At 54.3% G+C, this 137,006-nt stretch overlaps 7 protein-coding genes across 9 annotated transcripts; 3 read left to right on the forward strand and 4 right to left on the reverse strand.

Annotated features, from left to right (window-relative positions):
- Positions 1-14,281: 14,281 nt before the first annotated feature.
- On the reverse strand, positions 14,282-32,565 carry USHBP1 (USH1 protein network component harmonin binding protein 1). Its single transcript, XM_081342919.1, has 15 exons — positions 32,476-32,565; positions 31,598-31,746; positions 30,659-30,786; positions 29,917-30,041; positions 29,202-29,414; positions 27,254-27,337; positions 26,814-26,938; positions 26,198-26,338; positions 25,592-25,689; positions 24,071-24,176; positions 23,535-23,799; positions 22,188-22,397; positions 20,353-20,450; positions 16,965-17,087; positions 14,282-16,566 (listed from the first exon to the last, which is right to left on the reverse strand). Exons 1-15 carry the CDS (start codon positions 32,482-32,484, stop codon positions 16,311-16,313), a joined length of 2,130 nt encoding a protein of 709 aa, XP_081199045.1. The 5' UTR covers positions 32,485-32,565; the 3' UTR covers positions 14,282-16,310.
- A 1,367-nt stretch (positions 32,566-33,932) lies between these two features.
- Positions 33,933-41,513, forward strand: BABAM1 (BRISC and BRCA1 A complex member 1). 2 transcript variants are annotated; one of them, XM_081343019.1, is made up of 10 exons: positions 34,064-34,109; positions 34,318-34,407; positions 35,479-35,856; positions 36,086-36,144; positions 36,647-36,767; positions 37,517-37,595; positions 38,404-38,428; positions 38,805-38,934; positions 40,182-40,268; positions 40,950-41,513. In XM_081343019.1, the coding sequence occupies exons 3-10, from the start codon at positions 35,569-35,571 to the stop codon at positions 41,151-41,153; spliced, it is 993 nt and encodes a 330-aa protein (XP_081199145.1). In that variant the 5' UTR covers positions 34,064-34,109; positions 34,318-34,407; positions 35,479-35,568; the 3' UTR covers positions 41,154-41,513. The 2 variants fall into 2 exon arrangements, with proteins under 2 accessions (XP_081199144.1, XP_081199145.1); XM_081343018.1 differs by lacking the exon at positions 34,318-34,407 and having other exon boundaries at positions 33,933-34,109.
- Positions 41,514-43,992: 2,479 nt separating this feature from the next.
- ANKLE1 (ankyrin repeat and LEM domain containing 1) lies at positions 43,993-53,169 on the forward strand. Of its 2 annotated transcripts, XM_081342828.1 has the most exons (9): positions 43,993-44,109; positions 44,874-45,035; positions 46,378-46,483; positions 47,324-47,414; positions 47,876-50,407; positions 50,722-50,884; positions 51,016-51,187; positions 51,611-51,740; positions 52,457-53,169. In XM_081342828.1, the coding sequence occupies exons 1-9, from the start codon at positions 44,045-44,047 to the stop codon at positions 52,615-52,617; spliced, it is 3,582 nt and encodes a 1,193-aa protein (XP_081198954.1). In that variant the 5' UTR covers positions 43,993-44,044; the 3' UTR covers positions 52,618-53,169. The 2 variants fall into 2 exon arrangements, with proteins under 2 accessions (XP_081198954.1, XP_081198955.1); XM_081342829.1 differs by lacking the exon at positions 51,611-51,740 and having other exon boundaries at positions 52,457-52,581.
- A 7,177-nt stretch (positions 53,170-60,346) lies between these two features.
- On the reverse strand, positions 60,347-76,618 carry ABHD8 (abhydrolase domain containing 8). Its single transcript, XM_081342990.1, has 5 exons — positions 76,452-76,618; positions 63,946-64,675; positions 63,335-63,505; positions 62,787-63,003; positions 60,347-62,141 (listed from the first exon to the last, which is right to left on the reverse strand). The coding sequence occupies exons 2-5, from the start codon at positions 64,665-64,667 to the stop codon at positions 61,986-61,988; spliced, it is 1,266 nt and encodes a 421-aa protein (XP_081199116.1). The 5' UTR covers positions 64,668-64,675; positions 76,452-76,618; the 3' UTR covers positions 60,347-61,985.
- A 1,898-nt stretch (positions 76,619-78,516) lies between these two features.
- LOC308659340 (C-C motif chemokine 3-like) lies at positions 78,517-80,936 on the reverse strand. Its single transcript, XM_081312862.1, has 4 exons — positions 80,805-80,936; positions 80,595-80,630; positions 79,473-79,584; positions 78,517-78,702 (listed from the first exon to the last, which is right to left on the reverse strand). The coding sequence occupies exons 1-4, from the start codon at positions 80,866-80,868 to the stop codon at positions 78,615-78,617; spliced, it is 300 nt and encodes a 99-aa protein (XP_081168988.1). The 5' UTR covers positions 80,869-80,936; the 3' UTR covers positions 78,517-78,614.
- Positions 80,937-104,729: 23,793 nt separating this feature from the next.
- Positions 104,730-120,638, reverse strand: LOC308672007 (excitatory amino acid transporter 5-like; the record flags this gene model as incomplete). Its single annotated transcript, XM_081334544.1, has 11 exons — positions 120,483-120,638; positions 118,722-118,801; positions 115,230-115,442; positions 113,460-113,502; positions 112,811-113,033; positions 110,351-110,450; positions 109,143-109,376; positions 107,856-108,050; positions 106,489-106,623; positions 104,949-105,039; positions 104,730-104,852 (listed from the first exon to the last, which is right to left on the reverse strand). Exons 1-11 carry the CDS (start codon positions 120,633-120,635, stop codon positions 104,730-104,732), a joined length of 1,590 nt encoding a protein of 529 aa, XP_081190670.1. The 5' UTR covers positions 120,636-120,638.
- A 2,516-nt stretch (positions 120,639-123,154) lies between these two features.
- On the forward strand, positions 123,155-126,100 carry POLE4 (DNA polymerase epsilon 4, accessory subunit). Its single transcript, XM_081319344.1, has 4 exons — positions 123,155-123,452; positions 124,084-124,168; positions 125,162-125,203; positions 125,930-126,100. The coding sequence occupies exons 1-4, from the start codon at positions 123,240-123,242 to the stop codon at positions 125,941-125,943; spliced, it is 354 nt and encodes a 117-aa protein (XP_081175470.1). The 5' UTR covers positions 123,155-123,239; the 3' UTR covers positions 125,944-126,100.
- Positions 126,101-137,006: the final 10,906 nt, after the last annotated feature.

Here is a 137,006-nt window from a genome sequence, read left to right on the forward strand (position 1 = left end):
TCAGCTGCTCCAGGAGACGGATAGGAAGCTTTTAAATTTTCATGGTAACATTTAAAACAATCCCCTCACTGGTTAAAATACAGCCTTCCCTCCCCCATCTAATTATGTATTTTATCTTCCAGGCCAGTCAAAGACACAGTAAGTATAAAACTTGATAAATTGATTTAGCAGTTTATTATAGGAAACACGGCCAGACTGAAAACCTGCTGACACCCAGGAGAACATGGGACACGTTTTCCCGGAGGAGACCCTTCACCCAAAAGAGGCCGAAGCCCACCCCTCAGGGACCCCCAGCTAAATTTGGAAAGGGCAGGCTAGACTGGATGATCTCAGAGGCCCCTTTAACCTTACCATTCTTTAAAATGTGCCTGGGGAAAAATTTAGACAGAAGGGCTGGGGGATGCCTGTCTGTGTTCACAAGCCTTAATCCAGGATGGCAGCCCACTCCCCGCTCTGTCTAATTCTCCAAAGACCCCCAAATGAAAGAAACAGGCTGAATGCAGTGGCCGGGGGGGGGGCTGGACCCCTCCTGGGAGGAAGAAGGAGGTGGGGGGGGGGCGTAAGAGGTCTCATTTTAGCATGAAATGGCGCAGGGGCTTTTCTTAAAGCCCACCAGGAACCCTCTGGCTCTCTTTCCAAGCCCCCCATCCCTCCCCACGGAGACCCCAGCGTCCTCTTTAGCTGCCTGCTCTAGTTCCTAGGGAAAATTCTGCCCCCTTCTCGGCCACAAATGATCTCCCAGACGAGGTTGGCATCTGCCAGTTCCTGTTGACCCTCTGAGGCTGCGCTGGGCCAGCCCCCTCCCCCTGGACACTGCCCTCCGTGGCCATGTGGGCAGGAGGGACTGGACCCGCGTGGAGGAAAGTCTGGGCATTAACGCCTGACTGCCCCTTGGGAACCGATCCTTGGAGTCAATCACTCAATCAGAATAGAGCGGGAAGGGACCCTGGAGGTCTTCTAGTCCAACCCACTGCTGAAGGAGCAGACCCTATACCAGGGGTCTTCAAACTCGGCCCTTTTATGACTTGTGGACTTCCACTCCCAGAATTCCTCAGCCAGTCCACAAGTCATAAAAGGGCCGAGTTTGAAGACCCCTGCCCTATACCATTTCAGACAAGTGACCCTCCGGTCTCTTCTTATGAACCTCCAGTGATGGGAGCCCCCCCCCCCGACTTCTGGAGGCAACATCTGCTCCACGCGTTAACTGTCCTCCCTGTTAGGAATCTTAACACCCTCCCGCCCCACTGCCAGCCCCCCCACCCCCCTCCTGGACTAATGGACGCCTGTCTCAGAATCCTCCACAGGGGCTGCCCATCCTCAGCCAGGCAGATGATGAGCAAACAACCTATTCAGGTTTTCCAGGACATTTTTATCTGCTTGCTTTGCGTAACAACCCCCCCCATCCCGGGAACAGGGCGGCCTGGAGCCACGTCTGCTGTGCTCCTGCCTCGGTTTCCCTGCCTTTCAGAATGCCGGACTCTGTCCTGGGTAGCTGCAAATGGGAGGGCAGCGAAATCACGAAACGGGAAGGAACAAGGCTGAGGAGGGCCCCCACCTTTGGTGCCCTCTTTGCGCCCCTCGGGTTGTGCGAGTCGAGGGATGAACCGGTGCAAAGCCTTGTAGTCGGTGCGCACCCTCGCACTCGCTGCCCAGGCCCAGCGTGGCGCTACTGTAAGTCCTCGACTCACAACTGCAGATTCAGCCAGTGCTCGAGCTTACGACGGCAGTGACCAGCGATGAAGGCTTTTAAGAAGGGACTGGTCAACCATTTGTCTAAAATGGCGTAGTGGGGTCTCCTGATAGAGCAGGGGGTTGGATAGAAGATCTCTAAGGGACCTTCCTGCTCTCTTATTCTGTTAAAGTGACCTGTGACTAGCAGTAATAATAAATACAAGCAATCCTCAACTTACGGCCGTTGTTTAGTGACCGTTCAAAGTTACAGCGGCCCTGAAAAAGCTGACTTAGGACCATTTTGCAGCCTCCCCAGGGTCACGTGATCAAGATTCGGAGGCTTGACTACTGACTCATATTTATGTTCCGGGGTCAGGTGACCCCCTTCTTCTGACATGCAAAGTCAATGGGGAAGCTGGGCCCACTTAACATCCGTGCCACTCATTTAACGACTGCAATGATTCATTTAGCAAGCGTGGCAAAAAAAGGTTGTAAAACCGGGCAAAACTCAATTAACAAATGTCTCACTTAGCAGCAGAAACTTTGGGCTCAATTGTGGTCCTAAGATGGGGACTACTCGTAAGCCAGGAGCGAGATGACTGATAGAACCTCCCTCTCTGGAGGCAGTCTACCCCTCCTTTTGGCTGAGGCAGTCTGGTTTGGAAACAGAATAATAATGGAAGGCTGAGGCGCAGAGTCTTGTGCGAATCCAGCCAGGGCCTTCTACACGGGAGCTGTGTGCTATTGAACCTGGCTAACTGACCTTCAGCCAGTCAATCAATCAATCAGTCAATCAATTTAGAAATGGGAGATATAAGTCAAATCTGCTTAGCTGGTTAAGGTTTCAGCCCAGAGGAATGATTTTGTGTGCATGTGTGGGTGTGCACACACACAGAGACACAGAATCCCAAACCAAACACCAATGGCTAGCTAGCTACTTGGGGGGGGGGAGATCACCCTGGCTCCCTCCCTGGGGGAGCCCCCCTCCCTGGCCTGGCCCTGAAAGAGAGGCAGCCCCCTCCCCCCCTTCCCATCCCCCCAAGCTTGACCTCCTGGCACAAAGAGCCCTGCCCCCATTTGCATCTGAAAGGGGGTGGGGGGGAGAGGCCCTGACCTTCAACCTGGGGGTCAACTCTTCCAGCCTGGCTGCCACTGGGCGGGGAGGGGGGAGGCCCCTTCCCCTGGGAAACCTGGGGGGAGGGGGGGGAAGCCTGGCTGGTGTGTTTGCAGAGCAAAAAGCCCCCCCTGAGAGGAGGGGAGGGGGCGGCAGAGCCTGGTGGGGAGGGGCTGAGCTCCCTCCAGATTTATGCAAATGAGCCATCTGGGGAGGGAGGGAGGGGGTGGAGGCAAAGCTGGGGGGACCACAAAGAAGCCCCAGATGTTAGCAGGGGGGCCCTGGCAAGGCCTCCATCTTCACCAGAGAGGGGAGGATTTCCATCCTGCCTTCTCTCCCTTCCTCTTAGTCACACAGCCACCCTGCGAGGTGGGCCGGCCCAAGGGCAGCACCAAGCCCGAGTTCCACAGCTGGATGCAGAGTGCAACCTGTGCATGGGGGGTGTGTGACTCTATACAGATGTGCTGGGGGGCAGATTGGGGAAGGGGCTCGCCCTGCAGGTCTCAATTCCACCTGGTATTTGGCAGGGTCTTAAGCCTGAGGGGGGGACTTTGCTCTCTGTCTTCAAGGTGGAACCCCTAGTAGTGTCTTAACTGGCTCTGGGTTCAAAGAGCGGAGGGGGGGTATCCCTTCTGGATGGCCTGCACTGCCCTGGCTCACAGTTAGGGGTCTTCCTGGAGCCCCCACTCCATTGTCTGGGGTGCCAACTGCAGCCTTACAGGAGGGTTTGTGCAGCCCTCATGCTTTGCTCACCGTGTAGCTGGACTACTGCAGGGGGCTTTACAGGGGGCTGCCCTGGAATACACGGCACGCTCAATCTGTCAAATATCCAGGTTGCCCCCAAAAGATAAAAAGAAAAAAAGAAAAAAGACGTTGTGACTCTGGAAAGCAACAAACGTGATTTAGAGGTCTGGAGGATAAAATGCACAATGAAGGTTGCAGGAATTGGGGATGTCTAGTTTAATGAAAGGGACGCGGTGGCTCAGTGGGTTAGGACGCTGAGCTTGTTGATCAGAAGGTGGGCAGTTTGGCGGGTCGAATCCCGAGTGCCGCGTAGCAGAGTGAGCGCCTGTTACTCGTCCCAGCTTCTGCCAACCTAGCAGTTCGAAAGCACATAAAAATGCAAGTAGAAAAATAGGGACCACTCCGGTGGGAAGGTAACAGCGTTCCGTGCGCCTTTGGCGTCTAGTCATGCCGGCCACATGACCACGGAGACGTCCTCGGACAAGTGCTGGTTCTTCGGCTTTGAAACGGAGATGAGCACCGGCCCCTAGAGTTGGAAACGACTAGCACGCATGTGCAGGGGAACCTTTACCTTTACCTTAGTTTAATGAAGAGAAGGACTTGGGTGAGGGGTGGGGGGGACAGGACAGCAGTGTTCCAGTATTTGAGGGGCTGCCCAAAGAAGTGGGGGGGGGGTGTCAACCTATTCTCCAAAGGCCTGAAGGCAGGAGAAGAAGCAACGGATAGAAACTAATCAATGAGAGAAGCAACCTAGAACTATGGAGAAACTTCCTGACAGTGAGGACAATTAACCAGTGGAACAGCTTGCCACAAGAAGGTGTGGGCGCTCCGTCACTGGAGGTTTTTAAGAAGAGGCAGAACAGCCATTTGAAATGGTATAGGGTTTCCTGCCTGAGCAAGGGGTTGGACTAGATGACCTCCAAGGTCCCTTCCAGCTCTTATTCTGCTATTCTGCATAATGCCTGGTATCGTGTACAATGCCTAGAGAAAATTATAGCATATTAAAATAACACAACCATTTTGTACTTTGTCTAAAGTCCAAGGGCTCCTCCTGCCCTTCCTTGGAGAACATCCCAGAGTTAGAATTGAGGAGGGGGACAGCTTATACACTGGGGCAACTGAACCTGGGTTGGGGCCGGCACTGAACTTCCAGGAGCCCATAATCCCCTCAGCCCAGCTGAACCAGTCCAGAGCAGAGGCTGGCTCTCAAACGCCTGAGACTTTTTCGTCAAACATAATAATAATAAAGTTGGAAGGGACCTTGGCGGTCATCTAGTCCAACCCCCTACTCAGGCAGGAAACCCTATCCCATTTCGGACAAATGGCTGTCCAGTCTCTTCTCAAAAGCTTCCAGTGTTGGAGCACCCACAACTTCTGAAGGCAGGTTGTTCCACTGGTTAATTGTCCTTGCCATCAGGAAAGTTTCTCCTTAGTTCTAGGTTGCTTCTCTCCTTGATTAGTTTCCATCCGTTGAAAGGCAGTTTTCCAGTGTTGAAAATACCCGCCCTCCTGCTGGCCTGCACCCCTCTCCAGTGGGACCCCATGGTTGGGAAGGGGACAAAGAGGGGGCAGCCTTTCTCCCTGGCACGGTGTGTGTGTGTGTGTGTGTGTGTGTGTGTGTGTGTGAAAGCAGGAGCCCCAGGAAGGAGCCAGGCCTAGGGCTTCAGCGGGCAGAGTCACAAAAATAAAATAAAATAAAATAAAATAAAATAAAATAATAAAATAAAATAATAAAATAAAATAAAATAAAATAAAATAAAATAAAATAAAATAAAATAAAATAAAATAAAATAAAATAAAATAAAATAATAAAATAAAATAAAATAAAATAAAATAAAATAAAATAAAATAAAAAAATAAAAAAATAATAAAATAAAATAAAATAAAATAAAATAAAATAAAATAATAAAATAAAATAAAATAAAATAAAATAATAAAATAAAATAAAATAAAATAAAATAATAAAGTAAAGTAAAGTAAAGTAAAGTAAAATAAAATAAAATAAAATAAAATGATACAATTAAATTGAAATTAATATAAAATAATAAAGTAGAATAAAAATAAGTGACTGAGTACCAAACCACGGAAGGGTGAAACAAGTCCTTGGGGGTGGGGGTCTCTGGCTCCCTGGACCCCCTCCCTCCCTCCCTCCAGGCATGGCAAGACAAAGCAATGTGTGTGGGGGTCCCTTTTTCCCCCCTCCCCTCCTGCAGACCCCAGCAAAGAATCTCTTCTTTGTGGACAAGAAGATTTTAGCCCTGGGGGGGGAGGGGAGAGCGCAGAGCTTGCACACAAGCAGGTATGTGTGTCTGTGTGCCTCCACACAAGCCCTGCCCAGGGCACGCTTCCTTGCCCACATTTGCATCTGAAAGCGCTGGGTCAGTTGCCCTTTGACACCCGGGCCCGGCTGGCTGACCGTGAAAGGCTTCAAAGCGTGTTGGGGGGGGGGGCGAAGGAATATTAAGGGCCTCTTGTTGTGGGTCAGTTGCTGTCGGAAGGAAGGCCGGTTTCTATGGCTGGGGTGTGTGTGTGTGTGTGTGAGAGCGAGCTTGCACTTGTATAGGATCCTCTGTTTTCCTGCTGTTGTTTGGCTGTGTTTGTGTGAGTCAGCTCTCAGGTCAGTTTCCTCTGCTGGCCCTTCACACACATCCCTGTCCTGCCTTTTCCATTCTTTGGAAGGCTGATGATTTTTTTTAAAAAAATAGTATTTAAAAAGCAAAACTAGACACGCAGAATAAGCGCATTCCACCGAGAAATTCAGTCTGTCACATTCGCTGCCCAGAAAGTGACTATCTGGTAGCACGACCAAAATTTTAAAACACCCCCGAAATTTTACTCCCGGGGTGACTTTTTTTGAAGCTCCCCGTTTTATTCCCGAGGTCTGGGCCCAGCCAAGATGCCTCCTCCGTCGGGGCTCCTTCAACAGGGACGATTCCAAAGGCATCTCAATATGCAGGGTTAGCAAAACCTCCCTCCAGCCTGGCCCATTAAGGCTGTTTTTGAGAAACAATTATGTGGGTAATATTCTAATTACCCCAATTGCTATTAGCGGGCTCTAATTATTAGACTCCGCTTTATGTTACTGACCTCCAAGCCCATTAAAACACAGATCCTGGCTTCCTACTTGCTGGACGGAAGCAGAGATGTGTGTGTGTGTGTGTGTGTGTGTGTGTGTGTGTGTGTGTGTGTGTGTGTGTGTAAAAATGATGCAGTTGAGGGAGCCCTGGAGATTTCGGGTGGGGGTACTCTCTTAAAAGTGGGGTGCTGCTTGGGGGCGGAGGGGGCAGGTGGAGCCTTCCTGGGGGCTTGACATCTCCCTGGCTGTGGCCTGAAGGACTTTGTAGTCCTGGCTGCCTATTCTCCTTTTGAACCCAGGACCGGAGGAAAGCAGAGGGGCTGCCCCTCCTTCCTGGATGCCATCCAGAGGCGATCCTGTGGGGGGACCAGCCAGGACCCCTTGCTCAGCCCATGAGCCTCGCCACAAGCACCGGTGGGCCTAGTCCTGAGGCTGGGGGAGGGCCCTCCTCCACCCCACATCTATGGGCTGCCGGCCACAAGGGTGAGGCAGGCCATAAAGAAAGATACAAAGAATACATTAAAATGCTGCATGTCATAAAAGTGAGGCAGGACATAAAAGCGAGGCATGAAGAAAATGCGTGTATTAGTTAGAAGAAGAACAAGGAAACGGAGAATGCCAAACCACAAGTTCAACTGTCGGTCACACCTCGTAGGCCAGCACAAAGTTTAGTTACAGCTAACCACATACGTCTCGCTTGTAGCTAAACCACAAATGGCGCCGAAAACTTAGATGCTTAGCAAGACACCTGTGACCTTTGCTAGAGACAGGGTTGCAAGATATTTAGCTATAATTTAGCATCGCAAAGGGGGGGGGGCTAGGGGTGAGCTAGAAGGGGGCCTAGGACTCATGTAACCAATCAGGAGGAAGGCACATTAGGAATGTTTGCCGCCTCGAGTTGTTTATAAATCTTAACCAAGGCGGGATATAAATAAAATACATAATAAAATCGTACTGTCAAGGATATAAGAAGCTCTTCCCAAGGGCAGATTAAGACCTTTAAAAACCCAGATAACAAAAAAGCCAACACAGGGCTAGGCTGCATTAGCAGAGAATCAAGATACCCCGTGAAGTGTTAATACTGCTTTACAAGGCCTTGGTAAGGCCACACCTGGAATACAGCATCCAGTTTTGGTTGCCACGATGTAAAAAAGATGTTGAGACTCGGGAAATAGTACAGATGAGAGCAACAAAGAGGGTCAGAAATCTAAAATGTGTTTAAAAACGGTTGTTGGAATTGCGTAAGTCTAGTTTAATGAAGAGAAGGACCAGGGGTGACATGATAGCAGTCATTTGAGGGGCTGCCCCCCAAAAAGAGGAGAGGGTCAAGCTCCAGAAGGCAGGACAAGAAGCAACGGATGGAAACCAGTCAAGGAGAGAAGCAACCTGGAATTAAGGAGGAACTTCCTGACAGTGAGGACAATTAACCAGTGGAACAACTTTGCCTTCAGAAATTGTGGGTGCTTCGACATTGGACATTTTTAAGAAGAGACTGGACAGCCGTTCGCCTGAAATGGAGCATTTCCTGCCTGAGCAGGGGGTTGGACTAGAAGACCTCCAAGGTCCCTTCCAACTCTATTATTCTGTTCATTTTTAATTCGGGGAACCAGGGCCTTGGGATTTTCAGGAGCAGATCAGGAGATGAAAAAGGGATCCTCTTTACGCACCTTCCCCCTTCAAAGGCCATGGGTGAGTCTAGCTTAATTTTCAGCTTGATGGCACGGTGTTTAGTCTGATGCAACAGAGGTTGTGTCTTTGGGCCTTGAAATAGTTTTATTTCCAATCTCAGCAACCTCGTCTTGCGACATCTTCCTTCGGTCTCCAGGCACACACCTGCCCTCCTTTAATTTTTCTTTTTTAAAAAATAAATAAATAAATAAACGGCACCAGTGAGGACAGACTGTGCGGCTTTCTCAACAGAGAGAAGTTTCAAAAGCTGCGTTTCTGGGGTGTGACGCAACTGAATTGATTTTATTTCGGAAAACAGGGCACCCCTTTCCTGGCCTGCCTCTTGCCGGGTCTCCTCCCCAAAGCCCGCATTCTCCGCCAGCCCCCTGGACCGGGGTAGGCAGCCTCTGTTTGGGGTGGGGTGGGGCGCAGGTGGGCTGCTTTCATTAAGGCAAAAATCAATCAACTGGGGAGACTATACTGATTAAAGGAAAGAATGGAAATACTTCTATGGTTACGTGGAAACCGCTTCTGGATTTTGTGCTTGAGGTGGGGAAAAAAATGAAATTTTGATTGTGGGTCTTACCAGTTAGAATAGACTTGATGTTGTCGAAATGGCTAGTTTATATTATTTTGTAAAAGTAAAAAGTTGAGGTTTGATGTTGATATTCTACTGTACGGCACCAAAGGAAGCTGGAAGCCAGTACCTATTTTTTTTTCTCTTTTTCTCCCTTCCCTCACTTCTCTACTCACTTTTTCCTTCCCTACCTTTTCCGCTATTTACTTTTGTATTTTCATTGCATGTATATTATAAGCCAAGAAAACTTTTGCAAAAAAAAACAACCAACGCAAAATACTTGGGAGTCCAGTGAGGGGGGTGCAGAGACCCCACAAGCGCTCCCATCTTCTGGGTTCATCACGAGACCCAGCGGTCAGGTGTTCGAGACCGCCCGTCTCCGCGGGGCCAGGCCTCTGTTGCCCAGGAATATTTATCAGGCCTCTGGCCTTCACCTTTGATCTTGCTGACAGCCTGGAAAAAGGAATAAGGGGAGGGGGCAGTGGCAGCAGATCATGGATGGAGCTGGTGGGGAGCTGGATGTGCTGGGAAGGCCGGCCCTTGCCCAGTTCCCAACCAAAGCCCCCCTCCCCCTGGGGGCGCCAGGTTGGAGAAGGCAGGCTAGAACAGGCACTATCATTTCTTCATTTTTTAGGAAAAAACCGGCACATTCCCAGGAAGGACCACTTTCAAATGAAGAGTATTTTTTTAAAAAAATCAATTCTTCTGCATCTGTGTTAAAGAATGCACATTTCTCAACGAGTCCTTATTGTTCAGCTTATATGAGGTTTTCACCAACTCTTCTAATGCTGGCTTTATTTATTTATTTGTTTGCTTGTTTATTATTAATTAATTAATTAATTTTTCATTTATTTATTTTAGAACTGCTGCCTACTTGCACATGGTGACTCAAAGCGGCTTACACAAATATAAAACACCATAAAGGAAATAAGAACAACAACAATAATAATAAATATTAATGATGCCTCCAGGTCCAGGAGCAGGCTATCTGCAAGCAGAGGTTAGAATAAGGGAAAAGAAAAGGCGAAAGCTCTGTGTGTGTGTGTGTGTGTGTGTGTGTCCCCTTGTGCCTGGGTCACCCACAGGAATCCTGAATCTTGTGGTTCCAGCAGCCACTCCCAGAATTCTGTGTTGGCTGGGGAATTCTGGGAGTTGAAGTCCATAGAACGCTAGGACTGGAAGGGACCTCGGAGGTCTTGTAGTCCACCCCCCCTTGCCCAAGGCAGTCAGATGGTCGTCTGGTCTGTTTCCCAGGCAGGTCCTCCCGTCTATTCCACGCAGGCAGCCTGCGCATCTTCAAGGGGGTAAAACTGAGCAGCTCCGGGACGGAGGCGCGCCTGGTCTCAGCCCTGCTCGTCCGGACTGCCAGCCCCGAAGGAGACCCCGCGGGTCTTGCCAGGCTCCAGGCGCTCCTGCTGTCAACAGCCTAACGGGGCCACTTCAAGCCCCTCGGGGCTGCGTGGAAGGCCGCGGGGGGGCTCGTGCATTGGTGGGATTCAGATATGTCAACAACTGGTTCCCTGTGTGGGTGGCACTTCCTGAAGTTTTTTATTTTTTTTATTATTTTAATTCCATTTATATCCCGCCCTTCTCCGAAGACTCAGGGCAGCTTACAAGCTTAGCAGTAGCCTTCATTCTATGTATATGCCTGCTTATTAGGGCTTTCACACACACCCCCTAAGCGGCATTATTACAAAGTCAGCTTAATTGCCCCCAACAATCTGGGTCCTCATTTTACCTACCTGGGAAGGATGGAAGGCTGAGTCAACCTTGAGCCTGGTGGGATGCGAACCTGCACTAATTGCAGGCAGCTGGTGTTACTTAAGGAGGCATCAGCCCACTGCTCCACCAAGGCTCACCAAGGAAGTCCATTCCGGGCCTGGGCAACGAAAGATTAACTGCTGGTTCTGCTGAACCCCACCACTGGGCTCCTGGGGAGAACGAAGAGAGGCGAGCTGAGGGGGAGGGGGGGGGTGGCTGCCCTGACGGAAGGACGGCGCTGGAGAATCCCCAAGAGTCTGGGGAAAGGGCTGCAAGGAGGGGTCGGGCAGCCCGGCTGGGGAAGACCTCCTTGGCCGCCCGCAGGGGACCCTCCGGAGCCTGGAAAAGGGGGGTGACACGGATCTGGGGGAGAAGGAGGGCCTGGCCTCTCCTGGGGGCCCGGAGTCGGCTGCTGGCAAGTCACCTGAGCCCCCAACCTGCCCCCCTTCCAGGGACCCCCCCCAGATGTGTTGCCTTTGGTCAGAGCAGCCTTCTGGGCAAGAAAAATCAATCCTCCCTTGAAAAATGGAAGGCTGGGTGGGGTCCTCAGTTTGCAAGGGATGGGGCACCACCAGGTAATTCCAGGGACGGAGCCCAAGCTGGGAAGCCCGCCACAGGCATGGCGGACAAAGGCCCTGGTGAACCCCTCACTTCTGTTGCATTGTGTTGCTAAGGACACAACATGGACCCTTGAAGCAGAATCTAGCCTGGCTGGACGGCTCTGGAGAAACCCAGGCAGGAGGGAAGAAGACGCAGGCCCCTCGGACACCAGGGACGATGGGTGGGTGGGCAGCCAGGATGAGGCGCCTGGGCCCCGATCCTCGGCTGCCCTCTTGGGGCAGGGCTGTTCAAACTTAGCCGCTTCAAGAGGTGTGGACTTTCCCACACTGCCTGGGGGATTCTGGGAATTGAAGTCCACCAAATTTGAGAAACCCCGGCCTACGGGATCCCTGAACCAGGTGTCTGGAGGCACCTTTTCCAAGCCACGGAGGTGAATAAAAGCTGCTGCCTTTCTCTTGAGTTGGGAAGGCTGCGCCCGACTCCATTGGGATGTGGGGAGCGCCAGGTAAGCCCAGCAGAGGCCACCTGGAGCCCCCCCCCCTGCAGGAGAGGAAGGGGTAGGGGAGAAGAGCCTGGAAATCTGGAAAGCAGAATAGCAGGAAGGGACCTTGGAGGTCTTCTAGTCCAACCCCTGCTCAGGCAGGAAACCCTATACCACTTCAGACCAGTGACCCTCCAGCCTCTTCTTAAAAACCTCCAGTGTTGGAGCATTCACCACTTCTGGAGGCAGGTAGTTCCACTGGTTAATTGTTCTAACTGTCAGGAAGTCCCTCCTTAGTTCCAGGTTGCTTCTCTCCTTGACTAGTTTCCATCCGTTGCTTCTTGTCCTGCCTTCAGGGGCTTTGGAGAGTAGCTTGACTCCCTCTCCTTTGGGGCAGCCCCTGAGATACTGGAGCACTGCTATCATGTCACCCCCACTGCTTCTTTTGGCTGGAGTGGCCATACCCAAATCCTGCCACCGTTCTTCGCGTGTTTTGGCTTCCAGACTCCTGAGAATCCTCGTGGCTCTTCTCTGCACTCTTTCCAGACTCTCAGCATCCTTAAGTGATGCGTACAAAAAGGCTCTGCCCAGCCAGGGCTCAGCTCTCCAAAGCGCTGCACGGCAGAACCGCCTCGGCTTCAGGTCCCCTCCCAGCCAGTCTGGCTCCTCTCCGAAGCAAGCTCACCTTTGGGACCCCGGAAAGCTGCCTTCCCGGTGGTGGCCCCTGCCCTTCGGAACAGCCTCCCCCCCTTGTCGCGGCTGGCCCCAGTGCCGCCGGCCTTTAGAGAGGCAGTCAAGGCCGGGCTGTTTCCCTGGGCCTTTGCGTCAGGGTGGGCAGCCTTCCAAGGGCTGAAAGACCTATGTTAGGCCTAACTGTTTATTGATTTATTATTGGGACTTATATGCCGCTCTATCTCCCGAAGGACTCAGGGCGGCTAACAACAATAAAATACAATTTTACATAAGTTAAAAGGAAAATAAATTAATGGCCCCTGTAGAATAAATTAAAATTAAAATAAGTTAAAAATTAAAGTTAAAAATTAAAGACATAATTAAAATCCCTGTCAGTCTAGGTCAGCCTGATGGAAAAGGAGTGTTTTGAGGCCGCGGCGAAAGGACCGGAGATCCGGGGCCATCTGGAGCGCCAAGGGGGTGTTGGTTCCACAGGGCTGGCGCTCCCACAGAGAAGGCCCTCCCCCTGGGGGTCGCCAGCCGACATTGTCTGGCCGACGGCACCCTGAGGAGGCCCTCCCTGTGTGAGCGCACCAGGCGATGGGAAGTCGTTCCCGGCAGCAGACGGTCCTGCAAATATCCCGGGCCTAAGCCATGTAGGGCTTTAAAGGTAAGTACCAGCACCTTAAATCTCACCCGGAGGACAACCGGTAACCAATGCAGCTCACGCAGGAGGGGTGTAATATGGGAGTATCGGGGTGCCCCCATCACTACCCGCGCGGCCGCATTCTGCACCAGCTGAACCCTCCGGGTGGTCTTCAAGGGCAGCCCCATGTAGAGAGCATTGCAGTAATCTATCCGGGAGGTAACGAGTGCGTGGGTGACTGTACGTAGGGCATCTCGGTCCAGATAGGGGCGTAACTGGCGTACCAGGCGAACCTGGCCAAACTGTTGCTTAGTGCTGTTTTAGTTGGCTTTATTTATTTATTTATTTATTTGTTTTTTATAAACCGCCCTTCTCCCGAGGGACTCGGGGCGGTGTACAGAGTAGGACAGGCAACAAAGTGAAACAGTATTGAAAACAATAATCAAAGCAAAACAAACTGGGACCCCAATTAAAGCTGTCAGAGCTATCAGGCCAGGCCGGACTGTTGGAATAGGTAAGTCTTTAAGTCGCGTCGGAAGGTGCGGAGGTCGGGGGCCATCCGGATTTCAGTTGGTAAGCAGTTCCAGAGGGCTGGCGCACCCACTGAGAATGCCCTCCCCCTGGGCGCCACCAGTCGACATTCCTTGAGCGGTGGCACCCTGAGGAGGCCCTCTCTGTGGGAGCGCACAGGGCGGTGGGGTGTTGACATTGGCAGAAGGTGCTCCCGTAGGTAGTCCGGACCCATGCCATGTAGGGCTTTGTATGTCATTGTTAGCACCTTGAACTTCACACGGAAGGCAACTGGAAGCCAGTGCAGCGCACGGAGGAGAGGTGTGATATGGGAGTATCGGGAGGCTCCCCAGAGTGTCCGTGCCGCTGCACTTAGTGGTTGATGTTAAGGGTTTTTTATATAAAAGGTAAAGGTAAAGGTTCCCCCGCACATGCGTGCTAGTCGTTTCCGACTCTAGGGGCCGGTGCTCATCTCCGTTTCAAAGCCGAAGAGCCAGCGCTTGTCCGAGGACATCTCCGTGGTCATGTGGCCGGCATGACTAGACGCCAAAGGCGCACGGAACGCTGTTACCTTCCCACCGGAGTGGTCCCTATTTTTCTACTTGCATTTTTACGTGCTTTCGAACTGCTAGGTGGGCAGAAGCTGGGACGAGTAACAGGCGCTCACTCTGCTACGCGGCACTCGGGATTCGACCCGCCAAACTGCCGACCTTCTGATCGACAAGCTCAGCGTCCTAACCCACTGAGCCACCGCGTCCCTCCTTTTTATATATATTTGTTTAAAGATTTATGTACGTTGTCTAGAATCCCATTGTTTTGAGCTGGGTGACCATATAAATGTTCTAAATAAAAATAATGTAATGTAATTTATAGTATAGTATAGTATAGTATAGTATAGTATAGTATAGTATAGTATAGTATAGTATAGTATAGTATAGTATAGTATAGTATAGTACAGTACAGTACTGTACAGTACAGTACAATACAACACAACACAACACAACACAACACAAAGGACACCAGCACAGTGTATCTGATTCTTACACATCCTTTGTAAAAAGATTAAGACCATATTTCAATCCACAACTTGCAAAACTATCACTACATTGTCCTTAATGCCTGGAGGACACCCCAAAACCCATCAGCCACCTCTAAAATGACATCACCAGCTCCCTGATAACGTTAGTTATTTCAACCTTAGAAACAAAAATATTTTAAACCAATTTGAATGCATGCTGTCTCCTCTCTAAGGGCATTGTCAGCAAAGTTTGGGGGGGGAGGAAACCCGCCCGTCCCTTGAGCAGCCCAGGTGAGATTCGGGGGTCCCGGGGGCCTCTTGGGACAAAAGGAGAGGACGGAACAAAAGTCCTTGACTTAGAAGCACAGAACCTCTGTTACTAAGTGACTCAGACCCAGTTTTAACAATGTTTTTTCCACTGTTGTTAAGTGAGTCTCGTGGTCATTAAACGGATCCGGCTTCCCCCATTAACTCTGCTTGTTGGAAGAGCCAGCGGGGAAGGTCACCAATGGGGATCACGTGATCCCGGGGATGCTCCAGCGGCCGAGGGTCTGAGGATGGGTTGCAGCTGACTTTTTCCAGGGCCGTCGTAGCTTTGAACCGTCACTAAGTGAACTGTGGTAAGTCGAGAACCACCCATATTAAGGAGCTGGATGTGCTGGACGGGCCTGGCCAGCAAAGCTTCCGCGATCTTCAAAAATGAAAGCGAAACCTTGGCTTTGAGACACCCCCCCCAGCAGCCTTTGCCGCCCCTCCAAGGCCTGTTTCCCAGGACCCTCTAGCCAGCCCGGCCAGGAAGGATATTGGCAGCCCCCCCCAAAGGATTTTTTGTCTTCCATTTTTAATTCCAGCGGTGGGGGGGGGAGCCTCCTGGTTGGACCCTTTGCACTCATTTCTCTTTCTTTCAACGGCTCTCTGGTCAAACTTCTTTCCAGTTATCTGGATCTTTAGGCATCCAGGACCCTCCTCCTCCTCTTGCAGCTTCAGAGTGCTAGGGCTGGAAGGGACCTTGGAGGTCTTCTAGTCCAACCCCTGGATCAAGGTCGGAGACCTCACAGAGCAAGCCAGGTTTTACTGATGTTGATCTCAAAAACAAAGGACATCATCACGTTTGAGCCTCCTCCTCCTCCCCCCTCCTTCTTTTCCTCCTCCCCTCCTCCTCCTCCTCCTCCTCTTCCTCCTCCTCCCCCTCTTCTGGACAGAGAGGACCAAATGGTTTGAAAGAGGGGTCAAAGAGGCCATCTAGGTCCCAACTGAACACCCCTCCCTCAACAGAGGGGGAGGGAGCCAACATCGTCCATCTCCAGTCCACCACACAGCCCTTCCAGCAGTTCCAAGGAGGCTCCACCCCCACTTGCACCCCTCAGGTGACCCCGAGGACACAGAGATAAACCTCCAGGTGGCCTCCACGACTCTCTAAAAGGAGGCAAATGACCAGCTGTCTGCGAGGAGTATAAATCCTTCCATTTCCCCACCATCCCAGTCAGAGCTGAAGAAGCTTCTGGGATGGGAAGCGAAACGTCTTCAAAGGAGAAACAAGAAAGTCCAGTGGCCTCTTGAAAAAGAAGCACCTTTGGGGACGGCCATGACCCTGAGTGGCTGGGAATCTCCACAGACCCTCAGCCTGTTACAAGGAGAGCGGGAGCCTTGTGCTTCCAGACCTGCAAGTTGCCCTACCAGACTTAGCTCATCTGGTCGTGATTCCTGGCTGGTCTACCCGGCAAGGCTGACGGGTCTTTAGGGGGAAATGACCGTTGCTGCCCCCCACCCCTTGCTGGTCTGCAGGTGTGTTTGTGTGTGTCCAGAAAGCCTCACTTTCTGCTCCACAGAAAGGACAGGACTTCCAAATTCCCGGCCGGGTCCAGGATGCTCTCGTCCATTGTGGGGGGCCGCGGGGGGCCGGTCTGTGCCCCTGCGGACACTCGGTCCTGCAGCTGGTGGAGGGCTTGCGCGAGAGCCTGGCGCTGCCTGGCCTGGCGCCTGGTCATCAGCCCCACCTGGGTCTCCAGCTGCCCCACCTGCGTCTCCTGCTTCTGACGGGCCTTCCGGTAGGCGAGGAGCAGGGCGCTGCAAGGAGAGAGGGACAAAGGGGGGGCTGAGTAGGGGGTCCCAGAGCAGCCTGGGAGCCCCATTGCCCACGGAAGGACCGGCGGGGCCCAGAGAAAGCAGGATGGGTCTTCCCTAGATTTGGTGTCCCACAGATGTGCTGGCTGAGGTCGATGGGAGTTTTAGTCCAACACAGCTGGGGGGGGTGTCAAGGGGCTGTGGGAGGCTGGGACAGCCCATCTTGTTTCCCTCCTGGCCACTCCATGCTAGGTTGTAGCTGGTAGACCGCTGCTGTCCATGGCAGTTTAATCTTAAACTCATACCTCATCAGAAGGTTTCTCAGGGTGTAAGGCCCCCCCTGGAGGGTCTGGAGGCTGAAGGGCCACCAGGGGAAAAGGGGAGCCCCTCCCCTCACTTACCTGTGGGCTTGGAAAAACTCCTGCATGAGCTCCATCTCCTGTGCCTCATGGGCTCTGCAGTCCTGGCTCTTCTCCTCCAGGTCCACCAAGAGAGTGTGCAGACGGTCCTTCAGCGCCTGGATCCTGCCGGGGGCCGGAGGAGGTGAAGGTGAGGAGGAGGAAGCCCCCCCTGGAAGAACGAGAGGGGAGGGGTCCCCCACCCCGGGATCAGCAGCCTCCCCCCCCCCGTCATTGGCACCCAGAAGCCTGGCTGGAAGGGAACGATGGGGCAGGGAGTGCCCAAGGGGGAAGCCGGCTCTCCCAGGAGGGCCGAACTTTCCAGCCCTTTGAAGACGGGGGGGGGGGGGGAGAGAAGGTTCACCTGCCCCCCCACGGCCCACTTCTTCAGCCTTTTTGCAGGATACAGGTAGTCTTTGACTTACGACCGTTCATTTAGTGGACCGTGTTGTGGACTGGAGATAGACAATGTCATATCCCCCCCCCCGGTAGAGGGAGGGCAGCTCAATTTTGACCTAGAGGGTCTCTTTGACCCCTGCCTGGTCCCCTCTGTTCAGAATGGGGACTTTGCCCTCTTGGAAAGAGCGGCCTTGGTCTTTCACGTGCCGATGGACGGCTGAATCCGCTCCTCATGGCTTTCATTTCCTACGTCAAGAACCCTCCTCTAAAACAGGGCTCTTCAACTGCCAGAATCCCTCAGCCAGCGTGCCGGGCTGAGGAATTCTGGGAGTTGAAGTCCGCCAGTCACGAGGGGGCCATAGTTCCCCCACGCTGGCTGAGGAATTCTGGGAGTTGAAGTCCGTGAGTCATGAGGGGGCCATAGTTCCCCCACGCTGGCTGAGGAATTCTGGGAGTTGAAGTCCACAGGTCATAGAAGGGCCAAGCTTGAAGAGACCTGCTCTAAAAGGATCCAAGCGACCAGCTCTTTGCAAGGAGTACAAATCCTTCCGGTCTCCACTATTCAGTCAGAACCGAAGAAGCTTCTGGGATGAGAAGCGAAACGTTTTCAAAGAAAAAACCAAGAAGGTCCAGTTGCCTCCTGAAAAAGCATCTTTCGGACAACCGTGACTGAGAAAATCCCTAGAGGGTCCGGACGGTTGTTAAACAGAGCACAGCTCAACCTATGTCTGGCTTACCTGGTATTTTGTGAGCATCACTCTTAGCATGCGGGGATGGTGTATATGTGTTTGTGGGGGGCTGTGAGACTGCAGCCATCACCCCCTCCTCACTCCTCACCCCCTCCTCAACCATTTGTCTGAAATGGTATAGGGCAGGGGTCTGCAACCTTGACGACTTTAAAACTTGTGGACTTCGGCTCCCAGAATTCCTCAGCCAGCTATGCTGGCTGAGGAATTCTGGGAACTGAAGTCCACAAGTCTTAAAGTCGTCAAGGTTGCAGACCCCCGGAACAGGGTTTCCTGCCTGAGCAGGGGGTTGGACTAGAAGACCTCCAAGGTCCCTTCCAACTCCTCCTCCGATGATGATGAGGAGGAGGAGGCCTGGGCTCTCCATGTCAGCCTGACCTTCCCTCCTTTCCCTCCGCTGAAGCTGGGCTGCCTCTGCAAATCGGAATCTCAGGATTTCCCAATGCAAGTTTGCATCTCTTCTTTTTTCTTTTTTTTTAACGGATTGTACATCAGATTGTACAAGCTGTGCAGTTCTGGCAGGTAAGTGGCTTGCAAACACGGGTTCACTTGAGGCCGCTGCGAGCAAACTCCGGAAGGCAGCGGGGCGGTGGAGGGGTTTGATGTGGACAAAGCAACCTCTCTTTTCATAGGGGGGGGAAGAGGCAGAAGGAGACACTTTTACAGGTCCTTGACTTACGACCCATTTGTTTAGCGATGGTTCAAAAAGCTACAACTGGAAAAAATGTCCTTTCACTTAAGACCGTCCCAGGATCCACTTGAAATTTGGGCGCTTGGCAACCCGGCACGTATTCTTGACGGCCGCAAGGTTTCTGGGTGGTATATGATCACCGTTTGCAGCCTTCTCTCCGGCAAGCACAGTCCAAATGAATCAGGACAGAGCGGGAAGGGACCTTGGAGGTCATCTAGTCCAGCCACCCTGCCCAAGCAGGAGACCCTACCCCATTCCAGACAAATGGCTCTCCAATCTCTTCTTTAAAAACCTCCAGCAAGGAAGCACCCACCACTTCCGGAGGAAACTTCCGTTCCACGGATTAATTGATCTGGGATTATAAAATAACAAGAGCTGGAAGGGACCTTGGAGGTCATCTAGTCCAACCCCCTGCTCAGGCAGGAGACCCTACCCCATTCCAGACAAACGGCTGTCCAATCTCTTCTTACAAACCTCCAGTGATGTCTGTTCCACTGGCTAATAGGAATTAATTAAGCTATTAGTTAATTGGAATCATTTTTTTTTAAAAAAAATGGGGGAAGTCGGATTTGCTTAGCCACCTCATGATTCACTTAACAATCGCAGCGATCCCTTTAAGGGCCGTCCAAAAAAAAAAAAGTTTGCAAAATCGGGCGTGGATGGCTCAACCAGCTGCCTCGCTCAGAAAATGGAAATACTTTCCTGAGTTGTGGTGGTGAGTCAAGGGTTACCTCTGTGCACCGGCTGCAGAAGGAGGATTTAACATTTTCAATCTCCAGAAACCGAGACAGAAATTGAGAGATTTCATTCTGATGTACCCAGCCGCTCAGATTGGGATGCAAATCGCCCGGCAAGCCATAATAAACGCTCTCTCTCTCTCTTTCTCCCTCCCCTGGGGGCTTAGAAGGAAGCTGGCATTTGTGGGACTGGATATGATTTTATTCCCTTGGTTTACTCGGACTTTAATACTCAACGTGCAGAAGAAGGCTGCCAATTTCGGAGGGGGGTGGGGGGGGCGCGTTCCTTCTAAATTCCACACTCAGCATTTTGCATTTTACATTTCAAATCCCTGGGTTGTTTCCCCCCCCCCCCAGGGTTCAAAAAACCCCAAAGAGAGGGGCCCAGCCACCAGGAGGGACCCCCCCTTCTCCTCCTGAACTCCCCACTGCTGGACTTCAGGGGATGGAGGTGGCAGCAGGGAGGGGTCTTTCCAGCCCAATGGGGGGGGGCACAGAGCAGCTCTGCGCACAAAGGCAGTAGAGACCGTCCGTTGCATTCCTCCTGGGTGGTGGTGAAGGGTCTTCTCACCCCCTTCTGTGGGTGGGGGGAGCAAAGAGGGGGGCAGCATGGCACTCCCTTCTCTCACAACTAACAACATTCCTCCCACCCCCCCCCAGGGAATTTTTTCCCCCTTCCCTTTCCTCCTGGAGCCCCCCACGATGCCAGGGGAGTAGAGACGGCGCGTGGCATCCGAGCCGCTGTGCCAGCTCCCTTTATTATTTATTTTACTTCTTAAACTGGTTTGCCTCCCGTCTCGCTGCAAAGGGAACCTCACCGATCCGAAGTCTCCAGGCATCGGAGCCTCAGGGCCTCCGGCTCCGTCCGGGCCAGGCTCCCCTGCGCGTTCCTGGGGAGGCCATCGGGCGCAGCCGCCTGCATGTCGGTAGAGGAGAAAGCGGGTGAACGCCTGGCCAGCCACAGGCTTCCTGGCTCAAGGCGGAAGCATGCGGGGTGTGTGTGTGTTGTGCGTGAGTTGTGGTTCCTCCTGGACCCACATGCCCCCCTCACAAGTCACCCCACCCTCGTCATCCCCCGTCTCGACTGCTGCAATGCGCTCTGCATGGGGCTGCCCTTGAAAAGTATCCAGAAGCCATCCAGCGCTGCGTGGTTTGGGCAAGTCTAGATTTGCACCCGGCACCACCTCTCTTGCGGGAGCTGCACAGCTGCCGATTTGCTTCCGGGTCCAATTCAAGCTGCCGGTTGTCATCTTTAAGGCAGGCGCCACCTTAAGGGAGCCCTGGTGAGAATGCAGCATTGCAGGCTGACTCTGCCCACTGCCAAGTGTTCGATTCTCACCGGCTCAAGGCTGGCTCAGCCTTCCAAGGTCGGTAAAAGGAGGAGCCAGATGGTTGGGGGGGGGGAACAATACGCTGACTCTGTAAACCGCTTAGAGGGGGCTGTGAAAGCAGCGTGAAGCGGTATATAAGTCTTATTGCTTCTCTCCTTCCCCTTCCTTCCCTCCCTCTCTCCTTCCTTTGCACTCTTTCTTTTCTACCTTTCTTTTCTTTCCTTCCCTCTGCACCTTTTTCTCCATTTTTTTTCTTTCTCTCCTGCTCACTTATGTCCCTTCTTTTTCTCTCCCTTCTTTCCCCTCCTTCCTCCCCTTTCTTTCTTTCCTTCCTTCCTTCCTTCCTTCCTTCCTTTCTTTTTCTTTCCTTCTTTCCTTCCCTCCCTCCCTCCCTCCCTCCCTCCCTTCCTTCCTTCCTTCCCTCCCTCCCTCCCTTCCTCTTGTAAGAGCCCTGTTGGTGCAGGGGTGAGAATGCAGCATTGCAGGCTGACTCTGCCCACTGTCAGCAGTTTGATCCTGACCGGCTCAAGATTGACTCAGCCTTCTGTCCTTCCAAGGTCGGTAAAAGGAGGAGCCAGATGGTTGGGGGCAAAGAGGCTGACTCTCTAAACCGCTTAGAGAGGGCTGTGAAAGCAGCGTGAAGCGGTATATAAGTCTAAGGCAGGGGTAGGTAACCTCGGCTCTTTTATGGCTCATGGACTTCAACTCCCAGAATTCCTGAATCAGCTGACTCAGGAATTCTGGGAGTTGAAGTCCATGAGCCATAAAAGAGCCGAGGTTGCCTACCCCTGGTCTAAGGGCTTCTACGATTGCTGTCCGGTCTCTTCTTGAAAACCTCCAGTGACGGATCACCCACAACCTCCGGAGGCAATCGATTCATTTTTCTGATTATTTTTTCCTCACAGCCAGGAAATTCCCCCTTGATCCTATGCTGGATCTCTCCCTGATGAGCTGCCACGACTTTCACTTCCTGTCCTGCCTTCAGGTGCCTTGGAGGACAGGTGGAGCCCCCTCCCCAGCCCCCCAGGCACCGGGGACCTGCCCTACCTGCCCCCCTCCCCACCCTGGTCGGTCTCATGGCTTGACCGGCCCTTCGGCCAGGCTTGGCCAATGGCGGGAGGGGGCCTCCTCCCCCTGCAGGATTGGGGACCCTTCCCAGCACACCTGTCTGTCCTGGGGAGGGGCAGCCCTTGGCGCTTCCTGACGTCCAGGCTGTCGGACGGCAGGGCTCCGTCCTGGGTAGGGGGGCTTTCCGGCATCCCTGGAGGGGGGGTGTCCCCTGGGATCCAGGAGGGGCACAGAGGAGTTGGGGGGGCTCTTACCCCAGGGTCCTCCTCGCTGCTGCTGCTGCTGCTTCCTCCTGTTGGGGAGGGGTCCAGCTGTCCCCGGAGGGCCCGGTGCTCCCGCTGGAGGGTCTGGATGACCAGCAGGCAGGCGGCCTCCTGGGCGGGCAGCGTGAGGGTCCAGAGCGCCAGGCCCCGCTTGGCCGTGGCCGCCAGCTGCAGCCGAGTGCCCAGCTCAGCCAAGGCCTCCTGGGAGGGGGGCAGAGGGAGAGGGAGGGTGGAAGGGGGAAAAGGGGCCCGCAGGCAGCCCCCCCCCGGGCGTTTGGGGGGGCACGAGGAGGGAGGACGGAAGCCATTCCCTGGGCTCCCCCAGATGAGGCCCCTTCAGCTCAGTTGCAGACCCCCCCCTTGAAGACCCACCCGCTGCTTGGGATGGGGGGTCAGGGGGGCCCAAGAGGGCAGACGAAGACCGTTCAGATTTATGACTGCAGCCGGGAGGAGGATTTCTGTTGCTAAGCAAGCGGTTGTTAAGTGAGTCATGTCCAATTTAATGACCCTGTTTTGCCAGGGTCGTTAAGTGAATCACGTGGCCGTTAAGCGAATCCAGCTTCCCCACGGACTCTGCTTGTCAGGAGCTGGCCGGGAAGGTGGTGGACGACAATGATTCCCATCCCAGGATGCTGTGACCATCATAAGAACAGGTCGTCCTCGGCTTATAACCATTCATTGAGTGACCGAAGTGACAACGGCAGTGGAAAAGGTGACTTATGACCGTTTTTCACACGACCATTGTGGCACCTCCACGGTCAGGCGATTTACCTTTGGATGCTCAGCAACTGACTCATATTTACAACGGTCGCAGGGATCCCCTTTTGCGACCGTCTGACAAGCAAAGTCCGAGGAGAAGCCAGGCCCACTTAACAGCCGTGTTACTGACTGCACAACTGCAGTGTTTCACTCAACAACCCTGGCGACAAAAGTCGCAAAAAGGGGCAAAACTCACTTGACGAATGTCTCACTCAGCAACCTAAAGCCTCGGCTCAGATGAGGTCGTAAGTGGAGGACTGCCTGGTACAGAGACCGAGAGCAATTGGCCAGCCCGGGTTTTGCAGAGGTATAAAATAAAACTGTGTGTCTGGGGGGCGGGGTGGAACTCCCCAGGGAAGGAAAAAAACCCTCAAGAAAACAGATGAAAAAGGGAAGCCAAACCCGCACGGAATGGAGAGGGACGGGAAAAGGGCCACCTCGGGCTGGCCGGCTGGAGTGCTCTGCGCGGCAACATTTTGCTGCAGCTCTCCCTTGCTCAGGAACCCGAGGCCACTGCCGATCTCTTTCTCCCCCCCCAAAAAAAAGACAGGACCCCCCCTCCCTCCACTGCCTGCTCACCCGGCCGCTGTGCAGCTCCCGCAGTAGCCGGCCCTTCTCCATCCCGGGCGGGGGGTCCGGCCTGGGCAGCGCCTCCTGCAGGGCCCTCCGGCCCTCGGCCACCCTGGCTGCGATGCCCGCGCTGAGCCTGGCAGCCACGGGGCCCAGGCCTGGGGCGGGCGGGGGGGCGGGCAGCTTCAGCAACCTCTGCTCGGCCCGCAGGTGCCCGATGGACGCCCGCAGCCGCTGCCTGGCCTCCTCCTGCGGGCTGGCCAGTTGCCGGGAGCTGAAAGGGAAGCAGATGGAAGTTTCCCAGAGACACCCAGCCTTGGCCAGCTTTCAGACGGGTGGACTTCAACTCCCAGAATTCCTTAGCCGGCTTTCAGACGGGTGGACTTCAACTCCCAGAGTTCCATCTCTTAAGACTAACTGGATTTTTTCTGAGGAGTTTTGGACGCAAAGAGTGCCCCCCCCCTCTGGCCCTTTCTCCTGGCTCACCCTCTCCCCTCCCTTCTGTGACGACCCCACCCCAACCCCCCCCAGCCCCTCCCCGGTACCTGTCCCGGACCCCGTCTTGGTCCCAGGGACTCCCGTGGGGGACGCTGCAGGCTTGCAAAATCCGGACAGCCTTCTCCAGGGCAGTCTGGGGGTCCTTGGATGCCCCTACCAGGAAACGCAGGGAGGGAGATATCATAGAATCCTAGGGCTGGAAGGGACCGCAGAGGTCATCTAGTCCATCCCCTGCTCAAGGCAGGAGCCTTCCGCCTGTTTCTGAAGCCTCCAGCAAGGACCCCGAACTATTCCACTTACTTACTCAATCCCAACAGCAAACGTAAAGAAAATAAAATGATGGATGAATAATTTTAAAGAAATAAAACAAATAAAATTGATGAAAGCTTGTGCCGTTTAATGAAATTTGTGGGTTGGAAAAGGGGGTGGTCAGGCTGCCGGCCCCCTTGCGTCCCCCCCCCGGCCTGGCCCTCACAGCTCCGGCGGGGCTGCTGCCTTCAAAGGAAGCCCACGGCATCTGGATGCCACGGAGGATTGTCCCAAGGTGCTTTTTTTCAAAAGGCAACTGGACTTTTTTGGTTTTCCCTTGAGGAGGTTTCGCTCCTCATCCAAGAAGCTTCCTCAGTTCTGCCTGAATGGAAGGCTTGATGTTCTTGCCATCATCCGGTCGTTGGCGCTCTCTCTGAGGGTCGTTGAGGCTGCTTGGAGGCTTACCTGTGCCTTTATCCGAGGGGCCTCAACAACTCTGAGGGAGTGCCAACGACCAGACTGACTGCAAGGAATATAAATCCTTCCATTCTCCACCATTCAGGCAGAACTGAGGAAGCTTCTGGGATGAGGAGCGAAACCTCCTCAAGGAAAAACAAAAAATGTCCAGCTGCCTTTTGAGAAAGCACCTTTGGGGCAACCGTGACCTGGGTGGCTGAGCACTGCATAGACGAGGGAGGACTCTGTGTGTGTGTGTGTGTGTGTGTGTGTGTGTGTGTGTGTGTGTTCCAACCCCCCAGGTGAAATTCATTTAAGACCTGACCCCCAAATCACACCCTTTTCCCCTTCCCACACCTTTCACTTTGGGGCCCTGCTCTTTTAACCCCCTAACCAGCCACCTCACGGTGTGTGTGTGGGGGGGAGCCTTGTACCCCAAGAGTGTGTGTGTTTGTGAGAGAGACAGATGTTTAAACAACATCTGTAAAAGAAAGCAAGAGACTTGCAGGCCTGTTGGGTGGGTGTGGGTTATTGTTTCAGTCTTCCAATGCGGGGCTTGGACTGCTCTCTGCGGCCCCCAAGGAAATGGGGCAGGGTGTGGTCAAAGATGTACCCAGCGGCTGAAACCTCTTCCTTCTCTTCCCCCCTCCTCCATTTTCTCCTGGGTCTCTGGAGACCCTTCCTTCTGCATGGCTATTTATTTATTTATTTATAGCCCCTTCCCAGGGACCTTCTGGTGGGGATGGAAAGCAGGCGGAGCGAGGTCCCACCTTGCCCTACCCCAAAGTGCCCCCCTCCCCCTTTTGCGGCCCTGTGGGGGGGAGGGAGAGAGAGAGACGGTCCCCCGCTTCCCGGGGTCTCACCTGCCCAGGGCGCCTCTGCTCCCGCCTCTGGGCTCCCTGGGTGGTCCTCCGCGGCCGTCAGCGCCCAGAGGGTCTCGTAGGCCTCCAGGCAGCGTTCGCTGGAGGGGAGGAGGGTCAAGGGGGGAGGGGGTAACAGGGGCCACTCAGACCCAGAGACCGCCCCCCCACCTCCCCAAAGGAGATGGTCTTCTGGATGCTGCCCCCCCACTGGATTAAGGGGAGGGGCCCTCGACGGTCCCTGCTCTTCCCTCCTGGCAGCCCTGCGAGGTAGGACAGGCAGGCTAGATGGGGAGGATCAGCCTCCGCCCCAGAGCGGGCCCCGCCTGCCAATCACCAGCCCCCAAATTCATCCAGGTGAGGCTCTCTCTGCGGCTCAGCTGAAGCCAGCAGGAGGGGTGAGAAGCCCCCCCTTTCCTCCACCCCGTTTTTCCTGGCTCCCCGGAGACCTCGTCTTTCTGCGGGGCTACTTATTTATTTAGGGTGGGGGGGCCCTCCCAGAGACCCTGCCCCCAAGGAGGGAAAAGGCAGGCGGCCCCCGGTTGGGCCCAGAATGGAGTGGTGGGAAACTCCTGGAGGGAGCTTTGCCCCCCCCCCCCGGCGACTCACCTGCTGCGGACGGCCAGGGCCAGGGCGGTCTGGCAGGACTCCTGGCGTCCGAGCAGCAGGCTGAGGTGCTCCGCATCCGTCTTGCACTCCCGCAGGGCCTCCGAGAGCAGCCGGTGCAACCCCTGCAGCCCCTCCACGGACCTGGGCAGGGGAGAAGAGGGGGAGCTTGTACTACGGGTTGTAACCTAGGTGTTCCAAGCCAGCTGGTTGAAGAAATGGCCCTAATCGGGCTCCATTAAAGCGAACCCCAGGCGACTGGGAGGGTCCTCGAAGCCCCCCTAGACAAGGCACCACAACAGCTCGGAGGGAGCGAGGAAGGCCCCCCTGCCCCCCAAAGCACCCCCCTTCCAGAGGTCTGACTTGGAAGAAGGCCGGGGGGCAAAACAGGGGCTTCCAACTCCCTGGCAGGATGGTTGGGGGCCACGGGGCACTGTTACAGCCCTCCCCGGGACAAATCAGCCAAGCAGGGTCTCCATGCACGGGACCCCTGGCTGGGAGTCTTACAGAGATTGGGGTGGCACCCCGATGGAACTCTCCTCATGCTGGGCAATCCCCCACATTTCAACTGCCCCCCCAAGAGCAGGCAAAGGAGGGTGGGGGCGTCAGGGACCCCTACCTGTGGAGATGCTCCAGGCTGGGCTGGGTCTCTGCAGAGACGGAGGCTGGTGGGGTCTGGGTGGGAGGGGTGCCGGTGGACCCGCCGGGAGGGTGGAGGCCAGTCTGAGCAGCCCCCCAGGGATCCTGCAAGGGGCAGGTCAAGAGCACAGCAACACACACACACACACACACACGCACGCACAAACACACACACACACACAAACACACACACACACACACACACACACACACACACACACACACACACACACGGCCAAGGGTTACGTCTCAGCTCCATTTTGCTGAGCGCTTCCCCCCCCAAGCCAAATCAACCTAAATCATGGCAAACCAGCCGAAAAGTGAGCAAAAAGACAAGGGGGGAGAAGCCCCTCCCCTTCGGATCTGGGTGCTGAGCCCCCCCTCCCCCACCTGTGCCCGAAGGGGGCTCCCTTGCAGCACCTGGACCCCTTCCCCGAGGAGGGGGCCGGGGGATCCTCCGGAGCAGGTCTCCAGCCTGGACAGGCTCCCCTGCAGCTCTTGCACCTGGACGGAGAGAGGGGGGCAAGGGGGGGTCACTCAAACCCCAGAGCCTTTCAGATCCCCCCTCCAAGCAATTCCCCACAGACCCCAAAAGTGGGAGAGAGCGGGATGAGGAGCCACACTGCTACAGTGCCCGGGAGGGGGCTGTTTGAGGGGCTGCTGCCCCCCCTTAATTTTTGGTTGCTCATGAAAGGATGGAGAAGGAAGACCCTTCCCCACGGGGGGGTGCCCCATGCAGGAGCCACGGGGGGGGGGGCTTCTCAGTTGCTGCCTCCTTCCCTGGCATGAGACGCCCCCAAGAAGGGGGGCTTCCCCAGAGGTCTCTGCTCGGCCCTGGGATGAAGCTTTAGGCTCTGCTGGGTTGGGTGCCCCTTCCTTCCCTTCTCTTCCTCCTTCCTTCCTTCCTTCCCTTCCTCCATCCCTTCTTTCCTTCTCTTCCTCCATCCCTTCTTTCCTTCCCTTCTCTCCTTCCTTCCTTCTCTTCCTCCATCCCTTCTTTCCTTCCCTTCTCTCCTTCCCTTCTCTCCTTCCTTCCTTCCCTTCCTCCCTCCTTCCTTCCTTCCTTCCCTCCTTCCTTCCCTCCCTCCCCCCCTTCTTTCCTTCCCTTCTCTCCTTCCTTCCTTCCCTCCCTCCCTCCCTCCCTTCTTTCCTTCCCTTCTCTCCTTCCTTCCTTCCCTCCCTCCCTCCCTCCCTTCTTTCCTTCCCTTCTCTCCTTCCTTCCTTCCCTTCCTCCCTCCTTCCTTCCTTCCTTCCCTCCTTCCTTCCCTCCCTCCCTCCCTTCTTTCCTTCCCTTCTCTCCTTCCTTCCTTCCTTCCCTCCCTTCTTTCCTTCCCTTCTCTCCTTCCTTCCTTCCCTTCCTCCCTCCTTCCTTCCTTCCCTTCTCTCCTTCCTTCCCTCCCTCCCTCCCCCCCTTCTTTCCTTCCCTTCTCTCCTTCCTTCCTTCCCTTCCTCCCTCCCTCCCTTCTTTCCTTCCCTTCTCTCCTTCCTTCCTTCCCTTCCTCCCTCCTTCCTTCCTTCCCTTCCTCCCTCCTTCCTTCCTTCCTTCCCTCCTTCCTTCCCTCCCTCCCTCCCTTCTTTCTCCTCCTTCCCTCCTTCCTTTCCCTTCCTCCTGCCCTCTTCCCTTCTCTCTCTCCTTCTTTCCTCCCTCCCTCCCTCCTTTGCTTCCTCCTTTACTTCCTCGCCCCCTTCCCTCCCTCCCTCCCACCTCCGGACCCCCAGGCTAAGCCCCCCCCCAGGGCCTTAGGCAGGGCTACCGGGATCGGGCTAGCAGGAGCTCCGGCTCCCCCTGCTGGATCTGGTGGGCAGCGGCGGCGGCCCTGGGAGGGCGGGGGTCCCAAAGGGCGGACCTCAGCGCCCCCCAAGGGCCCTCCCCCTCCAGGCGGGGCTTTCCACGGGGGGGGCCAGAGGAGCCCCCGAGCGAGGGGGGCAAGCGCCGGGCCGACCCCGTGGGGCGAAGAGGGCCGGCCGGCCGGGGGGCTTCCTCCTCCCCAGGAGGGCCGACAGCCAAGGAAGCACGGCTGGAGTGGCGCCACCTGCAGGCCGAGGGGGGATCCAGATGTGAGCGGGGGGGGCAATGCCCGTCAGAAGGGGCGGGGCTTCGCTGACCCTCTGGGCCAGGGGTCTTCAAACTCGGCCCTTTTATGACTCGTGGACTTCAACTCCCAGAGTTCCTCAGCCAGCGTGCCTGGCTGAGGAATTCTGGGAGTTGAAGTCCGTGAGTCATAAAAGGGCCAACTTTGAAGACCCCTGCTCTGGGCTGTCCCGGGCCTCCCCCCCCGGCAACTGCCCCTGATCTGAGCATCTGGCGAGGGGGCTGGTGGTTCGCCCCTGGCCAGCCCCCCAAACTGCCCCCCCCGGTGCCCCCTACCTTCCTCTGGAGCTTTCCCCGCTCCTGCTGGGAGGCGGCGATGGAGGCCTGGGACCGGCTCAGGAGCTCCTGCTTGGCCTCCAGCTCAGCTCGGAGGGACCCGTTCCTCTCCTTGTAGAAGGCAAGCATCCTCTCGCAGGGGGGGTCCCCGGCCTCCTGGGGGGGAGACCCCCAGCTCCCCTTCTGCAGCTCCACCAGCCTGGCTTCCAGACCCTGGCACAAGGTGACCAACCAAGGGCCACGTTTGCCACCGGCCGGCCTTGGCAGAGCCCCACCTTTGAGGGGAGACCCCTCTGCCCCCACCCTGGAGGCCCCCCTCCAAGGCCAACGGCGGTCTGAACTAGCCCCTTGCTGCAGATGTGCAAAGATCAACAGAATTTTTCTGTTAAATTGGTTTATTTCTGTGAAAAATTCTTTTTAAAATTGGGTGGAAATTTTACTTGTTGAAAAGTGGGCAAGAAGACACACTCCACCTGCTGGCTGGAAATACAGGATACCAGACCTGGAAGGGACCTTGGAGGTCATCTAGTCCAACCCCCTGCCCAAGCAGGAGTCCTATACCATTTCAGACAAGAGGCTGTCCAGGCTCATCTTCAAAGCCTCCAGAGATGGAGCAGCCACAACGTCCGGGGGCAGGACGTTCAGGTCTGTGTTTGGGGGGGGGGTTCAGCTGCTCATCCCCCTCCCTCCTCCCTCCCTCCTGCCCCCTGCTCACCTGGGCCAGCTGGGCATATCCCTGCAGCTCAGCTTCCACGCTGGGAAGGCGGTTCCGGTAGGACTGGAGGACGTTCTCCAGAGAAGTGACCGCCTTGTCAACGTCGAGGAAGAGGTCAGCCTTCCCTGGGAGACAAAAGCACCAGGACTTTCCCGATCTTCCTGGACCACCTGGGATCCCCCAGCCCAGGTCAGTGAAGTCCAGAGGGGTCAACCCCCGGAGGTCAAGGTGGGGATGGGGGTGGGATGAACCAGGCCTGCGGACCAGGAGGAGGGATGGGGAGGCCTGGTGGGTCTCGGACAAAGGATCCCCTTCCCCTGGGAACCCGTTTGGGAGGTCACGTGTGAGAAAAGGCAGGGAGGGGGGACCAATCGGGGATGGACTAGAAGACCTCCAGGGCCCCTTCAAATGCTAGTCTTCTGGGGGGGGTCTCTCCGAAGGAGGCCGGGGCCTTGTGCTCTCCCAGGGCTCAACCTCCTTGGCCCAACGCAGCCGAGCTGCGGCCTCCGCAGACCGACTGGCGCTTCCGTTTCCAGCAAGAACCGGTTTCACCCGAAGCCCCGGTCCGTGGCTCCTTCCGAAACGAAGGGGCCGGGCGGGAGAGGAAGCCGCGGTCAGCAGCAACCCAGCGGCGGCAGCAAGGCTGGCGTTTTCTTCCCAGCTCCTGATTCGAGATTTCCCACGCTTTGCCCAGCGAGATCCAAGGCTCCCCCCGCCCCCCCCCGCGCCAGGAGGGTCTTACCTTCTTCTTCTGGACCGGCTGGAGGCGGAGGGGATGGGGTCCTGGTCCGCCTGGCAAAGAGGGACGGGCATCGGGGGAGGCTGGCACTGGACTCGGAGCCCAGATCGGAAAAAAACCCGTCCTCCTCCCTGCAGCGGAAGAAGGAGGCAGGGGGTCGGGCAGAGGTTTGGCCTGGGGAGGGGGCTCGACTGGGGCAGAGGGGGAGGGCGGGTGGGAAAGGAAATGCCCCCCTGGGGACGCCACGGACACGTCATCCTCATCATTCCTCGGAGACGTCTTTTGACGTCAGCCCTGGGATCTCTGGGTGGTCTCCTATCCAAGATTTAAGGCATGCAGAAAGCTGCCCTGCAACGCTCGGAAATCGCACCCAGGACTGGTGACTTCTGCTTAGTGACTGGATTGTAACAGGGCTGAAAAAGTGTCTTTTCCCCCAGGAAAAGTCGGGGCTCAAAAGTCAGGCGCTTGGCAACCGGCCTGTACTTGTGCAGCGTCCGGCCGCGTCCCGTGGTCATCGGTTGCGACCTTCCCGGCCGACATCCGGCAAGGATAGTCCACGGGGGGAGCTGGATTCACTTAATGACTTAACAACAGCACCGATTCACTTAGCCACTGTGGCGAGAAAGGTCGTAAAATGGGGCAGAACGCACTTAATAACCGTCTTGCTTAACGACAGAAATCTCGGGCTCAGTTGTGGCCGTAGGTGAGGACTAGCAGCAACAGTTTTTCCTCTTGCGTTGGGGTTAGATAAATTATTTCACTGCAGAGGTGCCCCAATCCTCCATAATACGAAATAACCTGCTTTTTTCTGGTGGATTTTCACCATCCCAGCTCTGCCCGGAGCCCGTGAGGGGGTTCCTTGGGCCGTTTGGACCACCCACCCGAGAAAAGTGGGGCTAAAGAGGGGGTGGGCACGGGGGGGGGGAGGGAGAAGGGACTGACCCGGCCTTGTCCCGCTGCAGCCGCTCGACCTTCCCCTGCAGCCGGGCGATGGTGACCATCAGGCGGGTGATGCGCTCCTCGTAGTGCAGGACGGCCTCCTCGCCAGACTCCTCCTGGGGGCCTTCCCCGCCGGGGGGGCCCAGTTCCCCCTGCAGCCCACGGGGAAAGGGGGAGCATCAGCCTCCCCCCAAGATCCAGAGGGGCCCTCCCGGCTGGGGGATTCTGGGGGTTGAAGTCCAGCCGTCTTAAAGCTGACCTGGCTGAGGAATGCAGGATTAGACCACCTCCCCTCTGCCCCTCCCCTCCTTTGCCCCCTGCAGGCCACCCTGGAGGGCCACCCGGCCACTGCTTGGCCCTGGACTCGGGCGTCCGCTTTGGCCGAGGGCTGCCTTGGACGGGGCAGGAAGCCCGGAGTTGCTTTCTCCAACCAAACACCGGAAGCCAGGAATTTATTTTTTGGGGGGGGGCAGAGTTTCCTGTGTTTTCCCCGGGAACAATGACTTGTTTGTCCCTCCAGTATGAATCCCCTCCACTCCTGGCTTCCAGACTGGGGGGGGGGCGCGGCTGGGATGCCAGGCCCGGCCTCCGTCCAGGGACCCCTCGCAAGCCCAGGGCAGCTTTGCCAGGCAAGGAAACCGGGAGTGTTGGTGATGCCCCTGGCAGCTGGCGAGCCTTTTGCTTGCTATGCGCCTGGGTGATTGCCAGGGCCCCTCAGAGATCAACCAGTCCACCCCAGCTGCCCCCAAAGCAGGAAAGTAGAGCACTTCATGTGGGAAAGGACTGCTTAACCGGGGTTTCTGGAGTTCTAATGGAGACTCGGGAACCCTCAAACTGGACCGGAGGCTTTCCCATGGGACCCCCCCCCAATTCTCATCTACCTCTTCCATTCTTTGTCTTCGTTCTGTCTTCTCCCCCTGCAAGCAGGCTGGTTCTTGGCTCCGTCCTGGCCCCGTTGGATGGCGGCTGGCTTTTCCTGTTGATCTGCAGCCTTCCCAGCTTCCCTACATGTTTCCTGTCCTCCGTGAGGGGAAGGGGCTGTGCCCTGGTCAAGCCTCGCCTCGCCTTCATTCATGGCCCGACAACCGGCCGTATTTATAAGTGTGACACAAATCGGGACAGACAACCATTAGATTTTGTTTCAAAATTAAGACTGGGTGGACCGTAAAATCTGTGCTGGGCCCCTGTGGAGGTTAGGGGGCCCTGTAGAGACGGGGGAGCCTCGTACGGAGGATTAATTTCGCTTCATGGCACAGCATAGGGCAGCGTTCCTCAACCTTGCAGCTGAAGCTGTGCAGCCGAGGAACAGCTGGGGAATCTGGGAATGGCTGGGGAATTCTGGGAGACAGCTTCAAGCCAGCAAGACTGAGGAACATTGGGGCTGCAGTGAGTTTACAGTCGGTGTAACCCTAAGCGGGCAGGACTGAGCTATCATCGGCAGCGTCTCTGCTTCATTGTGTGTCCGTTGCAAATGGTTGTATTAATTGAATGCAACAAAAAGAAATCTTCAGGGAAAGAAAGAAAGAAAGAAGAAAGAAAGAAAGAAAGAAAGAAAGAAAGAAAGAAAGAAAGAAAGAAAGAAAGAAAGAAAGAAAGAAAGAAAGAAAGAAAGAAAAAGAAAGAAGAATAGAATAGAATAGAATAGAATAGAATAGAATAGAATAGAATAGAATAATAACTTTATTGTCACTTTGAATGCACACTAATCGGCATACATTAAAATGAAATTTTGTTGCATTCAGCTCTGAAAGGGTCACCGCCTCTGACATACACTTCATAAATATGACAAAAATAAATGAACACAGAATTGCGCATACAGCCACATATGTGACATGACACAGAGAGACCAGGCAGTCTGGTTCGGGTTAGGTCTACATCTGCATGGCGGGAAAAATGAACCTTGCCAGGCCAAAAAAAGAAGAAAGAAAGAAAGAAAGAGAAAGGAAAAGGACGGAAAGGAAAAAGAAAAAGTAAAGAAACAGGAAGAGGATAGAGAAAAAAAGGAGGAAGGAAGGAAGAAAAAGAAAAGGCAGAAAAGGAAATAAGGAAAAAGGAAGGAAAGAGAGGAAGGAAGGAAAGGCAGATGTCCACAGACGAGTGCGACAAAGGCCTACGTTCCCGTTTACACACAGCGGGGGCCGTTTTCCAAGGCAATTATGGCTATAGCTCAATAGCGGGGGGGGGATGCCGGCTGGGGAATTCTGGGAGTTGAAGTCCAGGCCTCTTAAAGGAGCCGCGGTTGAGGAACGGGACTCGCCAGCGGAGTCAGAAGCGGCTTTTGCGGAGGAAGAAAAAGGAGAAGCGCCGGCAAGGCGGACGCAGCAACTCCGCAGAGGAGCCCCCCCCGTCCTCACCCTCCCCACCCCGAGCAGGCCCCTCCCTTCTCCGGCGCCTTCCGGCCATCGCTCGCGCGGAAACTACAAGTCCCGGCAGCCCTCGCGGGGGCGGCTGCTTTTTTTTTCCCACGCCCCCTTCCGGCTCCCTCCTCTGCAGCGCCGGGCTCCGGGTGTCCCAGGTGCGTGGGGGGGGGGGTGGGGACGGGGGGCTTGCAAAGGGGGGGGGGTTTCCCGGGTCCCTGCCCGGCGCTCCCTGGCTTTGCAACCCGGCGCCCGCGGGCCCGGGTCCTCGCGAGCAGAGGGGCGCTGTCGGGAGGGGCCCGGGAGGGGGGCGTCCCCTTGTAAAGAGGGGAGGGGGCCTTGCTGAGCCCGGATACCCCTTTGCAGAAGACGCGCCGCCGGACCCGTCTCGCTCCGGGCATCGTGGCTGCGCCGGGCGGGGGTCTGCCCAGAAGCCCCCCAACCCCCGCCCAGAAGGTTGGCCTCGCTCCCTTCTCCAGAACTGCCAATTAATTGGGGGTTTGGGTCAATCGGGGACCCCTCAACTGCTGGGGACCCCAGACCCATTTGACAGTCCCTTGTCTGAAGTGGTATAGGGTCTCCTGCTTGAGCAGGGGGCTGGACTAGAAGATCTCCAAGGTCCCTTCCAGCTCTATTCTATTCAATCACCAGGCTCGGGATGGGGGGGGATGGGTAGGATGGGGGCGGTGGCAGAGCCTTGCTCAGTGTCACCCCTTCCCCATCCTGCCTCTCTTAAGGAGGAGGGATCCCTAAATGGAGAAAGGGCATCTGAAGACCCCGAAAAGTCTCCTGGGGTCTCGGCCACTTTAAGACCTGTGGACTTCAACTCCCAGCTGGCTGGGGAATTCTGGGAGTTGAAGTCCACAAGTTTTAAAGTGGCCGAGTTGGAGAGCCCTGGAGTGGAGAATTGGCTGGCCCAATTGGCCAGATCTCCTCACTCTTCCACAGTTGCCAGTCGTGACTTCTGCCTGTTGAGGGTTGTGGTGGTGGAGCACCAGTTCCCAGAATCCCCAGCCAGCATAGAAAACCTAATTGGGAGGGGTTACAGATCGGGAAGCCAGGTTGCCTTGGATCAGCGGTTTTGAACCTTGACCATTTGAAGAGGGGTGGGCTTCCACCCCCCCACACACCAGAATTCAAGAACAGCCCTTATTTAATGTCACTTTTAGACTGAGACGGGCAGCATATAAATTTAATAAATTCACAAAGTTGGCAAGCTTGAAAACTTCCACGAAAGCGGTTGCACTGTGAACTCTGTTTCTAGGCCTGCCTGAGGTTGTGTTTATAATTAATAACAAAAAAGAGGAACAAAACACAAAGATAATAGTGGTGGGGTTACATTACATTGAAATGGGGGGGAAGAGCACAAAAAACGTTTAACAAAAGAGAAATATGAGCAAGAAAAATAATCGTGTAAATAGAGACATGTATTAGAAATATGTACATTTTGGAATAATATTTGCACTAGACAAATATGTATAGAATTGTACGTGTTTACAATCTCTTTGCTGTGTCTGCTCCCCAAAGGGAGGATCGTCAGACACCCCCCCCCAATTGTGTCACTCTCCCGGTGGGCGTCCGGCAATCCTGGACTCGCCCCCGGCCGGTGGGGCTTGGATGGACACCTCGGAGACCAACAGCGCGACGGAGGAGGAGGAGGAGGAGAAAATGGCGTCCGAGCAGCGACCCAGGACTCGCTCCAACCCGGAGGGGGCCGAGGACCGCACCCTCAGCCTGCAGGCCAGCGTGGGGAGCCGAAGTGAAGGGGAGGGGGAGGCGGCCAGCACCACCACCAGCCCCCCCAGCTCTGCCGTCCAGGCCCCCAACGGCAAGACCTGGCTGGCCCCGGCCCCTCCCTCCGAGTTCCAGGTCCGGACACCGCGGGTGAACTGCCCGGAGAAAGTGGTAAGTGGAAGCAGCTCCCACCGACAGCCCCCCCGGGACCCCCCCCATGGCTTCTGCCCTCCCTGCATGGATCGACCCATCTTTTGTCGCATGCACACCGTTTAACCGTATCTTAATAAAAAGGAATAAAACAAGGAAAATTGGGGGCAAAAGAAGCTTTAACAGAAACGGATAGATAGAGTCGGAAGGATCGCAGCCATTTTTTAATTCCCTCCCTTCTCTGCCCCAGATCATCTGCCTGGATCTCTCGGAGGAAATGTCCCTCCCCAGGCTGGAATCCTTCAACGGGTGAGCCAGAGGGACCTTTTTGGGGGAGGGGGCCCTCGGCCGGCTTCCGGGGGACCAGCAGCTCCTCCTCCGTGGGTGCTTTCTCTGGTTTTGAAGCGGGGGGGGGGGAGTCTGGCCAATGATGGAGGAGAAACCTGGCTTGTCTTTCGGTCCTTGCTGTGGCGCTCCTGCCTTCCGGCAGAAGGGGGCGTTGTCTCGGCCTCTCCTGGGATGCTGCCAAGGCCTGCCGTCAAGGTTCTAGTCCTCTTGGCTGAGCAGAAAGGAATTTGGATGTCTCTTCCTTGTGAGGCAGGCTTTGCCCCGTCTGGAGTTAGGTTTCTGGAGGTGGGGGGATGCCCGGGGCGTCTCTGCAGGAGCTTTGACCCGCCTTCTCTTGGCGGTGCTTCCTCACTGGCCTCCTCTTCCTCTCCTTCTCCCCCGCCCTCTCTTTTGCTTCCTTCCTCTCCTTCCCTCTTTTCCTTCCTTCCTTTTTCCTTATTTCCCCCCCCCCGGGGGGGGCCAGGCTGAAGACCAATGCCCTCAACATTTCCCAGAAGATGATTGAGATGTTTGTCCGCACCAAACACAAGATCGACAAGAGCCATGAGTTTGCGCTGGTGGTGGTGAACAACGACGTCACGTGGGTACGCTTGTGTGTGTCTCTCTCCACCACACCCCCGGGGGTCCTTCCCTGCGTTCGCTGCCCCGTTTGCCACTGCCCGGCCCCATGTGCCCACTGGTGCTCCTCCACCAAGGCTTCCCGGCCATCCACCTTGGATCTCTGCAGCGGAGAGACCGCGAAGGGCTTCACACGTTGCCCTAAGCCCAGATGGCACGCTTTGGCTTCGGCCTCGCTTGATTTCTGAACCCAGGTCAGGGGGATTCCTGGTGGGGACTCCCCCCTGCCCCACCCCCCCAGGGAAGATTGGCTGGTGTGGAATAACAGTGTTGGAAGGGACCTTGGAGGTCTTCTAGCCCAACCCCCTGCTTAGGCAGGAAACCGTATACCATTTCAGACAAACGGTTGTCCAATCTCTCCTCTCCTTTAAAACTTCCAGGGTTGGAGAATTCACAAATTCTGGAGGGAAGTTGTTCAACTGATGAACAGAACAGAATAGAGAATAGAATAGAATAGAATAGAATAGAATAGAATAGAATAGAATAGAATAGAATAGAATAGAATAGAATAGAATAGAATAGAATAGAATAGAATAGAATTAGAAATAGAAATAGGAATAGAACAGAATAGAACAGAATAGAACAGAATAGAACGTGGAATAAAGTATGGAATAGAATATGGAATGGAATAGTTCAATTTCTGTCGCAAGTCGAGGACTGCCTGTGATCCCTGTCAATCTGATTGGCGGCCTCCTCTTCCTCCTCCTCTCCGCAGCTCTCTGGCTTCACCTCCGAGCCCCGGGAGGTCTGCAGCTGCTTGTACGACCTGAAGACCGTCCTCTGCAAGTCCTTCAGTATCCTTTCCGAGTGGGGAGGCCCCCCCGGGGGTGGGAGATGGGGGGGGTGCTTTGATCTCTGCTATGGAGCACCCCAGATCCCGATCCAAGGCGGGAGAAAAACGGGATGCGCTTGAAAGTGGCGGCTGCCCGTTTCCCGAGTCCAATCCGCCCCGGCCCGGGGTTCCCACTTCTTGCCTGGCGGGAGAGTCCCCACCACGGGGACTTGGGCAGGGCAGGGCAGGACCGGGCTGGGCCCTGGCAGAATTCGCATCTGGCCCAGCAGAAGACACTGGGATGTTCTTCAGAGCTGTCGGGAATTCTGTGGAGGGGAGAGCCACCCCCATGTTGCTGGGACTATACAGGCAGTCCTCGGTTTACGACTGTTCACCCAGTGAGTGTGTGAGGTTACAAAGGCACCGAAAATGTGGACGTATGACCGTTTTTCACATTTAATGACTGTCGCAACTTCAGGTGACCAACACGCGAATGCTTGGAAACTGGCATGTGCCTATGACAGGTGGCAGGGGTCATGTGATCCCCTTGGGCCGCCTCCTAGCGAGCAAAGTGCTCCTCGCTTAACAAACGCAGTAATCCACTTAACGAGATACGTGGAAAGACAGGGTCATAAAAAGTGAAGCAAAACTCGCCAAGCCACTGTCTCACTTAGAAGTAGAAATCGTGGGCTCGTTCACAGTCGCAGGCCAAGGACTGCCTTTTAATTCCCGCCCCCCCAGTCCTCCCTCCCCCCCCCCCGATCGCCGGGGTCTGCTCTAGCTGGGGAGAAGATCCAAAGCGTCCCATTGACCTCAACCTTTCCGCTCAGATCTGGAGGGCCTTTTCAACCTGATGTGAGTCTTGACCGCTGGGCAGGGCTGCCCCTTCTGGGGTTCCTGGCCAGTTCTTGGGACGGGCGGCGGCCCTTGGTGGGATCTCCAAACTGGGAGGCGGGGAGGGGGTTCACTGCAGCCCTCCCCTCGAAGCTCCAGCCCCGCGTGGGAACCCAACACCAGCCTTCCCAAGAACCAAAAACAAATCCTGAACGGAGGAAACCAGCGCTCAGAGCTGCCAATCAAAATCCGGGAGAGGGGGGTCCCCGAGTTACGACCGTTCCTGTCCTCTGCTTAGTGTCTTCTGGTCGTCAGTCTGTGCTGGCTGGGAGGGAGGGGATGGTGGGGGGGGGTTGGCATCTGTGCCCACCGCCTCCTCTCCTCGTCCTCCCCGCAGACAGCAGAAGACGGAGCTTCCGGTGACGGAGAACGTCCAGAGCATCCCTCCGCCCTACGTGGTCAGGACCATCCTGGTCTACAGCCGCCCTGCTTGCCAGCCGCCCGCGGTGCTGACCGAGCAGATGAAGGTGCCCGCTTTCTTGACCTCACGAGGGCCCACGCTGCTGGGGGTGGGGGCGGGGAGACAGTTTTTGGGGGCACCTGGAGTTTCAGCTAGACGTATCTCCAGATCCCAGCAAACACAGGAGACCGTAGAGCAGGACTCTTGAATTCTGAAGCCATTTCTAGGAGGTACAGGTGTGTGTGTCTGTGTGTGTGTGTTTGTGTGTCGGGTGGGGGTGGGGTGTCTGGCTTTCTGACAGACCCGGAACCGCTTTGCCCTACCACAGAGGGTAGAGGCACTCTGCGGGGGGAGAGTTGCCAGCCAATCCAAACCATCCTCGAATCGATCAGAGTAGAGCGGGAAGGGACCTTGGAGGTCTTCCAGACCAACCCCTCCCCTCCCCCCAGCACTTCTGAGTGTTCGCCCAGGTGTCCCACAGTCTTGGAACAATACTTAAATCAAAGTTACAAAATATCAAGAGTTGGAAGGCACCTTGGAGGTCATCTAGTCCAACCCCCTGCTCAGGCAGGAAACCCTATACCATTTCAGGCAAATGGCTGTCCAGTCTCTTCTTAAAAAGCTCCAGTGTTGGAGCATTCACCACTTCTGGAGGCAGGTTGTTCCACTGGTTAGTTGTCCTCACTGTCAGGAAGTTTCTCCTTAGTTCCAGGTTGCTTCTCTCCTTGACTAGTTTCCATCCGTTGCTTCTTGTCCTGCCTTCGGGCGCTTTGGAGAAGAGCTTGACTGCCTCTTCTTTGGGGCCGCCCCTGAGATATTGGAGCACTCCTATCATGTCCCCACTCGTCCTTCCTTTCTCTAGACTGGCCATTCCCAAATCCTGCAGCCGTTCTTCCGATGTTTCAGCCTCCAGGCCTTTAATCCTCATAGTTGCTCTTTGCACTTTTTCCAAAGCCTCAACATCTTTTTTTGTAACGCGGTGACCAAAACTGGATGCAGGTGTTCCGGGTGTGGCCTTCCTAAGGCTTTATAAAAATGGGGGGGGGGGGGTTCCTTGCTAGAACGTGGGTGCTAAGATTGCCCCCGTGCCCTGCCAGAAGTTTTGAGTCCTTTTTAAATCCAAGACAGGGCACGGTGCCCACGAAGAAGACTAGTCAATGCTGTTTTATTTCATGGAAAAAGCAAAATATTAAGGCATGTAGAGCACAAAGGAGATCCCACTGCTGGCTGCGGGGAAAGGAATGGGGGGGAGGGGGGGAGGGCTGAGATTCTCTCCCCCTCCTGATCGCTCCGCTCTTCCCTCCCGCCCCACAGAAAATGCTGCACTGCCCTTATTTCTTCTTTGACGTGCTCTACATCCACAACGGCCTGGAGGAGAAGGAGGAGGACATCACCTGGAAGGTAAAGCCCCCCCCCCCCCCCGGCTCCTCTTCCTTGGCTTTTCCTTCGAACTTTAGACCAACCTGGCCAACTGGAGACTTGTGGACTTCAACTCCCAGCATTCCCCAGCGAGCATTCTTCTCCCCACCCCCCACCCCCAGATTGAGCTATAGAAATAATGGCATTTAAAAATGGCTCTGCTTTCTTTAAAGGGGGATGTAGACTTTGGGCACAACCACCCGCAGCCATTTGCCCTTTGGTTTTTATTTCTGTCTATTCCTCCCTCCCTCCCTTCTTCTCTCCCTCCCTTCTCTCCTTCCTTTCTTGTTCCCTTCCTTCCTCCCTCCTTTTTCTCTCCTTCCTTCCTTCCTTCCTTCCTTCCTTCCTTCCTTCCTTCCTTCCTTCCTTCCTCCCTCCCTCCCTCCCTCCCTCCCTCCCATCTTCCTCCCTTTCTTTCCTCCTGGGGGAATTCTGGGAGTTGAAGTCCGCAAGTCTTAAACGTGGCCAAGGCTGGGCAGTCCACTGTAAAGCCAGGGGATCTCCCTGCTTCAACCCGGGTGTAGCTCGTTGAGCAACAGGATCCAAGCTTCTAGTCCTGGAGGTTAACGAAGGAGACCTTTCCCAGCTGCGGACCAGGAGCAAAACCCGCCCGGCCCCCAGTCCCCTCCCCCACCGTGCCCCTCTCCTCCTCCTCCTCCGCAGGAGACCTTTGCCTTCTTCAGCAACCTGGACGCCAAGGGCACCAACTACAAGTACGAGGTCCCGCTGAGCGGTCCGGCCGTGGAGCTGCACAACTGTATGGCCAAGCTGCTGGCCCACCCCCTCCAGCGGCCCTTCCAGGCCCACGCCTCCTACAGCATGCTGGAGGACGAGGAGGGGGCGCCCGAGATCGAGGCCGTGGTGTGACCCTCCGGATCGTCAGGGGCTGGGTGGGTGGGGTGGGACAGGCAGGTCCTCGTTGGCCGGCCAGAGGGCTGTGAGGAAGACACACACAGACACACACAGCGGGTGAGGTCCTCCGTTTTCTTTGTAACCTTCCTGGCCAGGCGATGGGCACAGGAGGTTGGGACCCCCCCCCAAAAAGACAGAAGGAGACCTCTTTCATTGGGAGCTGCTTCCTGGGGAATTAAAGGCCTTTGGAGGTGTGTGTTGAGGGTCAGTTGATTAAAAAATGTGACTTAATCTTCCTGCGAGCTGGACCTCTTTCCCTCGAAGGAATCCCGTGTTGCTCCGTTGAATTCCAGTAAAGTTTGGAAAACCTTTTGGCGAGAGACTCCTAGTCATCTTCTTCTTCTCCAGATGTGTGCTTGGCTTCACCCAGGGACTCCCGGCTACTTTACAGTAGTCCCTGACTTACGAACGTGCGTTCTAAGTTATGACGGTGCTGAAAAAAGGCCTGGTCCTTGCCCTCATGACCGTTGAAGAGCGTTGCGGTGGCATGATTGCAATTTGCATGCTTGGCAACCGCCTCGCTTTTACAACTGGTCGCAGCGTCCTGCAGTCCCGTGCTGGAGATTGATCAGCTTTTTTGCCTGTTTCTGGCAGAAAAAGAAAAATGCCCACTCAAAATGGGTTTGCATTTACGACGGCGGTGTTGGCTTAATGAATGTAGTAATTCACTTAACGAATTGCCACCGTATTGTAAAAATGGGGATGAAATCAGATTCGACTTAGAAATACTTAAGAGAGAAATTCTGGTCCCCTGTGGTCGTAAGTCGAGGTCTACCTATACAGCCTTTGAGTTCCTGCTTTCTCTGGCCCCTTGTGGTCTGTCCGTGACGAGCACAGAACTGGGTATTCATAACGTGCTCAGGTGAACTTTGCCCCTGCTTGGGTTCCTGTAACATGTCGACTCCAGGGAAATGGATTAACCAGTGGGATGGCTTGTCTCCAGAAGTTGTGCGGATTCTCCCATCCCTGAAGGCTTTGAAGAAGAGGCTGGACAGCCGTTTATCTGAAATGGTCTAAGCTGGTCTCCTGCCTGAGCAGGGGGTTGGACTAGAAGACCTCCAAGGTCCCTTCCGTTAAATTAATGGAAGGTGCCAACGGGCAACTCACAGATGGTATGTTTATTTCTTTCTTAATTTATAAGGCCACCCAGCTTGCAGTGACTTAAGGCAGCTACCCCAGAGGTGGTCTACACAATGCATAAATTAAATGCAACCCGGTCTGTAGCGGTACACCGGAGGGATCCCCGGGTCCAGTTGCAGCCTTGTGCAAACAGCACTCTGCACATCCTCAGATTCCCCTCGGCCTCTCTTGCCAGCTGGGGTTGGTGCTGTGGGGCAGCTTTCCTCCAATCCTGCTGAGGATGGAAAGGTGCATTTGAAGGCAGTTCCTGCAAAGATGGCCCCATTCCTACAGGAGACGGAGTCCGGTTCGGCTTGGCTCCTCCTGAAAAATGACAGAAATTGCACCCTAATTTATCAGGGTGTCTCCTTGGCTCACAATGCTTGACTCACAACGCTTTCTTTAGTGACTATTCAAAGAACAAGAGAGACTTATGACCGACCGTTTACCACACTTACAACCGTCACAGCGTCTCCTGTGGTCACGTGATCAACAGGCAGATGTTTGGCAGCTGACTCCCACTTATGACGATTGCAGTGTCTCCCTTGGGCTGTGTGACCCCCTTTTTGTGGCCTTCTGACAGGCACAGCCAATGGGGAAGCCAGGTCCACGTAACCAGCATGTTGCTCACTTAACAACTGGGCCAAGGAGGTCGTACAATTGGGCAAAACTCAACTGTCTCGCTTAGTAAGAAAAATGGCCTCAATTGTGGCCGTAAATTGAGGACTGACTAACTGCTGCTAAGGAAGCCTTTTTTTTAAAAAAAATCTTCATCTAAGGCAGGGGTCTTCAAACCTGGCCCTTTTATGACTTTGAAGACCCCTGATCTAAGGCTGCGTTTCTCACTCTGAAGATGGGCGGACTTCAACTCCCAGGATTCCCTAGCCAGCATGAATTCTGGGAGTTGAAGTCCACCCATCCTCCAGTGGCCGAGAACCAGAAACCGGTTTAGGCTGCGGTTGCAAATCTGCAAGACCAGCAGTTTATATTAGAATTCCTTGGTTGCAACTAATTCTTCCCATGCAGGTTTAATAAGTGTGAAGCAGTTAATTGGTTGACAAATGCAAATAGGAAGTTTGCAGCGTGAAAAACAAGAAATCCCAGTTCAAATAAGTGTGTGTGAATCCAAATGCATGTCAAAGCAAAATGGAGACACATTTAAGTCTTCCTGATTTCATTTCCCACGAAATCCTACATAGGATTAAGGGAGAATTAAACAGAAACCTGACTGAGCCGTCAATCAACTCATGTGAGCCAATCCTATCTGAATCTATCCAGGAAATAGGCGGGGGAAGGAAAGGAGGAGGGAGTATCGTGATTCTAACCAATCTGCGCAAGCCTGCTTCCTTCCGATTGCTTAGGTAAGCGATCCGTCAGGCCGGTGACGTATCACTGCGGCCTTCCAATGAAAAATCCGAGGCGGCTGGTAGGGAAGCTTCAAGCGACGGGAACAAGATGGCGGCGCCGTGTTGATTTTGCGGCTTTGCAATCTTTATGGCCATCGACCGGGATGAGTTCGCTCCGTCGGGCCGGGACGCGCTGACGCGACCGGCCTTGCTCGCCTCAGGGAGACCTCAGAGGACCGGCCGCTCCGTTCCGCTCCGCCGCCTCCGGGAGGCGATGTAAGACGCCGCTCTACCCGCTGGGGAAGAAGTGCGCATGCGCGTCGGGCACGGCCCCGCGCAGGTGCGCCCTTCCCTTCCCCGCGGCCGCCCCCTAGCGGCGCCATGAAGCCCAGCGCCTTGCAGCTGGCGGCGCGGCTCTGCCGGGCTCTGCAAAACCGGGACGACGCGTAAGTGGCCCGTGGATCCGCCGCGCGTGGTTTCTACACGCTTTGCAATAAAAAGAGCGGCTCTCCGAACAGGAGCGGCCCCGTCCCGTCCTCGCCCGAAAACTTGCTTGGCCCAGGATTTCCGGGTGCAACTGCCCGCCCGCCCGCCACTTGCCAGGTGTTGCGGTCACCTGGAGACAGGTGTAAACAGCTGCACCCCCCTTTGCAGAAAGACTTTTGCGGGGTGCAGGCCCGGCTGGCCGCAGCGAGCCCGGGGCGCTGGCAGGGACAAGGGGCGGGGCATCGGGGCTCCAGGGCTAGGGAGGATCAGGGGCCAAACCTGGAACCGGTGCGTGGCTCTTCAGGGGAAACGGCCTCCCTCGCCACAAGGAGACGCTTCCTTTTTTGCAAGGAGGGAAAGTTCTGCAGCTCTTCTTCCTTGCCGGCTTCTAGAATTGCAAGGGACCTTAGAGGTCAAGTAGGCGGACCCTCTGCAGCGGAGGCGGGCAGCTATGGCGACTTCACGACCTGTGGACTTCAATTCCCAGAATTCCTGAGCCAGCCATGGCTGGCTCAGGAATTCTGGGAGTTGAAGTCCACAGGTCCTACACTGTTATAGTCGCCCACCGCTGCTCTACAAGCTCTCTGACAGAGAAGCCTCCGGCCTCTGTTGCTGGAAAAGAAGGGCACTTAAAGGGGCATCTAGTTCCCCCGCCTCCTCCTGGCTCACCTTTCCTGCTGGGGACCCCTCCCTCCTTCAAGCTCCCCTCCCCTCTGCTTTCCAGGATGGTGGCTGCCCTGCTCCAGGAGGGAGCCGACCCCAACTTGGTCCTGCCGGAGGAGGGAGTGGCCGCCATGCACTTGGCTGCCGGCCTGGAGCAGGAGAACGGGACCCGTCGCCACCTCCTCCGCCTCCTCCTCCAGCACGGGGGAGACCCCAACGTCAGGTACGCCGAGGAGGCTCCTTCCCTGTGAACACACAAAGCTGCTGGTTGTGTCAAGGCAATCCTGGGGGGAGCAGAGCCGGTCCCCAGCCCAAGAGGGACGTGGCCATAAGGACGTGGGGAGCATAGAAACACGGAAGGAAATCCAAAGATCATCTACCCCCACCCTGGGCAGAGGGCAGGGAAGCCAATTCAGCTGCCTTCCAAACTTTCAGAGTCTGTCTCACAGGGTCCTTGGATACAAACTGCCCCCCTCCCCCGCTGCTTTAGTTCCCTGGGTGGGACACAATACAATGCAATCAGTCATTGGGGGGGATTCTGACCGAGACGTGCCAAAAATGACAGGTGCTGCCCAGACAGACTGTCTGGCAAACGCCCTGAAAATTGGGAGATGCAGGCAGTGCAAATGGGTACGAAAATACATTGCAAGCTTCAGCTCCCTAGAAGAATCTGAGCTACTAACGGTGAAAGGAAATGAGCGGGAGATAAGAAGGCATTCCAGGTGGCTGGACTTAGATCTCTTGTGGGCGCGAAGGGACTCGTGCAGGAGTGAGATGGCAGTTCTGAGGGGGGGCGCTTCTGGAAGAACCCCTGTTCAAGCAGGAGACCCTATGCCCATTTCGGACAAATGGATCTCCGGATCTTTCCCTTAAATCCACTCCTGGTTCTCCTACTTAAATCACAGAAGGGAAGGTGACTTTCCCTTTAAGACAACCTGGATCCAGAAGACCTTCGCCAATGGACTGAGAGTCACCCAGAAATTAGAATAGAATAGAATAGAATAGAATAGAATAGAATAGAATAGAATAGAATAGAATAGAATAGAATAGAATAGAATAGAATAGAATAGAATAGAATAGAATAAAATAAGGAACGGAACGGACCAGAATAGAATAAGGAATGGAATGGAATGGAATGGAATAGAATAGAATAGAATAGAATAGAATAGAATAGAATAGAATAGAATAGAATAGAATAGAATAGAATATAATAGAATATGGAATAAATAGAATAGAGCTGGAAGGGGCCTTGGAGGTCTTCTAGTCCAGCCCCCCGCTCAAGCAGGTGAGCCTACACCATCTCAGACAGGTGACTGTCCAGCCTCTTCTTAAAAGCCTCCAGTGATGGAGCACCCACGATTTCTTGAGGCCAGTTGTTCCACTGGTTAATTGTCCTCACTGTCAGGAAGTTTCTCCTTAGTTCCAGGAGTTCTTTATTGGTTTCCATCCATTGAAGGAAAGAAAGAGGGAGGGAGGGAGGGAAGGAAGGAAGGAAAGAGAAAGGGAGGGAGGGAAGGAAGGAAGGAAGGAAGGAAGACTGTGTCCATGCCCTCTCTTCTGCCCAGATCTGGTGAAGGCCTCACCCCCCTGCATGTGGCAGCCTCCTGGGGACGCACTGCCTGCTTGAGGCTCCTGCTGGCTGAGGGCGGCGACCCTCACCTCGAAGACCAGGTTGGTCAGATGCTTCTCAGCCCTGGGAAGTGGCGGGTGGGGCTGGCTACGTCTGTCCCCCCCCCAAGACGGCCACTGATGGGGGGATCAGGCACTCCACTGCCTCGCCACAACCCCTGCAACTCACAACTGCGTTAAGGGGAAGAGCAGGGTCGTAAGGACGCTCACTGGCCGCTAGGTTTTCCGACGCTGGCTTGGTCTTTGCCTCACGGGGGATGCTGGCGAGCAAATCCCCCCCCTCAGCATTTAAAACACTCATTTTTTGCCTGATTCTTCCCCTCAGCTGGGGAAAAAAATTCTGCCTTCACTTTAAGAGCTGGGGAGGATAAGTTACCCAAAGGTAAATACATTTTTCCATTTCAGCCAGGAATAAAATCCAGGCCAGGAGGCGGTGATTTAGGCCTGCCTGCCTGCATTTTTTTTTAATGTTGCAAATCCTGTTTGGAATCGAAAAGGTTCAAGCCATACATAAATCATAATCCCCAGCTTCACCGCTTTGAATGGAGCCAAGGTGGGTTTACACCCGGCCGTCTGAAATTCTGAGCTCAATCCCTGGTTTCGAAAGCTCCCTTCACCCCATGGTTTCAGCTTCCGGCTTGCTGCCCCATAGCGGATGGATTTAACGGGAGACCCCTTTCTCCTTGGGATGCGATTTGGGGCATCTCTGTGCCCAGGAGAGTCACACTCTCAGAACCGTTTCTAGCCTGAAAGCGGTCTTGGGTTACAGTTATAATGGACTAAATGCCTTCCCCAGATTAAAGGGGGGGGGCTGGAAGGAAGCCCCCAGCAGGGAGATAGAGGGCAGCACCCACTGGCTGATTCTGTCTTTCCTTGTCTCAGGACGGGAGCACCGCCATTGACCTGGCTGTGGAGCAGGGGTATGAAAGATGTGTCAGCATCCTGCGGGACGAAAAGTGGAACAGCGGCTTCTGTAAGTGCCCGGGGGTCCCAAGGGCCAAACCTGCCAGACCTAATGTCTATGGAGACGCTCAACTGGACTTTCTCGGGGTTTTTTCTTGAAGAGGTTTCGCTTCTCAGCCCAGAAGCTTCGTCTGTTCTGACTGAATGGTGGAGAATGGAAGGATTTATATTCCTTGCAGTCACCGTTTGCGCTCTGATTCAGGTGACCCTGAGGGCACAGATAAACCTCCAGATAAACCTCAACGACTCTCAGACAGCCTGCTAATGACCAGATGACTGCAAGAAATATAAACCCCTCTAATCCTCCCACCATTTGGTCAGAATGGAAGGAAGCTTCTCGGATGAGAAGCGAAACCTCTTCAAGGAAAACAAAACTCCAGTTTCCTCTTGAAAAGAACACTTTGGGACTGCCAAATGTAATCTTAACAAAATAATCTTCAAATATTCTCCCCCCCTCAATCTTTTATGCAGCTCAGCGGAGAGCAGAAAGCTTCCTGTCCACCATTACGGAAGACGCTGGGCAAACTGGGGCGGGCGACTCTCCCCTTTGTCCATCTGGCGGACCCTCCCCGTCCTCCCTGAAGGAGCTCCGTCAGTGCAGGGAGCCGTGTGGGACCTTCTCTCAGCCTGGGGGAGCTGCTCCACATGGCGCCTCTGGGGCTTGCACCCAGGACCGGTCAGCCTCTTCCTTCCTCACCGAGTGTTCCTGGCAGGGAGACACGGTTTTGGATTTGTCTGACTTCAGCCTCCAGCCAGGGGATCCCCCCAATGCCTCGCTGCCCCTCGGGAGGCCAGTCTTGAGTGGGGCTGATGTGCAGGCGCTCTGGGATGGCGAGGTGGGGTGCTGCCCGTTGGACACTGGTGTGAAGCGGTCTTGGGACATCCGGGGCTCTGCAGAGGGAGAGTGCAGCTCACCCCCAGCCCCAGACACGGCCCCTTGTGGCCCCCTCTCTTTAGTGGGCACCGAGGCGCTCTTGTTCAGACCGAACATGCCACACACGGCAGGATCCACGCAGAAGACCCTGCCCTCTGCCAGCCTGGGAACCAAGTCTGAACCAGAAGCGGGCCAGCTCCATCACCCGCAGGATGCCAACACCTGTGACCCTTCTCAGGTGGGGGGCTCCCTGGATCCGGGCCTCTTGATGGGGCTCCCAAGCCAGGATGGGCTGTATGTCACCGGCCCTGATCGTTTCAGTCTCTTTTCTGGGGCTGAGTCCACAGCCGTGTCGGACTTGGGAAAGATCGTGGTGGACCCAGCCTCTCTCCTGGGGGTCAGTGGGACTCTGGACAGACGCTTGGCAAGAGGAAGGTCGCTGGGCAGGTGTTCAGCCTCCAGCACTGACCAGTATGTTTCGTGCATCAGTGAATGTTATACAAGCTCTGTGGAAGACCCAGGATGCGGCTACGTTCATGAGTGGGAAGATGGGAAGGCTGCCCCTAGTGGCTCTGCAGATGGCTGCAGCACCAGCAATGGAGGGTTGTGTTGTGGGCCACCCACCGGCCTGGGGACTCCCTGGGAGTCGGGTCTCCATGGCCAGAGGACACTCCCCACCACAGGAACTGCCCAGATCTCTCCTGGGAGTCACGATTCAGCTCCGTCCCACCCTAGGAACACGTGGGACACCTTGCAGGAGCGGGGGGCAAGGTCCACGATGGACTCCGCAGAGAACAAGCCGACTTGGGAAGGGTCTGCGCTGGTGACTGGGGGACTCGCTGAGATTCGGGGGCTGCCCGTGGAACGTCAGGGGTCGGCCCTCTCTGGAGCAAGGGAAGAGCTGGTGGAGGTGGGCACGGGGGGCAGCCTGCCAAGGTTAGCTCTCCCCATGAGCCCCCGGCAGGCAGAAGAGGGGCAACAGAGCTCGTCCTCTCAAGACACCGTTCCTGTCCAGTGGACGCAGGGAGAGAGGAATCGTCTCCACGGCTGCGGGGGTCCGTTCGGGATGAGCAGCACTGTGGGCGACACAGAGATGGCCCTGTGTCCAACTGCTGGCGTTGGAGAAGAGCCCTCCAGCACTCTGGGTGCCCAGCTCCGGTCAATGATGCTGGCCACCAAGGTCGCCCACTCTCCCCCACTCCTCCCTTTGAACCAAAGGTGCTGCCCTGCGCCCCCCTGGCCCCGAAGCCCCCTGATCGGTCCCCTTCCACACGAGAGCAGCAGCTCCTCTTCTCTCTTTGAGGAGCCTCTGGAGTTGCCGAAGCGTCCCAGGAGGGTCAGGAGGGGCCTTGGACTGGCCTCCCACCGAGGGGCTGCGAAACCTGAGCGCTCGCCCCCCTCCGCGAGAGCAGCAGAGGAGACGGAGGAGGAGGAGGCCGGAGCCATCTCGGCTCTCCCCAGGAGCAGAAAGCCGTCGTTGAACCCAGGACCTCACTCTTTGGGCTGCTATCCTGCCAGCTGGAGGAGGGACATTGGCAGAGGGGGGGAAGAGCCCTCCGGGAGGACAGACTTGGAGGTGGAACGGCCCTGCCAGGGAGATGCTGCTCCGGACCCCCCGGAGGTTGGTCATCTGCAGAGCTTGGGTGTCCGAGGGTCTCCAGGCAAGAGAGTGGAGAAGACCTCCAGGGTCAGTTTTAGCCGGCTGTCCGGGAGGGGCCCGTCTGCTGCTTGCTCCCCAGGAAGGCTGAGCCCCATTAACCAGGAGGTGCTGTTGTCACCGGGGGGCCGGCCTGTGAACCTCAGCGCCACGGAGCCCGTGGAATACCTCTACGTGGATGAGGAAGGGGGGCACTCCCTCGTTGAGCGGCACATTCCCCCCACGGACGACTCCGGGGCCAGTAGCTCCGAAGGCACCATCCTTTACGACTGGCAGGCGCATGCAGCGGTGGGCAACGGGGCAAGCGCCCCCTTGAACCCAGAACACTTGACCGATGAAGCCCTGGCACGCAAGCTGCGCGAGTTGGGGGCTGACCCAGGGCCAGTGACACCCCTCACTCGGAAGCTGTACGTTCGACTCTTGGAGAGGCTGAGCAGGCAGCCCCAGACCCTGGCCCAGAAGGGCTCTGCTGGTGGGTGCCCCTGGGGTCTCTCGGAAGCTGGAGGAGACCCTCCTGGGGGGTCGGGGGAAGGGTGGAGGAGGGAGAAGGGATGGGGGGCAAAGGGGGGAGATGAGCTCTCTGAGGAGAGGTTTATGTCCTGAAGTCCTGGGTGCAAGGGGAGAGCACCTGGCCTTAAGGAAACGGGGGGGTGGGTGTATGTGTGTCCCGATTGATCGCTCTTCCCAGAGGAGCTTGGGAGAAGTCCTGAACAAGGTGGGAGAGGGACATTTGACCAGCCAGAGCCCCCTCTGGGGGTCCTGCACCCAACCCCTTTTTCTGCTCAGCCTACAGCTCAGAGCTGGCCTCCGCTCTGGAGACCTACCGGATCCCCAACTCCAGAGCCGATGAGATGGCTCTGGCCGCAGAGTTTGACCAGGCGGACAAGAGCCGCAAGTGGCGGGAGGGGCTGCTCAAGTCCAGCTTCAACTACCTGCTTCTGGACCCCAGGTAAGAGCCCCTCCGGATGGAGGAGGAGGGGAGGGGAGTTGGGGGGAAATGGCTGCCTGGGCTGCCAGCTTTGGGGGCAGCAGGGAGACCCCTGCTGTGGCCAATGGTCTCGTGGCTCTGCTCTTCCACAGGGTGACCCAGAACCTACCCGCCCGCTGCCAGCTCCTCAGCCCGGCCGAGTGCTTCCGGACGTTCGTCCGCGCCGTCTTCTACGTGGGCAAAGGGACTCGCGGCCGGCCCTACCGCCACCTCTATGAAGCCTTGACCCACTACCGGGAGGGCCAGGGCGGACCGGCAAGGCAGGTGGGGAGCCCTCGGCAGCTCTGGGGCCAGCCCGGGGCATTCTCCGGAGGCTTCTCTGGAGTCTCGGCCTCCTCCACTATGCATGGAGCCTCCAAACTCAGGGGCAGTCTAGCTTCGATCACCGTGGATTGATCTTTGCTTGGTGTGGCAGAAACCTTTGGCTGCCTGACCTCGGGGTTGGTAGCTGCTGTTCTACCCTCCCCAAGTGGGGGTTAGATTACAACCCCTAGAATCCCTCCCCCCCCCCAGCAGAACTCATGGGAGTGGGAGGCTCAATTTGGGGAAGGGATGGCGGCCGTCTGGATCCATCTCCCTCCCCCCCACACAAAGAAACCTGGATTTGGCCCCAAGGCTGTGGGCGGGGCATTCTGTCCCTCTCAGCGGCTGCCCCCCTTTGACTGGGGGTCTCCCTCTGCCCTGCAGCTCTGCTCCAAAGTCCAGCACATCCTGGAGATTTGGGCCGGGGGGCAGGGGGTGGTCTCCGTGCACTGTTTCCAGAACGTCATTCCCGTGGAGGCGTACACCCGCGAGGCCTGCATGGTGGAGGCCCTTGGTAAGCGCTCTGGGGGTCCCCACGACATGGGGGGGGCAGCTCCCTCTTTCTTGCAGGCTCCCTTCATCCTTGCCCACCCAGGTGGGCTGCCTGGACCCCAAATCTCCCCATTTGCTGAAAACAGTCCAGCTTTTCTCTCTCTCTCTCTCTCTCTCTCTCTCTCTCTCTCTCTCTCTCTCTCTCACACACACACACACACACACACACACACACACACACACACCCTTTCCATAGAGTTTCCTAGGGCTGGAAAGGACTTTGGAGGTCGTCTAGTCCTGGGCTCTCCAACCTTGGCAACTTTACGCCTTTTGGACTTCAATTCCCAGAATTCCTCAGCCAGTCTCCAACCTTGGCAATGTTACGACTTGTGGACTTCAATTCCCTGCTGGCTGAGGAATTCTGGGAGTTGAAGTCCGCAAGTCGTAAACTCGCTAAGGTTAGAGACCCCTGTATCTAGTCCAGACGCCTGCCCAAGGCAGGAATGAGTTTCATCCATTTTCTTTGGCCACAGCTGCTTCCGCCCCCCCCCAGCCTTTCCCAACCCTGTTCCCCCCCCTCCCTAGACCCTTGGGATGGGGGGGGGACTTTGCCCACACACCTTCCTACCCCGGGCTTTGTCCCCCAGGATATTGATTCCAAGCAGGGGTGTGTGTTTGTGTGGGGTGTGTGTGTGTGATTGCAAGCCCCTTCTCTCTCGCCTCTTCCCCCTCCCCCAGGGCTGAAGATGCTGACCAATCAGAAGAAGGGGAACTATTATGGCCAGGTGGCCGGCTGGCCCATGAGACGCCGTCGCAGCCTGGGGGTCTTCCTCCTCCACCGAACTCTGCAGGTCTTCCTGGGGGAGGGCGAGAGGCAGCTGCGCCCTGCTGATATCTGAAGTGTCCCGGGGGCCCTTCCCTCCAAGCAGACCCTCTGGATCCGGAGCTCCACCGGAGGGGGGGGTCGACCTGATCCCTCGTTCACACAACTGAGGTCCAGATTCTGGAATTGCTCCTCCTTGACGCTGAACGGGGACGGAGAGCTGCACCCGTGTTTGGAAGCAATTTGGGGTGGGGTCCCAGTTGCATCCAGTCACGTCGGGGGAGAGGGTCCCCCCTTCCGGAGGGCCCTGGAACGGAGGCGCTGTGGGGCTTGGGTCCTTCTCACGCAAGGAGGAGGCCCCTCAGCACCCCCCCAGCCCTCCGTCCGTAGGGGGACCCCGGGGGTCTTCCCATACGCTTAAGAAGCCTCGGTCAGTTCTTCTGTCCTGGGAACAAAAGACGCAGTTCTCTGCTTTTGTTCAGCTTCTCTCCAGCCCGGAGACCCCTTTTCATGCCTAGCAGTGGAGACTTTTTTTAAAAAAACTCTGGGGCTGCATTATGTTTTTAAAGATTTTTCCATTTTCCCCTTATCTGGGATTGGGGGCATTAAATGAGGTTTTTTATGGTGGGGTAAAGAGTCTGCTGGATTCTGCGCTTGATCCTTTTCTGGGACTCGCCTCTTCTTTTTGAAATGGGGAGGGGGTGTAATTAAGCAGGAGGATTAGCAACCCCAGGGCCTTCGTCTTTCTTTAAGGACCGTCCTCAACTTATGACCAATCACTTAGTGACTGTTAGAGGTTCCGATGGAAACCCCCCCCCCTCAAAATGTACATATGACTGGGAATTTGAAATTGTGACGGCCATCCCCCTGTAACCTGCATTAAATAATGATGATGATGATAATAATAACAATAACAATAATAATTTGGAAGGGACCTTGGAGGTCATCTAGTCCAACCCCCTGCTCAGGCAGGAAACCCTATACCGTTTCAGACAAATGGCTGTCCGGTCTCTTCTTAAAAACCTCCAGTGTGGGAGCATTCACAGCTTCTGGAGGCAAGGAGTTCCACTGGTTAATTGTTCTCACTGTCAGGAAATTTCTCCACGGTTTCCAGCTATATATTTATTAATTACATTTATGCACTGCCTGTCTTCTTTCTAAGCAACTCCGGGCGCTCTGTTGCAGATAACGGGCTCTCTTAACAACCGCCGCATTCACTTTACAGCTGATGTCCTTGCTTAGCGACCGCTGTGAAAAAATGTCGTAAAATCGGGTTGCTCACGGGGGTGTCTTGCGACTTACGACTGTCATGATACACGACGGAAATCCCAGGGTCTGCTATAGTCATACGTTGCGGACTAGCCGTCTCCCCCAGCCTCATGGAAACCTTTGACCTCCCCCCCTCGAAAGGCTCTCTGAAGAAAAGCCGGGCCCCGCTGGGTTTTGCAGGGTTGGGGGGCAATTTGGGAGCCCCCCCAATGTCCACCGGACGGTGCTGCTTCACCGTTGCGCTTTTCCAGGTGTCCACAGTGGGGGCTGCAAACAAGCCTTGGTTTGGTGTGTGTGTGGGGGGGAAATAGCCAGGTTGCCCTTCTGTGGGGCCCCCCCACACGGACACTTTCTGCCCTCCGGGCCTTTCACTCCAAGATGCTGGCGGCCTCCGCGATGCCAGGCTGCAAAGGGCTTGGCAAACTCTTCTGGATGTGCAGAGAGGAAGGAAATTGGAGCCAAACCATCAACCACCAGAAAAACCTAGAGACCCCCCCCTCGCCCCCCCAGCCCCCTGATTCCTGGGCCCATTTGTGGAATGATCAGTGGACAGAAGCGTTTCCAGCCCCCGGAGGGGTGAACGTGGGTGGGGGGGGGCAGGAAATCCCACCTTTTCTCTATTTCCCAGGTGCAAAAATCCCTCCTTTCTTTTTCCTTCCTCCGTCTTCCTTTATCTTTCTCTTTTCCTCCCTCCCTTCCATCCTCCCTCCCTCTTTCTTTCCCTTCCTTTTCTCTTTCCCTTCCTCCCTTCCTGTCTTCTTTCCTTCCTCTTTCTCTCTCTTTCCTCCCTCCCTCCCTTCCCTTCCTTTTCTCTTTCCCTTCCTCCCTTCCTTCCTCTTTCCCTTTTCTTTCTTTTCCTTCCTTCCTCCTTTCCTCTTCTTTCTTTTCCTTCCTTCCTCCCTGTCTTCCTTCCTCTTTCTCTCTTTTCCTCCCTCCCTCCCTCCCTTCCATTCCTTTTACAAATAAGGTGGTGCATCCAATGGCATTCAACACACCTTCCTCCTCCTCTTTCCCCACAACAACCCTGTGAGGTGGGCTGGGCTGAGAAAGAGGGACTGGCCCAGGGTCATCCCGCCAGCTTTCACGGCTGACTTCCAGTGGGGTCCCTGGGGCTGTCCCGCTGGGTGGGCAGCGGGGCAGGGGGCAGCCCCGGAGACGGCCTAGCCAGCGTCCTTGTGGGAAGGACCAGAGCCAGCCCGATCCCAGGCACAGAGGACCGCCCTGCCAGGGGGAGAGGGCACCACGTGGTGTCCCTCAGCAAATCGGGTGAATTCAAGAGAGGGAAGCCCACCTCTCCAGACACGAGACCCTTCATTGAGGGCGTGGGCAGAACACCACCACGGCGTGGAAGGCAGGTTGAACTGGCAGCCATCAAAAAGTCTCTGCTTACGTTTTCAAACAGGTGAATGTCCTCTAAGAGGTGAGTTCGAGCCCTTCCCATGTCCGGCTGCCAGTCAAAGCTGGATGTCAGAATCCATATGGTTACAGGGGCTCTTTCTAACTCTTATTTCTTCTTCTGGGTTTCTGCCATCCTCCTGGAAGGGCGGGGGAGACACTGCGGGCTGCCCCTTTGTTTCTATGGCTACAATGCAGCCCTTTCCCGCTCTCTGCAAGCGCCCTCTTTGCTGTTTCTCCTTTGATGTCAGCTTGGGGGTGGTGGTGGAGAGAAAGGAATGTGACCCATCAAACATGGCTAGGAGTATCAGCTCTTTCCCACAACAGACTTAACACCTGGGGATTGGCCCATTCCAACTGACCAGATGAACTATTGGGGTGGGGGTTTGCCTGGGACTCTTTAACCCAGAGGTCTTCAAACTCGGCCCTTTTATGACTCATGGACTTCAACTCCCAGAATTTCTCAGCCAGGCATGCTGGCTGAGGAATTCTGGGAGTTGAAGTCCATGAGTCATAAAAGGGCCGAGTTTGAAGACCCCTGCTTTAACCTATCGATGTGAGAGGGAAATCCTCAGATCCTGTCTAGCATGCCTGCTATCAGCTTCTAATAAAAGTTCCTTTTGGAAGAAACGGCTCCCACGAGTCCTGCTTTCTTAGGATGAGGTTTTGAAGTGGACGCAGACATTAGACAGGATCTGCAGAAACAGCCAGCCCGGAAGGAAGACCCTTCCTGGGGGGCTCAGCAAATCATGTCAGACAAGGGAATAGAGAGAGAGGAGCCTGCGATGGGGGGGAGACTCCTGCAATTACTCCAGCTGCGGATCCTCGCAGAACGCTGCTGCAAGCCCAGGCGGTCGATGGGTGTCGGAAAGGAGGAGGACGGAGAAGGCAAGGAAGATGACGCTCAGACGGGGCAGTCATCAGCCAGGCTGGAAGCTGGAGATGGGGGTCTCTCCGTCTCAGCGAATACAAGGAGGACCACCCAACGTACTCCAGCTGAGTGTTGGAGCAGGCAACCAGCACGATGAAAATAGCTCTCAACTCCCCGAGGGAGGAAGGACAAAGCTGAGCCACGCAGGGGCACCGTTTGCCTGGGTTCCACAGAGACGACCGATGAAGGGGAAGCTGAACCAGGGGTCCTGGGCCCTTCCGAAGGCAGCACCCAAACCGCAGCCATCCCTCGTCGAGCAGCCACTGCAGGCGGAGAGAGGAGACAACGCAGGCGGAAGAAGAGGCACCGATCCATCCAGAAGTTCCCACCACTGGACGTAAGGTTCCCTGGAGAGCCACGGCGCCTGGGATCCTTCCTGATCCAGGGGCTAAGTTACATGGAGGAATATGGTCGCGACATCCCAAGCGACCGAGCCAGGGTCCGCATCGTACAAGCTGCCCTGGATGGCATCGTGGCGGACTGATTCGTAGACCTCCATGATGCAGTCGCCCCGGAGCTACTCAACTTCCATCAATTTGTGGCTGCTTCTTGTCCCTACTGGCAGTAGCACCTGGAAGACACCTGACCTCTTTCGAAACCTCTGTGTCCTTTCCTAAATTTACATCCCTTATAATCGACATCACGTGAAGTATTAATACCACTTTATAATGCCTTGGTAAGGCCACACTTGGAATACTGCATCCAGTTTTGGTCACCACAATGTACAAAAAAAATGTTGAGACTCTAGAAAGAGTACAGAGAAGAGCAACAAAGATGATCAGGGGACGGGAGGCTAAAACATACGAGGAACGGTTGCTGGAATTGGGTATGTCTAGTTTAATGAAGAGAAGGACAAGGGGAGACAGGATAGTAGCCTTCCAGTATCTCAGGGGCTGCCCCAAACAAGAGGGAGTCAAGCTATTCTCCAAAGCGCCCGAAGGCAGGACAAGAAGCAATGGATGGAAACTAGTCAAGGAGAGAAGCAACCTAGAACTAAGGAGAAACTTCCTGACAGTGAGAACAATTAACCAGTGGAACCACCTGCCTCCAGAAGTTGTGGATGCTCCAAGACTGGAAGTTTTCAAGAAGAGACTGGACAGCCATTTGTCCAAAATGGTATAGGGTTTCCTGCCTGAGCAGGGGGTCACTAGATGAAATTGAAGTTCCCTTCCAACATCATCATCATCATCATCATCATTATTATTATTATTATTATTATTATTATTATTATTATTATTATTATTATTATTAATTATTATTATTATTATTACCCAATGGCTGGCCAGAAAGCCTGGGAGCAGAGAAAGACGGTGAAGCAGGGCAGGCGACGTGCAGGAGTTCCGAGCCCTGGCCAGCAAACTGACCTGGCCGGAGGACATCCTGCTCAGGTACTTCAAGGACGGGTTAAACTACGACCTCTACGACGCCTGCCTCCCTCAGGGGGACCCCCGCCGGGTCCAAGGCTGGTACGTCCTGGCTGAGGAAGCGGAGATCGACCTGGCCAAGAGGCAACGCCCAGGGGCAGGTGGCCATCGGAGCCGAGCCGCGAACCAGCGAAGCCACCGTCAGCAACCAAGAGAACCTCGGGCTGTTTCAAATGCAGGAAAGAGGGTTACCCTGCGCCGCCGAATGCCGCTCGTGCACCCCTACCCAAAAGCCCGACAGAGCTCCAGCTGGAAAACTCGGAAAGAGCCCAGCGAGGGAAGGGAACTCCGGCCAACCCAGGAGGAACGTCCAACTCGTCAGATGACAGCTCAGAGGACGAAGCCCTGGTAAGTGGACCTGTTGCGCCCCTCAGCCGGACAGGAGAACCGTTGGCCCCTGGCATGCCCGAGGGGGTGGAAGGCAGGGTGCTAACTGACTCTGGCTGCCTCGTAAGCCCAACATTAGTGGGGAACTGAGGAATTCCGCGGAGGAGGCTGAAGGACCCGATCTTGTTCGGTCACTTAGATGGGCCCACAGCAGGGGGGGCGATGCCTGCCATGCTAGCCGCGCTGCCCGTTCAGCTCACCCTAGGCGACCACGGAGAGACTATAGTGTTCGTGGTGACCCCTGGCATGGCATGCCCTCTAATTCTGGGCATGGCGCGGCTGGCTAAGTGGAACCTGGTGGTGGACTGGAGAATGGCGGAACTCAGATTCCCGAAAGGGGACCTGGACAAGGCACCGGCCCGGCCCCGAAACGGTGCAGCCCTGGCCGAGAAAGCAGCGGTAGTGGGGCAGGAAAGGAACTACCAGACACACCGGAGGAGTATAGAGGCCTGGCTGAAGCGTTCAGCGAGGAGAGGTCCAATGAACTGTGTGCTGCCACCATGTGGTTGTTTTGGGGAAAATAACAGCATGCTAACTCAGAGCCAGCCCTTGCCTATTCTGTCCCTATGTTACGACGTTTTTCCTCCTCCTCCTGACTCTGTGCCTTCACCCCTCCCCTTTCTGGGACGGACTTCCTCCTTCTCCTTGCTCCTTTGTGTTTCATCTCCTCCTCCATAACCGGCAGACACACGTGCAGACACTGTGAGTCGTTACTGTCTTCTGACCTTGAAAATACCGTCTATGCATCATCTACCTCACCTTGTTTTGCTGTACTCTTCTCTGCATGCAAATAAAGGTACTTCTGGATGATAAAAGGTACTTTCACGAGTTCTGCTATCTGGCAAAGACTGTTAACAATGATAGTATCCGCTTATACAGGCCAGGCACAGGGGTCTTAGCAAGGGGAAAAATCATTAAATGACAGTCTGATCCAGAATAAACTGCCCCTCACCGGCCCACGGACTGTGCGATAGAAATCTGGGCGCGAAACTCCCCAAACTGGCTGTGGAATTCTGGGACTTGAAGTCCACAAGTCTCGAAGTTGCCGAGTTTGAAGACCCCTGAGCTAAGGGCCACAAAACTTTGTTACCCAAATAGTTCAGAATTATTATTTTGGCCTTGCTTTCCTCAACGGACCAAGTAACTTCTCAAGAAGCATAATTCAAGGGAGTTGTATGGATGGCGCGCACGCACGCACACACACACCCTACACGTGTGTGCATGCAAACGCAGCCAGAAACTTTGGCTGGGTCCAACTTGGTGGACTCAACCTAGTGGTTCCATCCAGGAGCCCCCAATTTCTCCGAAGGGAAGAGAGGGGTCTGCCCTCTTTAACTGGGGAAGGGGCTAAGACTTTGGAGAGAAAAAATGTATTTTACCGTATTCCCGCACAGAGCCCCGGAACTGAAGGACACACATCATTTGTGCACGTGGACCCCAATCCTTCCACTCCTTTGCAGCCTCAGGCGCCACAAAGCGGACCTTTTCCTGGAGATTTGTGGTAAATAAGAGACTAGATTTTCTACGAGTAAATTGCAATAACAGACCACCTGGAACTACAACTTTGCTGCTGTTTAACCCATCATCTATTTTTTATTTCATATGTGTTTTGTAGGACAGGTCAAATAGACGTAGAAGCTTATAAATTTTGGATCTGTTTTGCAGGGGGGGGGGGAGCTTATGATTGTTGAGACAGGCTGGCCAGTGTTCAACCAGAAAGAAAATATGGGGTTTTTTTTGTCTTTTTTCAATTCAATTTTTTGTTTAATGTTCTTGTCTAGTTTTGTTACGTCTTATTTTTTTTCTTTCTTTTGGTATTTTAGTCTTTTGAATAAAATTGGGGGGGGGGAAAGTGAGTGCCTTTCCCATCCTTGTTTTTGTGGGGGGGGGGGAGAGAAAGAGGCAATTGGTGCAAGGGGAGCAGCTCAGCCCTGCCTGAGGCTAACGGGCAAAAGCAGACTGGCTGGCACAGAAGCGGCACGGACGCTTCTTTGCACTTTAAATTGTCTTTTCAGTTTAGGGGGTAAAAATAAGGTGGGCTCCCTTACCAGCACCCCTCTAGGCTGACCCTCAACTGGAGGCCTCCGTGTTTTGGGTGGTCCGATGCCCGCCTAAACGGCCAGGCTCCGATCTCATAAAGCCATCTAAAAAATCTCTTCCTTGGCATAACCTGAAAGGACCCCAGCCTGAGGGCAAACGCTGCCAAGGGGGGGCGGGGCAGCTGAAGGACTATTGGGGGAGGCTGAACAGCCAGGCGGGGGGGGGAACTGGGGGGTGGGTAGTAGTGCCCATCTTCAGCCGGGCCTGGGGGCAGCTCAGCTCCAAGGAGACCCTGATGTGGGTGGGAACTCTCCTCCTGGATCGGATCGGCCCCCAGCAGCTCCGCGGTGGTCCCCAAATTAAACGGGGGTCTTTTCAGGAAGACTTCTCAGGATTTCCCCACTGAGACCCCCAGCCCCTCCCACATCAACCCGGGTGCCCTGATAGGGTGAGGGTCTGAATCGGGACTTTCATAGGTGGTCCTTGACTTAAAACAATTCGGTTAGTGACCATTTTAAGTTACAACGAACGGAACAGAATACCGAACGTATGAATACAGAATACTTCACCGCCGTTCACACGGCCGTTGCGGTTTACCCACGGTCACGTGATCAAAATTTGGAGGTTTGGCAACTGGCAGGTACTTACGACGGTTGCCGTGGTCTCCCTTCTGCGACCTTCTGACAAGCACAGTCGAGGAGGAGGAGGCCGGATTCGTTTAACAACCGCATTGCTAACTTAACAACTGCACTGATTCAGTTCATGGCCGGGGCAAGAAAAGTTGTAAAATGGGGCAGCGAACAACTCTCTTCTCTAGCAAAAAGAATTTGGGGCCCAGCTGAGGTTGTTAAGCTGAGGAACTACCTGTCCTTCTGCCAAAGGGTGTGAAATTCCCAGCCTTCTCTCCCTTCCTTCCCGGAGGAGGACCAGGCTGAAACAGACTCGGAAGCAGAGATGGGAAGAAGAGCCGCCAAACGCCGCCATCCTGTCTTGTTGGTGCCCGGCTGCCAGCCTCCGCCCAAGCGCTGAAGGGGAGAGCTGGCACAGTTTACCCTGCAATACCATTTCTTTTTGGAGGGGGGGTGTAGATGCAACTTTGCAAAGTTTATTTACAAACTGTGGTGGAGACACAAGTGTGTGTGTGTGTGTGTGTGTTTCGGGGAGGGAGGGGCAGAGGCCTGGACCCCCATCTTGGGCTGAGCTCCAGCATCTCCTAAGTTGGAAAGAAGCGACTTGGGGAGGGGTCAACAGCCTTTCTTCCCTCCTCTGGCGCACTCCAACCACATTCAGTCCCCGCATTCTCGGGATTGTAGCCCCCAGTCCTGGAGGGGGGGAAGGAGGCAGAGGCCGGTGAAGGTTCTGACCAGAAAAGTACGCAGGGGGTGGAGCCACCTGCCCCCTCTCCCCGTCTGCCCCCAGGCTGGGCTGCTGGGGGCTCTCAGCCCCACGTCCTTCTCCACCAGCGGCGTGGGGGAATTCAGCCCAATTGCCAATTCCCGCAGCCGCTTCCATGGGCAGCCGTGGTGGGGCAGGAAAGAGTCAGGCGGCCAGCGGTCCACGCGGGCACCCCTCCGCCTCCATTCCCGCTCGGAGTGGGCACCCCCTGGCACAGTCGAGGCATCAGGAAGGCAGCCCCAGCACCCCTTCGCAGAGACTCCCAGGCCCAGCATCCTGTTCCAAGCACAGCAGCCACGCGCCTCTGACTCTCTTTCCGGCCTGAGGTTATTTGGGGGGGGTGGGGGGCTTAAATGCAGAGGTGGTCGAAGGGGTGGGGTGCTGTTCACTGCGGGCCGATCCTCTGCCTGCCGCCATCGTTTGCTTGGAGCGTTCCCCGCACTCCAGCCTCTGCCGGCCCCCCGCCGGGCCCCCCCCCGAGCAGGGAGACAAATCGCCCCTCCCCTCTCCGTGACGACTCTCGCCGTCCGCCAGAAGCGGCTCTCCTTGGGGCAGCCACCGGACCGTGGCCCCCGGACCCTCGGGACGGAGCCCGTCTGCCGACTACTTCTTCCCCGCTGGGGGGGCCTCTTCGGAGGGGAGGGGCTCGGGCTCCCAGAGGAGGAACTCGTGCAGGAGGGTGTTGACCGTCTCCGGACACTCCAGCATGACCATGTGGCTGCCCTCGTCTATCACCTTCAGGAAGGCCAGCAGCAGGATCTGGGGGCAAAGAGGGAGGGGGGGGTCAGAGGTGGCCCTTGGGCTGTGCACGGGGCTGCTCTTTGGGTGCCCTTTGCACCCTGCACTCCCGCTTTCAGCGCAGAGGGCAATATCTGTGTGTCTATTTGTGTGTGTGTGTGTGTTTCACTTGCGCCTTGGTGCAAACTCCAAGCACCACTGGTCCTGCCTGCAACAGCTCCCCCCTCAAAGATCAGCAGCTTCTCTGACCCACAACCTGCCCCTCCCCCACTCAGTGAGACTTTGACTTAAATAAAATTTTAAGGGTGGGGGGAGCAGATTGAGGAGGGCTGTTGTGCTTCCCCCAGAAATTGTGCAGACTGGACAAACTTTGCCTCCACCAAGTCCAACGTGGCACTCAGCCCCCCTCCTGCCCCCCCAATCTTGGCAAATCTGAGTGCAATCAGGTGACCAATATCTCCGGCTTCCTTGCAAGCTCCTCCCTCCATTCTGGGTCCCGCCCTGATTTTCATCAAGCCAGCCTTACTGCATCTGGGCACATCTGCCCGAAGGCCCCCCTCACCCCCCCTCGCATCCTCCAAGGGCAGCAAAGGGGACCCCCCCATTTATAAGCCTTGTGGTTTTACTCGAAAGGAAGCCAGCCGGGGCTCCTTGGGGGGTCCCTACCTCTGCCATGCGCTGGTCCTCCTCCACGGGCACAAACTTGTCGTGCATGCCATGCACCAGCAGCACCGGCACGGTCAGCTCGGCGTGGTAGACCTCGTCCCCCTCCGGCCAGTACTGCCCGCTCATCATGGCCCGCAGGACGAAGGAGGAGACGTTGAAGGCGTTGCCCTCCCTCAGCAGCTGCTTCTCCTTGGCGCCCTGGCGGGCGAAGCCGGCTCTGCCAGGGCAAAGGGCGGCGGGTCAGCACGTTGGGGGGGGCAGGGACCCCGCAATTCCCGGCTGTGCCGAGGCAAAGCGGAACCCCAGCCTGCCCGGGAGAGGGAGGGCCGTTGGGGTGGGGGGTTTAAATCTGAGCCCCCCAAACAGATGGGCAGGGTCTGGCAGTCTGGGGGGAAAAAGCCGCCACCATCTTCACGTGGCCCGTGGGGAAGGTGCCCGGGAAGAAGAGCCCCTGTTGCCTTCAGGGGGGTCACGCGTGGCGGGTGGGCAGCCCAGTCGTGGCAGGGGAGGTCCGCCCCCTCCCGCCCCCCCCTCCCCGGGAGGCTCACTTGAGGAAGCTCCAGGCCAGGCAGGGCGAGAGGCAGCGCAGCAGGCAGGGGGGCATGTTGAAGATGGAGCAGAGGCTGGGCTCCAGGGCGGTGGGCCCCCCCCCGTTGATCATGACCACCTTGTGGACCAGATCCGGGTATTCGTGGGCCAGGAAGGTGCAGAAGGAGACCCTAAGAGGGGGGGACAAGCAGGGCGGGCGATCAGGCAGCGCCAAGGGGGGGCCTCTCTGCCCCCCACGGGGAAGCTGAGAGCCTCCACGCTCAGAAGCATTGGATCAACGTTTGGGCGCTTGTCAACCGGCATCTCTTTATACGAGGGTTGCAGCGTCCTGGGTTCACAGGGTCGCCCCTGGCGACCTCCCCAGCCAGCCTCCAACAAGCAAAGTCAATGGGGGGGGAAGCTGGATTCGCTTAACGACTGCGTGATTCGCTTAGCAACTGCAGTGACTCGCTTAACAACCACAGCAAAAAAATCACTGTAAACTCAGAGGTAATGCACTACATCATCTTGCTTTGGGATGTAAATTGTGGTCCGGTTGTGGCCGTAAGTTGAGGATGGCCCACCTCCAGGAAATCATCAGGAGACCCCCCCCATCCCCTTCCCCTCTTACCCGTACGAGTGTCCAACCAGGATGTTCCTTTTCTTGGCGTATCGCTTGAACAGGCTGCGCATGTCTTCCGCCAGGGCGTAGAAGGTGTAGGCGGCCGCGATCTGGGGGGCGGAGCTGGCCCCGTGCCCGGCCAGGTCGGGGGCCACCACCTCGTAGCCCAGCTGGGTGAAGAAGTCCACCTGCTTTTTCCAGATGTCCGAAGAGCCGCCCACCCCGTGGATGAAGAAGAGTACCACGTCCCGGTGGGTCCCCTTGCAACTGCTGATGTACTTGGTGCAGTCAATGTGGACCACTCTTTTGGGCTTCTGCCGGCGGCGTTTCAGTGCCGTGCCCCCGCTGGCTGGGGGCATCGTGGCTGGATTCGCATCCGAGACCTCTGCCTCCACCATGCTCTGGCCCTCGGTGCCGTTCTGGCCTTGCGTGACGTCCGGCTGCTGCCCTGCCTCGCCCAGGTTCTCGATGACCATCTGCCCGTTGCGGTACACGGCGATCCGGCGTTTGCAGTGCACGGCGCCCGTCTTCTGGGGCTCCTCTTCCTCCTCCTCCTCCTTCGTGCCGGGTGGCCAGGAGGGGGCGACGTGCTTCACCCGCAGGACCCGCCCGGGCTTCACCTCCACGAAACTGTAGCCGTTGCTGGACTCGACCGGCTCCAGGGGCCCCACGACGTTGGGCGCCTTGCCCAGCAGGCAGCAGAGAAGCCCGTCGGCGATGCTGGTCAACATGGCGACACCTGGGGGAGGCGTGGAAGGAAGGGGGTCAGGCAGCTGTTCATGAGGGGCAGCGCGTCCCGAAGGAGACACCCGGCACCCCTGGCAGAGAGGCCGCTGATGCCGCCGTTAGGGCAGTTAGTGACAGAAAGAGGGACCCTCCCAGTAAAGGAGAATCTTTGCAGCTCGGGGTTGAAATGAGGGGTCCCTGGTGGTCTCTGAGCTGGGCTGTTTTCTGGCAGACCTTTCACGACCCAACTAGGTAACACCATCAGTGCTGGTAAGGAGTGGGGTTACATAAACAAAACCCTGATGATGTTGGGTCATGAAAGGTGTGCAAGAAAACAACCCAGTTCAGAGAGCACCAGGGACCCCCAAGTACAGACTGGGCGAGACCCGGCTCAAAAACAGCCACTTTGAGAATGGACCTCGGAGTCCTAGTGGACGATCGCTTGGCCGTGAGCCAGCCGTGTGCGGCAGCAGCCAAAAAAGCTAACACAATCCTGGGTTGTATAAACCGAGGCATAGAATCAAGATCACGCAAGGATTAGTCCCGCTTTATAAAACTCTAGTGAGGCCACAGCTGGAATACTGCAGCCAGTTTTGGTCACCGCATCCCAAAAAAGATGTTGGAAAAAATTCAGAGAAGAGCAAGTAAGATGATCCAAGGCCTGGAGATTAAAACATATAAGGAATGACACACGGATCTCTCCCTCTCTCTCTCTCCCTCTCTCTCCATTCTCTCTTTCTCTCTCTCCATTCTTTCCTTCTGTTTCTCTCTTTCTCTGTTTCTTTCTTTTCCTTTCTCTTTCTCTCCCCAAGGAGAGATTCAACCTAGGAATAAGGAGAAATTTCTTGACACCGAGGACAATCAACCGGCGGAGCAGGAGTTGCCTCCAGAAGTTCTGGTTCCTGCATCACTGGAGGCCTTCAAGAAGAGGCTGGACTGCCACCTGTCCGAAACGGCGGCGTAGTAGGGACTCCTGCTTGGGCAGGGGGTTGGACTAGATGACCTCCGAGGTTCCTTCCAACTCTGTTATTCTGATTCTTTCTTTCTCATTCCTTTCTTTCTCTCTCTCCTTCCCCCCCCCTCCATTCTCTCTCTGCTTCTGACTTTTTCCCTCTCTGCTGCTCCCTGTTTTAATCTAAAGTAAACTGAGATAGTGGCCTGAGTGAGTTGTCAATGGAGTGGACAGAGAAGGGGCACGGTTGCTGTGGGGGGGGGCCTGGACCCCCTCCCCTGCTCAGCCACCTACTTCTTGACCCTTTGCAACCGACGCTTTCTGTGTCCAGCAGACTCCAAGGCTACGTTTCACTACACTGTTTCAGGCAGGGTGTGTGTGTGTGTGTCTTTCTGGGGCACACCTACTGTCACAATGCCCACCTGGTGACACAGCTGGTCATCCATCCAGGCTGGGCCATCAGAGCGGGAGTCATCAGCACAGAGTTTAACCCCCCAAGGACATCCGCAGGCCTAGAATTGGTCGGCAGAGCTGGATGGATCTCCGGATCTTTCCCTTAAATCCACTCCTGCTTCTCCTACTTAAATCACGGAAGGGAAGGTGACTTTCCCTTTAAGACAACCTGGATCCGGAAGACCTTCGCCAATGGACTGAGAGTCACCCAGAAATTAGAATAGAATAGAATAGAATAGAATAGAATAGAATAGAATAGAATAGAATAGAATAGAATAGAATAGAATAGAATAGGGAAGGGACTCTTGAAGGTCCTCTAGTCCAGCCCCCTGCTCAAGCAGGAGAACCTATACACTCAGACAAATGACTGTCTACAGTCAGTTCCCAGTTTCACCCCTCACCTAGAAAACTAACATCTCAGCCATTAAACAAGGCCATATCACCTGAAGTGGACTAGTCTGAATTGAAGAAGCTTCCTGGATGAGAAGCGAAAGGTCTTAAGGAAAAATCAGCTGCCTTCAGAATAAAAGCTCCTTTGGGACAATCATTGCCTGGAGGGACGAGAGCCTCCAGAAGACATGCAACCTTGTTTTAGAATAGGATAGAGCCGGAAGGGACCTTGGAGGTCTTCTAGTCCAGCCCCCCGCTCAAGCAGGTGAGCCTACACCGTCTCAGACAAGTGACTGTCCAGCCTCTTCTTAAAAGCCTCCAGTGATGGAGCACCCATGATTTCTTGAGGCCAGTTGTTCCACTGGTTAACTGTCCTCACTGTCAGGAAGTTTCTCCTTAATTCCAGTTTGCTTCTCTCTTTGGTCAGTTTCCAACCGTTGCCCTCTGGTGCTTTGGAGAATAGCTTGACTCCCTCTTCTTTGGGGCAGTCCCTCAGATACTGGAAGACTGCTATTGTGTCTCCCCTATTTCTTCTTTTCTCTAGACTGGCCAAACCCAAGTCCTGCAGCCGTCCTTTGTATGTTTTAGTCTCCATTTTAGTTCCTCATTTTGTTGCTTTGCTTCTGGGGTGGGGGACCTCTGACCTTGCCCCCCCCCCACACACACTTCTTGCGACTGGAAGAAGCCTCGTCCAGGAGAGGCTGCCCGCGGTGCATTGAGGGGCATTCAGAGGGCAGCTAGCAGAGCTTTCTTTGGCTGGCTGCCCAAGCCCCCAGGGCTGGCGCCAGCCATTCTGGAAGCCTCCTGATTTAATTAGCAGGCCGTTAACCTAATTGCTGCCTGCAGAATGGAGCACCCGTAAAGCGCCTCCTGCATTCACCAAGAGAGGTCAGAAAAATCCTCTTTGGAAGGAACAGAACTCAGGAGCCCTCAAGGTTAAGCCAGGACTTGCCAAGCCTGAGCAAATGATCCAAGATAGGATGGCAAGGTTTTCCTTTGGATAATGACACTCAAACCCATCGCCCAGCTAACAGGGCCACCTGACCTTCATGGGGTACGAAGGACCTCCCGACGAGTGGTTTGGGGTTAGGGTCTTCTCAGTGAGGGAAGGGGCTTGGCTTGCACAAGTACTGCTTCATGAAGGCCTTGGCTGGCTGGGGAATTTTAATGTATGCCGATTAATGTACGTTCAGAGTGACAATAAAGTTATTATTCTACTCTACTCTACTCTACTCTACTCTACTCTACTCTACTCTACTCTACTCTACTCTACTCTACTCTACTCTACTCTACTCCATTCTGTTCCACTTCACTCCACTCCATTCTATTCCATTCTAATCTGCTTTCTATTCTACTACTATTCTTCAAGAATTCCAGCTGGGAATTTGGGGACCTGAAGTCTACAAGTCTGAAAGTTGCCAAGATTGGACTCCCCTGCCCTCAACTTTCCAAGTAGAGAGATGGGGAGGTGGGCTGCAGACCCCACCCTGATGGAACTTCTGGTTTGCTTCTTCTCCAATTTGGAGAGCTCCTAAAAGTGAGACATGATCTATGTAAGTACCGTACTGACCATAATGGACCCTTACGGCTGTAAGTCAAGATGGTCAGAAAGTGGTTCATTACGTAAACAATCCAATTTTAATCACCTTAGTTGCTCTTCTCTGCTCTCTTTCTGGAGTCTCAAAATCTTTTTAGATTAGATTAGATGATTGGATTGGATTGGATTGGATTAGAATAGAATAGAATAGAATAGAATAGAATAGAATAGAATAGAATAGAATAGAATAGAATAGAATAGAATAGAATAGAATAGAATAGAATAGAATAGAATAGAATAGAATAGAATAGAAGCTGGAAGGGACCTTGGAGGTCTTCTAGTCCAGCCCCCTGCTCAAGCAGGACAACCTATACCATCTAAGACAGGTGATTGTCTAGTCTCTTCTTAAAATCTCCAGTGATGGAGCATCCACAAATTCTGGTGGCAAGCTGATCCACTGGTTAATTGTCCTCACTCTTAGGAAGTTTCTCCTTAATTCCAAGTTGCTTCTCTCTTTGGTCAGTTTCCAACCACTGTTTCTCATCCTTCCCTCTGGTGCTTTGGTGAATGAGACCCCCTCTGCCTTGTGGCAGCCCCTCAAATACTGGAATACTGCCATCATGTTGCCCCCGTTTCTTCTTTTCTTTAGACTAGCCAAACCCAAGTTCCGCAGCCGTATTGTAGTGACCAGAACTGGATGCCATGTTCCAGGTGTGGTGTGGTCTTACCAAGGTCTTGTAAAGTGGTAGTAACATTTCACTAAAAGGTCCACATGTTCAATTCCCTGCAGAGTTTCAACCCACAGGAGAATGTGGACTGTATTCGAAAGAGCGGCCTTGGTCTTTCAAAGGCAGATGGACTGCTGACTCTTGTCCTGGCAGATCTGATCTCCAGTCAGAACTGAAGAAGCTTCTTGGATGAGAAGCATTCAAACAATGCTCTTCCCCTTCACTCCTTCACCCTTTCCAAACTAGCCACCCGTCTAACCTTCGATCCATCCAAGAGGTGCCGGGCTGGGCGTGATTTCATGGGAGCTGCCATGGGAGAGAATTCAGAGCTGGCAACATGGCTGCCCGTCGCCTCTGCCAAACCCGTCTTCCGTGAGCCCAGCGGAGAATAAAATGAGCCTTCCTGAATGGCAGGAGGCCGTCGTTAAAAGAAAACGGAGGGGAAGAGGAAGGGGGGAGAGGATGCTGGTAACCATGGAGACCAGGGCAGGCTTGGGTACCGCTCTGACGGATTGGAAGGAGGAAGTTGCCGATTGCATAACCACCAGATGGTTGAGTCAGGGAGGGGGTGTGTTGCATAAGTCTCCCTCCCCCTCCTTTTTTGGGGGGGGGGGCTTTAGACACCGTAGAGGAAAAACCTAGAGACTCTGTGGGGTCCTTGATGCTCTCCGAGCTGGGTTGTTTGCTGGCAGACATTTCACTGTGTTTCATTCAAGTAACCTCATCAGTGCCAGTTGGGTCATGAAACATCTGCAAAAACCCCCACCAAGCTCAGAGAGCACCAAGGACCCCACAGTTCTCCTCCTCCTCCTCCTCCTCCTCCACTCCTTTCTAGCACTGATTATGTTCCGTGGTTGGGTCAAGAAACGTCTGCAAGAAAGCAGCCAAACTCAGAGAGCACCAAGGACCCCACAGTCGTCCTCCTCCTCCTCTTCTTCCTCTCCGCAAACCACCCTCTCTTCTAGCACTGATGATGTTACCCAGCTGGGTCCTGAGACGTCTGCAAGAGATCCACTCAGCTCGGAGAGCACCAGGGACCCAGCCGTTCAACCCTGAGCCACGAGGATTCTCCTCTCTTAAGAGACTCGCCCTAATTAAGAAGCAAAGGCCAGCATCTTAAACGCCACCTGCTGCCTTGGGGCCGCAGTCCCAGCTCCAGAGAGGATCCCAGGAGGGTCTCTGGTCGAGCTGGTGGGTCTGGGGAGCTGAAGTCCAGCTCCTTTGGACACGACCGTGCTGAGGAAGGCCCCCCTCTTTCTTCCTCCGTGCATCAGGGTTCACACAGCCTTTGAGGTCCTCCACCATGTGCAGCCTGGAGGGGAGACCCCAGCCTCCCTCTCCTCCTGAAGGCCACCCCAAGGGTCTCCGGGATGCTGGGTGGCTCCCCCAGCCGCCCAAATGGGAACAGAAGCAGCCCCATTTCCTCACCCCTCTACAGCCCTGGAAGGGGGCTGCAGCAGCTGAGCAGCTTCCTGGTAGGACCCCCCCTGCAGACTTCCATCATCGCTCCAGTTTTTTCTCTCCCCTTCACCTTTGTTCCAAACAGCAAATGAAAATTTTGTGTCAGCAAAAAGAACCAGAAGCTCTGGATCCCCCATGATGCTTTTCTTTTTTTTTGGGGGGGGGGGAAATATCAGCAATAATGATTCTCTCCTTCTTTCTATAACCCCCCCCTTTCTCCTCCTGACCCCTCAAATACACTGATGGTCCTGAGCAAGTATGCAGAAGTTTCACACACCTGCAAATCAACTTTTTTAAAAAAAATAAGAGCTGTTGTTTGGGGGAAGGATTGCGATTTTATTTATTTATTTTGCCGTTTTGAGATTTGCTCTGGGCCTCCCTCCAGAGTGAGGTTTTTCTGCAACTGAGCAATATCCCATTTCAGGGCAGATGCCGAAGGAAGTGAAACGGCCTGCAATGCAGCAGCCACCGGCCTTTTAGCAGATGTTTTCCAAACACGACTGCCTGGGGGCCAGAAATGGCCTTCAAGTGGTTTCATGAAACTGGTAATTAAGTGCCAATAATCTCTTGCATTGTTGTTACAAAACACAGGAACACGGGTCCAACTGCTTGCTATTAGGTGGACGGAGTCAGCAAAGCGTAGGGCTTCCTTGTAGAATTTAATAAGTACCACTTTATAAAACCTTAGTAAAGGCCACGCTTGCAATTCTGCATCCGGTTTTGATCTCCACAATATAAAAAAGATGTTAAAGCTCCAGAAAGGGTGCAGAGAAGAACAAAAAAACAGGGACTGGAGGCGAAAACCTATAAAGAACGATTGCAGGAATTGGGTATGTCTAATCCGGAGAAAAGAAGGACTAGGAGAGACAGAATAGCAGCGTTCCAGTATTTGAGGGGCTGCCCCAAAGAAGAAGAGGGGGTCCCACCTATTCTCCAAAGCGCCCAAAGGCAGGACGAGAAACAATGGCTGGAAACGAATCAAGGAGAGAAGCAACCTGGAATTAAGGAGAAACTTCCTGGCAGTGAGAACAATTAACAATTAATTAACAATTAATTGACAATTAACCAGTGGAACTACCTGCCTCCAGAAGTTGTGGGTGCTCCATCACTGGAGGTTTTTAAGAAGAGGCTGGACAGTCTGGAACGGGACTAGAAGTCCCCCAAGGTGCCTTCCAGCTCTGATATTTTGCAACTTTGCTTTAAATATTGTTCCAAGACTGTGGGAGGTCTGGGCGAACACTCAGAAATGCTGGGGTGTAGGACACTTGAAGGATGGATAAGCTGCGGGTGGCGGAGGGGAACCCCAAGGCCTTGCCTTGCAAGGGAAGATTTTTATACCCATTCATGGGTTCAACATTATTGTGCAATTCCAAGACATCTGGGAAAGAGGCTCCTGGCGTTTTGAATCGGCAGCTGAGTTGTTCCTTCAGTTCCAAGCATGCAGAACCCACCTGAGGAAGCAACATGGGATGCAAGGGCATTTTCAGCCAGGAAACCCCGTTGATGGAGCTTTGCTGTCCGCAAAGCCTCTGGCAGCCCTTCTGAGGATTGGATTGAGGAGCCGGATCGAAGCCGCTGCAATTACAGCAGTCGGATTGATCCAGCCTCCTCCGCTAAGTCCCGGTATCGATTCGGAACGGCGGAATTCAAAACGTTAAATAAATCATGCAACTTTGCAACCGCAGGAGTTGGGAGAGAAGCGGAATCTGTGCTAAAAAGCCTCGGAGGAAGGTTAAATCCTCCTTGGATTGCTTGCCAGTCACGCACTCCTCAGCCACACACAATGTCCTCGGCACCTTTGCAAAGAACAGCAGGTTTCGCAGTGTGTGAATGGAAGCACGGATCACAGATTCGCCATTTCAGTCCGCTAAGGGGAATGTTCTAAAACAGGGATATCCATCGCTGGCCACTTTAAGTTGTGGACTTCAACTCCCAGAATCCCCCAGCCAGCGATGGCATTTTGATCTCCCTGGACCAAGGAGAGGTGAGGTTCATCCCTAGGGGGAAAAGCTTGTTTAATGCCGGGCTGGTTCTCATCCAATGGCATGAATGGGTGCTATTCGGCTAGGGGAGATGAAGATCACGCAAAGTCTTAGTCTCGCTTCATAAAGCCTTAGTAAGGGACGCGGTGGCTCAGTGGGTTAGGACGCTGACCTTGTCGATCAGAAGGTCGGCAGTTTGGCGGGTCAAATCCCGAGTGCCGCGTAGCAGAGTGAGCGCCTGTTACTCGTCCCAGCTTCTGCCAACCTAGCAGTTCGAAAGCACGTAAAAATGCAAGTAGAAAAATAGGGACCACTACGGTGGGAAGGTCACAGCGTTCCGTGTGCCTTTGGCGTCTAGTCATGCCGGCCACATGACCACGGAGACGTCCTTGGACAAGCGCTGGTTCTTCGGCTTTGAAATGGAGATGAGCACCGGCCCCTAGAGTTGGAAACGACTAGCACGCATGTGCGGGGGAACCTTTACCTTTACCTTTTAAGGCCACACCTGGAATACCTGCATCCAGTTTTGGTCACCCCATTACAAAAAAAGATGTTGCGACCTTGGGAAAAGTTCAGAGAAGAGCAGCTAAGATGATCCAAGGCCTGGAGATTAAAACATATGAAGGAAGGGTGTGGGATTCGGGTTTCGCCAGTCTAAAGAAAAGAAGGACCGGGGGGGGGGGGGTGGGACAGGATAGCAGCATTCCGGTATTAGAGAGAGGGGATCAACTTATTTTTCCAAAGCACTGGAGAGCAGGATAAGAAATGGTGGATGGAAGCTAATCAAGGAGAGAAGCAATCTGGAATTAAGGAGAAATGCCTTTGAGAACCATTAACCAGTGGAACAGCTTGCCACCAGAAATTGTGGGTGCTTCCTCACTGGAGGTCTTTAGGAAGAGTGGACAACCACTTGTCTGAAATAGAATAGGGTCCCCTGCTTAAGCAGGGGGTTGGGCTAGAAGACCTCCAAGGTCCCTCCCAGCTCTATTCTGATTGGTTGATAAAGCTGATTGAAAATGCGAGCCCATCTTTGTGACCTTTGAGGTGGCCCTAACGGCACAAGTGTCCCAACACGGCTTTAGTGCAGGGAGGTCCAGCTTTGGCTCACTGTCACAGCAAGCGTTTGAAAAATATGAATTCTTTAGGGTAAGTTAGCAGGATAACAGATTTGGAAGGGTCCTTGGAGGTCTTCTAGTCCAACCCCCTGCTTAGGCAGGAAACCTTCTATCATTCTGGGCCAATGGTTGTCACATACCTTCTTAAAAGCCTCCCATGATGGAGCACCTACAACTTCTGGTGGCAAGCTGTTCCACGGATTAATGGTCCTCGCTGTCAGGAAATTTCTCCTTAATTCCAGGTTGCTACTCTCTCTGTGATTGGTTTCCATCCGTTGCTTCTCGTCCTGCCTTCCTCCTCCCCCCCCCCCGGAAGGCCCAGTCAGATTCCGACTCCCAGCCTTGCCTGTCTGCAAGGGCCCCCCCCCATTTTTCCACCTCTCGAATGCTGGTTGAAGCAACCAAGGAAACCGTTTCCCTGACCTAGATTTTCGGGAGAATGCTGGCTTTATGTAACTGAATGTCAGCTGAAGGGGAGGGATGTGTGAAGCCAAATGCAGAGGCAGAATCGGCTTGCGGGACCTGCGGCCCTCCAGAGGGGGTGTGTTTTGCGTTTGTGTGTCTTTTCCTCACCTGACAGTGACTAATAAAAGCATCCCTGCCCCCCCCATCCCAAAGAAACACCTTGAGGCCTTCCCTGCTGGCATGGAGAGCAGGTGGGCCCCCCCTCCTTCGCTGGCCGCCAGCTGGCAAGGACACCCCAGGGTCAGAGGGAGAGGCTCTCCTGCCCACCAGCAGCGGTGGGGACCGGACCTCGCCCCGCTCCTGCAAACCTCTCCAGCAGCTGATGGCTCCTGCTTTCCTGCCTTGGCCTGCTGGTCGCCCTGGAGGAGATGCTTCCTCTCCTTGCAGGTATGACACAAACACACAAACACTGGGACTGAGGGGGGGAGGGGGTAGGAGAGAGAGAGGGAGAGGGAAAGAGAGAGAGGGAGAGGGAGAGAGAGAAAGAGGGAGGGAGAGAGGGAGAGAGAGAGAGGGAGAAAGAGAGGGAGGGAGAGAGAGGGAGGGAGAGAGAGGGAGGGAGGGAGAGGGAGAGAGAGAGGGAGAGAGAGAAAGAGGGAGGGAGAGAGGGAGAGAAAGAGAGAGGGAGAGAGAAAGAGAGGGAGGGAGAGAGAGAGAGAGGGAGGGAGAGAGAGGGAGAGAGGGAGAGAAAGAGAGAGAGAGAGAGGGAGGGAGGGAGGGAGAGAGAATTCTTTCAAAAGGACCCCCAAAAATGTCCCGCTTTGCTTGCTTGGGACTGACAGAGCACTTTCCTGGTTGAGGATGATCCAGGCCTCCCCACTCTTTGTCCACACCTTAACGCTCACACGCACACACCCACACGAAGGAAACCAACACCTTCACTCAGACACATAAAGTCGGACGGGTGCAGGGAAGAAGGGGGTGCACGAAGCGGGATTCGGGGGTCCCTCACCTGGGAGCGACAGAGTCGAGATCTGCTCTCAGTCGGTGGCATCCACCAGCACCCCTTTAACTCAGGGGCTCCCCAATCTTGGCCGCCTTAAGACCTGGGGACTTCAACTCCCAGAATCCCCCAGTCAGATTCTGGGAGTTGAAGTCCCCAGGTCTTAAAGCGGCCGAGGACAGAGACCGCTGCGTTAACTGATCCTGGGCAGGATCCCCTTTTGTGAGCTTCTGACAAGCGGAGTCAACGGGGGAAGCCACATTCACTTAGCAACTGGGTTACGAACTTCACAACTGCAAGGATTCACTTAACAACGGTGGCAAGAACGGTCGTCCAATGGGGCAAAGCTCTCTTGTCAAATTTGTCCCTTAGCAGCGTAAGTGTTGGTCTCCACTGCGGTCCGTACAAGCTGAGGACTGCCTGCCTTTGGGCAATGAATCCCTTTTCCGAAGCTTTGAAGGAGCCAGGATCTCCTGCCAGATCAGATTTGATCAGCAAAGCTGGGGGTGGGGAGAGGGGTGGGTGGGCTCCTGCTGACTGACCAGAAGGCCTCAACCCTCCATCCTCCACGTACCACCGGCTGCCCCACAGACCAGGGGGTAGTTCTGCAGCCTGAGCCGGGTCGCCACTGGCATATGCCAGGCCTGCCATGGGCATTTGGGCAGATCTGTCAACGCTGCACAATCCGTTCTGTGGCTGCCAGGCCCAATAAATGCTTGGCAACCCTCCTCCACACACAAACACACACACACCCCTGGCAGTTACCACGGCTTCCGGTGCTTGAAGAGCTTAAGGACTAGAAACTTTAGCTAAAGTATGGAATCGCAGGTTGCAAAGGGAGCCGGGAGGTCTTCTAGTCCAAGCCCCTGGCCCAGCACGAGAAACCTCAGCCTGTCCCAGACCCCTGGCTGATCTGGTTTTTCCCTTGAAACCCTCCAGGCATGGAAACCACCCCCCCAACCCCACGGAGGGCTGGTGGCTTTCCCACAGCTTCACCTCTCTCCCCTGCAGGAAATTCCCTCAGATTTTGAATTCAGAATTCCAGAAAATTTCCATCCAATTCTCCAGCAGCCACTTCTAAATTAGAGCCCCCCCCTTTTCCCTCCACCTGCTTTCCGAGCGGGTAGCTGTGCCTGCCGTTTTTAACGCCCCCCCAAGACGCCAGCAAGCCCCCCCCCACCACCACCACCCCGCGGACGGCAGGCGTGGGGCGGCCCTCCGGGGCTCTGCAAACCCTCCCCGCCCCTGGGACGAGGCAGGACCCCCTCCCGGAAGGGGGCCGCGGAGAGTCCCCCGCCCGCAGCGGGGCCAAGGACGGGTCAAGGCCCGGCGCTCCTCATCCGCTGATCCGCTTAGCGGCTTCGGAGGCGGCGGCCGTTCCGGTGGGGGGGGGCGCGCGGGGGGGCAAAGACCCCTCCGAAGGCGGCGGCGGCCGGGGCTGCACCCCGCCGCCAGCCCAGCCGGGTCTCGGAGCCCCGAGGGCGCGCCGGGGCCGGTGGGCGGGGGCGGATCGGGGCCGGGAGCGGAGGCGGCCGTCCGTTCAGCCCCCGCGGCCGAGGCGTTGGGCAAGCGGGGCAAGGCGGGGGGCTTCTTCCCGCAGCAGCCCCGCCCGGCCAGAGCTCCCCCCCCCCGCGGGCTCCGCCGCCGCAAGGGAGGAGGAGGGGGGGCCGGGGGGTCGCGGGGCGTCTCCACCCGGGCGGGATGCGGGCCGGGGTCTCCGTCGGGGAGGGTCCCGGGCGTCTCCCCCGCGCTGCCGCCCTCACCTCCTGCTCCGCGGCTGCCCGCCGGCCGGTCCCTTCAGCGCAGCGCCGCCGGCCCGGCCCGCCCCCTCCCGGGCTGTGGCGCGGGGGTGTCGGGGCGGCGGGCTGGGGGGTCCCTCCGCCCGGGCCGGCCGCCTGCGAGCGGGTCGGGGGCGGCGGCTGGAGCTCTGCCCGCGTCTCGGCGCCCCGCCGCAGCCATCGCAAGCGGCCGCAGAGCCCTCCGGCGGGGGGAGGGGCAGGAGCGGAGGGGGCGGCGCTTCTCCAGCGCCTCCTTCTCCAAGCCGGCGCCCGCCGAGCATCGCCCAGCGCCGCCTTCGCAGGGCCGGCGGGCGGCCGGCGGGGAGACGTGAGCGGGGGTCCGGCGGTCTCTGGAGGGCGAGACGGGGGAGGAGACCTTCCCGGTGCCCCCGAGCGCCCCCCTTGGCCTTCCCGGACCCGAGTCCCTGTCCAGGGGCTGCCCAGGTCCCCCTCGAGTCCCCCCCGGCGCTTTCCCACGTGCATCTCCCGAAGCTGCCCCGGCCCCGCTTTTACCCCGTGAGGGGGCCGCTCTCCGGGGCAGCGGGCTTGCTTGGAGGGCGGGGCGGCTGCCGGGGGGGGTGTTTCCGCCTTCCCTGGGTGGCAGCAGCGCCGCCCACGTTGCCAGGGTGGTCGGGACGTCAACAACGCCAAGATCCCTCCTGTGAAAAGGGCGCCACGGGGAGATCCAGCTCCGCCTGTTTGCCGGCGCCGTGGAAACGAAGCAAGCGGCGCGAGCAGGCGAGGTCGGGCGCGGCTTCGGCGGGGGGGGGGGGGCGTACCCGGCCCCGCTAAACGCCCCACTGGTGGGATCGGGGCAAGGCAACTTCAGTACTCTGGACTTCCAACTCCCAGAATTCCTCGGGAAGCCAGTCTGATTCGGGGCCTGCCGGGGTAAGGGCGGGGGCAGGGTCTGCTCTCCGCCTTCTGGAGCGCCCCCCGACCCAATCCCCACCTCCTGCTTTCCAGGGCCCCTTCTCAGGCTGAAGCCCGCTGAATGAGGAGGCCGCTGGGCTTCCCTGGGGGGCCTGGAGGCGGGGGAGCGGAGGGGGGGATGCAGATATTGCAAGTTTTCCTGGTTGCCCACCAAGGCCCCCTTCAAGGGAGAAGGCGGCGGAAATTCTGCCGAGGGGTCTTCGACTTACTAGCCAAAGAGAAACCTCCACACCTGTCCACAGGAAACCCCCCCAAGTGTAATCATGTGGCCTCCGGGGTCCCCTTTGGAAAGAGACCCCGGGAGAGGAGCGGAAAGGAAAGGAACCCCACCCAATGGAGAGGCGGGAGGGGAGCCCCCGGGCCCGTGTTTCTCCACCTGGGAAACTGGAAAAAGTGGACTTCAACTCCCAGAAGCCTTTGCTGGCTGTGGAATTCTGGGGGTTGAAGTCCGCACCGCCTCAGGTTGCCGAGCCTGAGGATAGAAGAACAGAACAGAATAATAACTTTATTGTCACTTTAAATGTGTACTAATCACCACACTTTAAAGTGAGATTTCGTTGCATGCGAAAACGCTGCTTCTGGGCAGCTTCCTCTGCCCAGGGTCCGAATCTCTCAGACCACTGCAAGAAACGCCACTCAAATTCAAATTAAAGTGTGTGTGTGTGTGTGTGTGTGTGTGTGTGAGAGAGAGAGAGAGAGAGAGAGAGAGAGAGAGAGAGAGAGAGAGAGAGATCTAGCAGATTCCACGATTTTGCATTGGTCCACAACCAGCCACACCTTTTTCCAAAATAAACCAGAACATAGAATAACAAAGTTGGAAGGGTCCTTAGAGGTCGTCTAGTCCAGCCCTTTGCTTCCTTGCTCCTCCCCAGCTGGGAATACGGGGGGGGGGGGGAGGAAGGCAACTCCTCTCTCCCTCCCCCCCTTCTCTCTACTTTGGGCCTGAGGTGGGCAGGGGCTGCTATGGTGCTCCCCCTTCCAATCCAGTGGGCTGACTTTACTACTTCCACAAAATTCAGGCTTTGGGGCTTCGTCAAGCCCGATTAAGCCCCCACCCCTGCAAGCCTAATTCCAAGGGGTGGCAGTAAACAGAAGGCACTCTGCACATGCTTCAGCAAACAGGACTCCCTTTAATAATGATTTCTCCTTTGGTCAAAACTGGTTATGGGCCTCTGCCAATGGGGGAGACCTGTTCTCTCCTTGCACGGAGCATGTTCAAGGCGGGCTGAGGTCGTGGATGCGATCCTGGACCCATTGTGCGGATGGATCGGCACAGATCTTTTTGCCTCTTTTTGTGATGAATCTGCAAAGGAAAGGTCTGTGTCAAAGCAAGAACATCGGGAAGAGCTCTTCTGTGGTAAACTTGACAGTCTGCATGTAATGCAATGTAACTATATGTAAGAGAACACTACACATCTACAGAAATGCACGTGACCCAAGACAAAATCTCTCCAGAGTGTCTATGGGTCAGTATAAAAGAAAATAAAAGTGACATTGCGTAGGTGTATACTACAGGCCACCCAACTAAGCAGAAGAAATAGATGGCCTTTTTGCCAATCAGTTAACAAACGTACGTAGGAAGCATACCACGGTAGTAATGGGGGACTTCAACCACCCAGATATCAGCTGAGAGACAAACTCTGCAGCGAGCGGGAGATTAAACAGATTCCTAACCAACCTAGCCGACAACTTTGTCATCCAAAAGATGGAGGAGGGAACTAGACGTAAAGCTACACTGGATTTAATTCTTACTCATAGAGAAGAAGTGACAGAAGGAGTTGAAATGGCCGGAGCCTTGGGGGAAAGTGACCACGTCACACTGGAATTCAATATAATGCAAAGACAAGCAGTAGGAAATAAACCAACCCGTGGCTTAATCAAGACTATGGTTTAGCCCAGTGTGTGTCAAGGCTGGCTGGGGATTTCTGCAAGTCGAAGCCCACCCCTCTTAAAACGCCCAAGACTGAGACAGACTGAGTTAGCAATTTGGTGAGAAGGAAACGTAGAGGTTCTCCTGAACCTCTTGCAAAGCTGAGCCAGGCAGACCCTCAACGGCCATTCTGGGAAACTTACATGACGCCCGGCTTGCTGCATCGACCGCTGGTGTACTCAAAAGATTTCAAGAGGTTCCGTGGGATGGGACGGTTCATGAACTCAAAGCAGCAAATGTTGGGCCAAGGATCCTCTGGGGAAGGAAACAAGAGAAGGAGTGATGGATATCTCTCTCTCTCTCTCTCTCTCTCTCTCTCTCTCTCTCTCTCTCTCTCTCTCTCTCTCTCTCTCTCTCTCTCTCTCTCTCTCTCTCACACACACACACACACACACACACACGTCTTGGAGTGGGCAGGAAACTCCGGGGTGAGATTTGCAACTAAAATATAGGAGGAACGGCTGAGGATTTGGGTATGGCCAGTCTAGAGAAAAGCAGGGGGGGGGGGACACGATAGCACTGCTCCAGTATTTGAGGGGCTGCCCCAGAGAAGAGGAGGGGGATCAGCTTATTCTCCAAAGCGCCCGAAGGCAGGACAAGAAGCAACGCAGGGAAACTAATCAAGGAGAGAAGCAGCCTGGAATTAAGGAGAAACTTCCTGATGGTGAGGACAATTAACTGGGGGAGCAGAAGTTGCCTCCAGAAGTTGTGGAGGCCTTTAAGAAGAGACTGGACAACCGCTTCTCTGAAATGGTGTTGGGTCTCCTACTGGACTAGAAGACCTCCAAGGCCCCTTCCAGTGCTACGACTCTATTTCCTGTGTTACCAAACGGGGCAGAGGGTCTCCACAGACCCAACAGGAAAGGTCTCCCTCGTGGACTCCACACGACTTGTCCTTGTGTGTTGATCGGACTGACCACGCCGGGTCTGGATGAGCCTCCCAGCTGGAGACCTTCCCTGCCCGAAGCATGGACGCTGTTCAGCTCGGAGTCTTCCGCAAAGCTGGCCTGGGGCTCTGGGGGTCCCCAGCCGTGCCCCGTCCCATGGCTCCTCTGTTCTCTCTAATCCCCCCGAGGGAAGGATGGGGGACCTTGCCCATAGCAGCCTCTGCCTGTCTCCAGCCCGGTCCGGCCCAAAGACACCGCAGTGGGGCAGAAGGCGCCCCGGTGCTCTCCCCAGAGGAAGGGGCTGGGCTAGGGCCACAGGGCATCATTGGGGGTCAGCAGGTTTGGGGAGATTGAAAAGGGGAGGAAAGAGAGACTTACCATCCCGGTCGTTGGGCTGGGCCGCAGGGGTTGCACCTGAAAGAGACAGAAGGGGGGGCATTGTGACTCCCCCAATTCCCCCACCCCCTGCCCCCCTGGCTGAGAATTGAGACGCCTGTGCCGGAGAAAGCCCTGCAGACCATCGCTGGGCCTTCCGGAGGGTTGCAAGAGAGGGTGGGCTGGAGAATGCCAAACGCCTCAGAGACTCACCGGGACCCTCGACGGCCAGGGTGACAGAGACGGCCAGGAACAGGAAGGCGAGGAGGGTCTTCATCCTCCAAGACAGGAGGGAGAGCAGCTCCAGTCTTATCTCGCTGGTACCGGCACTGGGCGCCCAACGCCGCTCGACTTCCAGATGCCTTTTTATAGGCACCGGCAGCTGCAGCTGCGGGAAACATGTGGCCGGCTCCCCCACCAGGGCGTGACCACAAAGCTGTGGGGCCAGTGCGACTCCCGGATGCTGTGAAGGAACGTTTTGCACACTGAAAGAAGGTCTTGGCTGGCATCGTGGTGGAAGGTCAGGAAGCCCATCTGAGGATAGCAAGAACAGGCTCCAACTCAACCCGGCCAAGACCGAGTGGCTCTACGTGTCGGCATCTCATGTTGTCCAAGATTTACCATCTTTGGTTATGGGGGGGAAAGGTGTTGCCTCCCGTTGAAAGGGCGCGCAACTTAGGCGTCCTCCTGGATGCACGACTCGACCTAGATCATCATATAGGAGTCGTGGCCAGGGGGGCATTTGCCCAGGTTCGCCTGGTGCGCCAGTTGCGACCCTATTTGGACCGAGATGCCCTACGTACGGTCACTCACGGACTCGTGACCTCCCGTATAGATTACTGCAATGCTCTCTACATGGGGCTGCCCTTGAAGACCACCCGGAGGCTTCAGCTGGTGCAGAATGCGGCCGCACGGGTAGTGATGGGAGCACCCCGATACTCCCATATTACACCCCTCCTGTGTGAGCTGCATTGGCTACCGGTTGCCCTCCGGGTGAAATTTAAGGTGCTGGTACTTACCTTTAAAGCCTTACACGGCTTAGGCCCGGGATATTTGCAGGACCGTTTGCTGCCAGGAACGACTTCCCATCGCCCGGTGCGCTCACACAGGGAGGGCCTCCTCAGGGTGCTGTCGGCTAGACAATGTCGGCTGGCGACCCCCAGGGGGAGGGCCTTCTCTGTGGGAGCGCCAGCCCTGTGGAACCAGCTCCCCCCTGAGCTTCGGATGGCCCCAGATCTCCGTTCCTTTCGTCACGACCTAAAGACACACCTTTTCCACCTGGCCGACCTGGACTGACAACGGGGGTTTTAATTTTGTTTTAATTTTTATTGGTTTTTAGTGGGGCTTTGTAAAATTTAATCTCTTTTAATATTTGTATTCATTGTTTTTATTGTTGTTTTATTGTTGTTAGCCGCCCTGAGTCCTTCGGGAGATAGGGCGGCATACAAGTCCCATAATTAAATTAAATTAAATTAAATGTCCACCCATCCACCCACCCACCCACCCACCCATCCATCCATCCACCCACCCACCCACCCACCCATCCATCCATCCATCCATCCATCCATCCACCCACCCATCCACCCACCCACCCACCCATCCATCCATCCATCCACCCACCCATCCATCCATCCATCCATCCACCCACCCACCCACCCACCCACCCACCCATCCATCCATCCATCCATCCACCCACCCACCCACCCACCCACCCATCCATCCATCCATCCACCCACCCATCCACCCACCCACCCACCCACCCATCCATCCATCCATCCACCCACCCATCCATCCATCCACCCACCCACCCACCCACCCACCCACCCATCCATCCATCCATCCATCCATCCATCCACCCACCCACCCACCCACCCATCCATCCATCCATCCATCCATCCACCCACCCACCCACCCATCCATCCATCCATCCATCCATCCACCCACCCATGCACCCATCCATCCATCCACCAACCCACCCATCCACCCACCCACCCACCCATCCATCCATCCATCCACCCACCCACCCACCCATCCACCCACCCAACCACCCACCTATCCATCCACCCACCCACCCATCCACCCATCCATCCATCCATCCACCCACCCATCCACCCACCCACCCACCCACGCACCCATCCATCCATCCACCAACCCACCCATCCACCCACCCACCCATCCATCCATCCATCAGCGTCAGAGATGGCATTTGTAATGTTCTGAAGAAGAATCCACTCTGGTGGGAATCCATTTCTTGCACACCCTCATTTTTTGAATATAAGCCACAGCTCCAATGTTTTCTGGAAGATCAACCATGATTTGGGGCTGGAGGTTAAAACATATGAAGAACGGTTGTAGAAATTGGGTAGGTCTAGTAATTTAATGAAAAGAAGGACCAGGGGTAATAGATGATAGCAGCCTTCCAGTATCTGAGGGGCCGCCCCAAAGAGGAGAGGGGGTCAAGCTACTCTCCAAAGCGCCCGCAGGCAGGACAAGAAGCAACGGATGGAAACTCATCAAGGAGAGGAGCAACCTGGAACTAAGGAGGAATTTCCTGACAGTGAGGACAATCAACCAGTGGAACAGAAGTTGCCCAGAAGTTGTGGGTGCTCCATCACTGGAGGATATCAAGAAGAGACTGGACAGCCATTTGTCTGAAATGGTATAGGGTTTCCTGCCTGAGCAGGGGGTTGGACTAGATGACCTCCAGGGTCCCTTCCAACTCTGTTCTCACAATTGATAAGCCAGCTCTACCGTACCCGCAAGGGCTTCCGAAAGAGAGGAAGTTGCGGTAAGTCCACCAAAAACAAACTGAGTTCCACGAGGGATTGGAACGAAGAGATGGAGACAAAGGGTGGGCCTGTAAGGAAAGTCAAGATGGCGGCCAGAATTAATAAAATAAAAAGGCTACAATGGCATGGTTTCAGTTGCCATTTTGACCTTTTTTGACCCCCTGCTTGTAGACACCCCTGGACATTCCTAGCTGGAATAGAAAACACCCGAGAACAGTATTGCTCACCCTCAGGGACTATAAGATGGACGTACTGCGACTCCCAGAATGCACCCGGCAGCACGCCGGACTGCTTGGGGTGAGATAACACCGATAGGCTGATGATATCCAGGTTTTATCTCCACCGCAGACGGCCCGAGTGGCGGTTGTGTCTCAGCGCCTGAGGTGGGGGGGGGGCTGGCGAGTGAGACCGAGGGGCTCTGGGTTCTTGGACCTCCCATCCTTGGTCTGGGGGTGGGGGGCACCGCCTTAGCCACGAGAATCTGGGGGTTCCTCCTGGCCTTGGCGCTCCTGGTCAAAAGGCAGCAGGCAGCACACCTACTGGGTGCCAGCTGCACCATCACCATCACCCGTGCCCTTGTAAACCTCTCGTCTGGATTACTGCAATGCGTTCTGCGTGGGGCCACCCTTGAAGAGTGTACAGAAGTTTCAACTGCTGCAGAATGCAGCCACATGGGCGGTGCTTGTGGCATGTGGCACCCCCTGCTCCGTGGGCTGCACGGGTGGTCAGGTTGCTTCCGGGTGCAGCTCAAGGTGCTGGTTGTCACCTTTAAAGACCTTTGCGGCTTAGGACCGGGTTACCTGGTGTGTGTGTGTGTGTGTGTGTGTGTGTGCCCTGTTATTTCTACCCATCCAACCTGGTAAGGCAAGAGGGTTGGCCAAAGAAAGCTGCTAGGTGGAGCCTAGACCAAAGTTACAACAATGTGGCTTATGACTAGTTTCCACACTTATGACCGTTGCAGCATCCCCGTGATCACGTGATCAAAATTCAGAGGCTTGGCAACTGGCTCATATTTATTTAGTGTCCTGATGATCCAAGGCCTGCAGACTAAAACATACGAAGAACGCCTGCAGGACTTGGGCTTGGCTAGTCTAAAGAAAAGAAGAAACAGGGGAGATACGATAGCAGCGTTCCAGTATTTGAGGGGCTGCCCCAAAGAAGCAGAGGGGGTCAAACTATTCTCCAAAGCACCAGAGGGCAGGACGAGAAACAAGGGTTGGAAATGGATCAAGCAGAGAAGCAACCTGGAACTAAGGAGAAACTTCCTGACAGTGAGGACAATTAGCCAGTGGAACAGCTTGCCACCAGAAGTCGTGGCTGCTCCATGGACAGTCACTTGTCTGAGATGGTATAGGTTCTGCTGCTTGAGCGGGGGGCCGGACTAGAGGTTAGTGCCCCCAAGCCAGCGGACCTTCGTAAGGCCCTGAAGACCTGGTTCCAGGCTGGTCCCCTGAGAGTGTGCAAGGATCCACCTCTTCGTTCTGCTGGTGATTTGGGTCTTTGTATCTCGGTTGCTTGCATTTTAATTTTTATAATTGTTTATTATTCTTTTTGTTCCATTTTAATTCTGTTCGCTGCCCAGAGTCGTTTGCTATGTAAATGAATAAATAAATGCAGAAATCAACACTTCTTATCAGCTGCCTTCTTTGCAAGGACTCTGACGGAGAGGCACAAGCACATCCTGGCAAGGAGGGATGTGGTTAACTGAGGGGGGGGGATGCACTGAACGGATGGCTATCGTTTTCTGTGGGTTTTGTTAAAACCTCTGGTTGCAAATAAGGGCTTAAATACAAATACACTGCTGAATACTTTGTTATTCTTTTATTCGTCTTAGATGCCACTGGGTTTCAGTTGGCTCTACGAGGCTTACAGCACAAAGCAACACAACAAACGTGCCATAAAGAAGTTGGGGCATCTGGTTAGCAACACACCTCTTACGCCCCTTAAATGGCTCCATTCACTCTGGTCCAAAGCCTGGCAGAAGATGCCCATCAGAATGCCACCCAATCCCAACAGAAGCTCATTCCAGAGGGCAGACCTCTGCCCTTCGGTCCTGAGCGATGGCACCACTTGACTGAAGGGACTCAGAGAGAGTGTGTGTGTGTCAACCCTGCCACATCAAAAAGAATAGAATAGAATAGGAAAATTAGAATAGAATAGAATAGAATAGAATAGAATAGAATAGAATAGAATAGAATAGAATAGAATAGAATAGAATATAAATAAATAGAAATAGAAATAGAAATAGAAATAGAATATTTTTTATTGGCCAAGTGTGATTCCTAACACTGAAGACAATTAACCAGTGGAACAACCTGCCTCCAGAAGCTGTGAATGCTCCATCATTGGAGGCTTTGAAGAAGAGATTGGACGGCCATTTGCCTGAAATGGTATAGGGTTTCCTGCCTGAGCAGTGGGTTGGACTAGAAGACCTCCCAGGTCCCTTCCAACTATTCTATTCTGTTCTGTTCTGTTCTGTTCTGTTCTGTTCTGTTCTGTTCTGTTCTGTTCCGTTCCAGTCCACTCCACTCCACTCCACTCCACTCCACTCCACTCCTTTCCGTTCCACTCCATTCTTATTCTTATTCTTATTCTTATTCTTATTCTTATTCTTATTCTTATTCTTATTCTTATTCTTATTCTTATTCTTATTCTTATTCTTCTTCTTCTTCTTCTTCTTCTTCTTCTTCTTCTTCTTCTTCTTCTTCTTCTTCTTCTTCTTATTCTTATTCTTATTCTTATTCTTATTCTTGCCTGCAATGCCCTAGTGCAGAAGGCCTGGGGAGGAGCTGAAACCAGTTACGTCCTGGAGCTGAGGGGAGTGTAAGAGAGAGGCAACCAGTATCCAGACTCAATGCCACATAAGGATTTCTAGATCACAGCTAACACCTTGAATTGCCCCCACAAGCAACCAGGGCACCTCATGGAGTGTGGATGCCAAGTGGGCATGCCAAGCTGTGCCCATCGCCACCTCTGTTGCTGTCTTCTAGACCAATGGAAATTTCAGGATAGTTTCCAAGGGCAGCCCCATGTAGAGCATGTTGTGGTAGTCAAGCTACCAGATGCCCAGGCACAGGTAATTATCTGAAGGGCCTCCTAATCCAGGAAGGGCCATGAGGGGAACAGCAGATGGAGCTGCACAAAGCACATTGATGGCAACGGCATGCACCATGGACCTCACTGCTGAACAAGCAACTGAAGTCCGGTTCACGCATAGCTGTAGACCATAATCCACAGCTTCCCAATTGCAGCTGCTGGGTCTCTCGTGCCAGGGGTGCCCATCAGGAGGAAAAGCTGAACAAGGAGGGAGCAGAGTGGCACCCGGGTGTTGAGCATGAATCCTTTGCTACCTTTCCCCAAGGCTGGAGAAGGCGCCACTGAAATGGGCTGAACTCCATCCCAGAGCAGGATGGGGCTCATTAAATGGTTAGTCTGGATGTGTGCTGTCGCTGGGGTGGGATGGTGGTGGAGGAGGTGGTTATTATTTTATTATTTTTCTTCTTGCTGTTTTTTTCTTCTTTTTATAGGGTGGTTTTATATCTGTGTAAGCCGCCTTGAGTCGCCACGTGGGAGCAGGTGGCGATATAAATTTTATAAACAAATAAATTTTCCAGACAAACTCCCTTCCCTAGGGGTGTCCAGGCGGTGGCTAGTCAGCCCTTTCTCTAGAAGCTCTTCTGGACATCTCTTTTTTCTGGAGAAGATATTCTGAAGCTCAGGCTTCCATGGGGGCAGGCAGGCGACGTCACCCCAAGCCAAGGAGGTCTTGGTTCCCCCTCCATTGAAGACCAAGCAATCGGGTCAATGGGTAGACTTCACTGCCTCCGTCCCAGCCTGTCCAGGCCTCCTGGCTTCCCTGGCCGGGCACAGTGGACCACGAATGAAACAGGATGGCAAGGATGGATTGTGTGGACCCCCAATTTCTCTGAAGACCAGCCCCACGTAACAACCAAATGTAGAACAGAATAGAATAACAGAGGTGGAAGGGACCTTGGAGGTCTTCTAGTCCAACCCCCTGCTCAGGCAGGAAACCCTACGCCATTTCAGACAAGCGGTTGTCCAGTTGTTAAACACCTCCAGTGTTGGAGCATTCGTAACTTCTGGTGGCAAGCTGTTCCACTGGTTAATTGTCCTCACTCATAGGAAGTTTCTCCTTAATTCCAGGTTGCTTCCCTCCTTAATTAATTTCCATCCATCATTTCTTCTCCTGCCCTCTGGTGCTTTGGTGAATAACGTGACCCCCTCCTCTTCTTTGCGGCAGCCCCTCAAATACTGGAAGACTGCTATCATAGCTGACCCTAGCTAGTTTTGCAAGGAATGCAGATCTCAGCATTTTAAAAAAATGGTTTTGGAGAAATGTTGACTGCAGGGAAGATTCCAGAGTAGGTCATACAGAGAGGAGGAACTTTTGAAAACAAGACAATAATTAGCAGAAGTTTGAGGGTGGGGTGGGTTGTTTTTTTTTTTGCCAGGAACTGATCTTGCTGGCTTATCATATCTCCTGTTTTGATCAAACTGTTTCCTTAAAAGATGGTGAAACTGTTGTAAACAAATGATAAAGTATCTTGTGGCATCCTTTTTTTTGCAGGCTCGGTTTTTTATGGGCTGCAAGGCAAGAGGGGGAAGGAGGAGGGGGGGCGTGGCTGGCTGGCTCCCCAGGGGTCTTCCACGGGGGGGGGGGGGCTCCACAGAGAGCAGGTCAGGGATTCCTGCACCCTTCAAAGGCTTCCTGAATGGTTAAAGTGGGTGGAGGAGAGGCTGGCCAGTTTAGCCAATCACACAGAATGGTGTGAGATTTATACTAACTGTTGATATTAGTATCTACTACTACTACTACTACTACTACTACTACTACTAATAATAATAATAATAATAATAATAATAATAATAATAATAATAATAATAATAATAATAATTGTTGTGTACTGGGTTCGTTGCGCAGGAATGAAGGCGAGTGAGTTCAGCAAAGACCATGGTTTGTTTCTTGCAGGATCTGAACTAGAGAACAGGGCTGCAGATGCAGCAATTTATACTCTGGCCCCTAGGCGGCGGCCAATAGTTTTGAAGCAACCTATTGCCGCCTAGGGGCAACCAATGGCAGTGCTGGAGACGGGTTGTCTGAGATGCTGGGAGCCATTAGCTAGCTCCCTGCTCCAGCAGCCTGCCAGCCGTTACCACGTGGTGTTAACAAGCAAGCCCAATACATTACACCCCTCCCCCCCTTAGAAGGATGTAATTACAGAAATACACCTTACAAAGACTTAACACTGATGTGAATAGGTTCCACTTAGCAGCACAATAAAGTATTTACAACATTATAGCTCCATTGTCCCATTACAATCTTGTAGGTCAGCATTAAATAGAAGGGTACATACAACATTATAGCTTTATTATTTCAGAACAAAATCTTGCAGATAAGCAGGAGATTGCGTGGCCTTGTGGAATGCCTGGGAGACCCAGACACGTCCTGGCCTACTAGCTTGCCCGCCGGGCTGGGTAGACCAGTGACTCTTAGTTCAAGGGATTCAGAGTGGCTTGGTGCTCTCTGGCTGGCCTTTCCAGGTTGGCCCACCCCAGAGTGAGTTTGTTCAGCAGAGTTAGCACAGCGGCTGTAGCCATTAGGTTGGCTTTCTCCATCAGGGGACCCATGTTGCACGTCCGGGCTCCCCTCCTCTACGGCCAACTCCTTGTTGCTTGGGCTGTGTGAGCCTTCAGGGTCTGTACATGGGCTGGCTTGGCTGCTGGTTTGTGGACCTTGGTAAGGACTTGTGATGAAGTCCTCACTTTGTGGCTGTTCTGGGAAACGCTTCCTAAGCTGATCGATGTGGCGCCAAACAACTCACCTGCCCTCCAGCCCCAGTTCGTAAGACAGTTTAGTAATTTTTCCTGGCATCCACAAATTCCCATGCCCATAGTTCCTGGCCCACACCCCGTCGCCCACTTGCACCCCCCTCGGGGGTTTTGAGCGTGACGCTTCTGCTGCCACCCTATCTGGATGCAACCTGTCCAGTTTCGTGATCAGTCACCTCCCCCAGCGCAGCTCTGCTGGGCTTTTCCCTGTAGCCGTGCAGGACGTGGAATGCTGGCAAAGTAAAAAATCTGCCAATCTGTGATGCCAGTCCCCAGTCACTATACGCTTCAGTGACTCCTTTGCGGTCCGGACCATGCATTCGGCTTGACCATTAGATGAAGGGTGAAATGGGGTCGACGTTGCGTGCCTGATGAGGTTTGCTCTCAGGAATGCCTGAAATTCTGCCGCTTCCATGTTTGGGCCAAGGGGGTGGGGGTTACCTGTCCGGCTCTCCCTGGCAGGGGGCCAGGTTATTGACAGGATCAAGTCTCCCCCAGGGTGCCTCCCTGTCCCACCAGGTGAGTCCTGTCCTGCATTAAACAGCCCCCCCACACTGCACCTGTCCCACCGAACATCATCCCCCCCCGAAGTTTCTATCTGTCAGATTTATAGGCGGCCCCTCTGGCTCTCTAAGGGACCCCGAGGCTGGATTAGCCTCCCTCCTGCTGGCTGAGATGCTCACGATCCCCAGCCTTTGGGTCAGAAGGGCTGCGGCAGCCTGTTTGTATTGCATGCCCAGGTGGTCTGTCTGTCTACCCATCTATCCTATCTATTAATTATCTATTTATTCATCTGTATCCATCCTGTCTGTCTGTCTGTCTCTCTATCTCCCTATCGATTATCTCTCTCTATTATCTCTCTCTATCTCTCTATCATCTATTTATCAATCTATCTTTTATCTATCTATCTATCTATCTATCTATCTATCTATCTATCTATCTATCTATCATTTCTCTCTCTATTACCTCTTATCTATCTCTATTATCTATCTATCTATCTCTTATCTATCTATCTCTTATCTATCTATCATCTATCTATCTATCTATCTATCTATCTATCTATCTATCTATCTATCTATCTATCTATCCATCCATCCATCCATCCATCCATCCATCCATCCATCCATCCATCCATCCATCCATCCATCTATCTATCTATCTATCTATCTATCTATCTATCTATCTATCTATCTATCTATCTATCTATCTATCTCATCTATATCTATCTATCATCTATCTCCCCTGCTGATTTTCTCTTTATTTTATATTTTTATTGGGCATTTAACTCTTCTTTAAAGAATTAAATTCTTTTTTATTGGATTTTTAAGAGTGACTTGTTCAAGGCGGGTAGCCTTATAGGTAGAATAAAAAATAATAATAATAATGCAATAATAACTCAAAGGCATTATATGTGGTTTCCCCCCCCCCCTCCTATTCCCTTTTTCTGCCTTCTAAGAAATGGAAGCAGGGCGGGGGGCGGGGGCGGGGCGGGCCCTTTTCTTCCTGTGGATGCTGACAGGGGATTGCACAATAAACCCTAACCCTCTGGAGGCCTCTGCTATTTTCAGAATTAACACTGTAGCTGTTAATGGGAGCAAAATCATAATCATCACATTCAAGGTGTTGATTATGATCCTTCAACCCTCCAAGGTGGTTCTTCTCCTGCAGGAATTAAATCAATCTTCTCCAGCCAAAAAGCCTTATTTACAGATGGAAAATGAAGATAGTTGGAGATTCTCTCTCTTTACTTGGCATGAGTTTAGATTCCCAGGACTAGATGAATCGCACCCAGACCTTCAAATGGCCCGTCCAGACTATTAATAATGACAGATGACGCACCAGATGTTTAGGGGCTAGGGAGGTTGCCTTGGCCTTGAAAAAGGGGAAGACCCAGCAGGCGACTCATCTTTTACTGATATCTGGAAAAGATTTCAAGCAGATGCTCGCAATCTCGGTGTGCATCTTGAAAAAAAAGTGTGGTCTTCAGCAGAAGTCGGCACGCGTTTCTGAGAACAAGTCTCACCAGAGACACCTTATCTTCTCTTCTTGCCTTATCTGGTGTTCAAATGGCTTTCAAGACACGGTGTGACCATCCGGAGATTAATCTTGCTTTCAGCCGAGAAGTGCTCGAAACACCTCAAGACTTCCTGGTTGGGAAGGAACTTCAACGCCGGTTCTTCGGGGCCTGACAATCCTGCAGGTCTGAAAATGCAATTCAGAAGCACGTTGGTCACATCGTGGCAATTCTGCAAATCGGTCCTGTGTCCGTCCACGTGCAACAGATGCTCAGTGGCCAGTTGGAGTCCGTTCTTGAGATTCCTCTGTTGGGAGAGACTTGCAAGATTGACGCCATCTCCATAACTTCTCCGTAAATGACTCAGAGGTGGAGATAGAAGGCAAACTCATCAGATTTGCAGATGACACCAAGCTGGTAGGAGTAGCCAACACTCCAAAAGACAAGCTCAGGATCTCAAAGGATTTGAACAATGGGTCCTATCTAGTAAAATGAAATTCTGTGGTTAGAAAAGTCAGGTTCTACTCTTAGGCAAGACAAACCAAGTGCACATGTATAGTATAGGTGGTGTCCTGCTCAATAGTAGTAACTGTGAGAGGGATCTCGGAGTCCTAGTGGACAATCACTTCAATATGAGCCAGCCGTGTGCTGCAGCTGCCAAAAAAGCCAACACACTGCTAGGCTGCATTAACAGAGGGACGGAATCAAGATCAAGTGAAGTACTAATACCACTTTACAAGGTCTTGGTAAGGCCACACCTGGAATACTGCATCCAGTTTTGGTCTCCACGATGTAAAAAAGATGTTGAGACTCTAGAAAGAATACAGAGAAGAGCAACAAAGATGATTGGGGGACTGGAGGCTAAAACATATAGGGAACGGTTGCTGGAATTGGGTATGTGTAGTTTAACGAAGAGAAGGGTGAGGGGTGACATGATAGCAGTGTTCCAATATCTCAGGGGCTGCCACAGGGAAGAGGGGGTCAACTTATTCTGAGGGGTCCCTGGTGCTCTCCGAGCCTGTTTTCTTGCAGATGTTTCATGACCCAAACTAGGTAACATCACCAGTGCTAGCACTGATGACGTTACCTAGTTTGGGCCATGAAACATCTGCAAAAAACCCCCCAACAACCTGGCTCAGAGAGCACCAGGGACACCCCCACCCCCGTTTCAACCCTGAGCTACAAATATTCTCCTTTACTGGTTGACTTATTCTCCAGAGCATTTGAGGCACTGGATAGTGCTCATCTATGAGAGAACCATCCTGGAAATAAGGAGAGATTTGCTGACGGTGAGAATGTTTATCTGAGACAGCTTGCCTGCGGGAGTTGCGGGTGCTCCATCGCTGGAGGCTTTCAAGGAAAGACCGGACAGCCATTTGTCCGGGATGGTATAAGGCAGGGTCCTTCAAACGTGGCCCTTTTACGACTTGTGGACTTCAACTCCCAGAATTCCTCAGCCTGGGAAGGGCCACATTTGAAGACCCCTGATGTAAGGAATCTATCTTGGGCAGGGGGTTGGACGAGAAGACCTCCAAGGCCCCACCAACTCTATGATTCTATGATCCCATATAGAAAATCACAGCTAGTCGATAGATCCGAACGCTCAAGCAAGGACAGAGGTGAGTGAGGTTAAACATTTTGGCTTTTAAGTTACTTGCTGGCAATATACGGGGAATGACCAAGCCCTGATTGAGCAGTTCAGAGAGGATCTGGTCAAGGGCCTCAGAGATGAGCCGGTGAGGCAAGGCACCCCAAAATCTCTGGAAGGGCTCCGTCAACATTGCCTAGTAACAGACCCGCCTGGAAGAATTCAGGCAGTGACGAAACGGGAAAGGAACGTGCAGCCCGTCTCCCCCTCCCATACCACACCTCCTAGGGGGTCTCCCTGGGATCCAACATGGGAGATCCCATGGAAATTGGAGCAATCAAGAGATCCCCGGCTTCAGGAGAGAAGAAAAGAATCGGGGGTCCTGATTTTATTGAGCAATAGGAGAGTCATACCCATAAACGTGCTGGTGTCAGACAGAGCAACAAAAGGCAGAACTTGTAAGTCAACACAGCATGTAGTCAACAACTGCCCAGTTTGCTGACTTTGCTGTGGTTTTCTACAAAATTTCAGATGTCTGCAAGAAATTTCAAGGAACTACAATTGGATTTTAGCAGTTAGTGACTAAGCAAATCAGAATAAAAGAATTGTAACGGAATAACAGAGTTGGAAGGACTTTGGAGATCGTCTAGCCCAGGGGTGGGCAACCTTGGCTCTTTTATGACTCGTGGACTTCAACTCCCAGAATTCTTCAGCCAGTCAGGTGGGATCCTTACCTTCCTCCAGCAGCCCTCCAGACAGGATTCCTGGCCCTCAGGCCAAGGACAGGCATCACCAAACTAAGGAGCCAGCCATGACCAGCCAACAGGGAGAAGAGGATCCCAGATTGCCTTCCATTACTAGTAGACAACCAGGCACTCAATGGACTTGCCAATAATAATAATGATAATAATAATAATGATGATGTTGGAAGGGACCTTGGAGGTCATCTAGTCCATCCCCCTGCTCAGGCAGGAAACCCTAGACCATTTCAGACAAATGGCTGGCCAGTCTCTTCTTAAAAACTTCCAGTGTTGGAGCATTCACAGCTTCTGGAGGCAGGTTGTTCCACTGGTTAGTGTCGGGCCTCGGCAGCCCGACACACGAGGGGGGGACCCTCCACCCCCCCGGCACACCCGGCTTCCCTCCCACCGATCCCACCTGGTAACGGCATGGCCCGGAGAGCCCAGAGGCCCGCGACGCTCCTCTCGCCGCCTCCGGACGCGTCGCGGCTCCTCCCGACCCCACCTGAATCCAGCATGGCCCGGGGAGTCCAACGGCCCGCGACGTTCATCTCGCCGCTTCCGGACGCGCCGCGGCTGCTTCCTGCGCCCGGCGGCGCGTCATCCAGGGGCTCCCCGGCGTGGAAGGCTCCGAGTCCCGAGCCTTCTCTTCTGGCGCTTCCGGATGCGCCGCAGCTGCAGCCCTCGCCTAGCGACGCGACGACGCGCGGTTCCCCGGCTCGTGAGCAACGGACCCCGGACTGCAGCCTGCCTGGTGGAGGCCTAAGCCGACTTAATGACTCTGCGGCCTGGGGGGACTTCCTGGCTGCGCGGAACGGTGTGGCAACGCTGTTAGGGGATGGGTCCCTCCCCCCTGCGGTGTCCGGGTGGCTGGGTGACAGGGGGCTTCGGGGGTGGGTGCAGCAGGGAGTGGGTGAGGGAAAAGGGCGCGGTGGTGGTGACACGTTGGGGGAGCCTTACCTGCCTGAGCGTCGGGCGAAAGGCTTTGTAGGGGAGGGGTGGAGAAGTTATAGGGAATGGGAGGGCGGAGGCTTGTTTGGGTGGAGTTTGGGTGGGGTTTTTGGATGTGTATATAGCAGCGTTGGATGCAGATAGCAGCCAACGCTGGCTTTGTTTCTCGTTGCGGCTATTGCTCTGAAGAATAAAGTGCTTCTAGACTGCAGCAGAAGTCTCTCGTTCCTGTGTTCGGCATCTACCCTGTTCGTTGCAGGACGAGCTTTGACAGAAAGCCAGCGTTGCACTAGCGTTGCGGCCCTACTGCCTTTCAGCTGTGTTCCGTTTGTGTGCCATGGCGGAGGGTGTGCAAGGGGCCGCGTTGGAGACTGCTTCGGAGGAGGCTGGTGTGGCTGGGCCGGAGGTGACAACCCCTGTGGAGAGGGACGTGGAGGACGTCCAACCTGTTGTGAGGCCCAAAGTGCGGGACGTGCAACCAACAGACCCTGCGGTGGAGTCCCAGGGCGTTAGTAGCCAAACCCAGGGGGGAGAGTGGTGGCTGAGCTCCATCCTGGGGCGCACGGGGCTCGAGCAAGGACGAACGGCCCGACCCGGTGGGGCTCCACTGGGTTGGAGGGAGCGTCGGCTTACCGATGATGATGGCGAGGAATACAGCTATTCAACTGCACCCGGGAGCCAAACTATGGATGTGCTGCGCGAAAGGTTCGGAGAGGTCGGGGCACGTGACGGCGGTTCCTGGGGAGCCATGGCCCCTGAAGAAGACACGGGACAGTGGTCCCTTGGGGGGGCACCCAGTCAGTCAGCAACGTCCCGTTTTCGACTGGCTAGCCCAAAGTTCAAGGTGCCTGGGGAGGGGGGCGTTCGGGCCCCATCCACACGAGCACAAGGGGGGCGTGAGGCTTGGCCGACGCCTGACCGGGGCCCTGGACGTCCCGCACCCAGGTCGGTGGGGGTGTCCCAGGCTCAGACCCGTCCACCTGTTGGGCATTGGGGACCGGGCGTGGTGTGGGGACCCCCACCGCTCACTACAACCTATGATGGGCATCCCGACCGCCTGGCCATGTTCCTGGGGCAGGTGATTAACCATCTGGACGGGTACGCCCATACCTATCCATCACAGTGGGCGATGGTGGTGGCGGTCACCGCGTGCCTTCAGGGCGAGGCTGCAACCTGGGCAGCGGACCTCTACAGTGACCACGCCCGCGAGCTCGGGGACGTGGGGATGTTCTTGGAAGCCCTACGCGTCCGCTTCGAAGACGTATCCCGCTTACATCGCGCGGAAGCCGAAGTGTTAGCCATCAGGCAGCGAGGACGGCCGGCAGAGGAGTACGTGCTTGAGTTCCGCAGGGTTGCGGGCAGGCTACGCTCGTGGCCCGAGCGCTTGCTGGTGCACCACTTCCGGGCCGGTCTTGATGGAGCTCTCCGGCGGGCATGTGTGGTGCGGGGGGTTCCAGCACGGCTTCAGGACTGGTTCCGGGTGGCGGTGGAGCTGGACGTTGGGTTGCAGGATACCCGGGGCAGACCAGCAGTGGCCCCTGGAGCCTGGAGGACCCCGGAGGGGCCGAAGACAGAGAACCGGAAGCCCGTGGCGGTGGCGACACGACCCGGGCCCCCACCGGCGCCCCGTCCAACAATCCGCTGTTTCCGCTGCGACCAACCGGGGCATCGGGCGGTGGACTGCCCGTTACCTCCGCCGCGACCGGGGCCCAACCCTCCGGAGGCGCGGGTCTCGACCCCCAGAAGAGCTGCAGACCGCTCCAGAACAGCGTACCAGGTGGCCGACAAGACACCCCGAACATCGACACCGATACGTCCAGCGGGCCCGGCGGATGGACGAACGGACACGTCCGATGGCTCTGAGGATCACGAGTACGAGGAGGACCCGATGGTAAGCGCTCCGGTGTGTCCTTTTGTGCTGCCTGTGGTGTTGATCAGCCCACGAACGGGTGAGAGGAGGGAGTGTAAGGCTCTGATTGATACAGGCAGCACACGCTGCCTTATTAGCCTGATGATGGCAAGGGAGGCCGGTATTCCCCTTCAGCGGCTCCCCAAACCTATCCGATTTCAGCAGGTAGACGGGTCCCTTTTGGGTGGAGCACCCATTACGCATGTAACGGCACCGGTGAGGATGGAGTTGGGTACACACTGGGAGACTCTCCGGTTTGTTGTGGTGCCGTCTATGACGGAGGCAGTCATCCTGGGGCTTACGTGGTTGGACAAGTGGGGCCCCACAGTTTGGTGGGAGGGGGGATGCCGACACCTCCGCCTCGGGACAGGGCCCCAGCCTCCTGAAAAGCATTCCTTCCTGGGTCCGGAGGGGGTTGATGGGCCAGAGGGGGCCGCAGGGGTGGGCACCGGGCTTGAGACACAGGTACCACGGGAGTACAGCGATCTCGCAGATGTCTTTGATGAGAAGGAGTGTGACGCCTTGCCACCCCACCGCCCCACGGACTGCGCTATTGAACTGGAGCCAGGGGCAAAATTGCCGAAACCCCGCATGTACGCAATGGCACCCCGGGAGATGCAGGAGCTCCGTCAATATATAGACAAGAACCTGCGGAGGGGGTTCATCCAGCCTGCTCGGTCCAGGATGGCGGCCCCTGTCCTGTTCAGAGAGAAGAAAGACGGGACCCTGAGGCTGTGCGTTGATTATCGGGGAGTCAACGCGGTATGTGTGGAGCACTTGTACCCCCTCCCTTTGGTGAAGGACCTTTTAGCTCATTTGGCTACGGGCCGGGTGTTCACCAAGTTAGACCTAAGGGAGGCGTACTACCGTGTCCGGATAAAAGCCGGTGATGAATGGAAGACGGCTTTCAATTGCCCGTTGGGGAGCTTCCAGTTTAGGGTAATGCCGTTTGGCCTGCAAGGAGCCCCCGCGGTATTTATGCAGTTGATCAACCAAGTCCTGCACGACCATTTGTACCGGGGGGTCCTTGTCTATCTTGATGACATCCTTATATATACGTCCACGCTGGAGGAGCATGTCGCCTTAGTGCGGAGTGTGCTGACCAAGTTGAGGGACGCCCGGCTATATGTGAAGCTGTCGAAATGCGAGTTTCACAAGCCCCGGCTGGACTACTTGGGATATCGTGTGTCCTCCAACGGGGTGGAGATGGACCCGGGGAAAGTGGAGGCTATCCAACAGTGGCAAGCCCCACGGATTCCACATTTCGCTTCCATCGCCCTGCCGCTCACGGACCTACTGCGGACTAAACAAACGGCAACGTCGCCGCGGCCAGGGCAGAAGCTTGCGTGGACCACTACATGCCAGCGGGCTTTTGAGGCGCTCAAGGCGCAGTTTGCCAGGGAGCCCGTTCTGCAACACCCGAACCCTGGCCTGCCCTACGTAGTTCAGGCTGATGCAAGCGACGTGGCTGTTGGAGCTGTTCTTCTGCAACGGCATGCAAAGGGAGGTTTGCGGCCCTGCGCGTACGCCTCCAAGAAGTTAACGACCGCGGAGAGGGCTTGGGCTATCTGGGAGAAAGAGGCCTTTGCGGTCCGCTGGGCCCTGGGGACTTGGAGACACCTTCTGGAGGGGGCTAGCCAGGAGTTCGAGGTTTGGACGGACCATAAAAACCTGGAAGCCCTGCAAACACCCCGCCGACTGTCCCCGAAACACGTACGGTGGGCCCAGTACTTCCAACGCTTCCGGTTTCGCCTCAAGTATGTGCCTGGGGGTAAGAATTTCCTGGCGGACGCCTTGTCTCGGCTACCGCAGTACGATTGCCGGAAGGAGGAGGTAGTGCAGGCACTGGTACCGCCGCCCCGCCCGGTGGAGGAGACGGAGCACAGGGCCAACACCGTGACAGACGATTTCCTGCGGACATGTAGGTGAGCGTTGGCGACCGACGACTGGATGCGGGCGCACCCCGACACCCTCACGTTGCGGGATGGTTTAGCTTGGCACGGGGCCAGGTTGTATGTGCCTGCAGCGGCACGAGATCAGGCACTTTTCCAATGCCATGACGCTAGGCAGGCAGGTCATTACGGGTTCGTGAAAACCCTGCATCTGGCCCGCCGCCAGTTCTGGTGGCCAACCATGAGACGGGACATTGAAAGCTATGTGCAGAGGTGCCGCATTTGCGCAACCACTAAGCCCTCTACCAAGAAACCGGCAGGCCTCCTGCAACAGGTGGCTGACCCCGTACGACCTTGGCAGGACATCGCAATGGACTTTGTGGTTGAGTTACCGGAAAGCAGGGGATATAACGCGTTGTGGACAGTTATAGACCTGTTCTCGAAACAGGCCCACTTCATCCCCTGTAAGGGATTGCCCTCGGCCCGTCGGTTGGCCTGGCTGTTTGTTCAACATATCTATCGTCTCCACGGGGTGCCACGACGTATCATCTCCGACCGTGGGGTACAGTTTACGGCCCGGTTCTGGAGGGAGTTCGTGCGTTATATTGGAGCGACACAAGGTCTGAGCTCGGCGTACCACCCAAGCACGAACGGAGCCGCAGAACGTGCGAACGCGGCGGTGGAGCGATACCTGCGCTGTTATGTGTCATACCAACAGTCCGAATGGGTGGACTTGTTATCCTTCGCGGAAGTTGCCTACAACAACGCAGTGCATAGCAGCACTGGGTTCTCCCCCTTTAAAGTGGTATCTGGTTACGAGTTCGTTCCTATCGCAGGGTGCGATCAGGGGGCCCCGGCGTCCTGCACACCTGGGGCGTGGATGCACCGGTTGGAGGAGGTGTGGGGGGTAGCTAAGAAGGCGTTAGAGCAAGCAGCAGAGTCATACAAAGAGCAGGCGGACAGGAAAAGACGGCCATTTGCACCTCCCAAAGTAGGTGATCTCGTCTACCTCTCTACAAAATACCTGCGGCTGCAGGTGCCATGTAGAAAGCTAGGACCCAAGTACCTCGGACCCTTTCGAGTTATACAGGTAGTCAATCCCGTCACCGTCAGACTCCGGCTACCTCCCCTACTTGGAAAGATACACCCCGTTTTCCACAGCAGCCTGCTGAAGCCTGCTACGACCGCCTCTGCAGCGGCAGGGGAGGGTGGCCCGGGACCTGTACAGGGCAGTCACTACGAGGTACAGGAGATCCTGGACTCCCGGAAACGAAGAGGGCGGGTGCAATACTTGGTGCTCTGGAAGGGGTACCCCATGGAGGAGGCCACCTGGGTACGGGATGAGGATGTGTGTGCACCACGCCTTCTCCGTGCCTTCCACCGGAAACACCCGGGGAAGCCGGGGGAGACCCCGGGGGGGACAGTTAACCATGTTACGGATTGCTCACCTCTCTCTCCTTGCATTCCAGGTGGGCCCCTGGTAGAGGGGGCAGCATGTCGGGCCTCGGCAGCCCGACACACGAGGGGGGGACCCTCCACCCCCCCGGCACACCCGGCTTCCCTCCCACCGATCCCACCTGGTAACGGCATGGCCCGGAGAGCCCAGAGGCCCGCGACGCTCCTCTCGCCGCCTCCGGACGCGTCGCGGCTCCTCCCGACCCCACCTGAATCCAGCATGGCCCGGGGAGTCCAACGGCCCGCGACGTTCATCTCGCCGCTTCCGGACGCGCCGCGGCTGCTTCCTGCGCCCGGCGGCGCGTCATCCAGGGGCTCCCCGGCGTGGAAGGCTCCGAGTCCCAAGCCTTCTCTTCTGGCGCTTCCGGATGCGCCGCAGCTGCAGCCCTCGCCTAGCGACGCGACGACGCGCGGTTCCCCGGCTCGTGAGCAACGGACCCCGGACTGCAGCCTGCCTGGTGGAGGCCTGAGCCGACTTAATGACTCTGCGGCCTGGGGGGACTTCCTGGCTGCGCGGAACGGTGTGGCAACGCTGTTAGGGGATGGGTCCCTCCCCCCTGCGGTGTCCGGGTGGCTGGGTGACAGGGGGCTTCGGGGGTGGGTGCAGCAGGGAGTGGGTGAGGGAAAAGGGCGCGGTGGTGGTGACACGTTGGGGGAGCCTTACCTGCCTGAGCGTCGGGCGAAAGGCTTTGTAGGGGAGGGGTGGAGAAGTTATAGGGAATGGGAGGGCGGAGGCTTGTTTGGGTGGAGTTTGGGTGGGGTTTTTGGATGTGTATATAGCAGCGTTGGATGCAGATAGCAGCCAACGCTGGCTTTGTTTCTCGTTGCGGCTATTGCTCTGAAGAATAAAGTGCTTCTAGACTGCAGCAGAAGTCTCTCGTTCCTGTGTTCGGCATCTACCCTGTTAGTTGCAGGACGAGCTTTGACAGTTAGTTGTTCTAACTGTCAGGAAGTTTCTCCCTAGTTCCAGGTTGCTTCTCTCTTGATTAGTTTCCATCCTTTGCTTCTCGTCCTGCCTTCGGGTGCTTTGGAGAATAGCTTAACTCCCTCTTCTTTGGGGCATCCCCTGAGATACTGGAACCCTGCTATCACGTACCCCCTCATCCTTCTCTTCATTAAACCAGACAGACCCAATTCCAGCAACCGTTCCTCGTATGTTTTAGCCTCCAGTCCCCTGATCATCTTTGTTGCTCTTCTCTGTACTCTTTCTAGAGCCTTAACATCTTTTTTACATGGTGGTGACCAAAACTGGATGCCGTATTCCAAGTATAAGATAGTTGGGGAACCCAACTGGCCCTCTGAAAGCGTCAGAAGCTGATGGTGACCGGCTCAACAGCTCCTATCCTCCAGAGACGGCTTGTGTGTGTGTGTCTGTCTCTCATCTGGACCAGGAAGGGATCTGAGCACAGTGGAGGAGTGATAGAAATTTCCTCCAGACTGAGAGCAGCTCCAGGTAAAACTGAGCATTAATGCACATTGTTCAACTTGTGTCAGATCTAGGACAAGCGCATGGATTCTACGGAGGACGTGAATCCCTGGGCTCTCTTGCCCCTGCCCAACGCCTAGAGGCTGAGGTCACTCAGACCAACATGCTGGAGGGGAAGGGTCTCCACCTCAGTCCAAAGAGGGTCTTGCGATGTAAAATAAAACACATTTGTACTTTACCCTCCCTATTATACCAAGCGATGGGACGCGACGGCTTAGCGGTTAAAGATGTGAGCTTGTCAGCTGGATAGCGAACAGCCCAAGTTCGAGAATTGAGGGCCACTCGATGGGCTGAGCTCTCGTTTCCTGCCCACCTAGCAGTTCGAAAGCAAGCAAGTGCGAGTAGATTAATAGGTACCACCTGAGTGGGAAGGAAACAGCATTGCGTCAGCCTCGACATTTGGCAATGCTGGCCACATGACCAGGGAAGTGTCAGTCAATCAGTTGGAAGGGACCTTGGAGGTCTTCTAGTCCAACTCCCAGCTCAAGCAGGAGACCCTAGACCATTTCAGACAAATGACTGTCCAGCCTCTTCTTAAAAACCTCCACCACTTCTGGTGGCAAGGTGCTCCACTGGTCAATTGTCCTTGCTGTTAGGCAGTTTCTCCTTAATTCCCATTGCTTCTCTGCTTGATTAGTTTCCATCCATTGTTTCTTGTCCTGCCTTCTGGTGCTTTGGAAAATAAGTTGACCCCCTCCCTCTTCTTTGGGGCAGCCCTTGAGATAATAATAATAATAATAATAATAATAATAATAATAATAATAATAATAATAATAATAATAATAATAATAATAATAATAATAATAATAATAAGAAGAAGAAGAAGAAGAAGAAGAAGAAGAAGAAGAAGAAGAAGGAGAAGAAGAAGAAGAAGAAGAAGAAGAAGAAGAAGAAGAAGAAGAAGAAGAAGAAGAAGAAGAAGAAGAAGAAGAAGTAGTTGGAAGGGACCTTGGAGGTCATCTAGTCCAACCCCCTGCTAAGGCAGGAAACCCTATACCATTTTGGGCAAATGGCTGTCCAGTCTCTTCTTAAAAACTTCCAGTGTTGGAGCATTCACCACCTCTGGAGGCAGGTTGTTCCACTGGTTAGTTGTCCTAACTGTCAGGAAGTTCCTCCTTAGTTCTAGGTTGCTTCTCTCCTTGATTACTTTCCATCCGTTGCTTCTTGTCCTGCCTTTGGGCTCTTTGGAGAATAGCTTGACTCCCTCTTCTTTGGGGCAGCCCCTGAGATATTGGAAGACTGCTATCATGTCCCCTCTCACCCTTCTCTTCGTTAAACTACACATACCCAATTCCAGCAACCGATCCCTATATGTTTTAGCCTCCAGTCCCCCAATCATCATCTTTGTTGCTCTTCTCTGCACTCTTTCCAGAGTCTCAACATCTTTTTTACAGATACTGGAAGACCGCTATCATGTCCCCACCCCAACCCCCGGTCCTTCTTTTTCTCTAGACTGGCCATTCCCAAACCCTGCAATCCTTCTTCATATGTTTGTCTCCAGGTCTGTAATCATCTTAGTTGCTCTTCTCTGCACTTTTTTTCCCCCCCCCCAAAGTCTCGTCATCTTTTTTGTAATGTGGTGACCAAAACTGGATGCCGCATTCCAGGTGTGTCCTTACTAAGGCTTTTTTGTGTGTGTCTTCAGACAACGCTGGCTCCCTCGGCAAAGAAACGCAGTTGAGCAACGCCCCCTTAAAATCGGACAAGACTGGACAGGGGAAAACTTGCCTTTTATACCAATATAAAATGACTCAGAAAAAAAATGTACAAAAATTATTTTATGAATATTGCTAATCTAGTTATTTACATTCTCAGGCGTGGGTTATTCGTTTCCAAACAGACCCCTTCTAGGAACAATTTCATTACTAAGAGAAAACAGAGACTCTGAAGTTGAAGATCCAGATTAAATTCTCTTTGTAAATCGACCGGAGTCACCGAGAGTGAGTTGGGCGACCATATAAATTTTCTTAAATAAATAAATAAATAAATAACAGAGCAAATAGCAAAGCCAAGGACCTTCACAGGCCCAGATAAAAATTTTGTAGGTGTTTTGTTGGTGTTTCCATCCGTTTCCGAGGAGAAGGAGTGAGAAGACAGCTCTCTCTGAGGGTCTCCCCGCAAAACCGTGACTCTATTCTCACAAACGTGTGAATTTGAGGGGCCAAATCCTTAGCTCAGCCAGCATCATTTCCAGAAGCCAGCGGGGAAAAGTCTTCGGCCACTCAAAATATTGGAAACGAGAGTTGAAGTAGTTCTGTTTTGAGATCTCCAGACCCTCGGACTGCTTCTGGCCGAGCGAAGACACTTCAGAATTGAGCAAGGCCTTCCCTGAATTATAGGACTGGGGGTCTCTGCAGGTCCCGCTGAAGCCCCTGGTTGGGGCCTGGGTATCACCTGCGGATAGCTGATAGCGCAGAGGAATGTTGCACAGGGATGCTGCTCAAATGAGGAAATAAAGGGGGTTTTTTTTGGCTTCCATCAAATGAGAATGGAATGGAATGGAATGGAATGGAATGGAATGGAATGGAATGGAATAGAATGGAATAGAATAGAATAGAATGGAATTCTGGGAGTTGAGGTCCACAGTCTTAAGGTTGAGAATGGAATGGAATATAGGATAGGATAGGATAGAACACAGAACAGAGAATAGAATAGAATAGAATAGAATAGAATAGAATAGAATAGAATAGAATAGAATAGAATAGAATAGAATAGAATAGAATAGAATAGAATAGAATAGAAAACAGAGCTGGAAGGGACCTTGGAGGTCTTCTAGTCCAGCCCCCTGCTCAAGCGGGAGAACCTATACACTCAGACAGGTGGTTGTCTAGCCTCTTCTTAAAAATCTCCAGTGATGGAGCGCCCACGATTTCTGGGGTGCCTGGACCCACCTAAAGGGTCCCGGCCTGCTGGCAAAGGTACGTCTTCTTTTGGGTCACCTCCTCCCCTGTCAGAAAATACACTTCTAGCTTTTAGAACCAGAAACTTAGTTGGCCTGTTAGAAGGCGCCTCAGGGATAAATACGAAGATAAAAAGTTTTGCTTTTGTTATAAAAAATAAATAAATTAAAAAGGGAGCTGGCAACAGTCCAAATGCAATATTCAATTTTCAGAACGTCCCGGCAACCTCACAGGAGCTTCTTCTGGTGGCAGTGGTGGGATTCGGCTGGTTCGCAACACTTCAGCAGAACCGGGAGCTAACTTTTTTGTTGCCCAGGCCCAGAACGGACTTCCAGAAGCAGCATCCACACACAGAACCGGTTGTTCACCTATTTGAATCCCACCACTGTCTGGTGGCCCCTGACCTTGGCTTCAGCTAAGGGGATTTCTGGAGAGGATCAGGGACGGGGTGGGTGGATGGGTTTCCTCGCTCTTCCCTTTCGAGGCTTCTGGGTGGGGGTCCCAGAGTGTCCACGGCACTGGCCCCTTGGATGTTGTCGTGGGTGGTGGTGGCAGCTGTGGCCTTCACACCTCGCAGATGCAGTGGCCGTTGTGTCCAGGCGGGGCCTCCTCCGTCCCTTGCCCCAGGGGGTCCTGAGGTGGGGGAGAGGCGGTCTCGGCCCAGACCAGCCTCTCGTTCACGGGGTCCTTTTGGGGGGGGGGAGAGAAAGGAGAAAGTGAATGGAAACCAGCCGCCTCCCTCGGTGCTCCAGGAGCTTCTGCTCTCTGCTTTTGGGGGGTTACCTTTGGGGCGAACTCCTTCCGGAAGATGTGGGCTATGATTCCCGCGGCCAGCGCGTCACCCAGGACGTTGGTCATGGTGCGCAAGCGGTCCCTGGGGAGGGAAGTGCAGAGAAATCAGTGGGGGATCCCTCCCGCGCAGGGGATCCCAGCAGGCAGGGAACTGACCCCAAAGCGTCCCCTTCAGAAGGACCCCTTGAGGGAACATCTGGGGTTCCCACATCCGCTCGGGATGCTCTCCCAGAGGCCCCAGTGCTGCTTCCTGCCAGGCTGGTCATCAGCTGAGCTCAGGCCAAGGGGACTGTGAGGGACGGTCCAGAAAAAACAAATAAATCAAGATGGCCCATAAAAACCAGCCAGAGCTTCATTCACACATTGGTGGCTGCCATCTTGTGTTTTTTTAAACCGGAGCTTGTGGAGACCTTTGGCTCAGTCAGAAACCACCCCAGCCCCGGGTTGCTTCCAAAACTACCCTGTATTCCCCGTCCCTTTGGCCTGAAGACCCCCCCTGGGGAGGGCGCAGCAAGATGGAAGCAGGTTTATGGACCTCCTGTTTCTGTTCCCGGGACCCCTTTTTGGGGGGCAAACGCGTTAAGAGCAGAGATGTGAGCTGTTTGAAGAACAGATGTGTATCAATTAATCAAGATATTCTGTGGAGTCACTGCTGAACGGGGGGGGGGGGATGAATCCACCCCCTTCTTGCAGGGTCCACCCCTTGCTAGAAAAAGAGCATCTGTAGGAATTAAGCATTTGGGTGTGTGTGTGTGTGTGTGTATGCAAAGCTTTGGATCCGGACTTTGACGCACATGCTGGAAGCCACCCAGAGTCTTTTGTTAGGAGATGGGCGGCAAATAAATTCAATAAATAAATAAGTAAGTAGATAAATAAATGCAGAATGGGGGGAAAGAAAGAAAGAAAGAAAGAAAGAAAGAAAGAAAGAAAGAAAGAAAGAAAGAAAGAAAGAAAGAAAGAAAGAAAGAAAGAAAGGAAGGAAGGAAGGAAGGAAGGAAGGAAGGAAGGAAGGAAGGAAGGAAGGAAGGAAGGAAGGAAGGAAGAGGAAGGAAGGAAGGAAGGAAGGAAGGAAGGAAGGAAGGAAGGAAGGAAGGACAGTAAAAAGAAAGAAGAAAAAAGAAAGAGGAATAAAAAAGAAGAAAGGAGAAAAGAAGGAAGAGTAGAAAGAAAGAGGAAAAAAGAAAGAGAAAGAAAGAGAAAGAGAAAGAAAGAAAGAAAGAAAGAAAGAAAGAAAGAAAGAAAGAAAGAAAGAAAGAAAGAAAGAAAAATAAAGGAAGAAAGAAAGAAAGATAGTCAGTTAGTTAGTTCTTGGTTCTTTTACTTGCAGACGTTTCATCGTCCATCCACTTGTGGACATCCTCAGTGTGGGCTCTGCTACCCATTTACACTGATGACGTTGCCTAGTTGGGTCACGGAACGACTGCGAGTCGACACCCAGCTCAGAGAGCACAGACATCCCTTCTCCTTCCACCTGGGGGGGGGGTCTGTCCGAGACGAGCAGCCGGAAGGGGAAGGGGGGGGAAAGACTCACAGGGCCCAGTCAATGGCGATGATCAGCGTGATGTCTTCAGTGGGGAGGCCGACGGAGGTGAGCACGATGACCATGGTGACCAGGCCCGACTGGGGGATCCCAGCGGCCCCGATGCTGGCGGCCGTGGCAGTGATGCTGTGGGGGGTGGAGAGAAAGCAGAGGACAGCCGTGCCAGGGGGAGCCCCCCAGCACTCCTGCTCAGACCCCTGCCTTGGAGCCCAGCCAGGGAAAGCTCAGCCTTTACCTAGGCCAGGGGTCCTCAAACCTGGCCCTTTTATGACTTGTGGACTTCAACTCCCAGAATCCCTCAGCCAGCATGGGGGAACCAAGGCCTTTTTATGACTTGTGGACTTCAACTCCCAGAATCCCTCAGCCAGCATGGGGGAACCAAGGCCTTTTTATGACTTGTGGACCAACTCCCAGAATCCCTCAGCCAGCATGGGGGAACCAAGGCCTTTTTATGACTTGTGGACTTCAACTCCCAGAATCCCTCAGCCAGCATGGGGGAACCAAGGCCTTTTTATGACTTGTGGACTTCAACTCCCAGAATCCCTCAGCCAGCATGGGGGAACCAAGGCCTTTTTATGACTTGTGGACTTCAACTCCCAGAATCCCTCAGCCAGCTGGCTGAGGAATTCTGGGAGTTGAAGTCCACAAGTCATAAAAGGGCCACGTTTGAGGACCCCTGGCCTAGGCAGTCAGCCAAGGCACAGCTGACCGATGCACACGTAACACCATCACCCCAAAGATCCCTCCGCTATGTTTCTGGTTAGCCCTGGGGTGGGGGCTTCTCTCTTCTTCTCCCAGTGAAGCCTTCCAGCGTCTTCATCCCCAAACAGTGTCTGTGGGGACCCCTATTTACATCGAATCACATTATATGAACTCCTAAGCCTGGGTAACAAGACACAGTGGCCGCCAGCGGTGTTTGCGGAGGGGGTACAAATGGCCAAGGGGTGGCATTGGAGTCGAATAACCACAGTTGTTAAATTAATAACATGGTTCTGATAGTGGGAGTAAAAAGACAGCCCAGCTTAGCGTCCGTTTGGAGGAAACATTTGTGGCCCAATCCTTTGGTCTGTATCTGCTTTTCCCAAGGGAGGTTTCTTGTATTAGAGGCGATCAACAATAAATAAATTTTCCATTCTCAGAGTTGTTCTGGTTGCTGGTTCCCGAGAGGTTCCTCCCTCCACTTTAGCTCACAACATCTGGCCACCCACTCTTCTTCACCTTGCCCCCTTAAGTGAAGCGGGAGGACCCTGGTTCGGACACGGCCACGATGACTGACCGCAGCTAAACATGGTGGCAGCGGCGTCTGAACCGTCAAAGGGCCGAGCTGGCTGCTGGGCAGAGGAGAATTCAATCCTTACCTGATGGTAATGAGCTGTCCCAGGTCGAGGTCGTACTCGTTCACCTGGGCGATGAAGATGGCGGCCACCGCCTCGTAGAGCGCCGTCCCGTCCATGTTGATTGTGGCGCCAACCGGCAGGATGAAGCGGACGATCCGTTTGTCGATCCGGTTATTCTCCAGAAGACACCGCAGGGTGATGGGCAGCGTGGCTGAGCTGGGAGAGAGGGGGGCTGCTTATTAGAGGAAGCCCACTCCCCCAGCACTGAGAGAAAGGGTGGGGGGAGGCACACAACAGAAACAACCAGGGAGGAAAACAGGCAGTGTCATCAACACAACTGCGCAGGCAGAAGGCGGCTTGGAAAATGTCTGTGTGTCTGAACCCTCCATCCTCAAGATACCAAACCCTGATGCTTCCTAGCATGTTCAGATGCCTTGAAGACACGCGAACAAACTGTGGGGAAGTCCCCTGGCATGAAGTGGAAAACCAAAAGTTACCCCCCCCCCCCACACACACACCCCTCACCCCCGCTTGAAACTCCTCTGCAAGAGCTTCAAGCGGTTGGAAGGACCAATGTCTGGCTTAATGAAAAGAAGGGTGACATCGTAGTGGGATTCCAATGTTTGAGGGGCTGCCCCAAAGAAGAGGGGTGTGTGTGACAAATTATTCTCCAAAGCACCTGCAGGCACAACAAGAAGCAACGGATGGAAACCAATCAAGGAGAGAAGCAACCTGGAACTAAGGAGGAACTTCCTGACGGAGAGAACAATTAACCAGTGGAACGGCTTGCCACCAGAAGTTGTGGGTGCTCCAACACTGGAGGCTTTCAAGAAGAGACTGGACAACCATTTGGAAAAACTGGGTAGAGGATCTCCTGCTTGATCAAGGGGTTGGACTAGAAGACCTCCAAGGTCCCTTCCAACGACTTTACAGGGAGGAGACCAATGGCACCCGGCCAGCTTCCTCTTCCTCTTGATGTTCTACTGAGATACTCCCAGAAGTGCCGCCCTTGTACAAGAGCTTGGTGGGGCCTCCCTTCACATCTGTCCCCGGGATCTGGCTTTGGCAGGTAAACTGCCTCTGGACAGGGGAGCTCCACTTAATGACTGTCAGAGCGATGAATAAGCAGTGGTGCCAGGTCTCTCCATTTGCTGCCCTTGGAGATGCCGGAGGCTTCCTAGGCTGCTGGGTCCTTCAAGCGGGCAGCCTTGTGCCCACCCCACCCCGTGGGAAGCAGAGGACACCAAAGGGACCCCCACAGCCCGTTTGACCCCCCCCCCCGCCCCAGCTGGCTGCTCCTGACGGTACCTGGAGGAAGTGGCCAGGGCGATCAGCAGGGCTTGGAGGATCCCCCGGATGAAGGGGAAGGGGTTTTTCCGGGTCAAGATGAGGAAGAGGAGGGGCAGGACGCAAAGGGCATGGATGGCCAGCCCGGTCACCACCGTCATGGCGTAGAGACCCAGTTTCTGGACAGTCAACGCCGGGTTTTCCATCTCCAGGATCTTCCCGGCGATCAAGAAGACGATCCCAAAAGGGAAGTACCTGCACGGGGAGGCAGAGGAATTGGCTAAGGGGGGGGCTGCCAGGAGGGGGAGCCCCTCTGATTTGCCCCGTGGGATGGGTGGGAGGTGAGGCCGGATCCCTGGGGAGGATGGCAGAGGCGGAGGGGCTCGGCTAGGGGTCCCAGGAGGGAGAGGGTGGGCTGATCCAGGCCAGAGAGCCTTCAACAGCTGCCCTGAGGTCCAGGACCATCTGGTGGCCCAAAGACCTCAGAGCAGCTTCTGCTTCTTCTCCTCCTCCTCCCTCTCCTGTCCCTCTCCTTCTCCTCCTCTTCCTCCTCCTCCCTTCCTTCTCCTCCTGTCCCTCTCCTTCTCTTCCTCCTGTCCCTCTCCTCCCTCTCCTGCTGTCCCTCTCCTCTCTTCTTCCCTTCCTCCTGTCCTTCTCCTCCTCCCTCTCCTTCCCCCTCATCTTCTCCTCCCTCTCCTGTCCCTGTCCTCCCCCACACTCTCTCTCCTTCCCTCCCCCTCCCCCTCCTCCTTTTCTGGATCTTCTGAGAGGTAAGATGATGCCTCTTCCTGCCCTGAAGGTTGCACAGCCGGGCACCAACAAGCAACGTTTGCCAGAAGGTGGGGACGGGAACTCCCCGGGAATTTCTCCAGGCAAAACCAGGGACCCCAGGGACGTTTCAGGGTCTCCCTTTCACACACCACCTCGGCGTGCCTGCCTGGCACGCTCCTCCCTGGCAGGGGCAGAAGCATTTAGAGCTGGGCACCAGCTCTGATAAGGACTGGCACTGCACGAGGAGCGAGTGGACAGCTTCCGCAAGCTGACCTCGCAGCCCCCAATCAAAGGGGCTCCCCCAGCCTTCTCCCCACTTTCAGGTCCGTGGCCGACACCCCCGTTGTGACCAGGAGCCCTGGGGGGGGGGCTGGAAAGGCTGGCAGGGCGGACTCTCAAGCCGGCTGCCAGTTTGAGGGCCGGGGGCAAGGCCGCTTGGGCTGGGGGCTCGGCCTTACCACGTCGCCATGGCCACGATCTTCATCACGGCCTCGTTCAGGCACTGGCACACGTTAACCAGGGGGGCCCCACGCTCCCCCATCTTGCCCAGGAGGAGCCCTGGAAGGAGAAGCAGGTTCCCATTATGGAGGGGGGACCACCAGGAGTCCCGAGCTGCTGCTCAACAGAGAAGAGGAAAGCCAGGCCGGAAGGAAGAAAAGGCAATTCTCTTCCACCGTCCCAGCCACGGAAAGGCCATGCGTCTTGCAGAGGTGAACACCCCCCAAAGGGCCCCCCCTCCATTGTGAAGAGCTACCCACGCAAGGCGTACGATTCCGGGGTGACTGGAAAACGGCCTTCCTTGGGCATATCTGCATCAACCACCCTGCCAACCCTCAAGGAACGTCGCACCTCAGCACCCATAATCCCCACCAGCATAGCTTCTAGGATGTGACCTCCAGGCTGGGAGGAGACAGGCAAGGGGTCGGACTAGAAGACCTCCAAGGTCCCTTCCAGCCCTGCTTTCCTGTTCCGTGCTGGCATCTTTTCTTATGGATTAACCAGTATAGGCAGATCTTGGTTTCCCAAGGGCGTTTCTTGCATTCGGGATTCAGACCCGACGATGAAGCCAACGCAATCCGGGGCTGCGCGAACGGAGGGGGAGAACTGAGATCACGTGAAGCGTTAATAGCGCTTTAGGGCTTGGTAGGGCCACACCTGGAATACCTGCATCCGGTTCTCTTCACCCCAATGTAATAAAAAAAGAAAAGATGTTGAGACTCTAGAACGGGGCTTTCCAACCTTTTCAACCCATTGTGCCACTTTTAGGATACGGCAACATCCGAGTGCCACCAGTCACCCAGCAAGGTGTCAAAAACTTGATGAGAAAAAAAAAGGAAAAAAGTGATGAAGTACAGGCAGTCCTCGACTTACAATGGTTCGCTTAGTGACTGTTCGAAGTTACAATGGCACTGAAAAAAGTGCCCCCCCCAAGCCACAGCCGAGCAAGACGCCTGCCTGCCCGCCCGGCGACGCTCTTCCTCCTGTCCGAGGTTTTCATTGCTGTGAGCATTTCTGTTGAGGATTGGCAGTGGGGGTGGGGTGGGGCGGTGTTTGGTTTTTATTCCCCCCCCCCTCGTCTGCTGGGTGGTTGCAGCAGGTTTTGGTCCCTTCACATGACCCTGGGACACTGTGACTGTCATAAATAGGAACCAGTTGCCAAGCATCTGAAAGTAAACCACAAGACCCTGGAGATGCCGCAACATTCCAGCTGATGGGCGCTTCTTCTGGGCTCAGCAGAAGCGCCGGGATCAGTGCCCAGCTCCAGCTGGATCCTGGTGCTGATCCTGGCACTTCCGCTGAGCCCCGACAGCCCTGAGGAAGCACTGATCCTGGCTCTTCTGCTGAGTCCCAACAGCCCTGCAGCTCCAGCCGTCTCTCGCTCAGGCTTGTGTGGTGCTGCCACCGGTTCAGCTCATTCCCCTCCCCCGCTACCACTTCCCTAGGATGGTCGCGTACCACCTGCCAGGTGCCAATGTACCACGGGTGGTACCCGTACCACTGGTTGAAAAGCCCTGGACTAGAAACAGTGCAGAGAAGAGCAACTAAGATAATTAAAGGCCTGGAGACAAAAATATACAAAAAACAGCTGCAGGATTTGGGAATGGCCAGTCTAGAGAAAAGAAGGACGAGGGGAGACATGATAGCAGAGTTCCAGTATTTGAGGGGCTCCCACAAAGAAGAGGAAGGGGCTTCAACCTATTCTCAAACCACCTGAAGGCAGGACAGGAAATGATGGATGGAAACTAATCAAGGAGAGAAGCAACCTGGAATTGAGGAGAAACTTCCTAACAGTGAGGACAATTGACCAGTGGAACAGCTTGCCACCAGAAGTTGTGGGTGCTCCAACACTGGAGGCTTTCAAGAAGAGACTGGACCACCATTTGGAAAAACTGGGTAGAGGGTCTGCTGTTTGATCAAGGGGTTGGACTAGAAGACCTTCAGACGTTGTGGGCGCTCCGTCACTGGAGGTTTTAAAGAAGGAAATGGACAGTCATTTGTCCAGAATGGGATAGGGCAGAGGTCCCCAACCTTTGGGCACCAGGGACGGTTCCATGGAGAGAGGTTTTCTGCAGACTGGAGGGTGTGTGGTGTTGTGTGCTGTCTGCATCCCGTGGATGGGACTTTGCTTGTGTGGACCGGTTGCTGGCATGACACGGCCCGGTACCGGTCCACAGACCGGGGTTGGGGACGCCTGGTATGGGGTCTCCTGGCTGAGTCGGGGTTGGACTAGATGACCTCCAAAGTCCCTTCCAAATCTATACTGATTGAGGATCATTTGGATCGACTGGCAACTCTCCCCTGGTGTTTTCATGGCGCTTCTTTTGGGGAGGGGGGGAGAAAAGGGGCATCCCCCATTCCCGTCCCCAGGGACCCCAGAGTCGGGGGGCTGCCCTGCCCCCCCAGCAGTGACCACGCACCGACCGTGGCCGAGAAGAGGACGATGCCCAAGACGTTCATTTCGTTGTTGTTGCCAGGAAGGGCGTCGTAGATCATTTCCGGCGAGGGCGTGATCTCCAGCAGGACGGGATGCTGGATCTCTGGGTTCCCGGGATCGGGCACCAAGTAAATGAAGCTGAGGGACGTGCCGGCCTTCTTCGGGACACCGGGGGATTTCAGCACGGGGACGAGGACAGTCCGGTACTGGGAGCGAAGCAAGCGGGGAGATTGGCAGGCGTTTTGTGCTGGAAATCCTCTTTTAGGCTTGCAGCCTTAGAAGTAAAGGCACCGGGGGCTGCAAAGGGGTCCAGGGCCCCCCTCCTCCCTCGCCCTCCACACTGATTCTGGCACCAGCCCTTCATCCGGGCTGATGATGATGGAGAGAGGGAGGGAGGAGGAGGGGAGGGAGGGAGGGAGGGGGTGGCAGGCTCCCCTGTGTCATATCCAATATATCCGACAGAGGCACCTGTCAGAAAGAGGCTGGATTCCTCCACTGGGATGGGAGGTGGACTAGATGACCTCTAGGGACCCCCCCTCTCCATCCAGGACCCTATAGGCCACCCCCAAATCCCAGCGGACGGCCATTGAGGCCCCAGAGCGAAAAGAGGCCAGCCTGGGCCTGGAGCTCACCTGCTGGAACGAAGCCTCCACCAGGTTGGAAGGGAACATATTTCTGCAGAAGACAACAGAAAGAGGAGTGGGTGTAGCAGATGGCCAGGCTGAGCCCGAGGACGTGTGTGTGTGTGTGTGTGAAACATGCCATTAGTCTCGAGTCTCTTCACGCCCACAAGGGCTCTACTTCCAGCCCACCTTGAATGCCTTTTTTTTTAAATGAGGCCACTGGACTTTCTTGTTTTTCTTTGAAGACGTTTCGCTTCTCATCCCAGAAGCTTCTTCAGCTCTGAACGGATGGCGGGAAAGGGAAGGATTTATACTCCTTGCAGACAGTCGGTCATTTGCCTCCTTTTAGAGGGTCGTTGAGGCCACCTGGAGGCTTGTCTTGTGTCCTCAGGGTCAGCTGAGCGGTGCAAATGGGTCTGGGGGCTTCTTGGCTGCAGGATGTTTTCTGCCCTGTGTCCCTTCACACACCCATTTGCGCTACGCAGGTGAGGACACAGGTAAACCTCCAGGTGGCCTCTCTAAAAGGAGGCAAATGACCAGCTTCCCTTCCTCGCCATCCAGTCAGAGCTGAAGAAGCTTCCTGGGTGAGAAGCAAAACGTCTTTAAAGAAGCCCAGTTGCCTTCTGAAAAAGCATCCTTGGGACAATCCTGACCTGGAGGACTGAGAACCTCCACGGACACCTGAGCGCCCATTTCCCTTGACCGTTAGTAGATCAGATTCTTGTAGTGAGCTTCAGCTTGCAATAAATCTTCATAGTCATTTGAATTGCCTGAATCTCCTTGAGCGCCGTGGGACAATCGGGGCAGGCCCCTTTTTTCAAAGGGGTGGGGGGTGGGGGTGAGCCTCAATACAGAGCCCCAAATGAAGATCCCTCTGAAGGAGACCCCATTTGACCCCCGCCCAGCCGTGAGAGACTCAGCCTGGCTTCTCAACCCTTTCAAGAAATCAGACACTCGCACCTCTAAAGCTGGGGGACCCCGATAGAAGACCCCTACCACTGTTAACCCTTCACCCTTCCTTCCTTCTTTCCTTCCTTCCTTCCTCACTCTTCTTTCTTTTTCTCTTTCTCTTTTTCTCTTTCCTTTCCTTCCTTCCTTCCTTCCTTCCTCTTTCTTTCTTTCTTTTTCTTTCTTTTTCTTTTTCTTTCTCTTTTCCTTTCCTTCCTTCCTTCCTTCCTTCCTTCCTTCCTTCCTTCCTTCCTTCCTTCCTTCCTCTTTCTTTCTTTCTTCTTTCTTTCTTTCTTTCTTTCTTTCTTTCTTTCTTTCTTTCTTTCTTTCTTTCTTTCTTTCTCTTTCTTTCTCTCTTTTTCTTTCTTTCTTTCTTTCTTTCTTTCTTTCTTTCTTTCTTTCTTTCTTTCTTTCTTTCCCTTTCTTTCTTTTCTTTTCTTTTCTTTCTTTCTCTTTCTTTCTCTTTTTCTTTCTTCTTTCTTTCTTTCTTTCTTTCTTTCTTTCTTTCTTTCTTTCCCTTTCTTTCTTTTCTTTTCTTTTCTTTTCTTTTTATATAAATTTTTGAGCAGGCCGACTGGAGCCATTCCATAGGGAGGCCACCTTCCCTTTGGCCCCCAGTCTCCAGCCTTCGGTCTCCGAGAACCACAGATAAATCCTTCTTCGGCCAGCAGCCACCCAGTCAACCCACAGCCTCACCCGGGGCCGCTGCCCTCCCTCCACGATGCCCCTGGGCCGCTGCCAGGTAAACCCCGTCCAAAGCTGAAGAAGCGCTGCCTTGAACCCGCCGCCGCCCAGGGCCGAGGGAGGGGCGGCTGGGGGGGGGCGGCCTACCTGATGAGGTCCAGCAGGGCGTCGGCCGAGCTGAGCACCACTTTGCCCACCGAGTGCTCCTCCTTCTGGGCAGCCACGCCGGGGTGGATGAGGAGGACCAGCACGATGCCGGTGGTGACGGCCATGAAGGTGGTCCAGAGGTAGTAGGTGATGGTCAGCAGGCCCATCTTGCCGCAGACCCGGGAGTCCATGGTGGCCAAGCCGGACATCAAGCTGCAGGGGGACAGAGACCGGCATGGGGGACGGGAGCAAGGCCAGCTGGGCTGGGGGGGGGGTTGCCCCCCTGTACCTGCTAAGAACAGCAAGGTCTCAGCTGGTAAGCAAGGTGAGGTCAAAAAAGGCAAGATGGCGGCCAGGACGATGCACTCCAGCTCTTGATTTTTTGGGTCATGGCTGGCGGACCCCCTGCCTCCACCTCCCTCCCGGGGCCTTTCTGCAGGCATCTCTGGATTTTAAGGAGAGACTGGACCTCCGTTTGTCTGGATGGCATAGGGTCCCCTGCCTAAGTAGAGGGATGGACTAGAAGACCTCCAGGGTCCCTTCCACCTCTGGGATTCTGTAAAACTCCAATTCTGCCCCTGTGCTGAACAGGGGACACAGGAAGGGTCTCAAGTGGGGTGGGGGGCAAGAGGACTGGAATAAATGAATCAAGACAAACAAACAAAAACTCCCGGCTCCCCCCCCCCCCCCCGTGTAGCTTTTTTTGAAGCTTGGACGGGAGAGACCGGATCCAGGTCATCTCAGGCGATCGGCCTTCGTCAGCCGGAACTAATCTCCAGAGGTGAGGCTGATCTCGTTAGGGGAAGACAGGCCGGGTGGCTAATTGGAAGACGCTAAGCAGTGGGGTGGGGGTGGGGGGGAACCCTCCTGCCCGGAGGACTTGCACGTGGACCCACAGGCCGGGTGGCAGGTGGCAGACCTCGGCTGACCTCAAGGAGCTGCCCAGGGTCAAGCCTGATGGACACTAAGAAGGGAGACCGGTCGAGGGAACGGACCCCCCCTCCCGCCCGGAGCCAAAGGGAAGCGGGCAGCTCTGCCCCCGGGAAGAGATTGCGCAACCTGGGGGCAAACTGGGGTGAGGGGGAGGCCAAAAGAGAGCCAGTATGCTCTAGTGGAGAAGGCGCCAGGCTAGAAACCAGGAGACGGGGAGTTCTAGTCCTGCCTTAGGCATGAAAGCCGGATGGGTGACTTTGGGCCAATTACCAGGAGATGGGGAGTTCTAGTCCTGCCTTAGGCATGAAAGCCGGATGGGTGACTTTGGGCCAATCACCAGGAGACGGGGAGTTCTAGTCCCGCCTTAGGCATGAAAGCCGGCTGGGTGACTTTGGGCCAATCACCAGGAGACGGGGAGTTCTAGTCCCGCCTTAGGCATGAAAGCCGGATGGGTGACTTTGGGCCAATCACCAGGAGACGGGGAGTTCTAGTCCCGCCTTAGGCATGAAAGCCGGCTGGGTGACTTTGGGCCAATCACCAGGAGACGGGGAGTTCTAGTCCCGCCTTAGGCATGAAAGCCGGCTGGGTGACTTTGGGCCAATTACCAGGAGACGGGGAGTTCTAGTGCCGCCTTAGGCATGGAAGCCGGCTGGGTGATCCTGGGCTCGTCCCTCTTTCTCAGTCCAACCCACCTCACAGGGTTGTTTTTGGTAGGGAAAATAGGAAAAGGAAGGAGCATAAGGTACGTTTGTTGCCTTCATTTATTTATAAAAATAATAAAGCAGGATTTTTTTAAAAAATCTAAAAAAAATGCTTGGGTCATCTTCACAGTTATAGGTGAAGGCGTGGAGGACCTGCATGGGGGGGGGCACCAAGGTGCCAGTGAGAGCGGCAGACCAGGAGGGCACCACCCCAGACCTTAAGGAGCTTTGCTGGTTTGTTCTGGGTCGTGTGAACCCAAATAAGTGGGGTGTGTTTTATTGCAGCTGGTCCATTTCAGCCACCCAGCTCTACAACCTCCAGCTGCCCTGGTGTGTTTCCGAATCAGAAACCTCTGGCCGTGGTCCGGTCAGTTTCCAAAGGTTGGGCATGGCAGGATAAGACCGGGGTGGGTCTCTGCAGGCTTTGTTCCTTGCATAGTATTTGGGGAAAACTGGCCACTGAGCCAGAGGAAAGAATCGATCGGCTTCTCGTAAGGATTGTGCAGCCCTGAATTCAGAGAGGAGGATTCGGCAGTGAGTCGCAACAGAGGCAGAAATTCCCACGATTTTGGCGTGGGAAAATAAAAAGAAGAAACTTTGAACTTAAAGGCTGAATTAGCGCAGTGTCTTTCAAGCTTGGCCACTTTAAGACGAGTGGACTTCAACTCCCAGAATTCCCTAGCCAGCTATGTAGAAGTTAGTTGAGGTTTTCTGGAAGTCTATGTAGAAATTAGTGGAAGTTAGCTGAAGTCTAGAAGTCTATGTAGAAGTTAGTGGAAGCTAGTTGGTTAAAGCCTATGTAGACGTTAGTTGAAGAGTTGAAGTCTACGATGAAAATAGTTGAAGTTTTCTAAAAAGTCTACGTAGAAGTTACCACTAGTGGAAGGTAGTTGAAGTCAATGTAGACGTTAGCTGAAAATGTTTCCTAGAAGTCTATGTAGAAGTTAGTTGAAGTCTAGAATATGTTGACGTTAGATGAAGTTAATTACAGTCTATGTAGAAGTTAAGCTGAAGTTTTCTAGAAATCTATGTAGAAAGTTGAAGTTAGTTGAAGTCTGGAATATGTAGAAGTTAGCTGAAGTCCATGTAGAAGTTAGTTGATGTTTTCTAGAAGTCTCTGTAGAAGTTAGTTAAAGTCTAGAATATGTAGAAATTAGTTGAAGTGTAGAATGTGTAGAAGTTAACTGATTAAAGTCTGTGTGGAAGTTATTTGAAGTCTTCTAGAAGTCTATGTAGAGGTTAGTTGAAGTTAGCTAAAGTCTGTGTAAAGGTTAGTTGAACTTAACTGAAGTGCAGAAGTTTATGTAGAGGTTACTTAAAGTAGTTAAAGTCTACGCAGAGGTTAGTTGAAGTTAGTTGAAGTCCATGTAAAAGTTAGTTGAAGCTTTCTAGAAGTCTAGCTGAAGCTAGGTGAAGTCCTCTTGTCTCACAGTGGACAAGCTTGACTGGACTAAGGCTGCCAATTCCCCCACCCTAAGCTGGGGTCACCAGGGGTCGAACGATAGACTTAGGCCAGCAGCTGTGGCCCTCAAGAGTCCAGCCTGCCCTCCCGATGCCCCGGCCTCAGATTGAAGTCTGACCAAGTTTACTTTCCGTCTCCCCCCCCCCCCAGAGATTGCAGCTGCAGAACAAAACAAAACCAGCTGTGCCGGGAGGAACTTCACAGCCCTGCAATTCAAAAGTTTTGCTTGGGGGTGGGAGCTTGTGTGACTTGCAGTCCCAGCTGCCCAGCAGAGTCAGCTCGTTCTTCCACGCCAAGTAGCAATTATTCCGGCCTCCAGGAGCCCTCCAGGAGCCTCTGCGATCCGCCTCCACCACACCTGCCCTATTCCTCCGGGTGGGGGCAGGCGGCACTCACCTGGAGGTGATGAGCGGCAAAATTAGCATCTTCAACATCCTCATCAGGAGTTCTCCGGGGAAGGAAAAGTACTGCTTCTCCTGCAGGCGGAAAGTAAACAGGTGAGGCTGCAGGGGAAGAGTCTGCAGCTGAGGCCCAAAACTTTTTCAGCAACTTCAGGAAAGTGTGTGGGGGGGGAAAATCTCAAGTGCATTTCCAAGCACCTACGCAGGGGGGGCCGCTGCCACATCCCGGTCACCGGCTCTCCTGAGTTAGGGAAGCTGCCCAGGCCACCCCTCCCCCCACCCATAGCCCCCTCCCCCGAATTTCCTTAAGAAACTTCCTTTAAGCACACCCATCTTTTAGCCGTGGGCATGGAGGGTGCCGCTTCCTGGGTACGTGCCAACTTTTCGTTCAGAGGTTTTTTTCCCTCTTTGGTGTTGTAAAAAGTCAGAAGGATTCCCCCCCCCAGCCCAAATCCTAAGCCGAGCAGCACGGATTTTTCAGAAGGATGCAGTTGGAAAAGCGATCCTAAAAGGGAGTTCCTCTTTCTTTAGGGCCAGGGGTGGGCCCTGTGCCCACCAGGCTACTCCAAATGCTGGAGACTTTGAGGGGATGCCCGGGAGCACACCCCCAGCCCCACTGCAGAGACCCCCGCATACACATGTGCCCCAACCAGGTGGGTGCACACACTGGGCCTGAATTGTCAAGGAGTTCACAAAGCACATTGCATCAAACCACAAACTAACCAGGGATTGGGTCCACACTGAACGCTAAACTAAGAAATCCAGTCATTCTGTGCAGGTAAAGGAGGGCGGCACCGCTGAGGGGCTGCAGAGGGAAGCTGGGGATTATCCATCTTGCAGGAAACGTATCGCATTTTGCCAGCCTCGGACTGGCGTTTCTTGCCCCTTTGCCACAACCGGGCCAGGTTTTAGATTTTTCTTTTTAATCCCGCCTTTATTCTTGTTATAAATAGCTCAAGGTGGCTTTGATCTGAGGTGGTCAGCGTGTTTCTCAAGTCTGAAAAATGTTAGTCCACCTGCTCGATTGGAGAAGAAAGACTCGCACGCTGGGCTCAGAATAAATTTCTCCCGCTTGAGCAGGGGGCTGGACTAGAAAACCTCCAAGGTCCCTTCCATAGATGGTATTCTATATACCATCTGCATTCTGGGGGGGTGTCGTTTTTCCTGGGTGCTGCTAGCTATCACATTTCATAAATGAAAAAATAAATTGAATAAACAAGAGCCGAGCACGCAACTGGTTATCATTCAACACCCCCCCTGCCATTCCGCCCCCCCCCCCGCCCTGCCCTCTGACTCTTTTTGGCACAGAAAGTCTCCCCCAGACCAGGGGTGAAGCTGCCTGGTGCCCCCCTTGACCCCCCTCGGGACCTTCTGCCCCACGTCTGAGACCACCCAAGGCGGCTTCGCCCCTCCGCCTGGAGACGGGGATCGGCCGCAGGGATCGGGGATGGAGGCAGGAGAGGGATGGGCAATTTCTCCAGACCTAGGATGGGGGGGCGCTTCCGCTGAAAACGAGGCGGGGGGGGAGGCCCAAGGTCGAAAAGGGGCCGCCGCCCGAGGACCGAGCCCCTTCCTCTGCTTCAGAAGGAAAGCGAGCGAGCCGGTTTTCCGGCCAAGGCTTCGTCCTCCGAAGCAGCACTGAGGGCATCACCTCGTTGGGTCGCGCAACGTCTGCGAGGAGAGCAGCCGGGGACCCCGCAGCCCCCCCGGCACAGCCCAGACCGCCCCCCTCCCTCCACCCCCCCGGCCCCCCTACCAGATGGGAGAGCTCCAGCAGGCGGAGCAGGAAGCCCAGCAGGCAGCCGGTGACCACGGAGAGGACGGAGAGGGTCAGCAGCCCGTTCTGCCTCCAGAAGGCCTTGACCCTCCGCCAGGCCCGGCCCAGGCGGGGGGAGAGCTGCCCCCACATGCCGCCCCCGGCCCGCCTCTCAGCGAGCGCGCCCGCAGGGACCCCCGGCCGGACCCATCCCCTCCGCGGGAGACGCAGCCCGGGAGCCGGCCGGCTTCTGCCCCCGAGCCTGGCCACCTCTCCTCCTCCTCCTCCTCCTCCTCCTCCTCCGCGTCGTCGTAATCCGAGGCTAACTTTGGAAGCGGTGGGACGGGGGGGGGGAGGAGGGCCGGGCTCCTTCAGCCCCGGCAAAGAAAGACCGGGCGGATTAACGGGTCAGCCGGCGCCCCCGGCAGCACTCTGTTCACGCTCAGAGGAACCGGGCTGGCTGGCAGGCAAAACGGGCTCCACGATAAGGAAGGATTTACAATTTTTCTTCCCCTGCCTGTGCTCTCAGGAAGGGCGTTGTGTCTTGAACCCAGAGTTTTCTTTTTATATAATAATAATAATAATAATAATAATAATAATAATAATAATAATAATAATAATAATAATAATAATAATAATAATAATAATAATAATAATAAGTTGGAAGGGACCTTGGAGGTCATCTAGTCCAACCCCCTGCTCAGGCAGGAAACCCTATAGCATTTCAGACAAATGGCTGTCCAGTCTCTTCTTAAAAACTTCCAGTCTTGGAGCATTCACCGCTTCTGGAGGCAAGGAGTTCCACTGGTTAATTGTTCTAACTGTCTTTCTTTCTTTCTTTCTTTCCTCCCTCCCTCCATCCCTCCCTTGCCCTCTTCCTTCCTCTCGCTTCCTTCCTTCCTTCCTTCCTTCCTTCCTTCCTTCCTTCCTTCCTTCCTTCCTTCCTTCCTTCCCTCCCTCCCTCCCTCCCTCCCTCCCTCCCTCCCTCCTTCATCCCACCATGTCTCCCTGGGGAAAGAGCCAGCGTTTTAGGGGCCCCAGAGCTCACCCATCCTTACTGCCAAGTCCCAGGCTGGGGCCAATGCTGGGCTGGGGCTGGATTTTGGCACCTGGGGAGGGGGGGGCACCCGCTCAGGGAAGGGAGCCAAGCCTCCCCCTAGGCAAGACACAAATCTTGGGGGTGGGGTGGGGGGGTACTGGGTGGATGAGGGGCTGAGCACAGACTGGGAGAGCTGTGAATTGTGTGGGGGGGGGAAAGGCATCTAATGAAGGGCACCCCAAAAGCGGCTGAAAAACTGCAACATGCGTCACTATGGGCAGTCTTCCAATTTGCAACCGTTCGCTTAGTGACCACTGTTCAGAGTTACAACGGCACTGGAAAAAGTGACTTAGGACCGTTTTTCCCACTTAATGACCGTTGCTGCATCCCTGGGGTCATGTGATCCAAATTCAGACTCTTGGCAACCGGCTCGTACTTGTGATGGTCGCCAGCAGCATCCTGGGGTCACGTGATCCCCTTTTGTGACCTTCTGACAAGCAAAGCCAATGGAGAATCCCGATTCGCTTAATAACCCCGTGATTCACTTAAGAATTGCAGTGCCAAGGAAGGACGTAAAATGAGACACAAAACTCACTTAACGTCCTTGCCCAGACAAGCTGGCTGCGGAGGGTGGCTCCTGCCAGGTTTATATATCGAGCTTACATGGCTGCTCAACTCAGATCCGTTACTGTGGGAGGCTGATGAGATCAAATTCTCACAGGCGGTCCTCAATTTGCAACCGTTCGTTTAGTGACGGTTCAGAGTTACAAGGGCGCGGAAGTGTGACTCGTGACCATTTTTCACACTTACAACCGTCACAGCCTCCCTGGGGTCACGCGATCAGAGTTCAGATGCTTGGCAACCGACTCGTACTTATGACGGTTGCAGTCTGCCCCTGGGTGACGGGATCCCCTTTTGCAATAACCAGTCAATGGGGGAAGCTGGATTCGTTTAACGACCGTCTTACAAACTTAACACCTGCAGTGCTTCACTTAACAACGGTGTCAAGTATGTTTGTAAAATGGGGGAAAACTCAATGAACAAGTGTTTCACTTAACAGAAATTTGGGGCTTAATACTGAGGTCGTACGTCAAGGAAAATTAAGACATATTTAGCAGATGAGGAAAAACAATAATCAACACAACCACAATGTGATTTTTTTCAGGGGTTTCATCTCGGGCAATGTGCCTCGATTCCTGCAAGGGTTAAGAGACGTGGACTTCAACTCCCAGAATTCCTCAGCCAACCAATCCATGACTTCCACTGGGGAATTCTGGGAGTTGAAGTCCGCCCCTCTTTTCCTTACAGGAATCGAGGACGGGTGCAGGGTAGGGGACTTTTGGGTTAGTTCGTGCTTCAGTGCATCTGCCGACGCAGAACTCGGGTTCATCCAGGTATGACACGTGTTGTGGGAGTGCAGCAATGCGGGAGGATGCCAAGGGGGAGGAAGAGCCTCCTGCTCCACAACTTCCCTGCCTTCTGCACCGCTCCCCTCCCCTTCTTCCGAGATCCGTGCAAGCCGCTAAAGCCGTGGCGCGCGTTCGCACGTTGCGCCAGGTCACGCGTCGCCGGCGCCAACCCTTCCACGCTCCCGCCCCGCCTCTCTCGCTTTCCCCTCCCTCCCGCAAAGCAGCGGTGATGACGTAGAAAGCGTGGGCGTGGCTGCCAAGCGATGGCGTCAAGGGCGCAGGCGCACTAGCAGCCCCGAGGTGGCCAAGATGGCGGCGCCCGTGGCGGCGGCGGGAAGCGCCGGGGCGCCGGAGGATCTCGAGGCGACGGCAGCGACGGTGGTGCCGGCAGCAACGGCGGCGGCGACGGGGCCTTCACGTCCGGCGCGGCTGCCGCTGTCCCGGGTGAAGGCGCTGGTGAAGGCCGACCCGGACGTCAGCCTGGCCAGCCAGGAGGCGGTCTTCGTCCTGGCGCGCGCCGCGGTGAGTGGGCGGGGCGGCGGCCCCCAGGCCAATCAGGAACCGGACTGTCTCCGCGGGGGGCGTGGTTTTGCTCTTTTTTTTCCTGCTCGGGCCGCCAGAGGGCGCAGCTGACGCTCCTCGCAGACTCCGAAGAGGCTCCGAGGCTGGGATGGGGCGCCACTCGGAGATCCCGGGCACGACAGAGACAGATGCTGCGCTAAGAGCGGAGACTCGTGCAAGCCAAGCAACCAGCTCAGCAAGCAGACAAAAGTCCAGCTCTAAGCTGCAGAGATTCTCTTGTGCTGCCAGTTGGGACTTTCGGCTGGTGGCAGCCTCTTTGCCTGGCCTACCTTGCAAGGAGGAGGCTGTGCTTGCCATTCTGGGGGCCGGGCTTGTGGGGCGAAGAAGGACCAAGAGGCGGGAGCTCCCTTGCAGGGAGGCAGACCCCAAAGTCACCCCCCCTCAAATGCCTCAGGCTGCCCTTTGCCAGCTACGGGGGGCGGGGGGGGTGCTCGGAGGCTGGGAATTTCCCTGCTTCATCAAAGCATCCTCCCACCACTAGGCACCGCTCCCCTTGCATCTGCAGTGGAGCAGCTCAGTGTTTCTTAGCTGATCCGTCTCCCCCCCCCCCGCCCCCCTTCTGCCTCCCCAGGAGCTGTTTGTGGAAACCATCTCCAGGGACGCCTTCCTCCACACCCAGCACGGAAAGAGGAAGACTCTGCAGAGGAAGGACCTGGGTGGGTCAGCCGCCCCTCCCCCTCTTCCTCCTCTGCTCTCCAACCCCCCCCCTCCTTCTAGCACTGATGATGTTACCTAGTTGGGTCAAGAAAGGTCTGCAAGGAAACCACCCAAGTCAGAGCACCCAGGACCCCACAGTCTTCCTCTTCCTCCTCCTCTTCCTCCTCCTCCTCTTCTTCCTTCTCCTCCTCCTCCTCCCCCCCTTCCTCCCCTCCTCTCCTGCTTAAGCAGGGGGCTGGACTAGAAGATCTCCAAGGCCCCAGCTCTATTCCATTCCTCCTCCTCCTCCTCCTCCTCACAACCCCCCCCCCTTCTAGCACTGATGATATTAATGCCAGAAAACCACCAAGCTCAGAGACCACCAAGGACCCCACGGTCCTCCCCCTTCTCCCCCCACCACTGACCCATGGCTGGTTAAGCACGGGGTCTGTGCAGCTTGGCTGCTGCAGGCCCAGCTGAGCCCACCTATCATTTGGGAAGCTTTCATTCTGAAGGGGATGGGCCAGGGATTAAATCCCCCCCCCTTTCCCAGCCCCTCACATTTCTCCAGTTCCCATGAAACGGGCTTCATTTGTGGGTTGGTCATCTGTCCGGTCTGCAGGGCGCCTGGCGCTCTCGCCTGAGTGGGTCTGGGCCATGGCAAAAAAAATCCCCGGGGGGGGGGATGTTTCCATCCCACCAATTGCTGCTCACAAAAGCTTGTGTCTTTCTGTAAAATGTGCAGGTTGGATACGGTGCTGAAGGAGTCCATTTTTCCAATTTTATGCTTGCTTTTCGCTCGTTTTAGTTTTGTGCTTTAGGGCTCTGTGCTATCTTTATTTTATTTTTCTGACCCATGAATTTTTACTTGTGATTGTTTTGCCACACGGTTTTTTTAATTATATTTTTTATTCTGTTCTAAATTTCCTGGAGTCAGAACACTTTGACAGCATGCCAACCAACAGCACATCTTAATTTTTTTAAAAAATGGGTGTCGGTTTTTCCTCCTGCAGATAATGCCATTGAAGCCCTGGATGAGTTTGCCTTCTTGGAAGGTAAGGAGGCTGTTTGCAGCTCTGCCAGACCTAAAAGAAAATATTTGTTAGTGCCCAGATCAGCCAAAGATACCAACTTCAAGGTGGGGGGTGGTTATTAGCGGCCCTATTGAACGCTTTCGCAGGGCCTGTCAATCATAATACTTTGGTGCTGGGATAAAAAGGAGCATAAACAACAATATATGGGTTTCCCGAAAGGACTGGGCTGGTTAATGGAGGTTGTGGGGCTGTCCCCAAAGGCCGCCTGCTGGAAAACTGGTGGGCTTTGTTGGGCAGTTGGTGGGCCATGGGGAGGACTGGCTAATGGACAAGAAAGATTTCCCAAACTTGGCCACTTTTCACAGCTCAACTCCCCGACTTCCCCACCCAGCTTGCTTTAAGATGGGTGTGGACTACAACTCCCAGAATTCCTGCTGGCTGAGGAATTGTGGGAATTGAAGTCCTCGCGCCTTAAAAGGTGCCAATTTTGAGAAACCCTTAGCTGGGCCTCGCTCCATCAACTGCTGGCTGCTTCTCACTGTTTGTCCTATTTCTGGACGCTGAGGGTCAAATTCTGAATAAACCCCTCAAGAATTTTAAGCGGTGGAAGCTACTCCAGTTTTAAACGGAGAGGACGCCAGCCGGATAACACGAGAGCAGAAGAAAGCGCAGAGATGAAAACATTTTGCCAAGGAGAAAAATGGAATTCTCAAAAATGTGTTTTTTGGGGGGGCGGTGGGCTTCCAGGGACGCTGGACTGACCCGCTTGGAAGACGCAGCCCCGGAAGGAGAAACTGAGGCGCTTCCTCCCTCTTCGCCCGTCAAGGAAGACCCTTCGAAAGACCCCTTTTGTATAGCCCAGTTGTGTGCTTTGTACATATGCGGTGTAATTTCTCTTAATACATACATGTTTTTCCATATCCGTTTTATAGTCTGGGCTTCTTTGGGGCGGGGGTGGGGGTGGGGATCTCAGCTGCTGCCTTCTTCCTCCTCCCTCCGCCCCAAATTTCCTCTTTGGAGGCCAGCAGGCAGCTTCGCTCTGCTGGGACTCTCCATGCTGGCAGGGAAACTGATTTACATGATGGGGAGGGTCTTTGGGCATGTTGCTGCGGCTGATGCTGCCCCTCCCAGCCTGGCACTCCTGGCCCAAGGAAGGTGGTGCCACCTTGCCCGCCTCTGCCTGATCCCTTTTTGGTAGCCTGATTTTCTCCAAAGGCAAGAGGAGGTGCAACGGGGTGGGTGGGCCCTGGTTTCAAAACCCTAACCCCAAGGAAGACCCTTCCTCTGGTGCAGGAGGAGGCCTGTAAGAGTCTGGGAGGGGAGGAACGAGGAGCCTGAAAGGGAGGGGGCAAATTTCTCTCCCCCCCATCATTGGCATGGCCTTTTCCTGCTGGAGGGTGGCAGAGGGCCAGTTTGACCTAGTGCAAGGGTAGGCAACCTCAGCTCTTTGATGACTCGTGGACTTCAACTCCCAGAATTCCTGAGCCAGCCATGCTGAGGGGAAAGGGAGAGGTTTCCAAGCTGATCCAGGCTGGCTCAGGAATTCTGGGAGTTGAAGTCCACGAGTCATAAAAGAGCCAAGGTTGCCTACCCCTGGCCTAGTGGTTAAGGCCGAAGCAGACCCTTCTAGGGCAATGTTTTTCAACCTGGGCCACTTTTAAGATGGGTGGACTTCAACTCCCAGAATTCCCCAGCCAGGTTGAAAAAGACTGCTTGATGCTAGCAAAAACATTCGACTCCCAAATTCGATTCAAAAGGCAGAAGCTCACAAAGGTGGGCTGATCAAAGACAACCCCCTTTTAAAAAAAATCGTTGGCATTTTGATGCCCAGCATGCTTGCATCATCAAGGCGGGCAGCAGGCATGGCGTCCTGAGCGCCCGTCTTACGCCCGTCTCCCCAGTGCAATCAAGGGAAATTCCGTTGAGCACAAAACTTGGTGCAATCCTAAAATGCTAAGATAAAATAATGTTGTTGTTGTTAGCTGCGAAGTCATGTCTGACCCATCGCAACCCCACAGACAACGTTCCTGCAGGCCTTCCTGTCCTCTACCATCTTCTGGGGTCCATTTAAACTCACACCTCCTGCTTCAGTGACTCCATCCAGCCACCTCCTTCTCTGTCGTCCCCTTCTTCTCTTGCCCTCCATCTTTCCCAGCATGAGGCTCTTCTCCAGTGAGTCCTTCCTTCTCATTAGGTGGCCAAAGGATTTGAGTTTCCGCTTCAGGATCTGGCCTTCTAAAGAGCAGTCAGGGTTGATCTCCTCTAGGACTGACCGGTTTGATCGCCTTGCAGTCCAAGGGACTCGCAGGAGTCTTCTCCAGCACCAGAGTTCAAAGGCCTCCATTCTTTGGCGCTGGGCCTTTCTTATGGTCCAGCTTTCACTGCCATACATTGCAACTGGGAAGATAGAAGATAAAATAATAGAAAAATAAATAAAAAATAAAGTAAAATAAATAATAATTTAAAAAATAAAACAAGTAAAAAATAAAACAATAAAATTAATGAAATGAAATGAAATACAATAAATAATAAAATACAATAATGAAATAAAAATAATAAAATAATGAAATAAAATATAGTGCATTTGAAAAAGCTTGATCTGAGTTTTCTTGAAAGGTGGAGGGGGGGGTGTTCCTTTGGGTGGGGCAAGCAGGGAGGGGGCTCCCCTTCTAGAACTGCGGGGGGGGCTGCTCTCTCCTGGAAGGAGGGACCCCCTTGCCAGAGGATCTGAGGGTGGGTGGGGGGAAGGAGACCCCTTTTATGGCCCATTTGTATAAGCCCCCTTTTCCTTCCTTTTGGTGATCAAAGAGACACTTTCGCGCGCCCCTCCAGCCTGACTTTGTTCTTCAGAACTTGAAAGGTGGACGGAGGCTCCAGGTGGGTCCAGGCTGGCCGCCCCTTGGGGGAGCAGACCCCCATCACCTGGAGAGGCTGTGAAGTGGCGCTGGTGCCCCCCACCCACCCACCCAGCCCTCCCCCTGCCCTGCTGTCTGGGATGTCCTGAGGTGGCTCCAGAGCTGAACGACCCCACCCTCAACTGGTCCCCAGTATAAATCTCCAGGACTGACCCCAGACACCAGCCGGGAACCTTCCCAGGTGGGACCATGCAGCTCCTGGCCTGGTTGACCTGCCTTTCCGGCCTGCTGGGTAAGTCTTGGCCTTGACCGCTTCCCCCAGCCCCATTTGAGAAATAGGGAGGGGTCCGGAGGGTCCCCCGAAGCTTAGGCACCCAAAGGGCCACCACAGGAGATGGTCCTTCCCTGCAGGAAGATTGCAGGAGGCCCTCCGAGCAAAGTTGGGTCTGACTGCCTAGCCCATACTCCTCAGCCGGCACGCCTGAATGGCTGGGGACTATGGGAGATACAGCTGAGAGAGGGGGAGGGACAGGAGAGTCCAGGGTTGCAAAAAAAACCAGGAGCCTTTCAGCATCTTGTCCTAGTCAAGGTTTACTCAGAGGGAGAAGTAAAGAGAATCAAGGAGTTGGAAGGGACCTTAGAGGTCTTCTAGTCCAACCCCCTGCTCCAGCAGGAGACCATTCCAGACAAAAAGCCAGGCTCCCAGGACGATACCCCTCCCCACCAGTCCCACCTCGCCCAGCTCTGGCTCCAGGACTTGGGTCCAAGGCCCCAGAGGAGCTCAACCTTTGGAGACAGGTGGGCTGTAGGTGAGACTGCTTGATGGCAAGAGCTGAATGGAACTTCCTTGTTCAGGGGCACGCTATCAAAAAGCAGGTGAGGACAAAAGAAGGAAGGCGAACGTCCCAGAGGCACTGGAGTCAGCACAAGGCTGTGGTGGGAGACCCGTCCCAGAAGTTTTACAGAAACTTTTTTGCTTTTTCCCCCTTTTTCATTCGATTGTACAGTTCCCCCCCCTCCCCCCGCCTTTCCCAAGGATCTGGCATGGGATAACTGGGAGAGCCAAACGGAGCCTCCGTGTTCAGAAGCAGTCTACCTTCAATAAAGTTGGGGAGATGGGTATCAAGCTGGCAACTTCTTGGAAGTGAGAACAGAATAGAAAATAGAACAGAACATAATAGAATAATGCAATGAGTAGAATAGAACAGTTGGAAGGGACCTTGGAGGTCTTCTAGTCCAGCCCCCTGCTCAGGCAGGAAAAACTATACCATTCCAGAAAAGAGGCTGTCTCGTGTCTCTCCTTAAAAGCCTCCAGTGTTGGAGCATTCACCACTTCTGGAGGCAAGGAGTTCCACCGGTTAAGAGACTGGATGGGAGTTTGAGTTGTGTTTAGGAGACGATTGGATAATTAGCCAAGCTTCCGGTCCTGGGAAGCATTCCTGGAGGGTGTTTCCACATGTTCAGGCCGGATCTGGGCATTTTGGGCACAGACAGATGTGGCTCAGGAATTCTGGGAGTTGAAGTCCACAAGTCATAAAAGAGCTAGGATTCCCCACCCCTGTGTTAGAGGCATGGTGGGTGTCAGCTCTTCTGAGTCAAGCTGCCTTTTGCAACTGACTGGTGGTGGTCAATGCCGACGATGATTATTATTCTCCTTGTTGGTCCTAGTGAGTGTCGAGCGCAATCCCTGCAGTTTTCTTGGTGCCATTCCCAGGAGCAGTTTGCCATTGCTCCCTTCCCAGGGCTGACAGAGAGTGGCCGGCCCCACCGGCTCTCAGGGACAGCTGGTGCACTGAATTCAAAGCGCATTGAAAATGTCCCCCCAATGGAGACGAAACCTTTGCAGCCAAATTGCCAAGCTCGGAGATCAAAGGAACAGCCCAACATCTGGTGCCTTTGAACCCTGCTACTAAATCCTAGCTGCTAAGTGGGACTCCATGGAATTCATCCTGGGGGCGACTGTGCCTTGAGGAAGAGAGAACTGGGCAAATTTCGCTGGAAGGGCTCTCTTTAACACCCCTAGTGTTAAAGAGATTGTGTGTGACTGTGTGCGCCAGATACAACCACGTTCCCCATCACCATTGTCCAACACTGGAGATTTTTAAGAGGAGACTGGATAGCTGCTTGTCTGAAATGGTCCCGCTTGAGCAGGGGGGGTGGACTAGAAGACCTCCAAGGTCCCTTTCCACTCTGTGATTCTGTTGTCCATCTGTCTCCAATCAAAACAGACTACTTAACTATTTTTTTTAAAATATGCCACACAGAGCAAAGAACCCAAACAAACGAATTCCTCCATTCCTTAATCTCCAGATTACAGGACTTGATGGAGGGAAAAAAGTGGGGCTTTGATGACCTTTTCCAATCCCAGCAGGGATTATTATATCTGCAGCTTCACCTGGGCTTCTGCCTGGGCTTGCTTTGAAATAAATTCCTCTTGGCTTTCCACCTAATGCAGACGAGGCGCTTGGAGAGTAATGCAGAGTATAAAACTGGGTTAAAACGACTTTCTACCGTTGTCCTGCATCAGAAAAAGAGCTCCCTTTTGCAACAAAGAGAAATGCCGAATAATATTTACATGTTACTCATATGTAAGGGTGTAGGTCTATACCTGTGTTGTGTATAGTACGTTTTAAATGTGTGTTATGGATGTGTGAAGGGACGCGGTGGCTCAGTGGGTTAGGACGCTGAGCTTGTCAATCAGATGGTCGGCAGTTTGGCGGGTCAAATCCCGAGTGCCGCATAACAGAGTGAGCGCCTGTTACTCGTCCCAGCTTCTGCCAACCTAGCAGTTCGAAAGCACGTAAAAATGCAAGTAGAAAAATAGGGACCACTCCGGTGAGAAGGTAACAGCGTTCCATGCGCCTTTGGCGTCTAGTCATGCCGGCCACATGACCACGGAGACGTCCTCGGACAAGCGCTGGCTCTTCGGCTTTGAAACGGAGATGAGCACCGGCCCCTAGAGTTGGAAACGACTAGCACGTATGTGCGGGGGAACCTTTACCTTTACCTTTATGGATGTGTACACTTTTCAGAGGAAGCAAAATTTCATTTTTTAAAGAGTGCCATTGTGCCCACAGGAAAAAAAAATAACAATGAAGGTTATCTAATCTAATCTCTTAATTTGCCAATGGACTAGTTGCCTTTAAAAGTTTTCAGAAAGGGAAAAAAGAGAGAGAGAACGAGGCACATAAGGGCAATTCAAGACATCCTGAGAGACACAAAGGAAGTTGGTGTCTGAAAGAATGAAAACAGCCGGAGGTGCAAACAATTTTAATTCTGGCCATAGTTTTTTTTTTAAGCCATTCTTTTCTCAAATATGCAGCCCTTTTTTTTTAACCCGTTTAATAACCAGCAGAAAGAGAACAGCATAACAGAATTGGCAGGGACCTTGTAGGTCACCTAGTCCAACATATTCAGAATTTGCACAGATTTAACTTTGCCAGGCGTTTTTAATTTTGTTATGTAGCCTCTTAGGAAAAAAGAATCCTGCCTCTTTGTCTGATCCAGATAAAATGGCTTAAGGGATTGTACGCCACCCAAAGTTACCTTGTGGCAAGGCGGGTGACCAATACGTTTTATAAATAAATACGTGGAAAGCAAAAATTGGGGTCTGCACTTCAACATCCTGGGGGTCAAGAATTGCCGGAGCCCCATTGGTGCCAGGGACCCAGCCTTCTCAGTTCTGCCAGGGTCAAAAGTCCAGCAGGACGAGGTGGAAAAAAATCCTCTGAAGGAAAAATCAATTTTTTGCTGGAGGAAAAGGTGGTTTTTTTTGGGGGGGGGGACAGCCTGTCCAAGATCTCCCCCCCTAATTTCTAGACGTTTTGGGTGCTCCATCACTGGAGGTTTTTAAGAAAAGACTGGACAGCCATTTGTCCAAAATGATATAGAGTCTCTTGCCTTGGACTAGATGACCTCCAAGGATCCCTTCTATGATTCTGTAAGGAGCTCCTGCCTGAGCAGGGGGTTGGACTAAATGACCCCCCAAGGTCCCTTCCAAATCTGTTATTCTATGATTCTGTAAGGATCTCCTGCCTGAGGAGGGGGTTGGACTAGATGACCCCACAAGGTCCCTTCCTGCTCTGTTATTCTCTTCCAAGAAATTCTTCCTTCCGCTTCTGAGCCTGTGAATCTGCCCTTTGTGCCCCCAGGTGCTGGGCTATCGGGCCGACCCCAAGGCCGCCGGGACCTCCCGGCCGAGCGAGGCTGCTGCAGGAGGCAGAGGCGCCTGGTCTTCCTCGGACACGGTGAGTCGGGGCGAAGCAGATCCCGATCCAGCCTCAGTTTTACTCCGGGAAGGGGGGGTTCCTTCGCGAGGCCGCCCTTCCCTCCCTCCTGCCAATGATGGAGCAGCCACAACTTCTGGTGGCAAGCTGTTCCACTGGCTAATTGTCCTCACTGTCAGGAAGTTTCTCCTTAATTCCAGGTTGCTTCTCCCTTTGGTCAGTTTCTTGTCCTGCCTTCAGGTGCTTTGGAGAATAGCTTGACTCCCTCTTCTTTGGGGCAGCTCCTCGGATACTGGAACACTATCATGTCCCCCCTATTTCTTCTTTTCTTTAGGCTAGTCAAACCCAAGTCCTGCAGCCGTTCTTCCTATGTTTTAGCCTCCAGGCCTTGGATCATCTTTGTTCCTCTTCTCTGAATTTTTTCCTAACTCTCAACATCTTTTTTGTGATATGGTGACCAAAACTGGCTGCAGTATTCCAGGTGTGGTCTTATTAGGGTTTTTTTAAAAAACTTTGTCACTTTAAACCTACACTAATCAAGATACATTAAAATGAAATTTCGTTGCATTCAGCTCTCAAAGGGTCACCACCTCCGATATACTATATGACCTAATGGAGTCAGGGCAGCCATTTGTTGGGGATGCTGCGGGGTGGGGGGGCTAGATGACCTTGAGAGCTCCCTCTTGCTCCCTTGCAACATTGGCTTTGCACTGTTTAGCCTTAGGCTGACAGTGGAGGGAAGGCATCACGCAAGGAGCCAGGAAAAGTAAACCAAGATAGTCTTATGGCTACCAGGAATTGGGGGGGGGCGGGGGGGGAGACAGAAGGCAGAGCTGAAGAGGGGGGGCAAGATCTCTGCAGAGGGGCTGGGGGGGAATCCTGCTTCTCTCCCCAAGTAAGGGGATGTTTGCCTCCAAAGATAAATCCCGCTCCCCTTTTTTTGGGGGGGGGGAGAGACAGCAAACCAATTAGTAGGGCTATTATTCCTGCAGCCTTTTATCCCAAGGAGCACATCCTTCCTGTCCACCTCTGCCCCCCACCCCCGCTCCTCTGGGCCTGGGTCTTCCTCCTTTTCCCCAACTCCCCCACCCCGCCACAGCCACAGTTTTGTATATTGGATTTTCTGCAGATAATGGCTTGTCTCCCCTGTCCACCCCCCACCCCCCAGTTGCTAATGGAAGACCCCCCCCCAATCCTTCCTGCCTGGCTGGCACCTTTTCACTCCTCCTTTGATTCAGCCCAGCCTCTTTGTGTCCTGAAGGGAGGCTCTGCCCTTCCTCCTGGAAAATCTCTTTTTATCCCTGGATTCTGCCCGGTTTTGGCATTGCTCTACTATACCCATTGAGACAATCATCATATGGAAAGTATATTAATGTAGCAATAATAATAATAATAATAATAATAATAATAATAATAATAATAATAATAATAATAATAATAATAATAATAATAATAATAATAATGTAGCTTGTGTATTGAAACTTTCTCTTTCTCCTATGTGTGTGTGTGTGTGTGTGAGAGAGAGAGAGAGAGAGAGAGGAAGAGTAAGAGAGAAAGAGAGAGAAAGAGAAAAAGAGAATGAGAAAGAGAGAGAGAGAGAAACAGAAAGAAAGAGAGAGTAAGAGAGAAAGAGAGACAGAGAGAGAAAAGAGAGAGAGAGACAGGAGAGAGAAAGAGAAAGAAAGAGAAAGAAACAAAGAGAAAAAGAGAATGAGAGAGAGAAAGAGAGAGAGAAAGAGAGAGAAAGAGAGAAAGAGAGAGAGAAAAAGAGAGAGATGCACAAGAAACATCTGGGTGATTTTTCCAGAAATGTTTAAGGCCACATCTTGCAATTAAAAAGGAACAAATGGATTATGGTGTTTTATCTTCTTCCTTTGGCCTTTTGGTGCCGAATGATTATTGACTGACTGATCACATTGAGAAAATGGAATAACAGGGTTGGAAGGGACCCACGAGGTCTGCTAGTCCAGCCCCCTGCTCGGGCAGGAACCCTGACCCCATTCAGAAGCTGCCCTGTCTCCCTCACACAAAGGGACTCTTTCTTTGGGCGGGGTCCAAATAAAATGTTAAAAGCATAAAAACTTGGATATAAAAATTTAAAAAGAGAGGCGAGGATTGTTAAAAATCAATATTAAAGGTTAATTAAAAGGTGTGTGTGTGTGGGGGGGGTGCTTCCAGGTGCTAATCAGCCTGACCCCTTATGTGGAATCGGTAAGGAGGTGATAATTGGCACAATTATCAATTGATAATGGACCTGCTAATGTGATAAACCGGTAATAGTGATTGCTACTAAAGAGGAAAGTTCTCTGCTGTGGGTGCTTGCAGGCTACAAATGGCTTTGAGAGTTAAATTCTGAATATCCATCCAGCTGCTTGAAAAAAGAGAAATATCCTTCTGTTACTCGGTTTAAATGGGGGGCCCAGCAGGAGACCCAAACATGTATGGGGGGAACCCTGAAAAATAGGCAGCCTGTTTTACAGTTTATCCTACAGTGATTTGCTGCTGGAGCTACTAAGAGCTGAATTTTGCAAGGGATAAAATCAAAAAATCATTTGTGACAGATTTCGACTTTGGAAGTAGGCAAGACTAGCCTACCTTGCACTGAGGGCGGCGGGGGCGGGGTGGTGGTGGTGGTGTTTGTAAAGATTTTAAAAAAACCAAAAACCTGGCAAGTAATTTTTGGAGAAAAAGAGGGTTGCAAACTGGAAAGTCACTGTGGAAAGATGATGAGATGCAAGGAGCTAATTGAATCTTGTGCCCTGGTACCAATTTATACCCCTCTATAATCCCTTGGTAAGGCCACACCAAGGAATGAGAAGAGAAGAGAAGGGAAAAGGGACCTTTGAGGTCTTCTAGTCCAGCCCTCTGCTTGAGCAGGAGAACTTATACTATTTCAGACAAGTGACTGTCTAATTTCTTCTTAAAAATCTCCAGTAAGCCCACGATTTCTGGAGGCAACTTCTGTTCCACTGGTTAATTGTCCTCACCGTCACGAGGTTTCTCCTTAATTCCAGGTTGCTTCTCTCTTTGACTAGTTTCCAACCCTTGTTTCTCGTCCTGCCCTCTGGTGCTTTGGAGAATAATGTGACCCCCTCTTCTTGGTGGCAGCCCCTCAAATACTGGAAGATTGCTATCACGTCACCCCTATTTCTTCTTTTCTTTAGACTGCAGCCGTTCTTCGTATGTTTTAGTCTCCAGGCCTTGGATCATCTTAGTTGCTCTTCTCTGAATTTTTTTTCCAAACTCTCAGCATCTTTTTTGTGATATGGTGACCAAACTTGGCTGCAGTATCCCAGGTGTGACCTGACTTAAGGCTTTATAAAGCGGTACTAATACTTTGCATGATCTTGATTCTACGCCTCTGCTTTATGCAACCCAGGATTGTGTTAGCTTTTTTGGCTGCTGCCGCACACGGCTGGCTCACGGCCAAGCGATCGTCCACTAGGACTCCAAGGTCCATTCTCACAGTGGCTGTTTTTGAGCCGGGTCTCGTCCAATCTGTAGATATTAAAAGATATAAAGCTAGCCACACTGCGTCCCTTCAGACCCCCCCCAGCCCCTAATAACTGGGTCCCTTTTGCAATTTTGTCCTTTTCTAAACTATTTGGGGAGTGAAAAGCAGCATATCTGCAGGGGATGGGAGCCAAAGATGCTTAATTAGCATCAATTAAGACCTGGTCCTTGCAACACTCTCCACTTGTCCAGATGTTGGACGGGGGAACATGGCTTGTTCCCTTTCTGCTTTCTTGAAAGCCAGCAACGTTAGCAGTCAAAGTGACTTTCTGAGCCTTTAGCCGAGTCTGTAAAAGGGAAGAAGCTGAGTCCCCCCCACTCCCCCAGACATGGCATTTGCTCATCGCTGCCGGCACAGAACTCCGGTTAAAGTCTAGCTTAAGGGTACTTGAAATGCTGGCTAACCAAAAGGTCGGGGGTCTTGGGCTGCTGTATTTTTTTGGGGAGGCTATGGAAGCCAGAGCCTTTTTGGAGGATGGGGGGGCTGGGTGAGACCCAGGCCCGGACAACACCCTGTTGGCGTTCCTCTCTTTGCAGACGTTTCAGGCAGCCGAGTGAGCGTGGATGTGGGGCTTTGCAGGAGCCTCTGTGGGAGGGGGCTAGCCCCCCCTTCGGGATGTCCAGGTCTTCCCAAAGAGCCCTCCCTGTTGGACTCCCACCAGACCCTCAGGGTGAGGCTTCATTTCCTGGGCTGACTGCTGACCCTCTTCCGGACGGGGGGGGGGCTCATTTATCTGGCCTGGCCAGCTTTGAAGACTCCCATCCTGGCCAGCTTGGTGCAAAGCCTGCATGGAGGGGGGGACTGCCTGATAGCCCACACAGACCCCCTTGCACCAGGACGACGCCTCCACAAAGGGATTTTGGGGTGCTGGTTAGGGTGGGGCACAGAGGGGTTTTAGCCCGGAGAGGCTTCTGGGCTGAGCAGTCTCCCAGCTGATCCCTAGCACTCTGGCGGGGGTGGGGGGGAGGAGATGAGGGGAAGAGAGGAATCCAGACAGGTGTGGGGGGACATCTGGGGGGGGGTCCACGCTTGCTGCTCTTGATGTGTTGGCAGCATCGGCCAGGAAGGAAGGACTGCGCCGGGGGTCATGTCATGGTCTTCAGCCCAATTCGTATCCTGAAGAATTATTTGAGCCTCTCCTGGGGAGCCCCACCCCCGTCCCGGTCCTTGTCTTGGCAGCCAACCACTCGGTGACCCCCCCACTTTTGCTGGGATGTGTCCTTGGCTTC

Source organism: Vipera berus (assembly GCF_964194415.1).
Source record: "Vipera berus genome assembly, chromosome: 1".
In the NCBI taxonomy this organism is placed as follows: domain Eukaryota; kingdom Metazoa; phylum Chordata; class Lepidosauria; order Squamata; family Viperidae; genus Vipera; species Vipera berus.

Coding starts and splice junctions, on each gene's coding strand:
- USHBP1 (XM_081342919.1), bottom strand. Junction 27,338..29,201: donor GGGGAAAGCTCCAGAGGAAG/GTAGGGGGCACC, acceptor CTCTCCGTCCAG/GTGCAAGAGCTGCAGGGGAG. Junction 23,800..24,070: donor CAAGACGGGGTCCGGGACAG/GTACCGGGGAGG, acceptor CTTCCCTTTCAG/CTCCCGGCAACTGGCCAGCC.
- BABAM1 (XM_081343018.1), top strand. CDS start 35,569: ATGGACACCTCGGAGACCAACAGCGCGACGGAGGAGGAGGAGGAGGAG. Junction 35,857..36,085: donor TGAACTGCCCGGAGAAAGTG/GTAAGTGGAAGC, acceptor TCTCTGCCCCAG/ATCATCTGCCTGGATCTCTC. Junction 36,768..37,516: donor TGAACAACGACGTCACGTGG/GTACGCTTGTGT, acceptor TCCTCTCCGCAG/CTCTCTGGCTTCACCTCCGA.
- ANKLE1 (XM_081342828.1), top strand. CDS start 44,045: ATGAAGCCCAGCGCCTTGCAGCTGGCGGCGCGGCTCTGCCGGGCTCTG. Junction 45,036..46,377: donor GGGGGAGACCCCAACGTCAG/GTACGCCGAGGA, acceptor TCTTCTGCCCAG/ATCTGGTGAAGGCCTCACCC. Junction 51,741..52,456: donor CTGCATGGTGGAGGCCCTTG/GTAAGCGCTCTG, acceptor CCCCTCCCCCAG/GGCTGAAGATGCTGACCAAT.
- ABHD8 (XM_081342990.1), bottom strand. CDS start 64,667: ATGTTGACCAGCATCGCCGACGGGCTTCTCTGCTGCCTGCTGGGCAAG. Junction 63,506..63,945: donor CTGGTTGGACACTCGTACGG/GTAAGAGGGGAA, acceptor CCCCCCTCTTAG/GGTCTCCTTCTGCACCTTCC. Junction 63,004..63,334: donor CTGGCCTGGAGCTTCCTCAA/GTGAGCCTCCCG, acceptor TTGCCCTGGCAG/AGCCGGCTTCGCCCGCCAGG.
- LOC308659340 (XM_081312862.1), bottom strand. CDS start 80,868: ATGAAGACCCTCCTCGCCTTCCTGTTCCTGGCCGTCTCTGTCACCCTG. Junction 80,631..80,804: donor CCTGGCCGTCGAGGGTCCCG/GTGAGTCTCTGA, acceptor TGTCTCTTTCAG/GTGCAACCCCTGCGGCCCAG. Junction 79,585..80,594: donor CCAGCCCAACGACCGGGATG/GTAAGTCTCTCT, acceptor TTCCTTCCCCAG/AGGATCCTTGGCCCAACATT.
- POLE4 (XM_081319344.1), top strand. CDS start 123,240: ATGGCGGCGCCCGTGGCGGCGGCGGGAAGCGCCGGGGCGCCGGAGGAT. Junction 123,453..124,083: donor TCGTCCTGGCGCGCGCCGCG/GTGAGTGGGCGG, acceptor CTGCCTCCCCAG/GAGCTGTTTGTGGAAACCAT. Junction 124,169..125,161: donor TCTGCAGAGGAAGGACCTGG/GTGGGTCAGCCG, acceptor TTCCTCCTGCAG/ATAATGCCATTGAAGCCCTG.